Source organism: Chiloscyllium punctatum, chromosome 32 (genome assembly GCF_047496795.1).
Source record: "Chiloscyllium punctatum isolate Juve2018m chromosome 32, sChiPun1.3, whole genome shotgun sequence".
NCBI classification, from domain to species: Eukaryota; Metazoa; Chordata; class Chondrichthyes; order Orectolobiformes; family Hemiscylliidae; genus Chiloscyllium; species Chiloscyllium punctatum.
In genome coordinates this window covers 6,341,880-6,486,058 of record NC_092770.1, presented here as the reverse complement: position 1 = coordinate 6,486,058, position 144,179 = coordinate 6,341,880, and the positions used below count along the sequence as shown (strand labels likewise).

The 144,179-nt window shown below is 40.7% G+C and overlaps 2 protein-coding genes and 1 long non-coding RNA gene across 8 annotated transcripts in view; 2 read left to right on the top strand and 1 right to left on the bottom strand.

Annotated features, from left to right (window-relative positions):
- The window catches only part of mdm1 (Mdm1 nuclear protein), a 29,142-nt gene extending 8,312 nt beyond the window's left edge, over positions 1-20,830 (bottom strand). For 2 of the 4 annotated variants that reach the window (XM_072551549.1, XM_072551551.1), the window contains exons 1-5: positions 20,721-20,830; positions 18,373-18,487; positions 16,385-16,776; positions 14,021-14,149; positions 1-42 (exon numbers count right to left, since the gene is read on the bottom strand). The exon at positions 1-42 is cut by the window's left edge and continues 135 nt beyond it. In XM_072551549.1, the coding sequence (XP_072407650.1) occupies positions 1-42; positions 14,021-14,149; positions 16,385-16,776; positions 18,373-18,487; positions 20,721-20,738 (696 nt within the window). In that variant the 5' untranslated portion in view covers positions 20,739-20,830. The remainder of the gene's footprint in view (positions 43-14,020; positions 14,150-16,384; positions 16,777-18,372; positions 18,488-20,720) is intronic. The other 2 variants (XM_072551552.1, XM_072551553.1) reach the window with 2 other exon arrangements.
- A 739-nt stretch (positions 20,831-21,569) lies between these two features.
- Positions 21,570-55,194, top strand: LOC140458298 (uncharacterized). Its single transcript, XR_011953469.1, has 4 exons — positions 21,570-21,691; positions 27,105-27,273; positions 31,118-31,265; positions 53,256-55,194. It is a non-coding gene; the product is annotated as an uncharacterized lncRNA (long non-coding RNA).
- Positions 55,195-66,101: 10,907 nt separating this feature from the next.
- Positions 66,102-140,032, top strand: LOC140457851 (ras-related protein Rap-1b). 3 transcript variants are annotated; one of them, XM_072551546.1, is made up of 9 exons: positions 66,103-66,252; positions 95,032-95,106; positions 112,712-112,800; positions 114,030-114,098; positions 114,564-114,620; positions 117,283-117,423; positions 131,761-131,904; positions 134,345-134,458; positions 138,682-140,032. In XM_072551546.1, the coding sequence occupies exons 3-8, from the start codon at positions 112,744-112,746 to the stop codon at positions 134,429-134,431; spliced, it is 555 nt and encodes a 184-aa protein (XP_072407647.1). In that variant the 5' UTR covers positions 66,103-66,252; positions 95,032-95,106; positions 112,712-112,743; the 3' UTR covers positions 134,432-134,458; positions 138,682-140,032. The 3 variants fall into 3 exon arrangements, with proteins under 3 accessions (XP_072407649.1, XP_072407647.1, XP_072407648.1); XM_072551548.1 differs by lacking the exon at positions 117,283-117,423 and having other exon boundaries at positions 66,102-66,252; XM_072551547.1 differs by lacking the exon at positions 95,032-95,106 and having other exon boundaries at positions 66,124-66,252.
- Positions 140,033-144,179: the final 4,147 nt, after the last annotated feature.

The following is a 144,179-nucleotide window of genomic DNA, read 5'->3' as shown; positions in this document are numbered from 1 at the left end:
GAATTTAAATGGATGCACATGCTTATTTCTGGAGTGAAAAATCTAGAGAAAGGGACAATATTTCTTAATGTTATGAATAATAAAGATGATACCCTTTAAGGAAACTTCCTACTGCAATCCCTCCTTGTTAAAATATGAACATTCTTTGTGGTATGATATTGACCATATTAACTTGAACAAGGAGCTAGAGACAGAAACATTACCAAAGTATTAGTTTTGATCATTTAATATGAATTAAGGAAAGATGGTGGCATAGTGGTAATGTAATTGGACTAGTAATCCTGAACCCCAGGCAGAAGCTCTAAGCACATGGGTTCAATTCTCACCAAGGCAGATGGTGAAATTCTGGAATAAGGTGCAGTGGTGACCATGTGACCACTCAATTGTTGTAAAAACCATCTAGATCACTAATATCCTTTAGGAAAGGAAATCTGGCATCCTTATCCAGGTGGGCCTACATGCAATGCAGTTGACTCTTATCTACCCTCCGGGCAATTAATATTGGCCCAGCCTCTCATTCTATAAATGAATACAAAAAAAAAGCAGGTTAATAAACCCAATGTCTTTTGTTTACACAGATATATTTGCTGGAATTACAATTTGAAAATAATATTGCGTTCCAGCGGAACCTCGCTTAAAAGAAAATCACTTAATAGAAATAATGGGGCCTATGGAAAAAGTGAGTTAAGACGCAGACCAGCAAAAACAAAAATCACAATTGATCGATTGATCAAAAATCACCCAAAAGTCTAATGCAAAGAATAGCACAGCCTGAATGAAGGTTGAAATCACATTTATTAACATAACAAAACAAAAGCAAATTTAACACAACACATTTAAAAAATGTAAGAAAGTTGCTCTCTGTGCAGTACCGCTCACAGAAAGTTGCTCTGTTGGCAGCTGACATTAGCGCATGCACAGAACAGCACACAGACTTCGGCGCATATGCAAAACGACACGAAGCCCGGTGTCGACAGCGCACATGTGCAGACACACACGCATGCATAGCACGGCAAGAACACTGCCGCATGCACAGAACGGCACTGAGATTTTGGGACACACGTTGGCACATGCTGGAATCATGATATTGCCATGAACAATTTAGAAAATGATGAAGCCATCCAGGTATTCAGCTCCCAAAGGTCAATCCTTAGCACCTGGTTCACATTTAAAGCCCTCCTCTAACATATGCTTAAAATCTAACTCTTTGACCAAGCATTTGCCATTCCCAGCCCTTCAGCTGGCTCAGTTTTTTAAAACTAATTGCACTCCTATGTATCTGGGGATGATTTCTTATTATATAATTAATGGTAGGCCTTGGGTAGCATTGTAGAACAGAGGGACCTAACTTCACAGCCAGCCTTATTAAGAATTCCTATTTTCTTAAATCAAATAAGCAAAGATAAACGTACATAAAAATGATGAAACACATAAAAGAACACAGGAGCGAGAAGTGGACATACAACCCATCGAGTCTTTTCCATCACTGCTATGTTCATGGTTGATCTTGGGCCTCAACTCCATTTTCCCACCCACTCCTCACAACCCTTAGTTCCAAATTCTCAACCAGCCCTAAATATATTCAATGATGGCACATCCACAACACTTTGGGGTAGTAAATCCCAGAGATTTGCAAACCTCTGAGTGAAGAATTTCTCCACCCCGATCCTAAATGATCACATGCTTGTCATCAAACCATGCTCCCTTGTGCTAGATTTCTCAGCATCAGGAAAATTTGTCTTAATACTTACAACATTAAGCCCTTAATAATTTTGATTGTTTCAATGAGATCACTTCTCATTATTCTAACTGTCAGGGAATATAGACCCATAATTCAGCACAGGACAACCAACTCATCCCAGAAGGCCATACGAGGTAGGAACAGAATTTAACCCATTCAGCCCACTGAATCAGCTCCCCCATTTGATCATGGCTGATATGCCTGTCAATCCCATTCTCCAGCCTTTTCCCTGTAACCTTTGAACCCCTTATTAATCAAGAACCTATCTATCTGTGTCTAAAGTACACCCAATGACATGGCCTCCACAGCCTTCTGTGGAACTGAATTCCGCAGATTCATCACATTCCCAGAAATCAGTCTAGTCAATCTTTGCAGTACTGCCTCTTATGCAAGTTCTCCTCCTAGGCATTCACATGGATAGTGGATGATTTTCTTCTGCTCCTTTGTTGTGGGTCCTATGATGACTAAATAGTCCAATGCTGGATATGCATCTCTTGCGTCAGATGTTGCTCGAAGACGTAGGAGTGTGATGCTCAGATTTTTGTATGCATCTTCCAGTGTTTGTATTGATTTCCATCTGGACATAGCACTTTTTCTCCAATTTGGGCAGTCTTGAGTTGTGGTCTCACCAAAACCCTGTACAATTGTAGCAAGCCTTCTTTATTCTTGTAATCCAATCCTTTTGTAATAAAAAGCAAAAATAGAAATTGCTGGAAAAGCTCAGCAGGTCTGGCAGCATTTGTGGAGAGAAATCAGAGTCAACGTTTTGGGTCAAGTGACCCTTCTTCACAACGTTAACTCTGATTTCTCTCCACAAATGCTGCCAGACCTGCTGAGCTTTGCTAGCAATTTCTATTTTTGTCTCTGATTTACAGCATCTGCAGTTCTTTCTGTTTCTTTTGTAATAAAAGCCAATATGCATTTTACTCCTTCATTGCTTGCTGTACCAACATGCTAACTTTCAGTGCTTGTTGTACAAGTATACCTCTGAAAACCAACATTTAAAGTTCCATTCGTTCAAAAAATGTTTTCTATTCTTACAAAAATCAATAACCTCACAATTACCCATACCAGACTCAGTTCAGACATTGTTACTGACTCATCCATATATGTATCTTTCTTTACAGGCAATGTATACCCCTCAATGCTTGCACTCCCTGCTAGCTTCGATTCAACAAGTGTAGATTTGTTTGACTACCTCTTCACCTAAGTTATTAACACAATTTATGAATAGCTGAAGCCCCTGCCAAACTCCACTGTTCAAAAGATGTTCAATATCCATACGTTGAATTAGGCAGCAAAAAACTTTCAGAGATTTACAGGATTTACAGATGTTTTATTAAATCCATAGTTCAGCAAAAACATCACTTTCCACCTTTTCTTTCTGGAGAAGAAACAAACTTTTATTTTAAAAGAAATAAATTAACAAATTAAAAAACCTGCCCCCTGGGATACTGTGACCTTAGACAAAAACCCACCACCAAAAGGTAGAAACTGAGGGGGACTAAATCAAAATATCATGGGAAGGGAAAATAATGCATCCCAGTTACCCCCCCCCCACCCCAAGCACACAGATTAACCAGCTTCTATTTTGTTTTCAGCACCCACCACAAATCACCCCACTAATTAAATAATCCAATAACAAATTACATTCTCTGCCCACCAGGGGCAGTGTCGCAATAACAAAGTAAGAAGAGCGGACAAAACAAGACAGGGGACAAAATCAAATTAGAGTCATGGGGAAAACTGATTCACTGTTGCCACCATAGTGACCCCCTACTCAAAAAGACTTCAAGGTTAGCAGTGTGGACAGTGTGCTTGCTCTCAGAGGATGTGGAGAGAATCCAGATTTTCCTTCAATATTTTAATAATAGGTCTTTGTATTTTCTAATCAATGTTGTTACATATTTGTTTTGAGCAATTGGGACACAGAACTTGCGTTTCTTACACTGACATCAGCCTGTCAACTTGAAAATGCCTCATTTATCCCCACCATCTCAGAAAGTATATAATGTATGAGCAGGTAGGGAAAGAGTTCAGTTTAGAGTTGCTTGACAAAAACTCAGCTAGCATGACTTTGACTAGATATGAACTTGAAGTAAACAATGCAGGTGCTGGAGGCAAGGGGAGTGGATTAACAAGGTGAAGAACATCTATTGTATCATACCAGGTGGCTTATTCTTTACTGTTGATGCTCACTGATTGTAACGGTCACCCAATCAATGTAGATGTTGTCTTATTTGGATGTTGCTCCCTGTAAGTAACAATATAATTCCTTAAAAATCTGCTGCTCGAGAGAAGACAGAGAACTCATGCCCTCGTGTACATGGGCGATCTCTCTCTCTTTCCAGGGCTCGGAATAAAGGTGAAGAAGGTAGAGCCATACTGTGTCTAATGGTTTGCTTCAACAGATACAGAAACATGATGACAAGATTGGTGTGCCAGGTAGGAGTCCAAACGAATAGTTACAATCGGATTGTGTCCAGCGATTGCCCAGAACATCAGTATCTCAAGATGGACAGGCCCACAAGGTAAACCTCAGTCCCTCTCGATATTCCTTAGTGTTGGATACTGTCTCCTCGTTCAATCGCTTTATATTCTACGGACTCCTCGAATGGTAATTAGTTCAGTCAAGAGACACAGTTTCGTAAACGCACTGACAAATAGGGATTCTGGTCCCCTGGGCTTAATAAGGTTTTGAGTCCCTGGACATATAGAGTAAGAAAAGGGGTTTCAGTCCCCATGAGAAGTAAAGTGAGAAAGGGGTTCGAGCCCCCAAGGTAAAAAGGGATTAAAATCTCTGAGGTAAAAGGGGGTTAAAGTCCTCTAATGGTGAAGTTTGAGGCTCTGAAAAAGAAAATTTAGCAATCAGGAACTTCAAAGGAAAACTTCGAAACAAAATTTGATACTTCTTAAAGTTATTGCCTCTATTCCCCACACCTCCCCTTAGAAGTACCTTTAGGAAAACATGGGAAAAGGGAAAACAAAAGTGGAACTCGTCTGCTCGGATCCCAACACTGAAGTGCATTGACTGCCACAGAAGCTTTGTCCGGGTTTTTATTGTGGGAGTCTCAGTTTCTGGGCTGTGGACTTGACTTGGCGAGTCTTTTTTCTGGGGAACGGGAGTGGCTTGTACTGCAGCGCCGTGTGGTCCACTGCAAATGTTTTTTTTTAAGTGTAATTTCATCAAGAGGATGTGAGAAAAACAAATTAGATATGCTGAAATTATGGTTGTACTAATACTTGGATTGAAAAGGAAGTTTCACTACAAATTATGCCATACTGAAATTGTTTGATATTTAAATATTTTGGTTTGTTAAAATACTGGTTCAGAAAATCCTTTTAAGTAACTGTCTTGCCTTATTTGAATTAGGATCTCAATTCAATGTGTTTTGTGGGCTACATAATAGGGCAGATTTTGTTTTTATATTATTATACAACATTATGTCTTTTTAAAAATTATCAAACTTGTAACCTTATAACAAATTGATCAAGGACCTTGAGCCCTGATTTGTTTGAAAACATACAATGCCTGTTTCAAAAAACTATTGTGTCAGTGGTCATGCTTTAGCCAGATGAGAGTATTGTATTAAGATGTTTTTGCTGTTTTTTAATGCAGACTTTTCACAAAGAGTGATTTTAATTTTGATGTTTTGTTAAGATTTTAGAGGATATTAGAACTCAAGGCTGAGCTATTTAAGTTCTGTAAATTAGTCTTAAGACTTCATTGCCCCCCTTCATACTGCAAATTCAAAGAATGTTAATTCCTACCAAAGTTGCCATTGTAAGTCTGACTATTTTATTTGTGAAGTTTCATTTGGAGAACATATTTTAATATATTCTGCATTTGTTTCCCATGAATATTTGAGATTTAAATCTGAACTGAAACTGCCTCTTCAATGGCTAAAGCACAGGAGACATTTTGTTATTTTCTTGCTCATCCAGGTTTTTGAAATACTTTTCCTCACAGCTTTCACATTAGCCAAGTATTAATTTGTCAAAGGAAAATAATTTTTGAATAACCTGAATGAGGACCCCCGAGGGTTTGATTTTAGGACCATTGATTATTGTTTATTAAGTGACTGAATTGTTTAGGTAGTACAATTTAGAAGTTTATGGACTGTACAAAACTTGATGATGTCATAAATAATGAACAGAGTAACAGACTTCAAGACAACTGAAAATGTTGAAGTAGGCAGGCACAATTTAATGTGGTTAAATGTGCGACTATCTTCATACTAATAACCACCTTGGCAAGGAAGGAACGAGAGGGGAAATGCAAAGATACTTCAGCAGCCAACATTGTCTCTGGAGTTTCTCCATTCACCGGTAAAGTGCGCCTTCGGACCACCACCCAACCCTCCACAACCTGATCCAACAGATTCAATCAAACTTAATGGTAAGGTCCTTGGGAATGTTGCTGAACAAAGAGACCTTGGAGTGCAGGTTCATAGCTCCTTGAAAATGGAGTTGCAGGTAGATAGGACAGTGAAGAAGGCGTGAGGTATGCTTTCCTTTATTGGGCAGAATATTGAGTACAGGAGTTGGGAGGTCATGTTGCGGCTGTACAGGATATTGGTTAGGAACATTGGTTGGAATATTGCATACAATTCTGGTCTCCTTCCTATCGGAAAGATGTGAAACTTGAAAGGGTTCAGAAAAGATTGACAAGGATGTGACCAGGGTTGGAGGATTTGAGCTACAGGGAGAGGCTGAACACGCTGGGGCTGTTTTCCGTGGAGCGTCGGAGGCTGAGAGGTAACCTTATAGAGGTTTACAAAATTATGAAGAGGCATGGATAGGATAAATAGACAAAGTCTTTTCCATGGGGTCGGGGAGTCCAGAACCAGAAAGCATAGGTTTAGGGTGAGAGGGGAAAGATATAAAAGGGACCTAAGGGGCAATGTTTTCATGCAGAGAGTGATAAGTATATGGAATGGGCTGCTAGAAGATGTGGTGGAGGCTGGTACAATTGCAACATTTAAGAGGCATTTGGATGGGTGTATGAATAGGAAGGGTTTGGAGGGATATGGGCCGGGTACTGACAAGTGGGACTAGATTGGGTTGGGATATCTGGTCAGCATGGACAGGTTGGACCGAAGGGTCTGTTTCCATGCTGTACATCTCTGTGACTCTATGAGTTCCCCAGTCATGAGCACAAAAAGTGAAGAAGCTAACAACAGTGAGGAGGTCTGTACGCTTTTTGTCAGTGGCCTTCCTATGGATATTAAGCCAAGTGAGCTTTACCTTCTCTTTCGATCATTTAAGGGATATGAAGGTTCATTGATCAAGCTAACATCAAAAGAGCCAGTTGGCTTTGTTACATTTGACAGCAGAGTGTGAGCAAAAGCAGCAAAGAATGCTGCCTTCTTTTAGCCTGCAGCTGCACCTGCCGCACTTCACGCTCAGATGCGATGGTATCCCCCATCTGAAGCATCGCCGCAAGGATGAATATCTTGTCAGTTTTGTTAAGTTTTTAACTGCCCTTATCCAATAATTCAGATTTCTCCATGGAATGATGCAGAAGGACAGACTGGATTTTGTTTTCAGGTTGGACTTCACTGAAGGAGATTTTGGAAAACTAGCTCATTTCTACTCGACTTGGAGAGGGTGGAGTGGTCACTGAGGACTGTGGATTTAAGAATTCTACTGGTGAAGTTTCTTCCATATGGGAGGATCCTGCAGATTCTATTTGCTGCATGGACTAGTAATTGTTGTTGTTATAATCACCTAGGAGAAAGTGAGGACTGCAGATGCTGGAGATCAGAGCTTAAAAATGTGTTGCTGGAAAAACGCAGCAGGTCAGGCAGCAGCAAAGGAACAGGAGAATCGATGTTTCGGGCATAAGCCCTTCTTCAGGAATGAGGAGGGTGTGCCAAGCAGGCAAAGATAAAAGATAGGGAGGGGTGCTGGGAATACAATAGATGGAAGGAGGTTAAGGTGAGGGTGATAGGACCACAAGGAATGAAAATGCAGATTTCTCCAGCTTTCTCATTTCCCCTCCCCCCACCTTTTCCCAGTCCCAACCCTCAGACTCAGCACCACCTTCTTGACCTGCAATCTTCTTCCCAACCTCTCCGCCCCCACCCCCTCTCCGGCCTATCACCCTCACCTTAACCTCCTTCCACCTATTGTATTCCCAGCGCCCCTCCCCCAAGTCCCTCCTCCCTACCTTTTATCTCAGCCCGCTTGGCACACCCTCCTCATTCCTGAAGAAGGGCTTATGCCCGAAACGTCGATTCTCCTGTTCCTTTGCTGCTGCCTGACCTGCTGCGCTTTTCCAGCAACACATTTTTAAGTTGTTAGAATTATTGCATGTTGTGTGTCAATAACTTGTTTCAGTAGCGGCAGTAAGATTCTTATGAAGAAGTAGGTAGTGTCATCTCGGTGGTTATCATGGAATGATAAAGGAGGGAATGAGAAAGTGTATAAGCAGGTAGGGAAAGAGTTAAGTTTAGGATTGCTTGACAAAGGCTCAGCTAGCATGACTTTGACTAGATAAGAATTTGAAGTAAACAATGAGGTGCTGAAAGCAAGGGCGGTGGTTTAAATGAGGTGAAGAACATCTATTGTGTAATGCCAGATGGCTTAATCTTTATTGTTGATGCTTGCTGATTGAAACAGTCAGGAGAAAGTGAGGACTGCAGATGCTGGAGATCAGAGCTGAAAATGTGTTGCTGGAAAAGGGCAGCAGGTCAGGCAGCATCCAAGGAGCAGGAGAATTGACGTTTCGGGCATGAGCCCTTCTTCAGGAATGAGGAAAGTGTGCCAAGCAGGCGAAGATAAAAGGGAGGGAGGAAGGACTTGTGGGAGGGGCGTTGGAAATGCAATAGGTGGAAGGAGGTTAAGGGGAGGGTGATAAGGTGAGGGTAATAGGCCAGAGTGGGGGCGGAGAGATCAGGAAGAAGATTGTAGGTTAGGAAGGTGGTGCTGAGTTCGAGGGTTGGGACTGAGACAAGGTGGGAGGGAGGGGAAATGAGGAAACCGGAGAAGTCTGCGTTCATCCCTTGTGGTTGGAGGGTTCCTAGGCAGAAGATGAGGCGCTCTTCCTCCAGCCGTCGTGTTTCTATGGTCTGGCGATGGAGGAGTCCAAGGACCTGCATGTCCTTGGTGGAGTGGGAGGGGGAGTTGAAGTGTTGAGCCACGGGTGGTTAGGTTGGTTGGTCTGGGTGTCCCAGCGGTGTTCTCTGAAACGTTCCGCAAGTAGGCGGCCTGTCTCCCCAATATAGAGGAGGCCACATCGGGTGCAGCGGATGCAATAGATGATGTGTGTGGAGGTGCAGGTGAATTTGTGGCAGATATGGAAGGATCCCTTCGGGCCTCGGAGGGAAGTAAGGGGGGTGGGGGAGGTGTGGGTGCCTCAACCTCTCCACCTCTCTCACCCACTCCAACCTCTCACCCTCGGAACGTGCAGCCCTCCACTCCCTCCATTCCAACCCCAACCTCACTATCAAACCGGCAGACAAGGGAGGCGCGGTGGTAGTTTGGCGCACCAATCTTTACACTGCCGAAGCTAAATGCCAGCTCGCGGACACCTCCTCCTACTGCCCCCTTGACCATGACCCCACCTCCCACCACCCACCACCAAACCCATCATCTCCCAGACCATCCATAACTTCATCTCCTCAGGAGATCTCCCATCCACCGCCTCCAATCTCATAGTCCCACAACCCCGCACCACCCGTTTCGACCTCCTGCCCAAAAACCATAAACCTGACTGCCCCGGCCGACCCATTGTCTCAGCCTGTTCCTGCCCCACCGAACTCATCTCTGCATACCTCGACCCGGTCCTGTCTCCCTTAGTCCAAGAACTCTCCACCTACATTCAGGACATCACCCACGCCCTCACTTCCCCGGTCCCCAACGCCTTATCTTCACCATGGACACCCAGTCCCTGTACATCTCCATCTACCATCACGAAGGACTCAAAGCCCTCCGCTTCTTCCTTTCCCTTCCACTGACACCCTCCTTCGACTGACTGAACTGGTCCTCACACTGAACAACTTCTCTTTCCAATCCTCACACTTCCTCCAAACCAAAGGAGTAGCCGTGGGCACCCGCATGAGCCCCAGCTATGCCTGCCTCTTCGTTGGATATGTGGAATAGTCCATTTTCCACAGCTACACTGGCACCACCCCCCACCTTTTCCTCCGCTACATCAACGACTGTATCGGCGCTGCCTTGTGCTCCCACGAGGAGGTTGAACAGTTCATCCACTTTACTAACACCTTCCATCCTGACCTCAAATTTATCTGGACTGTCTCAGACTCCTCCCTCCCCTTCCTTGACCTCTCCATTTCTATCTCAGGCGACCGAATCAACACGGACATTTACTACAAACCGACCGACTCCCACCGCTACCTAGACTACACCTCCTCCCACCCTGCCCCCTGTAAAAACGCCATCCCATATTCCCAGGAGGACCAGTTCCAAAATCGAATAACCCAGATGGCCTCTTTCTTCAGACCACAATTTCCTCCTAGACGTGGTCGACGATGCTCTCCACCGCATCTCCTCCACTTCCCGCTCCTCCGCCCTTGAGCCCCGCCCCTCCAATTGCCACCAGGACAGAACCCCACTGGTCCTCACCTACCACCCCACCATCGTATCATCTGTCGTCATTTCCGCCACCTCCAAACAGACCCCACCACCAGGGATATATTTCCCTCCCCTCCCCTCCCCTATCAGCGTTCCAAAAAGACCACTCCCTCCGTGACTCCCTCGTCAGGTCCACACACCTCCCACCAATCCAACCTCTACTCCCGGCACCTTCGCCTGCAACTGCAAGAAATGCAAAACTTGCGCCCACACCTCTCCCCTTACTTCCCTCCAAGGCCCCAAGGGATCCTTCCATATCCGCCACAAATTCACCTGCACCTCCACACACATCATTTACTGCATCTGCTGCACCCGATGTGGCCTCCTCTATATTGGGGAGACAGACCGCCTACTTGCGGAACGTTTCAGAGAACACCTCTGGGACACCCAGACCAGCCAACCCAACCACCCTTTGGCTCAACACTTCAACTCCCCCTCCCACTCCACCCAAGGACATGCAGGTCCTTGGACTCCTCCATCGCCAGACAATAGCAACACGACGGCTGGAGGAAGAGCGCCTCATCTTCCGCCTAGGAACCCTCCAACCACTAAGTCTGAACTCAGATTTCTCCAGTTTCCTCATTTCCCCTCCCCCCACCCTGTCTCAGTCCCAACCCTCGAACTCAGCACCACCTTCCTAACCTGCAATCTTCTTCCTGACCTCTCCGCCCCCACCCCCACCCCCACCCCCACTCCGGCCTATCACCCTCACCTTATCCTCCTTCCGCCAATCGCATTTCCAACGTGCCTCCCCCAAGTTCTTCCTCCATATCTTTTATCTTAGCCTGCTTGGCACTTTCCTCATTCCTGAAGAAGGGCTCATGCCCGAAACATCGATTCTCCTGCTCCTTGGATTGAATCAGTCACCCAATCAATGTAAATGTTGCCTTATTTGAATGCTGCTCCCTGTAAGTGACTATATCATTCCTTAAGAATCTGCTGTTCGAGAGAAGGCAGAGAACTCTCGTCCTTGTGTACATGGGTGATTGCACTCTCTCTTGGGCTCGGAATGAAAGGTGAGGAAGGTAGAGCTATACTGTGTCTGAGCCAGAAGGTACAGACTGTATATCTGAGTATTTGCTCCGATTGATACGGAAATGGGACGACACATTTACTCCCTGTCCATTAACTAATCCTTTATCCATGCTAACAGATGGCATTGTCCACAGTGAACCCTTATTTTGTGATCAAGGTTTGGTGCAGCAACTTATGATTATTTTTGGAAAAGACAAACATAATAGATATATACTAATTATATTTTTTTTAAATGTCGAAGAATTTTGTCGAAAAGGATTACCACTTTTTAAAACCACGTTGAGGTATTCTAACCAAATGAAGCTTTCTAAGAGAATTTTTAAGATTTCTTTAATATTAGGTTCCAGCACCTATTATGTGACTGATGGAAAGCTAACTGACCTCTAGATCCTCATTTTCCCTCACTCCTTCCTTGTGATAGCAGTGGTACATTTACTAGCTTCTAATTGGTTAGGACCATTCCAGAATCTAGGAAACATTGGAAGATCGCAGCCACCTTTGCAGCAATTTCTTTTCAAACTCTGGAATGCATGCCATCAGGTCCTGGTGATTTGTCGGATTTTAGTCCCTTGAATTCTCTTTATACTTCTCCACTGATTTAAATTATTTGATTTCTTTACTCTTCTTATTCCCTGAATTATTCTCTGTTTCAGGTATATAATGCATGTCTTCTACCAAGAAGACTAAAAATATCTTTGTTCAATATACAAAAATTAAACTTCCCACAATTTTTGTGACAAGCTCCAATATTTTCTTGCTTAATGCCATGTTCATTATTATTGGGCCTAGAAAACACTCCCACTAGTGTTTTGCAACCATTGTTATTGCTAATTTCCACTCATACTGATTCTGTTTCTTGATTTTCTGAGCTAAAATCCTTTTCTCCGAATGCATAATTTTACTTTCAGGGCTGCCTCTTTTCCATTTTGCCTGCCTTCTCTAAATATTGTATATCTAGAAGATTTATTTTCCATCTTTGCTCATCTTATAACCATGATGATTATCTCTAAACCATTTTTCTCAATATGTGTTGCCGTATTCGCATGCAGCAAGACCTGGACAAAATCCATGATGTGGAGGTACTGGTGTTGGAATGGGGTGGACAAAGTTAGAAGTCACACAACAGCAGGTTTTAGTCCAGATTTATCTGAAATCACAAGATTTCAGAATGCTGCTTCTTTGTCACTTCACCTGACAAAGGAGCAGTGCTCAAAAAGCTTGTGATTTCAAATAAGCCTGCTGAACTACAACTTGGTGTCATGTGACTTGTAATTAGACAAAATCCAAGCTGATAAGTGGCAAGTAATATTCACAACGTACAAGTGTCAGACAATGACCATCTCCAATAAGAGAGAATATTACCTTATCTTCATGACATTAAACGGCATTACCATTGCTGAATATCCCACTATCAATACCCTGGAAGTTACTATTGACCAGAAACTGATCTAGGCAGCTATATAAATACTGTGACTATAACAACAAGTCAGAGAGAGTGAGAATTCTAAAGGGAATAATTCATCTGTCAACTCCCCAAAACCTGTCCACCATTAATTCCACTAATCAGGGTTGTGATTATGAATACACTCCACATGTCTGGATGAGGACAGCTCCAACAATACTCATGAAGCTCAATACCATTCATCACAAAACAACTAACTTGATTAATGCTCCAGCTTAGACATCCATTCACTCCACCACTGAAGCACCGTAGCAGCTTTGCATACATTCTACCGTCTAGAGGATAAGGAGATAGGACCTGTAAATTTCCTTCACAGCCACACACCAACTACAATGCCGCTCCCTCACTGTCACTAGGTTAACATTTTGAAACTCCCTTTCAAACACCATGGGAACACTTACTTCAAGTGTACTGCAGCAGTTTAAAGTGGCAGCTCATTGGCATTTTCTCAAGGACAAGGAGAGACACTAAATGTAATCTGCACAGCCCAACACTGTAAACACTCTGTCCTACGTCAATATACTTTTCTACTACCTCAACTTTTACTTTTGTTTGTCTTTGGTTTTCAAAATCTGTCTTCGATTAAATTGACAGGTGGGGAGGAGGGTTTAAACAATATGTACTAACGCACTCTTATGTTTACATACTATGTCCCTTCCTGCCACATCCTATTTACTCTTACTCATATTGATATATTGTGCTAATCCTCATTTAAGTTTCCAAACCTCTCCTGATGTGAACCATTTCCCTTCTCCACCCCCTCCCCACACTTTTTTTTTTAAAACTTAAAGTCCTCGCCACAGTTCCAATTTAATGATTTGCCAGAATACTGATCATAGTGTGGTTCAGATGAAGACTATACCAATGGTACAGCTTCCTTTGCTCCTCTCAGTATTGATGTGTGTGCCTGATGAATCAAAACCCATTCTCCCACACACAATCCTGCAGCTGCCCACATTCAGTTCTCAGATTTTATTTTCCCCACGCTAAAATAATTACTTGTTGTAATGTACACATTTGTAGTAATTTAACATTTGATAAGTTAGATGTTTCTAATGGAGATTATATTATGAGAACAATTTAGTTTCCTCAGCAGCTTTTGCACTTTCACTTATTACTTCCATACTTGGGTATTTACTAACAAGAATTTTCTGTGAACCAGAAAACAGAATGATAAACTATACCTGTTCTGCAGTCAGTAATGGGGAATTGTCCATCCGGCTTTTCCAAGCAAATTGTCTCTGGTACTCGGAGTTTTTTTTTAAACTCTTCTGTGGTACAGTTTTCAGTGGTGCTGTTTCCTTAAATCTCATCTACCAATAACAAGCAGAACATCTTTAATCCTAGTGCTGACTTTTCTCATTTTAAAGCATGCTATATGAAAGTTAATTTATAAAAATGGGGAATTCAAGCCACACATGGAACCTACCAGTATGGAAGATAAAAGTTATTTTTTGTTATGTTATGATGGAATTAAATTTTCTTTTTATTTCTGATCTCAAACATTAACAATACTCCTCTTCCAACACTGAATTTTTTTTTTCATAATTTTCAAGTATACTTTTACACAACTTCAACATCAATCTTAAGCGAATATTACTCCCTACTTCCACCCGTTTTAGAAAACCAGTCACAGAGGACTTGCATCTGTGCAGGGTGTACATGACAGTTTTCCTTCCGTTGAACTGAAAAGTGTTTCACCAGCTAACAGGGAAAACAAGAAGCATGGCTCGGAGTTAATGTAGTCACGACCAAAAGGGATTCTACATTTGAACACTTCGTGTTGAACACTACATTTTGCCCTTCTGCTCCACGGGAGGTTTCTGTCCTCCCTGAGCTCGCCTTAGGACACCTGCGTTACGGTGTGACAGGTGTACCGCCCCAGTCAAGCCGAAAATAAACAGCAGTCACCAAGACATGATTCAGCTAATGAGAGTATGGGCAAAAGGAGTACATTTAGCAAATTAATTGTTGTTAACACATGAACTATAACTGTCTTGACAGAGCCCTATGCAATGCCGAGGAAATTCCTTCACTGGGAAACATTATGCAATAAGAAGGTACAACAGCGAAATGAAATTGGAGCAGTCACAACATGCCATTACTTGAGAGCTAGTTTGGAGTGGAAAATGTGGTGAGAGAAAGAATGTGTAAAGGCAGCGAGTAAATGGAAAGCAGCATTCAATGTAACAAAGAAGCAATGGTGATCTTGAGGGGAAATTGACCAGATTAAATCAAGATATTTCATACAGTTATATGCATCCTATTATTTAAAGGAATTTGCCTGATTAAATGGACTGCCCAGCACCAAACGTACATGCAGTGGGCTGAAAAGTTCAACCTCGGTATCGGAGGTATTGCCACAAATATTCTAATTCCCAAGGTAATTTATTCACTGTTATCAGAACAGAAATAAATTACGAAATATTATTTTGGTTTTTCTAAAGACTCATTAAATCATTAATTGCATAATAAGAGCAAAACAACAATAACAATCAGCAATTAACCTGACTGCTAGGATCATTCAGGATAAATGTAACAAGTGCTAACTGTGCCGTATATTTTAATTTCAAAACACCAGTTTTATTGTTTTGCAATTGTATTGCAAAAGTATTTTGCAATACCATTATCCACAGCCCCTTAAAATTAGTTTGAGAGTGGGTGAATATTAGAGAAAACATTTAACTTTCAGTTGCTTAGGGCTGCTTGCTAACAGTATGCTGATGATGTATTTTTAAATAATTCATATTGCACTTTGTCACATAAGTAAACAAAACAATTGTTACTGAAGATTTAAAATATAATTCTCAGTTCACAGTTACTAACCGATCATAAACTACCATGCCAGCAACTTTGTTGCTCTGTTCGCATCAATTGTTCTCTTTACATATTCCAGAAATGACTGTTCTATAGCTGTACATTTCTGAGATAGTAAAATCATACTGCACTGTCTAGTCTTTTTCTGTACAAGCATATGTTTGCATCCAGGGCTAAATATCTGCCAGAGAAATAGATCAGGTTAAGATTTTTTTGACTTTTGATTTATTGTTGTTACATGGACATAGTTACAGTGAAAACTGTTGTTTAATATGCTATGCAGGTAGATTGTATCATACAAAGTGCATCAAGGAGCAGAATAGAGTGCAGAATCCAGTGTTGCAGTAGGAGAGAAGGTGTTGAGAGAGAAATAAACATTAACATTAAGAGAACCATTCAAAAGTCTGATAACAGCAGGGAATAAAACATGATATGTTCTAAATGACTGCTGTAATCCATTAACTACTAGTACTATGATTCCTCTATAAAAAATGTGCAATTGCTTTAAAAGACTGACTTCTTAATAAGGTGGTAAATGTAACATGGTTCCACATAGACATCCTCATAGATCTTAAAAACAAATTGAAAGATTAATACAAAATAATTGAACTTATTGATATTTTCAGAAGGTAGTTGTAAATATAAACATTTAATTTTAGCAGTTATTTAATATAGTGTACAGAAGACTAAAAAACAAGTGGCATAAAACTTTAATTGTCATTCCTACTTACACCATTATGAACTGCCTTATCCCCACTCTTTTTTCCAGAAGACATGTTGTCTTCTTTTCCTTTCTGAACAACTGCAGCCAATTTCCTGTCTCTAGCCAGTGATGGTTCTAATTCTGAATGCAAATGACAGTCCGCAGACCGTGATCTGGCAACTTTAGGCTCTCGAGGAGCATTGGGAGTTTTGGAGTCTTCCTGGTATTCTTCAGCCTTCTCAGTTCCTCTTTCATTTAAAACAGAAGACTGTGGTTTCATTAGTTCAGATATTTTGGGTTCTGGTTCATGCGATCTACTATTTGAATCACTGCTCCAGTCCCACTGAAAAGATTTTGAAGCTTGAGGTCTGTAGTATGGCACACGTTTCTTAGAGCTAAAATTTGGCTCCTTTGTATTCCCTATAATACAAAAAGATATTTGTTAAAATCCTTATCATAATCAATTAAATTGTAAAATCAGATTTCAGATTTTGCTTCAGTAAACAAACTGCATTTATACAGCAGATTACATATCCACTGGACTCAAGTTGTCTTACAGTCATGGCTAAATATATTTGAACCAAGCTAGAGCATCATCATCCTTCTAATGTAAAAAATATGCCAGCTTGTGCACTCTCAGCAAACTCCCATAAATAGCAATACGATAAAGACCAGGTATCAGCTTTTCTAATGTTAATTGAGTGACAAATATCGTCTCATATGGAAAATGGCATCTCCAAATGTGCAGGGCTCCGTGGTATTGAACTGAAGTATCATCTTTGATTTTTGTTCCTGAATGTAATTCAGAAGGGAGTGTGATGCCAACTGTGTTCCACCAGCTGATTGTTATGTTTCAAGGACTATTTGTGACACTGCAGGTGCTTGTCCTGTTAGAACTGATTCCTGCATGTCAATCTGTTTTAGGTCTCTTGTGGTGGAATGGTAGTGTCCTGACCTCTAGACTAGGAGACTCAGATTTGAGTCCTACTTGCTTGAGAGGTGTGTAATAGTAACTCTAAACAGGTTAAATAGAAAATTTCAAATATCAACCCCTCTTTGAAACTAAATATTCGTGACATAATTTAGTTTTAAAGTTTTACATGACATTTCCAACAAGCCTCACATTCCCCAGCACACAATTTATTTTTGGAGATACTTCAGCAATGTGCCTTGGGATACCTACATGAAATATAAGATTAAAATAATATTTTGTTGTTTTCCAATTTAGCTTTTTATCTTTTGAAATGTACTTTTCTGCACATGTTCAAAATCCTGCATTAGATCCATTGTAACTTCCTCTGTTCCAGCATCGATATGGTTGGAGTGTGATACAAGGAAGAAATAACATTCAAACTTTTCTTTAAAAAAATCTTTTATTCTGATTAATCTTTACAGCATCATATCCTGCCTCTAGTTGGATGCCCATAATTGCATGCAACATTCCAATTCCACCAAAACAATTACTCTGCAGCTGAGTATCATTTGTTTGTCACTGTACTTCTATCTATAACCATCGGTAGCTTTCATATGGTCTTTCAATTTAAATTCCCACCTCTAAAATCAATGCATCCTGGTACGCTTTGATATTTCTCTTTCTCCAATTTATTGCTGTTTTAGTTCTACTTTTCTCACTGCTGATTTCATACAAAAACTATAGGCTCATGTTTGCCTGCAATGATCTGTCAACCTGTCTCTGAACTCCTGCACTTTTACCTTATAATTTGTTGTACTCCTATATTTGGTATTAGCAAACATCAATATAATTCATCCCAAATCAATATCAAATTTATAGGGAGCATGGGATAAAAAGAGGGAAGAATCACTTAATTACTTATTAATGAAGTGTTAACTCTTTTTCTCTCATCATAGATACTACTTGGTTCAATCAGTATTGTTAGCACTTTGTTTTTACTGTCTAACACTCTCAGTTGGACAATTGTGAACTTATTTTGGTTACAAAAGCAGCGCCTACAGCTAAATGTTTATTGAAAATTATTACGTGTATAATAGGCTTACCCAGCTGGTCTGAAGGCAGACCTGCCCAAGGTACTTTTTGCTTAGAAAGGGGACTAGAAGAATTTGATCTCTGAGAGTCGTTCCATTTGAAATTTCGTTTGTATTCGCTTAAACCCTAAGAAGTAAGGCAGACAAGATAATTTGAATTCGATGTCAATTACTGAAAAGTCAAACATTTTCTTTCAAGAAACATAAAACTATCCAATACATAATATATGCCAAAAACAGACTTTAAAAGGATACATCTTCTTGGTTGACTGTAAGATAATTATAAGAGATGCAAGGAAAAAAAATATTTTGTTTCTTTCACATCTGCATATCCCAAACTACATCACACTTAAAATAATTACTTTTGAAATGTAGTCAATATTGTAATGCAAGCTAACATCACAATCAACTTGCTCACTGTAAGAAATTATTGATTAGATTCTATTTGATGGTGGCATTTAAGCTGTGTAAGCTGGTCTGGATAGAATATCTATGGTTACCAATACTCTTCGCATTCCTGAAGGAGTGATCACAAAACTTTTATCAAACATTTAGAATTTTCAAACATTGTTGCATTTTTTTAAAAATAAAAGTTTGGTTCCCCAAAGGAGCACATTTACTCCTTTTTCAGACTGTTTGTAGTAACTAACTGCAGTACCAAAATTAGGGAGAGAAAAAAAAACAGGATTTTACTTTCCCCCAAGGGCACCATAAAAAGTGTTCTCTATATCTGCAAAAGATGCACTCTGATGTCTTCATGAAGTGTGAACTGCAGTCTTTCTATCATCTGAGGACTGTGCTCTCTGATCCCAAGAGATGAAAATATGGCCACTTCCTTACAGTTGTTATTATTTTGCTTGATAACTGCCATATTCACTCAGTTTACTGGTTCACACATGTACTAAAGTAGTGCTACCAAATACTGTCCACTGCACAATGCCCATCAAAACTCAGTCTTCTCTCAAATGTTACATTAGTGCTGTTTATCAATCCTACTTTTTGCCAAGGCTGCTTGCATTCCAAGGATGCCCAGGCATAGAACTCTATTCCTGAAGACTCCCAGAAAATTGTAGGGAGAACATTACTGCTCTTTATATTGTGCCGAGGAAACTCATACATGCACAGAGTAGTTAGAGGTGGGAGGGCCACAGCTTGACGTGCAAATGGCAAGAAATCAGACAATACGACCTCTTTCAGAACTATACTGGAGCGTGTAATGATTTATTTAAATCCTTAAGTCTGGCCAGCCATCCTACTGATTCAAGCTCTATAGTGATTAATCTATCAACAAATTATAAATCACACTCAGCATGATGCTATTTTTTAAAATTACAATTTCTATTTAAATATACCTGATCCATTCATATTCCTGGTTCTAGTTTAGGCAGTAATAAGAATAAATCATGGAGGACACTTTCACTTTCTGTCCATATAACTGACTCAACTACTTCATTTTGTGGAATAGAAATTAAACAAATTATAGGCAAAATATTCAGATGTAACCTTTTATCAATTGCCCTTGAAAAATTAATCCAACTCAACATCAAATAGTGCGCAATCACAGCCAGATGGTGTGTTTATTTATAGATACTGTGCTGCAGCAACAATGCATGTAGCTTTGAATCCTTACCTAATCCGAATGGTTTTAATCACATTCATCTCCTGAGGGGTGGTTATTGCCAGATTATAGGAACTGATTTTAATTTGTTTTAAAAGGGAACTGGAACTGTATTTTTATTTGGTCACATCTATTAGCTGATTTTGTAATCATTTTTACAAAGGTTGAATTTTCATTAACACCTGTTAAATAAATGGGCCTGGACTGGAAGAAAATATTTCAAGGATGGAATGAGTAGGGTGAGAGATGGGGTACGAGGGGGAGTAGGTGAGTCAGAGGTTAAGGGGTGAGGGCGGGCAGGCAGGGGTTGAACGAAGGAGATGAGGGATATTGAGGTTTATGGCAGGGGGAGGGCTGTGAGTGAGAGGAAACTGCATAAGCAGAGGAAAAGCAGAAAGTGAGGACTGTAGATGCTGGAGATCAAAGCGTGGCACTGAAAAAGCACAGCAGGTCAGGCAGCATCCGAGGAACAGGAGAGTTAATATTTTGGGCATAAGCGGTTCATCAGGAATGTTGGGGTGGGTGGGTGGGTGGGGAGCTGAGACATAAATAGGAGGATGTGGTGGGGTGAAGGTAGTTGGGAAGGAGATAGTGGAAGGATAGAGTGACAGGGGAAGAAAGAGGGGAAAAGGAGTGAGTGAGGAAGAGGGGAGGTGAGGAAGCCACAGGCAACAATTTTGGCAGAACTGCATGTTATTAAAATTCGACTGTTGTACATTAAAAGATCAGAGAGAGAACTCACCTTAAAGTGCAAGGGCATGTTCCCAGCAATCCGGCCTTTTGACCCTCCCACAGTTTCTCAGATCCTAGTGGCACCTCCCCCTTACTGAGATCCCCATGCCCCCCACCCCGTATCCCTCCTGCCTGAGAGGTTCAATACCACCAGGCCCCCACCCAGTTCACTAACCCCTCTATTCCACAGCCCACCCCCCCCCCCCCCCGAAACTGAGATGTTTGGCGCCTTGTCACCAATATCGCCAGTAACCCCCCCCCCCCCCAACTGTCCCCAGTATCTAACACCCCTCCCCCCGAAATTCCCACTGTCCCGGTATCTCCCGCCCGCCCTCGCTCCCCCTCACTGTCCCCGGTATCTCCCCCTCACTGTCCCCGGTATCTCCCCCCCCCCCCCCTCACTGTCCCCGGTATCTCCCCCCCCCCCCCTCACTGTCCCCGGTATCTCCCCCTCACTGTCCCCGGTATCTCTCCCCCTCACTGTCCCCGGTATCTCCCCCCCCCCTCACTGTCCCCGGTATCTCCCCCCCCCACTGTCCCCGGTATCTCCCCCTCACTGTCCCCGGTATCTCTCCCCCTCACTGTCCCCGGTATCTCCCGCCCGCCCTCACTGTCCCCGGTATCTCCCGCCCGCCCTCACTGTCCGTCTCCTGTCTCTGTTGCTTTCTCCGTTTCCTTGGCGAAAGCCGCGTCCTTCGCCACGCGCAGGCGCACTGAGCACACGAACCTAATTTTGAACCAATCGGAAAGCAGAGCCTCTCTCTTAAAGGGCCCACCGCCCCCGTCTCAGCAGCGCTCCTTGTGGCCGTGGTCATGACTCACAGTTGACTCGGAGAGAAGTGCGCTGTGACAGCTCGCGTGCTGTGGTATGGGGATATCTGAAGTAATGGTAGAGGCTCCAGCTTCCTTTCAATAGCGTGGCCTGCTAAGGACTTGTTCTTATTTCCCTGTCATGGATGGACATGTTGGAAGGATATGCAGGTTGATTCTCAACCTTTTTGTCATGTAATTTATGTAACTTCCTTTGTCATCAGGTCCTGGAGTGGAACGCAATAGCTTAACTTCTGCTTCAGAGGCCGGGGCACTACTCACTGTACCATGAGCCTCCTTCTAGCAATTGCATTTGACCATAAACGCAGTGAAGCAATAATGGGGATAGGATGGGCTTTGCATTTCAATTGAACATTAATTACAGATGCACTTCTGTAGTGGATCAGATGAGCATCCTAAATACCAGAAATTAGCCATATGTTGCCACTCTCTTTTCTGTCTCATTAAAATAGTTCACAATCCATGATGTTAGCCCTGAATTCAAATTTAGGAGTTAGTAATCTTCCATGAAAGACAGAGCTGAAGAGAAAACTTTTCTCTCAAAATTCTTTGTAAGTCTCTGTTTCCCAGAGAGTTGTCATTGGATCATTGGAAGCAAGATCATGTAATATATTTAAGGTGAATGTAGACAGATTCTTAACTATCAAGGAACTGAAAGGTTGCTAGATTAGGCAGGTATTAAGGGAAGAGGACACAATCAGACCAGCCATGATCTCACTGAATGGTAAAGCATGTTTGAGGGACTGAATGGTCCACTCCTGCTTCTAAGGCATATATTTCCATGAGCCTCCATCCTATGAAAGACTCTTGTGTAGAGTCATAGAATGATTACTGCTAAGGAGGTGGCCATTTGGCTCATCATGTTTGTGGCGGCTCTCAGATTTTCCTCTTGGTCCAACTTCCAGCTCTATCTCTGCAAAACCCATAAGGTTCTGTCCTATGAAATTAAGAAACCATACGTCAGGTTACTATGCTGCTATGTCACATGCTTAATGAAGTAATAGAGCATTGAAATTGGTCATTAATATCTGATATTTGATGTATATTTCTTAATTAGAATTTTATAACAATTTTATTTGATGAAGAAAGTTTTTTTGTTTCCTCGGGTTACTGTGCTAAGTCTATTTCCAGCAACAGGACAAATTTACTATTCAATATTGGAAACTAATAAAATGCTGTTTAAAAAGATGTATAAACAAATTAACAAAACTATCTTCTGTCCTCCAATTCAACTATGAGTGTGTTTCTAAATATTTAATGACCAAGATCTGTTTAGAATAAGATATTGAGGGTACAGTGATATGGTCCCTCCCTCTGGGCCAGGACATCTGGGTTCAAGTTCCATCAGCCTCAGAGACATATCCGAACAGATAGATTAAAATAACGTATTGGGAGCTCTTGTGGTACAGTGGTAGTGTGCCTCTTTCTGGCAGGTTCCATAAAGTCTAGCTTCAATTCCCAGCTTCCCTAGACATGGGGCAGGTTGGTTAAAAATAAAAAGAGAGTTGATAGCATAGTAATATTGTCACTGGATTGGTAATCCTGAACACCAGGTTAACGTTCTAGGAGCTTTTGTGGCACAGTGGCCAGGAAAGTCCCACCTAACAGGTTGATTAAAAATGTCTACAACACAATATTCATAATGTTGGTGAACTGTAAGAAAACTGTATTACTAATGTGAAAGCTGGGTTACTTACCTTTGATATTTTTTCTTGTCACATAAAGCTTTATTACTAGAATTAATTCGAACATTTTTTCAATCAGAATCATTCCTACAGGCAATGGTGAATGTTATCACAAAAGTATGCAAAGTAAATGCATACAAAGGATCTAAATGAAGTAAAACAGATCATGTTAGTTGCAAAGACCGTGCTGTGCATCATTCTGTAATAAGTCTTCAAGATTGTCAATAAGTTATACATTTTTAGAACAATCCACAAGTAATTCAAAAAGTGTTTTTGTTTGTTTAATTGTAAGTGTTCAATTTTATCTTAAAATTTGTATCCTTGAATTAATTCTATTACTAATTTGATTTGGTTAATATGTGAAAGATGTGGTGTCCTTATGTTAGGTAATTCTCATATAAATATGCTTCCCAAAACTGCAAATATCAAAGCCTATAATTAAAATCTCAATACTGGTCACTGACATCTTTGCATATCTATTGCAGTGCAAGATTTCCTGATACAGTTTTCCTAATTTGTTACACTCACCTGTGGATATAAATAAGTTGAATTATTCAGTAGGGCCATGTTGACACCTTTCACATTTACAGTGAGACTTTGTAAAATGAGACTTTTGTATTCTGCTGACCATTGGAGGATGAAAATATTTTCCACAAATTTTCAGGATGAGGATACCTCTTTGGAAAATAATAATATAGCAATAGAAAATAGTCTAAAACTATTTGATGTTTGTGTTTTGTCATTAAGAAGTAATGGTTATAACCACAAATATATTTTTCTTCCATTATTTGCAAAATGCATTACAGCTTGTCAAATCACTACTGAAAACAAAACTGCGAAGAAAAATGGCCCTTGATGAAGCATCAGCAGACAATGAGCCAAGGACCGCTCTTTGAGCAGAATAAACTACAATATTTACCTTATGGGACATATTATGTTATTATGGTAAACCTAACTACAATGAGAAAAGTCTGAAGACCATTTTGTTTAATATAAAGCAAGTGCCAGCTGCTTGAACATAATAAAGGTGCCCTCAGTGTTGGGACTTATGCTGACATCTTTTGGAACTTTCATAGCAGCTCACAGTGGAAATTCTTCCTTTTATTTCTGCCGTTCTTGTTCCTCCTGTCTTCCTGAACTTGCTGACAGTTTAGCCCATCTTTCATTATCACCAAATTTTGCAGTACACAACATAACCCTGGAAACACAGTCATAACTGTGGTAAAGAAATGCACAATAAATTTTCTGTTGGTAACGGGGTTCTCATTCTATCACAGCTGTGCCATGACCCCAACAATGAGTTATGAGCCATGTCAGAAGATGGTAGTTTTGGTCACCTAGTTGCCAGCTGGGAACATGGCAGGCTGGTTGAAATGAAGACGGTAGCGTTAACCAGAGCATGATATGAACACCAGCCATAGAGATGCATGATAAGCTGGATGTTCAGAGTGTGGATTTTCTTTCTCTTCAATATACTAGAATACTGGTGGTCATGACATACTGTGTGCTCGACTGGATGAAGTCCATTGCTGTCTGGTCCTGTTTCATATTCTGTTGATTAGGAAAGTAATGCAGCTTTTTCTTCTGATATAGAGACCCTCTGAGACTTCACTGATTAGTTGGTATATAGTAAACTAGGATATAGCGATGTACAACTAACAGGAAATTGTCGATGTCACCTGCTGCAGTCTGAAATCAAAGAAGGTACTCATGGAATCCCTTCAATGCAGAAAGAGGTCCAACAAGTCTGCAGCAATCCTCCAAAGAATATCCCAACCACACCCAGCCTCCTATTCTATCCCCATAACCCTACATTTACCATGGCTAATCTATCTAGCCTACAAACCTTCGGACTGTGGGAGGAAACCAGAGCACCCAGAGGAAACCATTGTAGAGATGGGAAGAACATGAAAACTCCACACAGACAGTCACCTAAGTTTGGAATAAAATCCGGGTCCCAGACACTGTAAGGCAGCAGTGCTAACCACTGAGCCATTGTGTGAAATATCCCTGTAATATAAAAGTTAAGGACCATGAGACCAGGACAGCTACAGTTAATACTCTTCTTCTCTTGGTTCAAGATTCCAGTTGCGGCTGCAGCAGGTAAAATAACTTGGTGGAACACCTTCAGTAAAATTGGATGGATGGAGCCCAACGTATACTGCAGACATCTATATTTTTGCACCCTCAGGCAACTTCAACAATGGTAATCAATGATTACTACCAAAATTCTGTATCAAAGTCAAATCTTCAGACAGGTATCTCTTCATAACAGAGATTCCATTCAGCATGTATTTTCACCTTTTTACCAAAATAACCCTCAAAATGCCTAGAAGTCAGCTTTAAGGTTAGATACTATTAGGACAGCCGAACATATAAAAAGAAGTAGACTGTTAGCTCAGGTTAAAATTAAGAATCTAAAATCAGCTATTTCCTTTAGAATAATTCTACATTTAAGATTAAATCCATTTGAAAATAAGTATCAGGCTTTCATAAATGGTGTGAATGTATTTTAAATATTCAGCATTGTGGTTATATTACAAATCAATATTATCTCTAGAAAGGAGAAGATGGAAAAGTGATCTAATGGAAGTCTTTCAGATTATGAGAGGCTTTGATAAGGCAAACATGGAGAAAATGTTTCCACTTCTGGGCAAGATCAAATTAGGGGCCATATACATATAGCATAGTTTTCTTTGCAGTCAAGAGCATTATTTTATGGTTTTGTTTGTACAACTATTTAAATATTTAGTAGCTATACTTCTGGAACTCAGTATAATTTAGTTTTGTTTATTTTTCAATTACATAATTTAATTTCCTCTATTTTTAATAGAGTTATATAATTTTGGTCTATTATGTACAGAAGCTAAAAATGTGCATATTCCACTCAGAAACTGTTATATTTAAATCCAATTGATGAGTTTACTTCTCACTGTTATTTTTCCTGTCAGTTCATAGAATCATAGTTACTAAATGTAAATTAATTTATAGTAGATGCTCTCATTTGCACTCTGTGTTTCAATGGTAACATGCATAGGCCAAGCAACCTGAAATGTAACGCAGTGATTGAGCCTAATGGTTCCCACTTCCTGAGAATTCTTGCATTTTATAATGTCCAAAGCTATTGAAAAGATACTGGTATTGAAATAACTTCAAAATTAATTTTAAGATACTTAATAATATGGATGTTTTATTCAGGTGGCTGCTCACAACATACATTTATAGCCATTTAGGTAATAGTGAGGCTGCTTAACAGAACTACACCAGATATGGAGTTCAAAACAGATTTTCTGTATTTGTAATTATAATTACTGTATGCAAGCAATGATTAAAAGCTGGATTGAAAGACCAGACATTCCGTACTAATAGTACTTCTCTTCTAATTACATTTTTGCTCAGCTGAACCTCATCCTGTTGCAGTGTCATTGAATTTAGTTGGTTTGTAATGATCATGAGTTTCAAATTTTGGAACTTTTAGCATTAGTGGTTTACACTGCAGTTCTGAGTAGAACTGTATTTATTTTTAAAAGCAGCTTTAATTAAAATGAATAATATTAGGAGCTCACCTGGCACTCCTCCAGGACGATCAGCTTTAATGTAGGCTCTACAATTGAGGACACTACAACAGTGAACTCATACCCAGCTGTAACCTGACCTTATTTATGTTGTGACAGACTTAATAGGCTCAAGAGAATAGCAATCCCTGAACTACTGAAATCTGAGGCTATGTTGAATTGTACAGTAAGAACATGCATTTTTAAAATATTGGTAAAACACTGTTGTTTTCAATTGCAATAAGTATTAGAAGTGTGAGAAAAACAAAAATGTATAATGGTTAAAAGTTTTTTTTAATTAACATGCAATCCCTTTATGCACAGATTGTTCACAGTATCAAGACAGCTACACCTGCATCAGAAAGTTCCATCTCCTCAGCCCAGACTGGAAATTGGTCCTTTGCTGCAGCAGTGTAACAGTCTCCCAGTTTCCACAACATGCATATTTACATGGGAACATGACGCCTGTCAAGCCTGCTCTATCATTTAAAAGGTTAGTTGAATACTTTAATGTATTTTTTCCATAATATCCTCATAACTTTTTTTTATATCTATGGTAATCAGAAATCTGTCAATATCTGTTTTAAATATACTCAGATACTGAGATTCTGCAGCCCTCTGGCATAGAGAATTCCAAAGATTCACAACCTCTCCAAGTAAAAGTAAAATCTCCTCATCTCAGTCCTAAGTGGCATCCTCTTTATTTTTGAAATGTGCCTCCTGGTTCTAGTCTCCATAACCAGGGGAAATATCTTACCTGTGTCTATCCCTTCAAGTATTTTGTTGGTTTCAATGAGACCACTTCTCATTCTTTGAAAATGTAGGGAATACAAGCTCAGTTTTCCCAATCTGTCTTCATAGGACAGTCCTGCCATCCCAGGAACTAATCTGGTGAATCTTCATTGCTGTCCTTCTATGGCCATAATATACATCCTGAGGTAAAAAGACCAAACCTGCACACAATGATCCAGGTGCAGTCTAAGCATTCTGTATGATTGAAACAAAACTTCATTAATCCAGCACTCATATTGTCTTGAGAGAAAGGATAAAATTCCATTATCCTTCCTAATAGTTTGTTGCATCTGCCTTTTGTTGTCAATAACTTATTGTCAAGGATATTTAGGTTCCTTTGTAATTTACACTTTCCAACCGCTTTATAAAGGAAGTTGGTTCAGTGCTGAATTAGTGGAAGTTCGTGAAATATATAAACTGGGGCTGGTGAAACTGAATTCACATATAGGTCCCTACAACCAGCAAAATGAAGAAACTCATCTAAACCAGAAGGCTTAAATTATCTAACATTCCTATTACTTCATCTTCTTAAAATTTTCTGAAAAAATTAGGATTCCAGGTGTGTAGGATTCCAGGGATCTGTTTCCTTCCTGCTGGGCTGTATTTTTCCAGTTTAATGTTTTTATACTTCTACTCAACGTCCAGTGGTTGACTATGTGAAAATTATTGATTGGTGATTTGATCACTAATACCATCTATTTCACCTTCATAACATCTCGACTTCAGCCATCTTAGCTCATCTTCTACTGAAACTCTCATTCATGCCTTTGTGATCTTTAAACATGACTATTCAAACACACTGTTTGCTGGTGTCCCATTTTCTTCCCTCCAAATCAAGCTACAGTTTGACTTTAAAATTCTCATCCTTACTTTCAAGTCTTTCAATGACCTTGTACTTCTCTATCTTTGATATCAAGACTGACAATCCTCTAGATATTTCTCTAATTCTGACCTGTTGTACATTCCCACATGAAATTGCTCCACATTGGACACCATGCCTTCTATTGCCTAGGCCCCAAGCACTGCAATTCCCTGCATCTCTACTCTTCCATCTTTTCATTCAATTTTTAAAGCCTACCTTTTTACCAAGCTTCTGTTTTGCTGGCCTAATATCTGTTTGTATGATTCAACATTTTATAGTTGCTGTATTAATTTACCAAGATTACTAGACACATGTAAAATATGTAAAGTGCCACTTGTGTTGACATATGCTAATTTGTTGTACCGGTTATGGTATATTCCCGTGATTCATATCCCAATGATTTCTTTTTCTCTGTTTAATTAATTTCACACATATTCAATTAATTTTTCTCCTCTGTGAAGCCTCCATAAATCTTTTTCAGCCACCTCATAATTTCAGTCCCAACCTTTGTTTGGGTCCAATTACCACCTAAAAAGCACACTGGCAAATTTTAATCTGTTACAGGTTAAAACTGCATACACAAAGGATATAATTGTAATGAATTTTATGAATTTTAAACTGTAGTCAAACGATCAGTATAATTATTTTTAAAAACGCACAATTTGCAACTTTGTTGTATATTAACTTGATTCCTTTATGGGATGTAAACATTATTAGCAAGGCCAGCATTTGTTACAAATTTCTATTTTCCCTTCAGCCTGGTGGCATGGTAGGCCATTTCAGAGGGCTGTTCCGTTTTGGAGTCACACTTAAGCAAGACCTGATTAGGATAGCAGATTTCCATCTCTAAAGTGAACTCGTGGAATTTTACAGCAATCAGTGGTAATTGTCATGTTCACTAATATTGAGATGAGTTTCATATTCTAGATCTATTAAATGAATTCAAATTGAATTAACCACATAGCGAGATTCTAATCAATGTTTCCTAGAGCATTAGACCAAGATTACTAGTCTAGTGATATTATGACCTTGGATGGTAACAGAATGTCTCAAATTTGAAACTAAATCATACTATGAGCATATCACAGCCAGTATCAAAATATTAAAAGGCCCTCTTATTGTTTTCAAAGAAAATATTACTCTTAGAACTTAGAGACACATTAGTTGGCATTTAATTTTGTCATATTCCAAAAAATCCAAATCCAACTTAAATTCTTACAAACAAAAGGGGCAAATACCCTGAGATTTGCAGATAATTAAGAAAAGCTATTTCCATGTGAAAATAATAGTTATGACTTAATGCTCCGTGGTTAATATTACGTCACATTCTTAGGATGTTAAGGATGCTTTCACAAGCTAAGAAAATGCTAACTTGTCCAATGAAAGGTAATGAGAAATTCAATTCTGTATACTTGGCTGTGATACTTCCTGGTTGTAGTTGTCAATATTTGTGAAAATCCCCAAAAACATTATATGTGGTATGATATTCAGTAATTGTTTACATTAATTTACTTAGACTATGTATACTGAAACTTTACTACATTAAGTTTGTATTTTTACCCCCAGCATATATTCACCTGTAATTTCTCGCTGAAATTGGTCAGGTCCTAATTGATAAGCTGTATCAAGGCACAGTTTGCATCCACAGCTTGCCTGTTTAATGCAGATGAGGCTCCTGCTTAATTTTGATCAGATCTCAGATCAATATCTTTGGCTGTCTGCCCAGCTATTCTGCTTATTTTGTGCCAGAATTCCCCTCCTAATATACATTAATATACATTAATATCCATTAACGGCAGCCAGAATGCTTACAGGTCTTTAACTACCACTCCAACTGATGGATTGCCCTCTCGTGTCTAATTTCAGTATGATAAATATTAATAACATTTTCTGCAAAGTTTAGCTTTTCCTTTTATCAAGCTAGAGCCATGCTGCATGCTGATTCTGCTTTAACTGCTGATTTTTGTCAAATCAAAAAAATGAATCCTTTCGTTCCCCCACCCATTTCCTCTGACATATTTACTAGGCACTTCTCACTCATGCATTTGTCCTTTGCAGAAACATTAAAGTGAATTGATCCCATGACATTTCAGGAGGTTAGCAGCTTGAGTATGGAATCTCACCCAACCATATTTTCAGCAACCAATTACAGAACTCATTTCTGAAACACGTGTCTGAATATTATCTTAGACAATATTCGTCCTTTGTTTATAATATAACTTCTCCTCTCTTATTATTTCATTTGTATCTTTTGAAAAAACTAGAGCTAAGAATTTTTAACTCGTAACACTTCCCTGACTATATTGTGATTCCAGCTGACATTACTATTGGACAAGTGAGATGCCCATATGAAATCTGGCATGATAGATCATATTTTTTTTTTAATTTAATGTTTTTTAATTTAATATACATTTCACTGAAATGTAAACACACAAAGCTACAGATTTGGTTTCAACAATTAAACAAAGTTATTACACAGAATAAATAAAAATAAAATAAACCAGGTTTTCTAAGACTAATACAGTTTGAATGAATGTTAAACATATGAAAAAATAAAATCCATTTACTCTCCGACATTGTCACTTTACAGTTAATCAAAATCCAAAGGAGTCTTCCTTCTCCATCAGAATTGTATATTTGATTTAAATGTGTCTTCACAGTTTTTTATCTTTTTATAACACAGGTTTATCTTGTGAGCCATGGAGCCTTATTTATTGATAATTCACATAACTAAGCTGACAGCTTGAACTTTCTCCGTCTTCCAGTAGTCTGCAGAGTTCTAACCAAAACTCCTGGTCTGGAAATTTCACAAACCACACTCTTTCACGAAGGTAATTTATTCCCTTTATTGGTCTCCTTTTCTCCACTCCTAGTTATCATTTCCTTTCCTATATCAAAAAAGGTTTTGAAATATTAATTGAAGGGAAAATATTGGTATAACTTTGCAGAGATTGTCAGGGCCATAGTGTTGAGCACAATTCTGCACCTGGAATTTGGAAGTGGTAGTGGCAGGAAGACTGTTGTGATCGTTCTAGAATTGGCCAATTAAGGATTGTCAGCAAAATAGGGAAGCACAGTCCCGAAAAGTGGGGCCACAGTCCAGTGTTACTGGCAGTTCTACCCAGAGAGGTGGGTGTAGCTGATGCATATCAGAAGACACAAGGATGCCTCAAGATGAGGCAATCATTGCAGAATTATAAAAATATTAAAAAAATGGTAGCCCTCCTATTGCTGGACCATCAGTGTGAAAGATGCCCGACATTTACAACAACATGATCACAGGGCATTTGAAGCAGGCATCACTGTAACTCTCACATGGCAACAACCAGGCTTCAGCTTCAGTAAGAGGCTCATCTGTTATTCGGAAGACCTGGTACATCACCAGTTTGACAGCAAGTGGGCATTTATTGAGTGTAATTAAAAACCTGACACATAGCTGATGCTGATCAGAGCCCTGCCTCTGACAGGATCATTTGGAATTCAGATTGTATCAAGAAGTAACACTGACCATGGCTAATTGCACCTGAAACAGATTCTAGTATAAATTCTAAACTTCTAGCCCATATACTTATCCACTTCCCATTTTAAAGCTCATATTGACTTAAATTCTGGTACAGGTAGGATATTCCTTATAACTTCTCCCCATATGCTTTTGGTAATGATCTCAAGTATCTAGTCAAGTGATAAATGGAAATGATTCCTTCCTAATTGCATTATCCAAAACTTCTCATAATTTTGAACATTCTATACAAATTTCCCTTCATAGTTAAATCCTTTCATCACTGGAATCATTCTGGTAAATGTTTTGTTGTATATTCTTTCGCCAAGACACATACAAAAGCAAAGAGCCAAAGCTGTAGATATCTCTAATTAGTCTGTCAGAGAGGTTATTACACATCTATGAATCTGGGCCTTCTGGCTCAGCACCTAAAGTTCTATAAAATATTGAAATTGCAACCTAATTGCTGATATGTGTATCTTTAACATTACTCCAGTTTGCGAATGTCTTATCTCAAATCTCGAAAGCAATAAAAAAAACTCCATCAAGAAGTCGTTATGCACTATGCTATATTCCTCAAACACCATATTCCACTCCCCATCACTGGCTTGTATCCCAATGTTTGACAGTGATATGAAATAAAAACCTCCGTAATATTCAGTAACAAACAAGACTATGGTAATTCCAATGCTATTGATGATCACTAATGGCAACACTTGTGCTTGCTTTACACAAAATGGAAATGCATCTATATACAAAGAGCACTTCAAAAAGGTAAATCAGCTGTGTTAATTTCATGATTCAATGCATTTTAAATGAGTTTGTTTTCCTCCTTTCTTCTGCATAGAAACTAATAGCTGCCTCATTCTGCTGTAACTAAGCTAATATTCTAATCAGATTAAGGACTTGGACAACAAACAACTGGCCTAATGCAGCGTTCATTGTTAAGGATTGCACAACATGATTTGATTTGAAACTGTGTAATGTTGGATGAAATAGTATTGAGAATTTATCTTATATACATGAAATGTACTCTAGATTTTCTCAACAAGTTGCGTTGCTTAACATTGTGTACCTGCATTTACAGTTTCTATTAGCAGAATTCTTCAAGCCCCCGAACAGCATGGGCAAAATGGCAAGTTGATTAGGAAAACATGGCAAGATCAGAGAAATAACATTTTTAATGTTGAGGAGAAAAAGACTAATTTTTCACCAAAGGCTTGAATCTCACTAATAAGTAACCATGCAGTCTGTTTGCATCCATATGTTATCTATGCAGGCATTAACATTCAATTATTACCATTTCTTATAATCATTTCACTATTCTCTCAGAGGGCAGAGAGAAAGTAGGTGGCAACATAAAAGTCAGAGCGGGTAATTGGCAGCTCCATTTTCTCCTCCAGGCCTCCATTTTGGCTAGCAGTCAACAATATGTCAGAGTACACTCTGTCGGCGGTGATCATCAGCATCGTTCATTCATAGAACTTGGCATCGAACATGTACCAGCTTCATCACATTGTGGTATATTTCCAGTTCACTTAGAATAAAGGTTACCACTGCAGTACTGCATCTTGGAGGGCACTAAGACCTTGGGTTGTAATGCTGCTAACAAGTCCCTTTGCACAGAGGGTCAGACACCCATCCTGTGCATCAGAGCAATGTGCATCTCATGGCCTCTAGCTTGCTTTCTTATTGTACTTTGATTTTGAACCTACTTTGATGCTCAAATATTGCTGCCTTTCTTTTCCTTGCCTTTTTATACTTTGCCCCCTCAACCCCTTTAAGGTCCATGTCATTGACACAAAGCCAGGCAGCTCCTCATGGTTGTCAGCAATCACCAGTCAAGGGCATGGACATGTTCTGTATGGCAATGTGCTATACCAATGTGCCAATAACTCACATGGCAAACACACTGCATGTGCTTCAGCCTCATGGTCATGTCTCAAAGTCAAAATACAGTAGTCCTTAGACAAGGCAAAAGTGAGGACTGCAGATCCTGGAAACCAGAGTCTAGATTAGAGTGGTGCTGGAAAAGCACAGCAGGTCAGGCAGCATCCGAGGACCAGGAAAACCGACATTTTGGGCAAATGCCCTTCATCAGGAATGGAGGCAGGGAGCCTCCAGGGTGGAGAGATAAATGGGGCTCAGTGGGGCTGGGGAGAAGCAAAGAATACAATAGGTGAATGGGGGTGGGGATGGAGGTGATAGGTCACAGGGGAGGGTGGAGTGGATAGGTGGGAAGGGAGATTGGCAGGTAGGACAGGTCATGAGGACAGTGCTGAGCTGGAAGTTAGGAACTGGCGTAAGGTGGGGGGAGGGGAAATGAGGAAACTGGTGAAGTCTACATTGATGCCCTGGGGTTGAAGTGTTGGAGGGGTGGGGTTTGAGGGTGGAGGTGCGGGATGTGGATGAGATGCGTCGGAGGGCATCTTCAACCACATGGGAAGGGAAATTGCGATCTCTAAAGAAGGAGGCCATCTGGTGTGTTCTGTGGTGGAACTGGTCCTCCTGGGAGCAGATATGGTGGAGGTGGAGGAATTGGGAATATGGGATAGCATTTTCGCAGGAGGTAGGGTGGAAAGAGATGTAATCTAGGTAGCTGTGGGAGCTGGTGGGTTTGTAAAAAATGTCAATGTCAAGTCGGTCATCATTAACGGAGATGGAGAGGCCCAGGAAGGGGAGGGAGGTGTCAGAGATGGTCCAGGTGGAATGTGTTGGTGAAGTTGATGAACTGCTCAATCTCCTTGCGGGAGCATGAGGTGACGCCAATGCAGTCTTCAATGTAGTGGAGGAAGAGGTGGAGAGTGGTGCTAGTGTAACTACAGAAGACGGACTATTCTATGTAGCTGACAAAGAGACAGGCATAGCTGGGGCCCATATGGGTGCCCATGGCTATCCCTTTGGTCTGGAGGAAGTGGGAGGATTCAAAGGAGAAATTGTTGAGGATAAGGACCTGTTCAGCCAAACGAATGAGAGCATCAGTGGAAGGATACTGTTGGGGACGTCGGGAGGGGAAGAAAAGGAGGGCTTGGAGGCCCTGGTTGTGGCGGATGGAGGTGTAGAGGGATTGGATGTCCATGGTGAAGATGAGTTGTTGGGGGCCAGGGAAACGGAGGAGGTGGTGGGCATGGGTGGAGTCTCAAAATTATGTGGGGCGTTCCTAGACCGGTGGGGTTGGAGGTGGAATAAGACAGTATCGAGGTAGGTGGAGATGAGTTTGGTGGGGCAAGAGCATGCTGAGACAATGGGTCAGCCAGGGTGGTCAGGCCTGTGGATCTTGGGAAGGAGTTGGAATCGGGCGGTGCGGGGTTCCTGGACTATGAGGTTGGAAACTGTGGGTGAGAGATTTCCTGAGGTGATGAGATTGTGTATTGTCTGGGAGATGATGGTTTGATAATGGGAGGGGGGGTGAGGTCATGGTCGAGGAGGCGATAGGAGGAGGTGTCTGGCTTCAGCGGTGTAGAGGTCAGTGCGCCAAACTACCACTGCACTCCCTTTATCCGCTGGTTTGATGGTGAGGTTGCGATTGGAGCAGAGGGAGTGGAGGGCTGTGTGTTGAGGGTGAGAGGTTGGAGTGGGGGAGGGGGTAGACAGGTTGAGGCGTTTAATGTATCGGCGGCAGTGGGAAATGAAGAGCTCAGGGGCGGGTAATAGGCCAGTGTGGGGCGTCCAGGAGGATGGAGTGTGTTGGAGGTGAGTGAAGGGGTCCCCGGAAGGTGGGCGGGAGTCCTGATTGTAAAAGTAAGCTCGGAGGCGGCAGAAGAAGTGTTCGACGTCACAGTGCGTATTAAATTCATTGATGTGTGGACAGAGGGGGATAAAGGTAAGGCCTTTGCTGAGGACTGATCGTTCATCCTCAGTGAGGGGGAGACCTGGGGGATGGTGAAAACTCAGCAGGGCTGGGAGCTAGGACCTGGTGTGGGTGCGGAACCTGTAACTGGAGTGGGCATGGTGGTAGGGGGAATGGGGGTGGAGTCATGAGCAGGGGTGATGTTCCCCTCAGGTTTCTGGGGAGCAGGGATAGTGACAGTGGGATCTGTGGGGGGCATGTCATCAGAATGCAGGTGAGTGGTGTTAGTGGGGCGGAAGTGGTGGCGAACATGGCAGTGGGGGGGGGCGGAAATCGCTAAGTGTGCGACGTCAGCACTGATGTTGGGGGGCGGAAGTGATGTCACATAAGGTGCTTAGACAAGTATAGGGGTCTGTCATTATTCAGGATTTCGAGCACAGTAAGTCAAGGACATCATCAAATATCAGTTCAAGGACTTGGACACAAAGCTTTGGTTTCTGAGGCCAACCGGAGTCAAACAGGGAGTCAAACAGTCTGGATCACTACAGTGGAGTACTGCTCAGTCAGTCATGCAGATCCATTCAACTGGTCTGCACGTAATTGTGAGTCAGTCAGGGGTCTGGTCACTCATCTGTTAGGATTGTCTTTCCAAGTCGGTTAAGGCAATGGGTCAGGGTCAGTCCAGGGGATCTGTTCACTGAAAGTTCAGCAGTTACCAGATGCCAGTGCTACGATGGGAAAACCGAGAAAATAAATTGCTGAATTGAAGGCAGCATGCTGGAATGCAGAAGGATTAACAGTTGTTAAGGGGACAACTCAGCACACAAGGGAAGGAGCCGAGGAGCAGGAAAATCGACGTTTCGGGCAAAAGCCCTTCATCTATTCCTGATGAAGGGCTTTTGCCCGAAATGTCGATTTTCCTGCTCCTCGGATGCTGCCTGACCTGCTGTGCTTTTCCAGCACCACTCTAATCTAGACTCTGGTTTCCAGCATCTGCAGTCCTCAATTTTGCCTACATAAGGGAAAATGATATGGTGAGAGGGCAAAGAGTACTCCAGAAGGTTCATCAATGGTCACCACCACCCTGGCTTCGATGAGTGTGACAATGTATGACTAAGCTGTATGCCTGAAGGTCAGTGAGTAAACTGGGGAGATCGGCAGCTCAATAAAAGAGTTGGGTGGATTGTGGATCAATACCCATAGGTTAGAGTCAAAGAGCAATAGAGTTTTAAGGTAAGAAAGAGGTCCTTCAGCCCATCATGAAAGGGAGGGAAAGGCAGAAAGGAACAAGAGCACTTTAAGGCGGGGTCACTAAGATTAAGCAGCTGAGTTTGTGACTCACTCCATGAAATGCTATCTGTGTGGCCTTCCAACCTCATCTCAATCCAAAGTACGCAATTGAAATGAAAATTGGCTATCACTATACTACAATAAGTGGAGTAACTTTTTTTTCTCTGAGGGTGGTCTTTTGTGCATTGTAAGATCCTTTAAAGGCAATAATATTAACAGACACTCACAATAACAGGGTAAAGATAACTTTTATTTCAAAACATTTTGGATCTGAATCTCATTCATTGACCAACTGTATTGACTAAAAATCTTGGCCACAGAAATCTTGATTGTATCATTCAATATTAAAATTAATCCTGATAATAGCTGTGAGGCACAAGTAAGGTCAGGTTAATTGCGAAGGCTTACTTTAGATGCAAAAGCCACAATCACCTCCCAACGTGCTATCTGCACGAGCTACTCACTTAACAATTTGGGCTATAAAATGTCCACACCGTTATGCTGTTTGCAATGTTGCCTTTCTTGGCAACATTGGGAGTTGGGGTTGGAGGGAGGAGTTCCCATTATTACTACCACATGAACAATCTCTAACTGTATATGTGCCAAAAGGTTTGCAGAACATACATCTGAATCAGATCAATAATGTGCAATGTTGATAGGGAGACAGCCTCTTGATGTGGAGTTTCCAGCCATGGATGCCCTCACAATGAAATAAAGATGTAGTAAAGCCGCAGTTAATTGGCTTTGACGTAATGCCTTACAGATTCCATACTCTGCTGAGAGAAGGTAGTGAAATTACCAGGTCATGATATCTAGCACATTTACAGTGAACACCTTCCACTGGGGCCATAAGATGTCTCCTGCACATCAGAGTTCCATGCAGATCATGTCTGAGGTTCATTGCAGTGACCATGCCAGCAGAGCTTAATCCTTGGATTATTTCTGTGGACATCAGGGAGAGCTGCAGCATTACACCATGTAGAAAATAGAGGTATTTCATCTGAAAGAACAAGTTCTTACACATCATACAGCACAGCTGCATCAGCCAAAGCAAGCAGGCAGGACAGCATGAAGTTATCTTTCATTGATAGTGCAATGGCCAGCATCCACTGTGTATTCCCAACTACAAATGCAGCTTACTAGTTTTGTCTTTCAATGCTTTTTTCTCTAGTTTAATAAAAAATGCATGTTACAAATTAGCAGAAGCCTTCACAATACCTGATGTTCCCTCAATCACATTCCATGCTAGTATGGGTGCTACAGGAAGAATAGATTTCATTTAGACAGGATTAGAACATCATGTGACACTAATGACAGTAAGCCTCTCTATCTGCAGTGTATATTTGCAGCTAAAATAAGGGTCACTCACACAGCTAATGGTGAAAAGTAAACATACACAGAGGAACCTTGATTATCCGAATATCGGATTATTCGAAGGTGAGCTCGAGGTCCTGCTAGAAACATTACTTCAAGAGGTGTTTCCAACACTGATCGCACCTTTTATTTATAATGATTAAAAACAAACTCGTCTTACTGAAATGCTGCCGAGAACAGTCCTGGACATCGATGGGAGCCTAGGCACCATCTCCAAATAAATAACCCCCTGCCCTCTCTCTCTCTCTCCCCACACTTTCCCTGGAGTTCTACACAGGGGTGTGCTATTTGAAGACTCACCCCCCCAAGGACAGCAACAGTCTTACTGTTGGTGTCCAGTCTGGCTGCCCTGGGTTGCCCCAGAGGAGAGGCATTGAATCAATTAACCGAATAATCAATTATTCAAACGAAATAGTGCCTGCCTATCTCATTCAGATAATCGAGGTTCCTCTGTACAGTAACTCCTCTGGCTCCGTGAAATCATGAATCACAAATTTGCCCATCCACACTAAAAAGTAACTAACAACGAAGTTCAGTATCCAGATGCAAAACTCGTGTATCTGATTTTTAACCTAATTTTAATCTACTTTTAAATGAACTTTACACATGAATTTCATCATTCACAGGAATTCTCAGGAATGGGACCCTTGCGGCTATAGAGGAATAACTATATTTACAAATATGAAAATTTACAATGAAGTCTCCCCATAGCACTTATGTGCCTTCATAAAGTTTCTTTCTCCTTTCCTTCCTATTATGAGTTGTACAGTACAGAAGCAGCCCTTTACCCCATCAAATCTATATCAACCCATCCACATGCATCCCATTTTCCAGCAGTTGTCCCAACTTAATGACATTTCAAGTGCTCATCAACCTACCTTTTAAAGGTTGTGCAGTCAGGATCTGTGGCTGGGCTGGAAGGAGTCTACCCTGTGATGACAACTTTGCCCTTGAAGTTTTGGGTAGGATACCCCAAGGGCTTTTGTGGTTAGAGTAGGCAGATGTATCGAGAGTGTTCTGGCTAGATGCATGTTCACCCTCCTCTCTTGGACTCCCATGGGTTGGAGCTTCTAAGCATGGTGTATGTGGAGGTGCCAGATATGTCTAGAGCATCTAGAGAGCATACTAAACTTCTGATGAGAATGTTAGCAGCTCCTGTTCAGGCTGATTGCCAACTGGACCCAATCTGTCTCCTTTACTGCAGTAAGATTAAAGTTCCTCATCTCCCATTCGGCTTGAAGTTGGTTCTGATGACTGGAGTGGTGACATGCAGGTCTGTGCATAGATCTGACTGACAGATGTGCTGATCCTGGGTCTTCATGACAACTAACTTGTCCATGGAGGCAGCCAGATGGCCGCATGATGGAGGTTGCCCTGTAGAGATGTTGTTGGTGGACTCCTCCAACTTTAAAGTCTATTTCCGCTCACCTATTGTTCCTGTGTCTGCTTGTACTTTTGAATGAGGTTATTAATGGCTAACACCACAGGGTCCTCTCCTGATGGGCTGAGTAAATGGCTGGCCTCTGGCAATCCTCTGAGAGCCAATGACCTTGGGTGTTTCTTGCTAGGCCAGTTTCAGAGATGTGTTAGGGATGTGCTCACCAGAATGTCTTTCCAACTCTAATCTAAGTATTCACCAAGGTTTCAGTATCTGAGCTGATGGGTGGCACATTTTGCTGGTACTTCCTCCAAGCGATCAATGGCTTCTTTGGGTCTGGGTGGGTTGTTCTTCGGAGGGTCAGTGTGGACTTGTTGGGCCGAAGGGCCTGTTTCCATACTGTAAATAATCCAATCTAATCTTCTTCCATGTAGATGCCACTGGTGCCTTCAGGAGACAGGAGAATGAATTGCAAAATAGTATAGAAGTTTGGGCAAATTAAGAATTTATTCACAGTGACAGTAATGGGAAACCAGCACAGCACTTGACAATGAATATTACTTGGTTGCTGGGACATGGAGGTCTCAGCGTCATCAAATGAATGGTCATGGTCCTCTCTCATTCGGGCAAGGATGCTCTCCTCATAGAGGGTGAGGAAATAAATTTCAGGTACTTCACACCCTGTCTTTTGGCTTTCTCCATCCTACCATGGGATGTTTTCTTCTGGAATGAGACATAATGGGGGTGAGTGAGATTAAAGTGTCTGGCATGGCTGTTACAGCTGGTGTAGGTGCTCAACAGGCGGTGAAGTTTCCAGAGTACACAGGAAAAGCAGACCACAGGAAGGGTCTGTGGAGTGGGGTAGGTGTGAGCAATTAAGAGAAGATGCTGCATGCAACAGTGAGTGTGGTAAGCCATAAGCCTTGTTGGGAGGTGAGTGCATTAACAGAGTTGTAGTGACTGTGGTAGCAGCAAGAAGATGGTGGTACTTACCCTGGTGAAGCACAGAAGGTTATTAAACCTTCTTGTATTTCTAAGAATTCCTCTGGACCACGGACTGACTCTGGGGGAAGCTTCAGGCCGGCTTGTGAAGGACTGGTACCAAGGTCTCCCCACATAGTCCTGATGAAAGAGGATGGCCCTTGTCCTTATCCACCAGGACAACTAGGTCTCTGTCTGCAAATTGTATGTGCCAAATTACGTTTGTCACCTGCAATAGAGTTAGGGTTTGGGGCAATTCTTCCCATTCTGCAACTTGGATTGGTACTCCTACACATGCAATAATCAACCAGGTGTACAGTTGAGGTTTAAATATGACACCAGCCATGGGAATCCCAGAAGATTTTGACATTGGCATGTATTTTTGCTCCTGTTGAACATGTGATAGTATGAGAGCTGCACCATAGAAGCATGACACTTTGCCAAATTTTGGTATAATTCAGTCCTATGATTTACGGATCACAACTATTACAGTTCAGAATAAAGCCATTCAGCCCTTTGTGTATTTACCAGCTTTCCAAAAGAGCATCTCTCCTTGTGAACATTTGCTTTGTAACCCAGCACAGTGTTCCTTTTCAAATAGTGATCTAATGCTATTTTAAATGCTCCATCACACTTTACAGTTCAAACATTAATCACTCCCTCTGTGAAAATGTGTTTCCTCATATCACTTTTGCTTCTTTACTAATTACTTTGAATCTGTGCCTTCCCATTCTCTATTTATTATGATTATATTTTTTCTTTTTAAATTCTTATTCTGAGCTTTTTGCTTTTACATTTTCTCTATTAAATAAAATGGTGTAAAACATATGTGTATTCATCGAGACACATATTACATTTTTCAAACATTACATATAGCTTGCAGCATTCAAAAAGTTAATTAATTTATGCTATCCAGTGTTACATTCTTTCACACCAGAGAAATTATGCCATTGCACATTCTATAATGATATTTCTTTATAAACCTATGCAGGCTTAACATAGGAAGAGAGGACTTAGGACTTGTGAACAGAAGTCGATCATTTGTCCTTCAAACATGCTACAGTGTTCAAAAAGATCATGATCTAATCGTGGTTTCAGCTCAACACTCCTGTCTACTGTCATAACCTCTGACTCCCTTGTCTATCAAAAGCCTATATAATTCAGCCTCAATAATTTCATAGACACAGGAATAAGGAATCTAATATTTTACTTACATTTTATAATATGTATTTTAAAAAGAAGTTATTTTTGACAACTTTCCCACAGATATTAATGAATAATTGCTGCTTCAATTTTGCCAGTCTCGCCAACAGTTTTGAGTCTAATCTCAGAAGTTGAACACGTGCAATCTCAGACCATCTTGAAATTACCTGCCAAAGTCACATGACTTCTCTTCCCTCTCTATGACAACTCATGGGCGAATCTCAGGAGGCATGTTAACTTTATCTATTGATAATTTCAGCATTAGGAAAAAATATTCTGATTAACAAAAAAAATTTTTATACATTGAAATTCCTTCAATCAATCCCAAGTGCAAACAAATATATCACTTGAATGTTTATTCCCTTGGCTTAACATTCAGTAAAGCGGTTGGAAGTGTTCCATCTAAATGCTCAAATGCTTACTGTGAAAATGATAGTTTAAGGAATCAATCAAGCAGCACAAATTTGATAATAATTGGTGTGAACAGGTACTCTGAAATACCTAGCCATTTTTTAACATTGTTTTGAACAGTTTCTTGACTGCCTTGGCTATCTCCGTGCTTTGTGCACAATCATACCTCTTCACATTGCCAATGATTGAGGCTTTGCCTCAACAAAGATGTCTTGGAACAAGATCCAAAGCGATATATTGCTTCTCCAAAAGGGAAGAAATTTAAAACGTTTTTCATACTCATCTTTCACTCCCTTCACCCGCATGCCCTACCCATCCATCCCGTGCACCCCAAAAATCTCTGTCCACTCCCACAGACCTTGACCCCCCCATGCAAAATAGCATCTACTTTCCTGCACCATCCCTTTTCCCTTCACCTGCCATGAATACTTACTAAATATCCACAAATACACATGCAAAAAATATATAGTTCTATTACTTAATGTTCTCTACTGCCTAGTACATTCTATTGAGAAAAGTTCCTCATTTATATATTTTTTAAAAATTAACAGTTCTTGATAGGTCAAAACTTGTGTCATGACAAGTCTTGACAAATTTTACAATTCCCCAAGCTTCTCCTCAATAAACAACACCTGATTCTTCCTCCCTCATGAAAGGATATCTAATATCCCTGCAACCAAAGGAGTTTTGAAGTATCCTACCATACCCACATAGGAATCTCAAATTTCCAAAGCGATGTGCTGGCTATTCAAAAGAAATGCACTGAGAGCAGGCCTACACATCCCTGGGTCTAATCTTCACACTCCAAATTCCAGACACCAGGGATTCAATTTAAATAGTTAGCTGCCTCTAGGAATCAGGCATGTGCAAACTAGACCACTCAACCTATTCCTGCAAAAATGAGAAATCTGTGTTCAAGAGCTTGGGATTCCTAATGACTTCTGGCACTTTCTGAATGGCAGAGACATTCTCCATCATGGTGACAATCCAGACGATTTGGAAATTTGTTGATAGCTGCCTGAACAAAACTGTAGTCTTTTGCTAACCCACTGGATGGGTTTAGGTCAGCCAGTTGTTTTACAGTAGATCCAAATTTATGCTATGTTGATATCATTGGCAAGTATAAAGAGAGATTTGGAAAATGGATTCCAAGAGGGGGCTCCCAACATCAGAAAAAAGTGGGCTATTTTCCATGACTTGGCTGCAGGAATGGTGCAGGAGGGAGGGTTTTGGATTCTTGGATAATTGGAGCTCTTTCTGGGGAAGGTGTGACCTCGTCAAACAGGATGGTCTTCACCTGAACCAGAGGGGTACCAATATCCTGGGGGCGCAAATTTGCTAATGTTCTTCGGGGGTGAGGGGTGGTTTAAACTAATGCAGCAGGGGAATGGGAACCTGAGTTGTAGTTCCATTGTGCAGGAGGTTGAGGGTTGTGAGGTCACGGATCGGCTTACAAGTTCGCGAGAGGGTACCGGCAATCAGAATGTTGGTTTGAAATGTGTGTACTTCAATGCCAGGATCATCCGGAATAAGATGGGTGAACTTGCAGCATGGGTTGGTACCTGGGATTTCAATGTTGTGGCCATTTCAGAGACCCGGCTAGAGGAGAGACAGGAATGGTTGTGCAGATTCTGGGATTTAGATGTTTCAGTAAAAACAGAGAAGATGATTAAAGGGGGTGGTGGTGGCATTATTAATCAAGGGTAATATTACAGCAGCTAAGATAACATTTGCAGACTCATCCACTGAGGTAGTTTGGGCTGAGGTCAGAAACAGGAAGGGAGGTCACCCTGTTGGGAGTTTTCTATAGGCCTCTGAATTGTTACAGGGATGTAGAGGAAAGGATAGCAAAGATGATTCTTAATTGGAGCGAGAGTAACAGGGTAGTTGTTATGGGGGACGTTAACTTCCCCAATATTGACTGGGAATACCATAGTTCAAATAGTTTATATGGGTCAGTTTTTGTTCAATGTGTGCAGGAGGGTTTCTGACAGTATGTAGATAGGCCAACAAGGGGTGATGCCATATTGGATTTGGTACTGGGAAATGAACCCGACCAGGTGTTAGATTTGGAGGTAGGTGAGCACTTTTCGGTTATGCTTATAATAGCAATGGGCAGGGATAGCTATATACTGCAAGGAAAGAGGTATAACTAGGGGAAAAGCAACTATGATGCGATTAGGAAAGATTTAAGATGCATAGGATGGGGAAGCGAACTGCAGGGGATGGACACACTTGAAATGTGGAGCTTATTTAAGGAAGAGCTACTGTGGGTCCATGATAAATATATACCTATCAGACACTGAGGTAGTTGTCGAGAGAGGGAGCCATGGTTTACTAAAGAAGTTGAAGCTTTTATCAAGAGAAAGAAGAAAACTTATGTGAGAATGAGGCATGAAGGCTCAGTTAGGGGGCTTGAGAGTTATGTTAGCTAGAAGAGATCTAAAGAGAAGGCTAAGAAGAGCCAGGAGGGGATATGAGAATTGTTGGCAGATAGGATCAAGGGAAACCCTAAGGCCTTCCATAAGTATATCAGGAGTAAAAGAAACTGACTAGAGTAAGATTAAGCCAATCAAAGACAGTAATGGGAAGTTGTGTGCGGAATCTGAGGACATAGGAGAGGTGCTTAATGAATACTTTTTGTCAGTATTCACATTGGAAAAGGGCAATGTTTGTGAGAATACGGAGTTATTGGTGACTAGATTAGATGGGACTGTGGTTGACAAGGAGGGGGTTTTAGCAATTCTGGAAGGTTTGAAAATAGATAAGACCCCTTGGCCAGATGGGATTTATCCTTGGATTCTCTGGGAAGCCGGGGAGGAGATTGAAAAGCCTTTGGCTTTGATCCTTATGTCATCATTGTCAAGAGGAGTAGTGCCAGAAGACTTGAGGATAGCAAACGTTGTTCCTTTGTTTAAGAAGAGGAGTCGGGACAACCCTGGTAACTATAGGCCAGTGAGCTTATGGGTAAAGTGTTGGAAAAGGTTATAAGAGATAGGATTTATAATCATTGGAAAGAAATAATTTGATTAGGGATAGTCAACACGGTTTTGTGAAGGGTAGGTTGTGCCTAACTAACCTTACTGAGTCCTTTCATAAGGTGACAAAACAGGTGGATGAAGGTAAAGCAGTTGATGTGGTGTATATAGACTTTAGTCAGACGTTTGATGAGGTTTCACGCGGTAGGCAATTGCACAAAATATGGAGTTTCGGGATTGAAGATTATTTAGCGGTTTGAATCAGAAATTGGCTAGCTGAAAGAAGACAGAGGGTGGTGGTCGATGGGAAATGTTCATCCTGGAGCTCAATTTCCATTGGTCTGCCGCAAGGATCTGTTTTGGGGCCACTGCTATTTGTCATTTTTATAAATGACCTGGATGTGGGCGTAGAAGGATGGGTTAATAAATTTGTGAATGACACTAAGGTAGGCAGAGTTGTAGATAGTGACAAAGGATGTTGTGGGTTACAGAGGGACATAGATAAGATGCAGAGCTGGGCTGAGAAGTGGCAAATGGAGTTTAATGCGGAAAAGTGTGAGGTAGTTCATTTCAGAAGAAGTAACAGGAATGCAGAGTACTGGGCTAATGGTAAGATTCTTGGCATCGTAGATGAACAGAAAGATCTCGGTGTCCAAGTGCATAAATCCCTGAAAGTTGCCACCCAGGTTGATAGGGTTGTTAAGAAGGCATATGGTAATTTGGCGTTTATTGATAGGGGGATTGAGTTTCAGAGCCACGAGGTCATGCTTCAGCTGTACAAGACACTGCTAAGGCCGCACCTGGACTACTGCATCCAGTTCTGGTCACCGCATTTTAGGAAGGATGTGGAAGCTTTGGAAAGGGTTCAGAGGAGATTTACTAAGATGTTGCCTGGTATGGGAGGAAGGTCTTACGAGGAAAGTCTGAGGGAACTGAGGCTGTTTTCGTTGGAGAGAAGAAGGTTGAGAGGTGACTTAATTGAGATGTACAAGATAATTAGAGGGTTAGATAGGCTGGACAGTGAGAGCCTTTTTCCTCGAATGGTGAAGGCTAACATGAGGGGACATAGCTTTAAATTGAAGGGTGATAGATTTATGACAGATATCAGAGGTAATTTCTTTACTCAGAGAGTAGTAGGGGTGCGGAACGGCCTGCCTGCAACAGTAATAGACTCGCCGACGTTAAGGGCATTTAAATGTGCATTGGACATACGTATGGATAATAATGGAATGGTGTAGGTTAGATGGGCATCAGATTAATTTCACAGGTTGGTGCAACTTCAAGAGTTGAAAGACCTGTACGGTGCACTGACGTTCTATTTTCTATATGTTCTATGACTTCACATTAACCTTAATTGACTGGTAAGGTATTGTGTGTGGGAGGCAATTGGAAGAAGTCCATAGTTTTCTGGGTGTCAAAAACCCATTTTCTCATCTGCTTTGGAAACAATTCATTTGTGGCCCAGAGCTCAGTTTCTAAGTGAGCACACATACAAGCACGATGTACACACTCAAGTGTAATGACTGAAATTGGATACCTCCACCCAATGGGCTTTGTAAAAGTAAAACTTGTCTGGTACCTCAGTGACTCCTCCTCAGGAATAATGAGTGCTATGATTGCCCAGCTCACCTTAATGAGAATGCAACATGCCTGTGTCATCAGCACATACGCTCCTGCCCTTCAGGCAACAATAGGTGAAGCCAAGTAGGCATTCTATACAAACTGTAAATAATCCAGCCCCCTAATCTCGGTACCAGACTGATAATTTGTGGTGGTTTCCATATTAAAGTCTGAAAGACCACAAATCTCTGGATAAGTGTGATGGGCAAGGAAGGAGTGGGAAAAGCAAACTCTGACAGTGTCCCCATCATGACAAAATATATATGACATAATTTTATGATAATCGACAATGTTCTTCCGTCAACAAGACAAACACGACCACACAACACCACAGTCCAAACACTAGTGCTTGCTCAACTCCATCACATTTGAGCAAAGGACGGCAGAACTGCCCACATCACCTACACCATGATAGGTATGGACAACTTCTGATCACTGACTTGACCATCTATCATCTACATAAGCCCCAATCCGAAGTAATGGAGACAACAGAAGCAAAGTGGCAAGAACATTGCCATTGAAGACCTCAAATATCTTCCAAGGTGATTCCTCTCAGTCAGCATATCATTGCCCCACTCTGTGCCAAATCAGTGCCAACAGTCCATAGTGTCTACTCAGTGCTAAATTCCAGCATAATAAATACCTGCAAAGAAGTCCTTGGTGTGTCTATTAGGGAACATTGTGACCGATTAGATAAAGAGACTAAGAGATCACAGGACATGAACAAGCACAGAGGTTTTGCAGATTGTAAAATTAACCACCCCTCAAGAGAAACACAGCGTTAGCTGAAGGCAGTGATTCAACATTAAACCCACAAAGTAAAGAACAAACAACAGATAGAAAGAATGTGGGATATCCAATAACTCATTGACAAATGGTTTCTTCAGTGCTGCCAAAGTGATATTTGGTAAAAGCACACCATGGCCTAGTCTGGGGTTGTCAATACACCTAAAATGCCTCAAAGAGTACTGGACTTGATCTCAACCTCTATTCGCTTTTAAAAGCAATATGGGAGATTTTAAAAAGCAAAGCATTCACTTTGTACTTAGAAAGTTGCAGATCCTCAATTTGACCAAGATGTAAACTGTACAGTAGTACTGAGTGAGCTCACCAACAGGCACAGACCTAGGCCTTACTGTAATACAATTCTGTGGTTGCACTTCTGTCTTAGATATGTTCTGCAAGTTGTGTTAGGGCGGAGTAGACAGGCTCTGGTGGTTTTTACTATTAGAAAGGGAGCGAGATTAAAATAGCTAAATATTGATATTTCAAACATGTGCTACTTCAAGTAGATCAGTCCAAGGCAAGATGGACAGACACAGGTTTCTGTATCCATGCTGAAATTTGTTTGCCTGTGAAAGCTGCTAGTTAAATTATTCACATCTCTGAATTAGGAAGACTGTCCAAGGAATTTATAATATTTTACATCACATCACCTGTTGTTGTTGCCACATTTGATGCACTTCACTCAGTGCAGACTAAGTATTTTATTTGCGTTCTCTAATGTTGGAACATTGAACATAACTCATGTTGGAAGCCAGAATTCAACATTTAAAAAGATCAGTTGTTGCTTGGGAGAGAAAGGAGGAGCCAAAAAAAATTGTCCAAAACCTGAATCTGGGTCAATAGTCAAGGGAAGTGGGGTGTGTTAAGGTGGGGTAGATGGGAAATTGGACCAGTGAAAAACTTCACGCATGGAGACATGCTGTGATTTTCCATGACATATTCTGGATTATGTCGAGCCTGAGTTGGGAATTCTAGAACCACCCTGCTGTCTCCAAACCACCATTTCTTGACTAGCTGGTTCAATTAAAATAATCCCATATGACTTTTTTACCTGGTGTAGTAATAATTTCATATTGCTGGCTCAAATTCAAACTCTTCATGCATTTATTTCCGTTTTCTGAAAAGTAATTCTGCAAAGGGTGCTAAACTTCTGTACAATCCTCAGTAACAATTCTTCACAGGAAGCTCCACCCTCTAGTCAGTCCAAATTGTTCTCATTACTATTTGTGCATACAACAAAACACTTCAGTGTTAACAGTCCAAAAGAACAAGAGAACTACACTCATAAAGTAGGAGAGAACTGCACTAACACAGAGACAGAGAGAGCTACACACTGGGAGAAGATGAGGACTTCAGATGCTGAAGATCAGAGTCGAGAGTGTGGTGCTGGAAAAGCAAAGCAGGTCAGGCAGCATCCAAGAAGCAGGAAAATCGATGTTTCAGGCATATGCCTGAAAAGAGCTACACACTGATAGAGGAAGATACACATTGACAGAAAGAAAGACATATATACTGAGAGTGATACAAACTGACAGAGCGAACAATAAAATTGTCTAAAACACAGAAAGAGAACGATAGCTTCATATTGACTCAGAGATGGAGAGGAAGCTGACAGGAGAGAAAGCTACACCCCACAAAGACAAAGAGCAAGAGGACCACTACCAATAGAAATAGAAATCTACATACCATAACCAAACATAACTACACACTAAATCAGTGTTAAGGACTGAGGTACCTTTACCCATTAAACATTCAGGGTATTATAAGAGACCAGGATCAATGCCTTTGCCATTGAAATGGAGGGAGAGGAAAGAATACCAGTTTCTGTTGAGTTTGGCAGCCTAGTTTGGGGGAGGGGGGGGGGTTGCTGATCCAGTGAAGTTCTGCACTTCCGACTAAGGGTTACTTTGCTCATTTGTAGTTTTAAAGTTATTTTCATAAGATCTACTTTGTTTATAAACAATTTGTAGAAGTACGCATATAATTCACACTTAACATTACATAAATTGCAACACATTTCAGTTTCTTTCAATACAGTATGGAGCATGCTGGGATGCCTCATTACATTTACACTTACAGATTATATTCACAATATACATTTCTATTTCATGTCAAACATTCGCTAGTGCACACAGGCTGAGACACTTCACGTGAATTTCAGGTCAGATGAACAAACTCCATTTCACTGACAGGAGAGTGTCTCTTTTTTTCTCTCTCTCTGTTTTCAGGATGGCAATTCCATCAGTCAAACCTGGAAACAACATTTCTAACAATTCTTCAATTATGAATCCATAGTGACAGTTGATACTCTTTGGGCTGCTTCCAGTATCCTGTGGAAAAATTCACAGGTGAATCATCTTCTAATGGGTAAACCTACAACCAGTGAAAAAAACAATAAGGTCTGCAGCCACACGATATTTCAGCAGAAGTCTTCAAAGCTAGTTGGAAGACACCAAGCATTGCTCCTACAAATTTGGGAGGCAAAATAACTCTCCTTCTCTCCAAACACACACCACCTTCTCTAACTTAAGGAGTATGACAGTTGTAACTATCATAAGAGGTCTTGAAAAATTCTACCAGCAATTGACTTCCCCGCACCCTTCAGATTCACTGAGAGGATTGCAAAACCATGAAGCCAGTTCCATAAACTTTCAGACAAAGCTCCAGTAAAATCAACAATTTTGACCAGATACTGCGTTAAGATGATTGAAAATAATCTCTCCCTAACAAGTCCTGTTTTCTCAATTTTCAAATGGCCAAAATTCAAAGAAAACGTTATAAAGATACACTGCAGCTCTCTTTGAAATTTGGCGGGATTGATGTTAATAACTGGAAAGAGATTGCTAGAAATCAGTCAAAATTGTAATCAAGCTGCATCATGCTTTGAGTCTAAATGCCTGAATGATAAGGAAGATCATTTCACAGAGATGGCAGGGAAAGGAAGCCAATCCTGTCTACAGATCCCACTAATTCATAGGACATTTTTCCATGTGTGCCCAAATATTTGTGAATCCAGAACTAGTCTATTCGGTCTATGAACACCCACAACAGATCTTGTGACCCTGTAGGACAGGAATAACATGTCACTTTTCTTTCTTTTGCCAGTTTATTTAAGTCTGTACTCTCTTATTCATGATCCTTTCACAAGTGGGAATAGCTTATCCCTTGTGTTCTGTCTAGACCCCTCATGTTTTTGAATATGTCTATCACAAATTTCTAAACAGGCCCCAACTAGTTTCTCCAAGGAGATGAAATATCTTCTGCACATCTACCCTGTCAAGACCTTTTATGACTTCATGTGTATTAATCAAGTCATCTCATACTCTTTTAAACTCCAGCAGGTACAAGCTTACTTTGTCCAACCTTTCATCATAAGACAATCTGGAGGAGAAACTGAAGACTGCAGATGCTGGAGATCAGAGTTGAAGGAATGGTGCTGGAAAAGCACAGCCAGTCAGGCGGCATCGGACTTGCATTTCCTTGGCAGAATGGTAGGGTAGGGCGGTGGGGTTGTTTACTGCGTGTGTCCCACAGATGTTCTCTGAATGTTCTGCAAGTTGGAACGCACTAAACAACCCCACTGCCCAGTGGCTGAACACTTTAACTCCCCCTCCCACTCCGCTAAGGACATGTAAGTTATGGGCCTCCTCCACTGCCAAACCCTAACCACCCAACGTCTGGAGGAAGAACACATTATCTTCTGCCTTGGGACCCTCCAACCAGAGGGGATCAATGTGGATTTCACCAGTTTCCTCATTTCCCCTCCCTGCCTTATCCCAGATCCAACCTTCCAACTCAACACCAGCTGAACTGTCCTACCTGTCCATCTTCATTCCTACCTATCCGCTCTACCCTCCTCTCCGACCTATCACCTTCACCCCCATCATTTTCTACCTATCACATTCCTAGCTACCTTCCCTCCAGCCCCACCCCCCTCATCTCCCAGCCCCCTTGGGCCACAAGCCTCATTCCTGATGAAGGGCTTATGATCGAATCGTCGATTCTCCTGCTCCTCGGTTGCTGCCTGACCAGCTGTGCTTTTCCAGCATCACACTCTTCGACTCATAAGACAATCTGTCCTTTCCATGTAATAGTCTCGTAGATCTCATCTGAACTAGCTCCATTGCATTTACATTCTTAAATAAGGTGACAATACTGTACACAGTGTTTGAGATGTGGTTTCACTGGTGCCTTGTATAACTGAAACATAATCTACCAACTTTTGTATACAATTTCCCTCATAATAAATGATAATGTTCTGTTAGCTTTCCTACTTATTTGGTGTGCATGCATACTTATCTTTTCAGAAAAGTACATGAGGACACCCAGATTCCTCATCATCTGAGCTCTGTAATCTCTCACCATTTAAGTAATGTTATTATTTATTATTCTTCCTGTCAAAATGTGTAACTTTACTCTTTCCCACATTACAGGCCATTTGCCACATCTTTACCTGCTCACTTACTTTATCAATATCTCTTTCAACCTTGTTATGTCCTCTTCACAACTTATTTTACCAAACTTATTTTCCTACCTCCACAGCAGAGAGCTGTTGGAGCAACATGATGTGGTCAGTTGTATTAAAATTTAAAATTTACTAAATGCAAGTCTAATACATCAGCTCATCTACAGTTGTTTGTAGTGTTGAGATTCATTTATTACCATTGCACTTCCATGTTCCTTGTTACAACCTGTAAACTTGAAGATTATTTCTCTGATATTTGTTTCTAGATCATTCAAAAAGTCATTGATAACAAGGATCCAAATACTGACTACTGACAATCATGACTGCTGGCTGGTCTTGAACTAGATTCAAATCCTTCTGCAAGCACTTCCTGTCTTTCTAATTCTAAAACAAAGATGTCTCCTTGTTTTGTATTACTCTTTCCTAAGACATAACTTCTCTCCGTCTGCCCCATCAAATTTCTTAAGCATCCATAAACCTGAATTAATTCACTCATCTACCTTCTAAACAGAAGGAATTCATGCCAAATTTCTGCAGTTGTCCTTGTAGTTTAATTTTTTAAAGCTTGGCATCATTCTAGTGATGCTATGTTGTGTCCCTACAAGACCAAATTTTTTTTTTATGAAGATGTGGGTGTACTTTAGAACGATGGGCACAACACCATGTGTTCTCAGCAAGGCAACAATGTAAGGCTTGGTCGAACAATTCAATTAGCTTGTTGCCTTGAGACAAAATCAAATTCGTTAACACAGATGCATTATCGTGGATTTAAAGATAAGAATTTGAGTCCATTTCATTGAAGTCTTATGTTACAGAGTTTTCATTTCAAAATCATACATGTTGCGGGTTGGAAGAATATAATCACAGATGCATTATCGCGGATTTAACTGATAGAGTTTAGATAAGATTTGTCTTTATTTAATATATATAGGTATATGGGAAAATGTTAAGGTGAACTTATATTAAGGTTATCTGTATGTTAGGGTAATGTGTTTTAAAAATAGAGAAAGAAATGATGCCATCTTTTAATTTTTCTTTTTCTTAAGGGGTAGGTGTTAAGAAGATGTGGGTGTACTTTAAGAGGGTTAAAAGCAGCAGAACTACAGGACACAGCACTAAATGTTCTCAATAAGGCAACAATGTAACACTTGGTTGAACAACTCGATTAACTCATTGCCTGGAGACAAAATCAAATTCGAATTTGGCCAATCAGTTTAAATTATACCCCAAAAAATATCAAACTCCAATCCAGTTTGAATTGAGTATATTGACAATCTTAAAAACCAATGACACAATCCGAAACTTTGGGGGTATAAGACCAGGGAAAATTGAACAGTTGAGAGGAGAACTGACAAGCCGAGCATGTAAACGGACTGCCTGAAAATAACTCTCTTAAAAGTACCTTTTCAATCAGTAACCTGTGATGAAGAAATTCCTAAGGAAAAGAAAAGAAGACACAGGAAGATCCGAATAGAAAAATGAAAGCTGCCTGGTTTTGAGATAAGAAGTGTGCTTTTGTAAGTCTTAATTGGAGTTTTATCAAACTATTATTATAGAAGGGAAGGTAAAAGATATGTTAGAGGAAGAAATTGTAAATAGTGGTTAGTTAATTATTCTCTGTTACACTTTAAGAAATAAAGTTGTTAATTCTTACTTTAAATAGTTCTTGGCCACTCGAAGTTTTACAGATTACTGCACAGGATAAATCTTTTCTGTGTTGCTGGTTTTAAATTTATTCGGAGGGTTTACCCTGTGTCGTAACAATTTCTTGAGGTTAATTGTCCAAAACAGATTATATAATAAGTTCTGATTAAAGTTCTGCACAACTGAAGCATCTCTACTTTGGAATTGCAACCCTTTTAAGATAAACCATTAATATTTTGGTCATATTTTGCACTAGCTTTTAATTACATGCACACACATAAAACCCATCTCCTAGCTTCTCTCCATTAAATGATTTTTATTTCTGTGATCTAAAGTTATAATTTAGCCAAACTGTAGTGATTCAAGCTGACATTTCCTACATTGAACTTCAAATGCCGTGGTTATGTCAACTCGGTTATTATGTCTTCTTTGCTTTAAATTCTGTCTTGTTTAGGGAATTTATTGTGCAAAATAATTTGGACTTGTCTTAAAGCTTGGATTTACAATACTATTCCTTCAGCCAAGTCAATAGTAGATATGGTTCCAAGCTGGCCCAAAGACAAGAGGGGAGGTGGTAGAATATTGTTAATATCACTGCACGAGTTATCCTGTTCCCAGACTAATGCCATGGGATGGGGTGAATTCAAATGCTACCAAGGCACTGCTTGAATGTATATTCAAGTAATGATTGAAAACTAGATTCAATAATGGTGGCAGTGAAACTATCATTGATGTTAAACTAAAATTGAAGTGGTCACTAATGTCCTTTCATGAAGGAAACATGCTCTCCTACATGAGACTCCACACTTAGAATAATGTAACTGACTCTTAAATGCCCTCTGAAATGGCCATGTAAGATATTTAATTCAAGGGTAATTAAGTATGTTTAAAACATGGGAAAATATTGTTTAGACTCAAATGTTAATGTACCAGTAAATTAAGGTTTGTCCCAGCTGCAATGAATTTTAAGGCAATGTATGCATCCAATGTTAGGAACATCGATAGGGTTTTGAAATAAATTTAAACTGACAACTACCTTTTGAAAACTTGCTTCCCAGTTGTGTTGGAGATAAAGGAGACCAATAAAAGGAGGTCAGATGATTAGTATGCAACTATTACTTTCATGGATGAATTATTATAATGTCATTGAAAAACCAAACCAGAAAGTACAATACTGGCAACACCTCATTTAATTTTACATCATACATTATCTTCTCTGTTACTACCCTTGAGACTGATGCATCAATATTTTAGTTAGATCTAATTTTATCTTTACTTGCTTTACCAATTTCTGAATGCTATTCTCCGATTCAATTAAATTTGTGATGTTTAATTTACAGACTGTGTTTTTTTGTAATGAAAAATACTAAAATATTAAACTGTACAGGAGTTATTCTTACTGTTGAATAGACGGAAAATGTGGACACATTGACCTGAGAATTTGCTGAATCTATTAAATGCAGTACAGAATAATTTTGTAATCCAGTGAATCGCAGAAACTTTGTATCATTATAGTGTATGTGACCATTCTCATGCTTGTCTCTCATTTGAAGTCTTTTCAGAGAATCAGAGAATCCCTACAGTACAGAAAGAGTCCATTTGGCCCATCAAACCTGCACCAACCCTCCAAAGAAATTCTCACCCAAACCCACTCCCTTTACTCTATCCCTGTAATTTCATATTAATCATGGCTAACCCTGCACAGCCCTGGACACTATAGTATTTAGTGCAATTTAGTATGGTCAATCCACCTAATCTGTACTTCTTTGGACTGTGGCAGGAAATCAGAGCACCCAGAAAAACTCACATGGACTTGGGAGAATGTGCAAACCCACAGAGACAGTCGCCCTAGGCTGGAAACAAACCCATGTCCATGATACTGTGAGATAGCAGTGCTAATCACTGTGCTAACCATGTAATAATAATGTAGTATTCTTTTATTACTGTAATATAACTAAAGAATTTAATTGCAAATACATTTTGGGTCTTAAAAAGATACAGACTCACATTGCAGTTGAATAATACACTGTGCCTTATTATGACAGTGGGAAAAATGGATTATAAATTTTCGACTTCCATCATCTGATTTTTATTACTTGGAACCTTTCAGGGATTAATGTTTTTCTGAAAGAAAGAAAACACTAATTTAAGATGCCTGCATTGGTCACCTGACCAGATTGAGCCAATGTCATGAAATTATTAATAAACAAGATTTAGTCTGAACCCAAATTAATGTTTTATAAAAAGGCAGTGATTAGACTTACTAGACAATGAAGCCATAAAAAGGCAAAACTCAGATCTGTAGCTCCTGGTTGATTAAGATCATTTTGGAAGTTCATAACTTGTGCTGAAAGCAAATTATTGAGCTTCAAGAAACAGTGGAGTCAGATATGAGAATACACAAGAGAACTATATTTCAAGCATCAGCTTTTAGAAAGAGAGATAGAATGTAATTAGATTCATACCAGCAGAATTGAAAAGCTCTCTTTCCTTGAACTTTCTCTCAGCCTCTCAAAAAACAAGGCGTGGTAAAATTCAAATTAAAGAAGTATGCATCATCAGAACAATATTATGAAATGTTAACTCAGCTTCTCCCTCTATTGATGATGCCAGATCTACTGAGTTTTTTCGAGCACTTTCTGTTTATATTTCAAATTTTCAACATTTACAGTTCTTTGTTTTTATTATTGCAGAAATATCCGTTCACCAACCCAACATCTGCAGATTTTGCTACTACTAACAATGCAAATCATCGGTGAAACAAACATGGTTTCACGTTAAAACCTAACACCTGAAGGTCTCTAAGAAATTTTTAAACTGCCTATCCTTAATACTTGTTTTGTTCAGGAGACTCTCCCATTTTTCAGTGAGGGGTGAGGGGTGACCATGTAGAGGTTTATAAAATTATGAGAGACAAAGATAAGGTGAATAGCCAACGTCTTTACGCCAGGATAAGGGATAGCCCAAAATGAGAGGGCATAGAGTTATACTGAGAGGGGAAAGGTTTAAGAGTGACCTGAGGGACTACTTTTTCACACAGAGAGAGGTGCGTATATGGAACAACCTGCCAGAGGACGTGGTAGAGGGGAGTACAATTACAACATTTAAAAGACATTTTGATAGGTATATGGATAGGAAAGGTTGAGAGAGAGATGGGCCAAACACAGGCAAATGGGAATAGTTTAGTTTCGGAAACCTGCTTGACATGGATGAGTTGAGCCAAAGAGCTTGTTTTTATGTTGTATACTTCTATGATTCTAAAACATTACACAAGTTTGTGTGTATGTATGTTTCATGTGCATTATTATTTTTTTCAGGCTAGAATGGAATAAAGTTCTCTTTCCTTCTGTCAAGGAAACCTTGCAATTGGCTCCTTAATTTGATTAGTGGAACATTTTAATTAAAGTAAATTTTAAAACTGACGCATGCTGAAAAAACAAATTTAAAACCTTTTTACAGTCAATTGAGGATGCTGAAATGAAAGGAACAAATTTGCCCCTCCTCAACTGATCATAACAATGTTACATAGTAGCAATGCTTATTGTCCTAGAATTTAAAGAAACAAAATTTCTCGTGGGATGTGGATATCACTGGCTAGGCCAGACTCTATTGCCCAGAGGGCAGTTAAGAGTCAATCACATTGCTATGAGTCTGCAGTCACATGTAGGCCAGACCGGGTAAGGGCAGCAGATTTTCGTCCCTAAAGGGCATTAGTGAACCAATTGATGTAAGGCTAACAGTTATTGAATTGAAATTAGAACGTAGAACATTACAGAGCAGTACAGGCATTTCGGTAGTACTGACCTATGAAATCAATCTGAAGCCCATCCAACCTACGCTATTCCATTTTCATCCATATGTATCAGACCATCTGTTATGGAAGGATTTGAACTCATATCCCCAGAACATTATCCTGGAGCTTCTAGATTATAGTCCAATGACATGACCACTACTCTACCACCTCCCCCACATTTTACCTTAATTACCATCATAAAAATCTATCAATAACAAGCGATCATACATATGATTTGCATGTTGTTCCCATAAACCTTATAGAGTGATAGAGATGGACAGTACAGAAACACCTTATTTCCAGCAAGACTCCAATGTTAACCTTTACAATGGGAAACAACTTTGTTTTCATCTTTGTATGTAAAATGTGAGCATCTCTGGTGAGGCCAGCAGTTTAATTGCTCTGGAGAAGTTGTTAGGCTGCCTTCTTAAACCGCCAAAGACTTTGGGTATAGCATCATCCACAGTGCTGTTAGGAAGGAGTTCAGGATTGAGTTCCAAGTTAAGATGGTATGTGGCTTGAAGGGGAACTTGTACATGGTGGCATTCCCATGTATCCACTAACATTAAGACCATAAGGCATAAGAGCAGAAATTAGGCCATTCAGCCCATCAAGTCCGCTTAGCCATTCAATCATGGCTGATATGTTTCTCAACCTCATTCTCCCATTTTCTCCCCATTATTCTTAATCCTCTTGATACTCAAGAAACTATCGATGTCAGTCTTAAATATACTCAATTACCTGGCCTCCACAGCCTTCTGTGGCAATAGGTTCCATAGACTCACCACTCTCTGACTAAATAAGTTTCTCCGTATCTCCATTCTAAAAGGTCTTCCCTTTAGTCTAAGCCTGTGCCCTTGGGTCCTAGTTTCTCCTACCAATGGAAATATCTTCCCAACATCTACTTTCTCCAAGCCATTCAGTATTCCATATGTTTCAATTAGATTCCCCACTCATCCTTCTAAACTCCATCAAGTATAGACTCAGTCCTCAAATGTTCCTCGTATGTTAAACCCTTCATTCCTGGCATCATTCTCATGAACCTCCTCTGAACACATACTAGGACCTCAAAGTTTGGCAGAAGATTTGTAGCTCGGGTGCTCGTTGTTGTGGTTCTGTTCGCCGAGCTGGGAATTTGTCTTGCAAACATTTCGTCCCCTGTCTAAGTGACATCCTCAGTGCTTGGAAGCCTCCTGTGAAGCACTTCTGTGCTGTTTTCTCCGGTATTTATAGTGGCCTGTCTCTGCCGCTTCCGGTTGTCAGTTTGAGCTGTCCACTGTAGTGACCGGTATATTGGGTCCAGGTCGATGTGTTTGTTGATAGAGTCTGTGGATGAGTGCCATGCCTCTAGGAATTCCCTGGCTATTCTCTGTTTGGCTTGCCCCATAATGGTAGTGTTGTCCCAGTCGAATTCATGTTGCTTGTCGTCTGTGTGTGTGGCTACTAAGGATAGCTGGTCGTGTTGTTTTGTGGCTAGTTGGTGTTCGTGTATACGGATTGTTAACTGTCTTCCTGTTTGTCCGATGTAGTGTTTTCTGCAGTCCTTGCATGGGATTTTGTACACTACATTAGTTTTGCTCATGTTGGGTATCGGGTCCTTTGTTCTGGTGAGTTGTTGTCTGAGAGTGGCTGTTGGTTTGTGTGCTGTTATGAGTCCTAGTGGTCGCAGTAGTCTGGCTGTCAGTTCAGAAATGCTCCTGATGTATGGTAGTGTGGCTAGTCCTTTGGGTTGCGGCATGTCCTCGTTCCGTTGTCTCTCCCTTAGGCATCTGTTGATGAAATTGCGAGGGTATCCATTTTTGGCGAATATTTTGTCTAGGTGTTCCTCTTCCTCTTTTTGTAGTTCTGGTGTGCTGCAGTGTGTTGTGGCCCTTTTGAATAGTGTCCTGATGCAACTTCGTTTGTGTGTGTTGGGGTGGTTGCTTTCATAGTTTAGGACTTGGTCTGTGTGTGTGGCTTTCCTGTAAACCTTTGTGGTGAATTCTCCATTCGGTATTCTCTGTACCATCAAGTCTAGGAATGGGAGTTGGTTGTCCTTTTCTTCCTCTCTAGTGAATCAGATTCCTGTGAATGTGGTGTTGATGATCTGGTGTGTGTTCTCTATTTCTGTGTTTTTAATTATTACAAAGGTGTCATCCACGTATCTGACCCAGAATTTGGGTTGAAGTTGTGGTAAGACTGTTTGTTCTAACCTTTGCATTACTGCTTCTGCTATGAGTCCAGAGATCGGTGAGCCCATGGGTGTTCCGTTGATTTGTTTGTATATTTGGTTATTGAATGTGAAGTGTGTTGTGAGGCACAAGTCCAGTAGTTTAAGTATGCCGTCTTTGTTGATAGGTTCGACGTCCTGTTGTCTGTTATGTCTGTCCAGCAGGTTGGCTATTGTTTCTTTGGCTAGTGTTTTGTCGATGGAGGTGAACAGTGAACAGTGCCGTTACATCGAATGAGACCTACTGCGACCACTAGGACTCATAACAGCACACAAACCAACAGCCACTCTCAGACAACTCACCAGAACAAAGGACCCGATACCCAACATGAGCAAAACTAATGTAGTGTACAAAATCCCATGCAAGGACTGCACAAAACACTACATCGGACAAACAGGAAGACAGTTAACAATCCGTATACACGAACACCAACTAGCCACGAAACAACACGACCAGCTATCCTTAGTAGACACACACACAGACGGCAAGCAACATGAATTCGACTGGGACAACACTACCATTATAGGGCAAGCCAAACAGAACAGCAAGGGAATTCCTAGAGGCATGGCACTCATCCACAGACTCTATCAACAAACACATCGACCTGGACCCAATATACCGGCCACTACAGTGGACAGCTCGAACTGACAACCGGAAGCGGCAGAGACAGGCCACTATAAATACCGGAGAAAACAGCACAGAAGCGCTTCACAGGAGGGTCCCAAGCACTGAGGATATCACCTAGACAGGGGACGAAACGTTTGCAAGACAAATTCCCAGCTCGGCGAACAGAACCACAACAACATACTAGGACCAGTACGTCCTTCCTGAGATATGGAGCCCAAAACTGCATACAATAACCCTTGTCCTTTTAGATAGTTAAGGTCATGGGTTTGGAAGTTGCTATTCAAGAAGACTTGGTGAGTTACTAAAGTGCATCTTGTAGATGGAACACACTCCTGCCACTGTGCATCAGCATTGAAGGGAGTGAAATTTGAAGATGGTGGAGGAAGTGCCAATTAAGTGGCTGTATTGTCCTGCATGGTGTCAAACTACTTGAGGGTTGTTGAAGTTGCACTCATCTGAACAACTGGAAAGTATTCCATGACATGCCTGACTAGTTCCTTGTAGATGGTGGACAGGCATTTGGGGAGAAAGGAGGTAAGTTACTCACCACAGAAGTGCTAAATTTTTGAAGTATTTTAAAATATTGCTGGACAATGGTAATTTGTAGGATGTTGATAATGGGCGATCCACCAAGGAATGATGGTTAAATTCTCAATTGTTGGAGATGGTCATTGCATGATATTACTTTCCAGTTATCATCCCAAGTCTGGATATTGTCCAAGTCTTAGTGCAAATGGATAGAGAATGCATCCACATCAGACATGTTATAAATGGTGCTGAACATTGTACATTTAGCATAAAACATTCCTACTTCGACATTATGATATTGAGAAGATTATTGATGAAAGTGCTGAAGATGGTTAGGCCAATACACATTACCCTGAGGAACTTCCACACAAATGTCTTAGAGCTGAGATGACTGACCTACAACAACCACAACCACTTTTCTTTGTGCTAGGTATGACTCCAATAAGTAGAGATTTCCCCTGATTGCCATTGACTCCAATTTTGCTATGGCTGTTTGATATCATATATTTCAAAGTTTGGGAGAAGATTTGATATCATACATTCGTGAATATTACCTTTGATGTCAAGGGCAGTAACTCTCACCTCAAATAATAATAATGGAATTCTCTATGTTACAAGAAAGCTGACTTTCAGTACTGTGATAAATAATATGTACTGAGGAGCAAAGCAAATCCTTCATTTCTAATCCCAATCCTGACTTCCCAGCAAATGTCAAGGGATGACCAGTGCATGTAGTATACCATTTATATTAATCCTCAATTTGGTTATCCCCAAGCTGCTGAGTGAGTGAAATATCTTTTTGTGTAAATTTGTGAAGAAATAAACCATACTTGAAGTCATACACAAGATAATATTTATAATTGTAAATTACAATTTTAAGAACAAATTGAGCAGCAAACGGCAACATAGACAATTCAGTATATCATTCAGCATCCCTATCTGGTCTGCTCTATATGTGACTATAGACCTAGAGTAATGTGGATGAGTTTTAACTATCCTCTGAAATGGCTGAGCAAGCCAACTCAATTATATCCAATGCTAGAAAGTCTCAAAAAAGGTACAAAACCAGACAGGCCTAGCTACTGGCAAACATAGCTCTGTTGAATCTTCAAAATCCTCCTTTACTAACATCCAAACTGTTGCAAAAATGCAAAATAGGAGTGCTGTCTCATAGACAGGTCAAACAATTGCCTGACATAGTCATGCTGATGGTCAATGCCCCAGATACCACCATCACTATCCCTGGATATGTCCTGTCTCATTGGCAGAACAAAACCAGCAGACAGGCAAACGTGGGAGCTGTCCTACAGTCCTCAATGTTGACTCTGAATGCCATGAAATCTCATGTTATCAAGTCAAACATGGACAAGGAAACCTTTTGCTGCTTAATGAGCTCCCTTTACGTGTTGAATTAGTACTTCTCCATGGTGAACATTCAGGTGGAGGAAGTCCTAAGGATGTCAATGATATAGAATGTAGGGGGTTTAATGTCTACCACCAATAATGGCTTGGCAGCAGCACTACTGATCGAACCAGCCAAGACCTAAAGGACATTGCTGTCAGACTGGGGCTGCGGCAGACAGTAAGGGAAACAATAAGAGGGAAAAACATACTGGACCTTGTCCTCAAAAATTGGCCTGCCTTAGATATGTGTACATGAGAGTTTCAGGAAGAGTGACCATTATAGAATCATTGTGGAGACAAAGTCCTGCCTTCACAATGAGGATACCTTACATTGTGTTGTGTGGCATTATCACCAAGCTAAATGGATAGACTTCAAACATATCTAGCAATTCGAGACTCAGCATTCACGAGGCTCAGTGGGCCATTAGCAGCAATAGAATCATATTCCAACACAATCTGAAACCTCATGACCTGGCAAATCCCCCACTCTTCCATTACCATCAATCAGGGGATCAATCCTGGTTCCATGGAGGATGCAGGAAGGCATGCCAGCTGCAGCACTAGGCATACCTTAAAATGAGGTGTCAACCTGGTAAAGCTCCAACACAGGATGGAGAAAAGTGCAGTTTGAAGAGCGGGCTGGGCAGAGAGGAGGCTGGAATGAGAGATAGATGTAGAAAGCCGAAGTTTGAAGAAAGGGATGGGCAGTGTGAGGGATAGAGATAAGTGCAGTTTGTAGAGGAATTGGCAAAGAGAGAGGCTTGGATAAAGACAGTGATGGAGGGAAGTACAGTTTAAAGAGAGGAATGGACAGACAGAGATGAAGGGAAGTACAGTTTGAACAGAGGGATGGACAGACAGAGGGATGGAGGGAAGTGCAGTTTGAACAGAGATGGGGATAGAGGGAAGTGCAGTTTGAACAGAGAGAGGGATGGAGGAAAGTACAGTTTGAACAGAGAGAGGGACAGAGGGAGGGATGGAGGAAAGTACAGTTTGAACAGAGGGATGGACAGAGAGGGATGGAGGGAAGTGCATTTGAGCAGAGGGATGGACAGAGAGGGATGAAGGGAAATGCAGTTTGAGAGAGGGATGGACAGAGAGAGGGATGGAGGAAAGTGCAGTTTAAGAGAGGGATGGAGGGAAGTGCAGTTTGAGAGAAGGATGGACAGAGAGGAATGGAGGGAAGTGCAGTTTGAGAGAGGGATGGACAGAGAGGGATAGAGGGAAGTGCAGTTTGAGAGAGGGATGGATAGAGAGGGGAATGGAGGCAAGTGCAGTTTGGGAGAGGGATGGACAGAGAGAGGGATAGAGGGAAGTGCAGTTTGAGAGAGGGATGGATAGAGAGGGGAATGGAGGCAAGTGCAGTTTGAGAGAGGAATAGAGGGAAGTGCAGTTTGAGAGAAGGATGGACAGACAGGGATGGAGCGAAGTGCACTTTGAGAGAAGGATGGACAGACAGAGGGATGGAGGGAAGTGCAGTTTGAGAGAGGGATGGACAGAGAGAGGGATGGAGGGAAGTGCAGTTTGAGAGAGGGATGGACAGACAGAGGGATGGAGGGAAGTGCAGTTTGAGAGAGGGATGGAGGGAAGTGCAGTTTGAGAGAAGGATGGACAGAGAGAGGGATGGAGGGAAGTGCAGTTTGAGAGAAGGATGGACAGACAGAGGGATGGAGGGAAGTGCAGTCTGAGAGAAGGATGGACAGACAGGGGATGGAGGGAAGTGCAGTTTGAGAGAGGGATGGACAGAGAGAGGGATGGAGGGAAGTGCAGTTTGAGAGAGGGGTGGACAGACAGAGGGATGGAGGGAAGTGCAGTTTGAGAGAGGGATGGAGGGAAGTGCAGTTTGAGAGAAGGATGGACAGACAGAGGGATGGAGGGAAGTGCAGTTTGAGCAGAGATGGGGATAGAGGGAAGTGCAGTTTGAACAGAGAGAGGTTTGGAGGGAAGTACAGTTTGAACAGAGAGATGGACAGAGAGGGATGGAGGGAAGTGCATTTGAGCAGAGGGATGGACAGAGAGAGGGATGAAGGGAAGTGCAGTTTGAGAGAGGGATGGAGGGAAGTGCAGTTTGAGAGAGGGATGGAGGGAAGTGCATTTGAGCAGAGGGATGGAGGTAGGTGCAGTTTGAGCAGAGGGATGGATGGACAGAGAGAGGGATGGAGGGAAGTGCAGTTTGAGAGAGGGATGGATGGACAGAGAGAGGGATGGAGGTAGGTGCAGTTTGAGCAGAGGGATGGATGGACAGAGAGAGGGATGGAGGGAAGTGCAGTTTGAGAGAGGGATGGATGGACAGAGAGAGGGATGGAGGTAGGTGCAGTTTGAGAGAGGGATGGATGGACAGAGAGAGGGATGGAGGTAGGTGCAGTTTGAGAGAGGGATGGATGGACAGAGAGAGGGATGGAGGTAGGTGCACTTTGAGAGAGGGATGGATGGACAGAGAGAGGGATGGAGGTAGGTGCAGTTTGAGCAGAGGGATGGATGGACAGAGAGAGGGATGGAGGTAGGTGCAGTTTGAGCAGAGGGATGGATGGACAGAGAGAGGGATGGAGGTAGGTGCAGTTTGAGAGAGGGATGGATGGACAGAGAGAGGGATGGAGGTAGGTGCAGTTTGAGAGAGGGGTGGATGGACAGAGAGAGGGATGGAGGTAGGTGCAGTTTGAGAGAGGGATGGATGGACAGAGAGAGGGATGGAGGTAGGTGCAGTTTGAGAGAGGGATGGATGGACAGAGAGAGGGATGGAGGTAGGTGCAGTTTGAGCAGAGGGATGGATGGACAGAGAGAGGGATGGATGGACAGAGAGAGGGATGGAGGTAGGTGCAGTTTGAGAGAGGGATGGATGGACAGAGAGAGGGATGGAGGTAGGTGCAGTTTGAGAGAGGGATGGATGGACAGAGAGAGGGATGGAGGTAGGTGCAGTTTGAGAGAGGGATGGATGGACAGAGAGAGGGATGGAGGTAGGTGCACTTTGAGAGAGGGATGGATGGACAGAGAGAGGGATGGAGGTAGGTGCAGTTTGAGCAGAGGGATGGATGGACAGAGAGAGGGATGGAGGTAGGTGCAGTTTGAGCAGAGGGATGGATGGACAGAGAGAGGGATGGAGGTAGGTGCAGTTTGAGAGAGGGATGGATGGACAGAGAGAGGGATGGAGGTAGGTGCAGTTTGAGAGAGGGGTGGATGGACAGAGAGAGGGATGGAGGTAGGTGCAGTTTGAGAGAGGGATGGATGGACAGAGAGAGGGATGGAGGTAGGTGCAGTTTGAGAGAGGGATGGATGGACAGAGAGAGGGATGGAGGTAGGTGCAGTTTGAGCAGAGGGATGGATGGACAGAGAGAGGGATGGATGGACAGAGAGAGGGATGGAGGTAGGTGCAGTTTGAGAGAGGGATGGATGGACAGAGAGAGGGATGGAGGTAGGTGCAGTTTGAGAGAGGGATGGATGGACAGAGAGAGGGATGGAGGTAGGTGCAGTTTGAGAGAGGGATGGATGGACAGAGAGAGGGATGGAGGTAGGTGCAGTTTGAGAGAGGGATGGATGGAGAGAGAGAGGGATGGAGGTAGGTGCAGTTTGAGAGAGGGATGGATGGACAGAGAGAGGGATGGAGGTAGGTGCAGTTTGAGAGATGGATGGATGGACAGAGAGAGGGATGGAGGTAGGTGCAGTTTGAGAGATGGATGGATGGACAGAGACGGTGGGAGAGCGCCTGCGCCTGACGTCAGGGGAGCCTGTGTGCGGCCGCCGGCGGCGCTGACGGAATCGGGAGCGGAGGCGGTTTCAGAGCGACCGCCGGCCGCAATATCGCAGCGAGAGATAGCGACAGCGATTCCCTTCCTGCGCCCGGTGAGTGGAGAGCGCCCACGGCGACGCGGGAGCGGGCCTCAGGCGGAAAAGCCCGGTGTGGGAGTCCGGGGGGGATGACTGAGGTGACCCGGGGTGGGCTTGCGGGAGACCGAGTGCGGGGCCCCGGGGGGGGAGCGGAGGAGGGCGGCGGCCCGGCGGCGGCGGCGGAGGAGGAGGAGGAGGAGGAGGAGGGGGGCCGCGGGGCTGGGATGGATGGGACGAGCGGCGGCCGCTGTCTGTAAGATGGCGGAACGCTTTCTGTCGGAGGCACAGGCGGCGTCTCCCCCCCCGACCCCGGGCCGCTGGCGTCGGACATGCCCCGTTGCTGGGCCCCGATCCGGGGAGCGAGGGGGAGGATGGAGAGAGGAAACTGAGATCGACCGGTGTCCGCCAACACCCAGCCCGGGGGGGGGGGGGGGGAAGAGGGCAGCGACCACCGCCCATCCCTCCGGGGCCGGGGCCGGGGCCGGGGCTGGGACCGGGACCTCGGCGCATCCCCCTGGGGCCGCGACCACCGCCCACCCCCCGGGGGCTGGATTGAAGTTCAGCGGAAACGAAAACTTGTACTTTAATTCATTGAGATGTTCCGGACTCTTTGGAGAAACCGGCTGCCCTCTCTTTTTGTTCAGAATTAATGTTTCCCTTCTGCTACTTGATTTCCTCCCCCGGTATGTGTCTTACAGATACTGTTGTCGACACTAATTGACTGTGGTATATTGTTAAAGTTAATGTAAAAGCAGGAGCCCCACCTTAGTGGGATAGTATCCCCTGAGGCGGATCCAGTGGCCAGGGCGGATGCTGCTGATTCACACACTCTCTCTGCACTGTTTCACACAAACGTTCAGCCGCATCCCAACTCGAATGCTGAAATATTAATCATTTAGCACCATTTTAGCTCTTCAGTCTTTTTCAAATCGGACACTTCTTGAATTCTCTCCTCCTCGCCCCCCAACAAAAAGGAAGTTATTCGCTGAAAGCCTGTTTTGTTTTAAAAATGCCCGTGTTTGCGTGCATGTGTGTTGGGGTGATGGAAATAAGTGTTGGTTTTTTTTTTGTTGTGTACGTCTACTCGGATATATTGGGAAGTTTTGAAAAACTGGCCTTCGATTTTGTCAAAGTTAGTACATCAAAATGTAACGCTTTTCTTCCGGTTGGAGAATGAGAGAAAGTTTTGCCAAACTCATTATTTATGTTAAAATGGCAGGAAGTGATCTCGATAATGTGTGAAATATGTAAGTCGTGAGATGAAGGCATGGCAAGTTGTATACTTCCTGTGTGAAGAATGTGATAGCTGAAGGATCAACTCAAGTTGAGAATTTATTTACTCTGAGCCACCTTAGAAACAATTGAAACACTACTGCTTGTATTTGTGTAGTTCCTTTGAGGAGTACAACATCCCAACATTGGGATGATGTCAAACAAAAATTCTTGAATATGTGGTGAGTTTGAGAGTTTGGTAGCTGAAGTAACTGCCAGTAACAGTCTAATTAAAATTGAGAATGTTAGAAGTTAGAAATGGTGGAGCAGGTTGTCAGATTAGAAAAGCAGAGGTTTAAGACTATGAAAAGATTTGAAAACAAGGTTGAGAATGATAAAATGGAGGCACTACTTAACCAGGAACTAATGTAGGGAAGTGAGAAAAAGGATAATTTGGAATGAGCAATACATGTTACTTTTGCCAATAACAATTATCACATCCCATTAGAGTTTTATAAATGTGAATATTCTTTTATGTAAATTAGGGCAGTGTAATGAATGGCCTCCAGATTATGAAAGCTACTGTGAATTGGGTGATGTTATGGAAATGGAAATTGACTTTCAGGATGGTGGGGATCTGATGCTGGAACTTAGCTGTTAAATATTGCACAAAGATGGAGAACAATCTGCTCAGCCTCAGTTATCGGGTGAGGGATATAATTTTTGACAGAGGCTACAAGGAAGTGGGCATTGCTGAATGGCCTGCGTTTATTGCCCATCCCTAGTTGCCCATTAAAATGTGGAGGTGAGCTGTCGTCTTGAAATGCTGTAGTCCCTGTGTTATAGATAGATCCATAATTCCAGGATTTTGACCTCCTGTTGGTTTCTGTCTCCTCCTATTTAATTGAACAAAATTTATATTGTTGGGAGATCTTTACCTTTTATAGATTAACAGCTTGAAAATATGTCTGGACAATGGGTTACAATGGATAGGGTCTAAGAGGTTTTCCAATCTAATGTAAAAGCAAATTGCCAATTATTGCACACTTGCAAAAGTTAGCTTTTAAGATTATTCTTAAATGGAACAATAAGAAGCAAGTGTATTTGATTAAGTTTGTTTTTAAGTTTTTTTTAAGACTTGAAAGAGATGTCTGAAAATTAATCCATTGCAAAAAATAGGAATTAAGTATACAAAGTGTCTGCAAAGGGATATTGATGGATTAAGCAAGTGTACAAAAATTAGTAGATGAATTATAATGTGGAAAATGTGAGCTTGTCCATTTTGGCAGGAAGGATGGGGGATACATAAACACTAAATGGAAGAATGCTCTGGTACAGAAAGATCTGAGTGGCCCTGTACATGAATCATCAAAATAAATTGCAGATACAGCAAGTAATTAGGAAGTAAAATTGAATGTTAGTCTTTTGTTGCAAGATGGATGGATTTTTAAAATAGGGAAATCTTACAACAACTGCACAGGGGATTGGTGAGAACACAACTACGATTACTGTGTACAGTTTCATTCTTTTTTTATGTAATAACATTGGAAGTAGGTCAAAGAAGATTTAATTCCTAGGACGAAGAGATTGTTTTATGAGGCAAGATTGAGCAGGGTTTGTCTTATTCATTGGGAATTTTAAGGTATGAGAAGTGATCTTTACTTGATTTGTGTGGCATGGGAGAGTGTGAAGTCTTGATAGGGTAAATGCTGAGAATGTTTCTGTGCTTGGGCAAATATAGCACCAGCGATTACAATTTAAAACAAGGGTCTCCCATTTAATTCAGAAATAAAAAAATTTGTCTACTGAAGTCTCTATGTTAGAGTTCTGATAACGGGAGGCAGGGAAATCAGCAATGAGGAGTTGAGGCCTATACAGTCAGATCAGACATAATTTTATTGAATGCCAGAGTAGGTTCAAGGGACCAAGTAGCCTACTTCTCCTATGTCATATAATTTTATGATCTTCAAGATGTTAGATTTAGAATCATTATAATAAATGCATTGATTCATTTGTATTAAGGTGAAGTGATGATGTTCTGAGTGAATAGTAACTTGTATGATCATAACTTTGCACCTTTTGCATAGTTTAATGTACTCAAATAATTCTGTGTGCAAATGGAATAGTGTGAATGCCACCAATGTCAAATTACATATCTGGCTCATTCTTGTTAATGTTCTTAATTATAATTGAATTTTCTGTACTTTTAGGATATAAAATTTTGATTAAGGCACAGTTAACGTATTTGAAACACGTGCCGTTTACCATCAGGCCATGCTGATTCATTTAAATTTTCTATGATACTTGCATTTTGGAAATATGTATCATGACTCTGATTCTATGAATGCTTGACATTTCTTAACCTCAAATCTTAAATAATAGCCTTTAAGATTTTTTAAATGAGCAATTTTGATTTTTGTGGTTCTCTTTAAAATTCCCCAGTAGGTAACTGAGTGTTTGAAATGTTATTGTTTATGAAATTGTGGTATTCATTTGTGGAATGTATGAAGACTATGGTGTTACAGTGGCCTAGAATGATACTATTTAACCTTTAGGCCCTTGATTTTAATACACCTCAAAATAATATAGTGGATAGAAATCACTCAGGCCTAAGGGATGCCAGCTTCACTAAATTAGTTCAACACTTTTAGCTCATTTCCTCAGAGGCATGAGCTCACAACACACAAATGTCTCTAATTTAAATATAATTCAGCCTCACTTGAGAGAAGCCAAATAACAAATGATTGTTAAAAATGCAAATTTTGCGATTTGATGTACTTTTTGAAGTTGTAATAAAAGCACGTTGTTTGACATGTTAATGAGCTTTACCTTGCTTTTGTTCCAATACTGCTTTGATAAAATTGCTAAAGGTGGAAGTATGTTCTAAACAGCAAAGCCAAGTGGTGCTATAATAGATTTAAATCTATGAAATTAACTTACAGCTGTATACTATGTTAATGAAATGGCAGGATCTCGTTTAATCATTGAGTTGTGTTTGAGTCAAAATTCTATGACATTAACTCCTTTGTTCATTTTTGCACATTGTGTATTCTGCCTATTAATAATTCCCTCAACTAGTTATACATCACTGTTCTCCCTTCACAAATGTGATTAAAAGTGGCACTAATAAGGAATATTGTGGAACTCTTGGCAACTAACTCAATTGCAGCAGTAACATATTTAGTGTATTTGCTGACTGGACTTTGGATACTATAGACTGCAAGGATTAGACAAAGGTAGAGGGAGATGTAGTATAGTATGACAGAAAATTTGTAATCTGCTGTTTTGTTTCCTTTGGGTCTAGATTAAAGCCAAAAACTATGGAATTGGTTTAATTGTAATCTTTTCAAACAACTCACTTTGTGTTGCACTACATTTAAGGATGTGACTTGACCATCACATACTGAAATATATTAGAATATATCGGTTAGCACTGCTGCCTCACAGCGCCAAGGACCCGGTTTCGATTCCAGTCTCGGGCAAATGTCTGTTTGGAGTCTGCACATTCTCCCCATGTCTGTGTGGGTTTCCTCCAGGTGCTCCTGTTTTCCCCCCACAATCCAAAGATGTGCAGATTAGGTGAATTGGCCATGCTAAATTGCCCGTAGTGTTCAGGGATGTGTCGGTTAGGTGCATTAGTCTGGGGTAAATATAGGATAATACGTTGGGAATGGGTTTGGGTGAGATAATCTTCGGAGGGTTGGTGTGGACTTGTTGGGCCGAAGGGCCTGTTTCCACACTGTAAGGAATCTATGATTAGATTCACATTAAGTGGAAGTCAGAGCTTCATATTAGGATGAAAAATTCTATTTTCACTTCTGTTTAAGACACTTAATGGTATAGAATTTCTTCTGGTATGCAATTGGTAGAATTTATTGGATAGCATCCTGGTACTTCAGATATGAAGTTTGCAGGCAAGCTGGTTTTCATAAACTCAGACAGAAATTCTTCTATCACTCAGTGCAAATCAGTGTAGTGATCAGAATCAATGTGTGACCGGCATTGGGCAATCTCAGCCATCTCAGAGAGGTGGGATCACTGAATATTCATTGTCATTAACTGGCTTTAGTATTCTTTCTTTTTAATTGGCATCAGTTGACTGATCAGATCTGTTCTTGATACATGACACCTATGAGATGATTTCTAATCAACCTGTTCAGAGATGTTATCACACACCTCTGAAGAAGGTGGGGCTTGAACCAGGGCCTGCTGATCAGGGGTAGGAATGCTATGCTTGTACTAGAAAAGGACATTCTGAGACCCATGACCAGGCCATTAAACTGACGCAGGTGTGTTCCTGCTTTTCTGTAATTTACTGAACTCAGACCAATTAAAACAGAATTTGAAGTAATTGTGGCATTCAGAGTAAACACAACAGAATTGGGCTTCATTTGACCAGTCAGTGCTAGTACAATTAATTAACACTGGATTCATATGTCTGGTGTTTACGCATCTAATGTGGCACAATGTGATGAACATCAATTCTCAATATCAAAAAAGGCAGTGTCTCTACCCATCTGGTTCCACTTAATAACCAATCAGCACTCTCCTCTCCTCGAGTAAAAAATGTCTTTTCTCTTTACTTTGATATACCTGATAAGTGGGAAAAAATAAAGCTTTGACAAAATATCTTCTTCAGCAATAGCGCTTTCTATTGGCCTGGTGTTTATATGGAACACTAGCCTATGTGTCTTCTGCCCAAAGTTCAGTTGTCATACCACTCTGCCTCTTCTGCTTTCATGCCGAATATATTGATAGCTTCCAAGTTCGTGTGTTCAAAACTTCCTGTAGTCTGGCACCACCTCTTATATAAACTTTCAGTTGTATATCTTCTTAAATTTATTTATCTCTGTGATCAGATTGCTTCTGATTATTTTGCTGTCTTTTCCAAAAAAAATCCTTGCTGCAGTCAGGACTTCAAAACCCAGCTGTCTCACTATCTTCCTATCTGCTTGCAAAGTCTTCCTCATAGTATTTTCGCTACCAAATGCTATCTTTGATTTTTAAAAAAAATTATCACTGTTTCATTTTACAATGTGCTCCAAGACGGTCTTGATGTAAGAGCCATTATACAAACTTAAATCGACCTCTGCTTATGTCATATTTTGAGTGCAGTCTCTTAAGTTGTATTTACTTTAATATGTTTTGACTTGTGATCTGTGGATTGGAAATCATTTAATGTCTGTGCAGCTTTGAGTTACAGTGATTATTATTTATATGTTTAAAAGGTAATGTACTTGCTGGTGTATAACAGAGTTCCAGATGAAAATGATGGTTTTGCAGAATGCAAGTGATTTTTTTTTCTCTAACATTTCAACATAGTACCAATGTCTGGCATTAGTAAAATAAGACATAGGAGCAAAATCAGGTTATTTGACTCATTGAGTCTGCTGTTCCATTTGAATCATGGCTGATGATGTTTCTCAACCTCCTTCTCCTATCTTCTCCCTGTAACCTTTGATCCCCTTAGGAATCAAGAAACTATCTAACCCTGTCGTAAATAAGTGGTGACTTGACCTCCAAAGTGTTTACCCCAAACCTTTCCACACTGTATTCCAGCTACCACTTCTTTGCCTCCTCCCAAGTCCTTCAACAGCTTCCTGCCCACTCAACCCTACCTTGTCCCTTACAACTGTCTTTGAGTCATCTGAAAATTTAGCAAGTGTCCTCAGTTCCTTTATTCAGATCCTTAATGCATAAGGACAAGGAGAAGTGAGGACTTTAGATGCTGGAGATCAGAGTCAAAAAGTGTGGTGCTGGAAAAGCACAGCAGGTTGGGCAGCATCCAAGGAGCAGAAGAGTCGATGTTTGGGCATTAATCCAATTCCCAATGACCTGTACATTTGACTCGTTAACGTATAACATGATTAGTTCTGGTCCCAATGCTGGCTCCTATGAAGCTTCACTGGTCACTAGCTACCGTCATGATAAAGGCCCCTTTATCCTTCTGCCAGTCAGCCAATCCTCTATCCATGTCAGTAGCTTGTCCCCAGTGCTACAGGTTCTTATCTTATTTATCAACCCCCGTATGCCTCCTTGCAAATCCAAATACTGTAGGTCACATCCACAGGCTGTCCTTAATCTAACTTGCTTGTTACCTCCTCAAAGAATTCTAACCTGTTTATTAGCTATGATCACCTAGATGAAGCCATGCTGACTTCGGCTTATTCTACCATCCATGTCCAAGTACTCTGCAATCTCATCTTTCATAATGGACACTAAGATCTTACCAACAACCAAGATCAGGCTAACCGGCTTATAATTTCTCATCATCTGCCTCCCTTTTTTCTTATCCGGTGCATTACGTTAGCCATTTTCCAGTCTTCTGGGACTCTCCCTGACCCAGTGATTCCTCAAAGATCACTACTAATGTTTCCACAATCATCTCAGCTATCTCCTTCAGAACTTTGGGGTGTAGTCCATCTAGTCCAGATGAGTATCCACCCTCAGAACTTCCAGCTTCCCAGTACTACCATCTTAATGATGGCCACTACAGTCACCTTTTCCCCATGACTCTCTTGAAGTTCTTGGATATTACCGGTGTCTTCCATTATGAAGATTGATGAACAATAACTAGTCAGCTGTTCTGCCATTTTTTTGTTATGAATTACTGCTTCTCCAGCCTCATTTTCCAACAGTTCAATGCCCGCTCTTTAGATTAGATTAGATTAGATTACTTACAGTGTGGAAACAGGCCCTTCGGCCCAACAAGTCCACACCGCCCCGCCGAAGCGCAACCCACCCATACCCCTACATTTACCCCTTACCTAACACTACGGGCAATTTAGCACGGCCAATTCACCTGACCTGGACATCTTTGGACTGTGGGAGGAAACCGGAGTACCCGGAGGAAACCCACGCAGACACGGGGAGAACGTGCAAACTCCACACAGTTAGTCGCCTGAGGCGGGAATTGAACCCGGATCTCTGGCGCTGTGAGGCAACAGTGCTAACCACTGTGCCACCGTGCCGCCCTCTTGTCTCTCTTACTTTTTATATATCGAAACAAAACTCTTGCAATAATCTTTTATATTACTAGCAAGCTTACCCTCCTATTTAATCATCATCTCCATCATTTTTTTTATGGGGAGGTGATGGCCTAGTGGTATTATTGCTGGACTGTTAATTCAGAGACCCAGATAATGTTCGGGGGATCTGGGTTTGATGACAGATGGTGGAATTTGAATTCATTTTTTAAAAACTGGGATCAAGAGTCTAATGATGTTCACAAATCCATTGCCAAACTCATCATCTGGTTTACTAGTATCCTTTAGGGAAGGGGCTGAAAAATGTGTTGCTGGAAAAGCGCATCAGGTCGAGGAGCAGGAGAGTCGCCGTTTCGGGCATAAGCCCTTCTTCAGGAAGAAGGCAAGGTCCAGCGAGGACTTATCGTGGTAAGGGCATCAGTGGAGGTGTTCTGGCATGATGGCCAGGCACAGGTCCCCTTTGCCACACTGCTGCCATTGACAAAAAGTAGCCACTCTTTTCAGTGCCATCGCACCTCCACTGATGCCCTTATCACGATAAGTCCTCGCTGGATCTTGCCTATGCAGCCAATGCTGAGGCAGCCACGTCTTGTATTGTACCCAAACTCGCTTCCATCACCGCCTCCATGAATCTGCGCTGGACGCAGATGCCTTCGGGAACCTAAACTCTCCTCTGCCCCGTGTCAGTGCTGCTGGGTCGACTCACCATGAGAATGTGTACAGGGTATAAGTAGGCAGAGAAAGAGTTAAGCTCTGAGGTTTGTGAAACAAGAGGTTCAGCTGAGCATGACTCAGATCACATGGGAACTTAGTGAACAATGGGGCACTGGAGGCAAGGGTAATAGATTAACGAGTTGGCAAGGCATTCATTAGGTGGAGCCATTAACAAGATGAGGTAGCATTCATTAGTTAACATCAGTTCACAAGGTGAAAAGTGTTCATTATATGAATTGAGTTTTTTGTGTAACATCAAATAGCTGAATCTTTACTGTTGATACTCGCTGATTGTAACAGTCACCCAATTAATATGTATGTTGCCTTATCTAGATGCTCCTCCTGTAAATGACGATATAATTCATTCAGGAACTGCTGTTCCGTAGAAGACCGTGAACTCATGTCTCTGTGCACATGGGTGATCGTTCTCTCTCCCTCCAGGGCCTGGAATAAAGATGAAAGAATAAAGATGAAGGAGGTAAAGCTACTGTGTCTGCGAGTTTTGCTTTGACTGAGGGGGGAAGCAGGATGGCAATATTGTTGTAGTTGGCAGGATCCTTCTCGATATTCCTGTGTTCCGGAGACCGTCTCCCCTCTTAATCGCTATCTATTCTATGGACTTCTTGAACAGTAATTAGTTCAGTCGATAGACACAGTTTTCTAAGCGCACTGGCAGGCAGAGGTTTGAGTCCTCTTCGCTGTGTGGGGGTAGGGGGATGTGATTGAGGTTCAAGTCCTCTGCGCAGTACTGGAGTTAGAGTCCCCTGGTGTGTGTTTGGTTGAGGTTAGAGTCCTCTGAGTGGTACTAGGGTTTGAGTGTACTGGGTGAGTTGATTTGAGCTTCCAGCCCTCCACAATGTGCTGAGGTTCAAACTTTCTGTATTTAATTAGGGTTGGGTGCTCTGTGTTTCAGTGGGATTCAGGTTCTCTGCATATCAGTGAGATTCAAGCAAAGTGAGAAAGGGGTTAAAGTCCCCTAGTGGCAAAATTTGAGGCTCTGGGAATCGTTGTTCTGGGGGAAGAGAGTGGCTTGGATTGCGATGCCATGAGAGCCTTCGCTTTCGTGGTCTGCCGTGAGAGCTTTCGCTTTTTAGAAGTATAATTTCAGTGAGAGGATGCAAAAAAAAAGAGAAAACACTGGAATTAAGGCTGTACTAATACTTGGATTGAAAAGGGAAAGTTTCAATGTAAATTGTGCTATGTTGTGAGTGTTTGATGTTTAAAAATTTTGGTTTGTTAAAATACTGGTTTGGAAGATCCTTAGAAGTAACTTTTGCCTTGTTTGAATCAGTATCTCAATTCAGTGTGTTTGGTGGGATACGTAATGGGGCAGGTCTGTTTTTACACTGAAATTGTACAACATTATGTCCTTTTTAAAATTATCAAACTTGTAACCTTAAAATAAATCGAGTGCCTTGAGACCTTGATTTGTTTGAAATTCTACAATTCCTGTTTTAAAACAACAGTTGGGTCAGTGACCCGATGAGAGTATTGTATTAAAATATCTTTGCTGTGTTTTTAATACAGCCAAAAGAAGAATGCAATTTTCGTTTGACGTTTTAAGATTTTCTACAGAATATTAGAACTCAAGGCTGAGCTGTTTAAGTTCTGTGAATTATTATTAAGACTGCATTGGCCCCTTCATATTGCAAATTTAAAAAAATGTTGATCTTTACCAAAATTGCCACCATAATTTTGACTGTTTTATTTGGGAAGTTTCATTTGGAGAACGTTTTTTAAAATATTCAGCATTTGTTTCCCATGAATATTTGAAATTTAAATCTGAACTGAAACTGCCTCTTCAATTGCTAAAGCACAGGAAACATTTTGTTTCTTTCTTGCTGTTCCAGACTTTTGAAATACTTTTCCTGACAGCTTTCACATTAGCCAAGTATTACGTTGTTAAAGGAAAATAATTTTTGACTAACCTGAATGGGGTACCTGAGGGTTTAATTGATTGGTGTTTATAATTGTTTAGGCAGTACAATTTAGATGTTTCTGGATTATATTAAACTTGATAATGTCATAAATAATCAACAGAATAACAGACTTCAAGATGACTGAGAATGTTAAAATAGGCACTTACAATTTAGTGTAGTTAAATGTGTGACTGTCTTCATACTAATTACCACCTTGGCAAAGAAGGAATGAGAGGGGAAAATGCAAAGATACTTTCTGCAGCTAACATCGTCTCTAGAGTTTCTCCATTCACAGGTAAAGTGTGCTTTGGACCACACACCGACCAACTGCAACCTGATCCAACAGATTCAATCAGCTCCCCAGTCATGAGGGTGAGAAGTGAAGAAGTTAACAACAGTGAAGAGGAGGTCTGTATGCTTTTTGTCAGTGGCCTTCCTATGGACATTAAGCCAAGTGAGCTTTCTTTCAATCATTTAAGGGATATGAAGTTTCACTGACCAAGCTAACATCACAACAGCCAGTTGGCTTTGTTACATTTAACAGCAGAGTGGGAGTAGAAGCAACAAAGAATGTTGCATTCACCTATCCTGCAGCTGCAACACTGCAAGCTCAGATGCGCTGGTATCCTCTACCTGAAGCAGCTCAGCAAGGACGGACGTCTCATTAGTTTTGTGAAGAATTTAACTGCCATTATCCAAGAAATCTGATTTCTCCGAGGAGTAATGCAAGAATAGACCGAAGGTTTGTTTTCAGGTTGGACTTTACTGAAGGAGGTTTTGGAGAACTGGCTCATTTCCACTCAACTTGGAGGGGATGGAGTGGTCACTAAGGACTGTGAATTTAAGAACTTCATAGGCGATTTTTTTTCCACATGGAAGGATTCTTCAAATTTTATTTACTGTAATAGACTAGTAATTTTTGTTATTATAATCACTGCATGTTCTCTACCAATAACTTAAATGCTGGCTGTCAGAGTCTTATGAAAGCTGGTAATGTCATTGGTTATCATGAAATGAAAAAGGAGGGAATAAGAATGTGTATAGGGTATAAACTGGCAGAGAAAAGGTTAAGTTCTGAGTGTTGTGAAACAAGGTTCAGCTGAGCATGATTCATATCAGATAAGAACTAAGAGTTATCCATGGGGTGCTGGAGACCAGTGTAATGGGTTAACAAGGTGGAAAAGCATTCATTGCGGAGAGCTATTTAACAAGGGGAGGTAGCATTCAGTATGTAACGTCAGTTAATAAGGTAAAAAATATTCTTTATGTGAATTCAGTTATTCATTGTGTAACAGCAGATGGCTTAATCTTTATTGTTGATGCTTGCTGATTATAACGGTCACACAATTGATATGTATGTTGCCTTATCTGGATGCTCCTCCCTGTAAAACCACTATATAGTTCATTGAGCAGCTGCTGTTCTACAGAAGACCATTAACTCATGTCTTTATACACATGGACGATTCTTCTCTCTCCCTCCAGGGCCTGGAATAAAGATGGAGGTGGTAAAACCACTGTGTCTCTGAGCGTTTTGCTTCGCCTGAGGAGAGAGAGGAGGGAGGGGGGGGGGGGGGGAGTGGGGGAGAAATGGGACGACAATCACTACCAATGCTGATACCATGACCAGGCTCTTATGATGGGATAATAGGACTAGAAGTAGGTGAAAATGGATGATTGTATTAAAAGGAGCCCATGTCATAACAGGATTGCGTGTGGGGGTGGGTAAAATCACACAGAAGGATGGAATCAGGCTGTACAGTTAGCGAACTCAATGTTGAGACCTAGAAGTTGCAGAGTGGAAACGAGCTGATGTTCTTCAAGCTTATGCTGTGGCCTGCTGGAATGCTGCAGCAGGCCTCCAACCAAAATATTACCATAGGAACGTGGTGGTGTGGTATGCCCAGGGTCATTTTTACAGAAAGAAATTGGGTGTTTTGCAAAGTAGTTACCCATCCTGGAGCAAACAAGTATACAGAGTAGATTAAAGTGAATTTACGAGCCAATCAGGCACAGAAAACTGATTGAAAGTCTGAAAAAGATAAAAATAAAATAAGTAAACACATTTCCCCCTTTTTAAAAACTATCTCCAACTAAAAGACAAACCAATGAGACCCTACATTTGTTACAGTTAATTTCCAGTGCCATGGAGAGGGTTTGACTTATAATGCTATTAGATTGAAGTAGACAAGCTTTAATGTTTTGTGGTGAGTTTACTTCCTATCAGTGTGCCAATACAGGGATGTCATTTCTTCAATGTATTTGAATGGTGAGTCAAACAGCAAGAAACCTTATTCATTTGGGCAGCAATATTTTTGACTTGTCTATTTAGCCATTAATCTCGCCCTCACTTGGAGTCACTGGGTGATTTGTGATCATGGTTAGTTAAATTAACTCTTATTTTAACAGCATAGTATGACCCAGTATCTGAAGTGTAAAGTTAATGACATCTGACACTTAACTGTGATCAGATTTATGTTGCACTATTTCCAGCAACGAGCCAGCAATACCAAAACGAATAATGGGAGCTTTTATCGGTTTATAAAAATAAAATAGCTGAAACAAATTTGGTATCTTAGTAGATACCTTATTGTGGGAAATGATAAAACGGCAGCAAGAGTGAACAAATATTTTTTGTCATAGAGATGTACATTATGGAAATAGACCCGTCAGTTCAACTCGTTCATGCCGACCAGATATTCCACCCCAATGTCGTCCCACCTGCCAGCATCTGCCCCATTTCCCTCCAAACCCTTCCTGTTCATATACCCATCCAGATGCCATTTAAATGTTGCAGTCGTAACTAGCTTCCACCACTTCCTCAGGCATCTCATTCCATGCACGTACCACCCTCTGTGTGCAAAGATCTCTTTTATATTTTTCCCCCCTCACCCTAAACCTACGCCCTCTAGTTCTGGTCTCCCCCACCCCAGGGAAGGGACTTGCCTATTTATCCTATCCATGTCCCTCATGATTTTATAAACTTCTATAAGGTTACCCCTCAGCCTCTGACGCTCCAGGGAGAAGAACCCTATAGCCTCTCCCTATAGCTCAAATCCTCCAACCCTGGCAAAATCCTTGTCAATCTTTTCTGAACCCTTTCAAGTTTCACAACATCTTTCCAAAAGAAAGGAGACCAGAATTGCATGCAATATTCCAACAGTGGCCAACCAATGTTCTGTATAGCCGCAACATGACGTCCCAACTCCTGTACTCAATACACTGACCAATAAAGGAACGCATACCAAATGTCGTCTCAACTATCCTATCTTCCTGCGACTCCACTTTCAAGGAGCTATGAACCTGCACTCCAAGGTCTCTTTGTTCAGCAATACTTCCTCCAACCTTCCCATTAAGTGTATAAGTCCTGCTAAGATTTGCTTTCCCAAAATGCAGCACCTCACATTTATCTAAATTAAACTTATCTGTGACTTCTCAGCCCATTGGCCCATCTGATCAAGTCTGATCAGTATCCTTCCACTGACACCCTCCTTTGACTGAACTGGTCCTCACTCTGAACAACTTCTCTTTCCAATCCTCCCACTTCCTCCAAACCAAAGGAGTAGCCATGGGCACCCGCATGGACCCCAGCTGTGCCTGCCTCTTGGTTGAATATGTGGAGCAGTCCATCTTCCACAGCTACACTGGCACCAACCCCCACCTTTTCCTCCATGACATCGATGACTGTATCACCGCTACATCGTGCTCCCACGAGGGGGTTGAACAGTTCATCCACTTTACTAACACCTTCCACCCGACGTCAAATTTACCTGGACCGTCTCAGACTCCTCCCTCCCCTTCCTAGACCTCTCCATTTCTATCTCGGACGACCGGCTGAACACGGACGTTTACTATAAACCGACTGACTCCCACAGCTACCTAGATTACACCTCCTCCCACCCTGCCCCCTGTAAAAACGCCATCCCATATTCCCAATTCCTTTGCCGCATCTGCTCCCAGGAGGACCAATTCCAATACCGAAGAACCCAGATGGCCTCCTCCTTCAAAGACTGCAATTTCCCCTCAGATGTGGTTGACAATGCTCTCCACTCATCATCTCCACTTCCCGCTCCTCCGCCCTTGAACCCCACCCGTCCAATCACCACCAGGACACCACCCCACTGGTCCTCACCTACCACCCCACTGGGCCTCACCTACCGCCCCACCAATCTCCAGATACATTGTATCATCCTTCGTCATTTCCGCCACCTCCAAACAGACCCCACCACCAAGGTTATATTTCCCTCCCCACCCCTATCAGCATTCCGGAAAGACCACTCCCTCCGCGACTCCCTCGTCAGATCCACATCCCCCACCAACCCAACCTCCACTTCCGGCACCTTCCCCTGCAACCGCAAGAAATGCAAAGTTTGTGCCCACACCTCCCCCGTCACTTCCCTCCAAGGCCCCAAGGGATCCTTCCATATCCGTCAGAAATTCATCTGCACCTCCACACACATCATTTACTGCATCTGCTGCACCCGATGTGGCCCCCTATACATTGGGGAGACAGGCCGCCTACTTGCGGAACGTTTCAGAGAACACCTCTGGGACACCCGCACCAACCAACCAACCAAACCAACCCATAGCTGAATGCTTTAACTCCCCCTCCCACTGCACCAAGGGCATGCAGGTCCTTGGCCTCCTCCATTGCCAGACCATAGGAACATGATGCCTGTAGGAAGAGCGCCTCATCTTCTGCCTCGAAACCCTCCAACCACAAGGGATGAATGCAGATTTCTCCAGCTTTCTCATTTCCCCTCCCCCCACCTTTTCTCAGTCTCAACCCTCAGACTCAGCACCGTCTTCTTGACCTGCAATCATCTTCCCGACCTCTCCGCCCCCACCCCCTCTCCGGCCTATCACCTTCACCTTAACCTCCTTCCACCTGTCGTATTCCCAACGCCCCTCCCCCAAGTCCCTCCTCCCTACCTTTTATCTTAGCTTGCTTGGCACACCCTCCTCATTCCTAAAGAAGGGCTTATGCCTGAAATGTCGATTCTCCTGCTCCTTTGATGCTGTCTGACCTGCTGCACTTTTCCAGCAACACATTTTTAACCATCTGATCAAGATCCCATTGTAATCTGAGGTAACCTTCTTCACTGTCCATTACACCTCCCATTTTGGTGTCATCTGCAAACTTACTAACTATACATCTTATGCTCAATCCACATCATTTATATAAATGACGAAAAGTAGTGGACTCTGTACCAATCCTTGTGGCACTCCATTGGTCACAGGCCTCCAGTCTGAAAAACAACCCTCCTCCACCACCCTCTGTCTTCTACCTTTGAGCCAGTTGTGTATTCAAATGGCTAGTTCTCCCTGTATTTCGTGAGATCTAACCTTGCTAACCTGTCTCCCATGGGGAACCTTGTTGAAAGCCTTACTGAAGTCCATATAGATCACGTCCACCCCTCTGCCCTCATCAATCCTCTTTGTTACTTCTTCAAAAAAACTCAACCAAGTTTGTGAGACATGATTTCCCACGCACAAAACCATGTTGACTATCCCTAATCAGTCCTTGCCTTTCAAAATACATGTAAAACCCGTCCCTCAGGCTTCCCTCCAACAACTTGTCCACCATTGACATCAGGATCACTGGTCTATAGTTCCCTGGTTTGTCCTTACTACCCTTCTTAAAGAGTGGCACCACGTTAGCCAATCTCCAGTCTTCCAGCACCTCACCTGTGACTATCGATGATACAAATATCTCAGCAACAGGCCCAGCAGTCACTTCTCTAGTTTTCCAGAATGTTAGAGTACACCTGATCATAGGGGGGATTTATCCACCTTTATGCATTTCAAGACATCCAGCACTTCCTCCTTAATATGAACATTTTGCAAGGTGTCACCAACTATTTCCCTACAGTCTACATCTTCCATATCCTTATCCACATTAAATACTGATGCAAGATACTCATTTAGTATCTCCCCCATTTTTTGCGGCTCCACACAAAGGCCGCCTTGCTGATCTTTGGGGGTCCTATTCTCTCTCTAGTTACCCTTTCGTCCTTTAATGTATTTGTAAAAACTCTTTGGATTCTCCTTAATGCTATTTGCCAAAGCTATTTCATGTCCCCTTTTTGCCCTCCTGATTTCCCTCTGAAGTACACTCCTACTTTCTTTATACTGTAAGGATTCACTCGATCTATCCTGTCTATACCTGACATATGCTTCCTTCTTTTTCCAAACCAAACCCTCAATTTATCCAGTCATCCAGCATTCCCTATACCTACCAGCCTTTCCTTTCACCCTCACAGGAATACACGTTCTCTGGATTCTTGTTATCTCATTTCTGAAGGCCTCTCATTTTCCAGCTGTCCCTTTGCCTGAGAACATCTGCACCCAATCAGCTTTTGAAAGTTCTTGCCTAATACTGTCAAAATTGGCCTTTCCCCAATTTAGAACTTCAACTTTTAGATCTGGTCTATCCTTTTCGATCACTATTTTAAGCCTAATAGAATTATGGTTGCTGGCCCCAAAGTGCTCCCCCATTGACACCTCAGTCACGTGTCCTGCCTTATTTCCCAAGAGTAGGTCAAGTTTTGCACCTTCTCTAGTAGGTACGTCCTCATACTGAATCAGAAAATTGTCTTGTACAAACTTAACAAATTCCTCTCCATCTAAACCCTTAACACTATGGCAGTCCCAATCTATGTTTGGAAAGTTAAAATTCCCTACCATAACTGCCCTATTATTCTTACAGATAGCTGAGATCTCCTTACAAGTTTGTTTCTCAGTTTCCCTCTGCATGTTAGTGGGTCTGTAATACAATCCCAATAAGGTGACCATCCCTTTCTTATTTCTCAGTTCTACACAAATAACTTCATTGGATGTATTTCCGGGAATATCCTCCCTCAGCACAGCTGTAATGCTACCCCTTATCAAAAACGCCACACTCCGCCTCTCTTGCCTCCCTTCCTATCCTTCCTATAGCATTTGTATCCTGGAACATTAAACTGCCAGTCCTGCCTATCCCTGAGCCATGTTTCTGTAATTGCAATGATGTCCCAGTGCCATGTTTCTAACCATGCCCTGAGTTCATCTGACTTCCCTTTTAGGCCCCTTGCATTGAAATAAATGCAGTTTAATATATTAGTGCTATCTTATCCCTGTCTATCTTGACTGTTTGATTCGCTTTTGTTCTCAACCAAATCAAAATCTGTGAATCTTTATCCCAGAACATTGTGGCTGCATTTAATGCCCATCCCTGATTAGTGGTGCTGGAAGAGCACAGCAGTTCAGGCAGCATCCAAGTAGCTTCGAAATCGAGGTTTCGGGCAAAAGCCCTTCATCAGGAACCTGGTTTCCAGCATCTGCAGTCATTGTTTTTACCTCCCATCCCTGATTGCCTTGAGAAGGTGTGATAAGTTGCCACCTTAAACTGCTGCAGTCTATTTAGTATAGATCCACCCACAGTTCCATTAATGAAGGAATGCCAGAATTTGCATCCTTAGACATTGGCCGTTCCTAAGCTAGAATGGTGAGTGGCTTTCCTGACAACTTGCAGGTGGTGGTGCTCACATGTATTCAGCCCTTGGCCTTCTAGATGGTCGTGGTTATGTGCTTGGAAGATCAGGAGGTGAGCTACTCTCCGCAAGCTTCCTTGCTTTGGACCTACTCTTGCAGCCATATTATCAAGATGGCTCATGCAGTTTTGTTTCTGGTTGCTCGTAACCCAAGGATGTTGACAGTGGGGTTCAGCGATAGAAATGACATTGAATTCCCTCTTTTTGGAGATGGTCATGGTATGGCATGACTGTCAGTTGCCATTTGTCAGCTTGAACCTGGCTGAAGTCCAGGTCTTGCTACATTTGCATGTGAACTGCTTCGTTATGAATTGTCGCAAATGGGTGCTGAGCATTGTTCACTGATGATTGCACATCGCCATTTTGGACATTATAAGGGAAGTTCATTGATAAAATAGCTGAAGGTGGTTGTGCTTAGGATATTACCTTGAAGGATGCCTGCAGAAGTATCCTGGAACTAAGATGAATAACCTGCAATTGCCACAGCTGTATCCTTTTGTGCCAGGTACCATTCTAACCAGTAGAATGCTTTTCCCTTGATACCCAATTACTCTAGTTTTGTTCGGCCTCCTTGATACCAGATTTGGCCACATGTGAACTTAACATCAAGGGTAATTAGTCTCAATTCACCTCTGGAATTCAGCTTTTTTTGTCCTTGTTTGAACCAAGGTTGTAATGAGGTCAGATGCTGAGACACACTGTCGGAACCCAAACTGACCCTCAGTGACCACATTATTGCGAAGCAAATACTGCTTGATAAATTTTTTCGCACCTGACTGTGGAAGTGTACTAGAAATCAAGCCCCACTATTTCTGGAGACCACAAAAATTCAAGATTTTATAAGTGTGCAAAAAAAATTCTCGAAGTTACTGGAAGTTTTGAACCCAGGTTGACAGAAGCACCAGTTGGGTTACTTAACAAGAATTACTACTTATTACAAACAAATAGGTTCTAGCTAAAAATAATCAACTATGAATTGTTGACGTAGAATTCTATTAATTAAAAAGGCAGTTGGTTTATCTCAGTTTGCTGGATGATTGGTTTGTAAAGCAAAGTGATGCTAATAACGTGAGTTCAATTCCTGCACTAATGGAAATTGCCATGAAGGATTCTCCTTTTCAACTTCTCCCCTCGCCTGAGGTGTGGTGACCCTCCGGTTAAATGATCACCCATCTTTCTCTGTAATGATAGAACAATTCTATGGTCTGGTAAGACTTTACTATATCTTTAGTAGTTAAAAATTAATCCCTTTAAAACCTACCCATACGCATGCATGACTCTCCACTCTCGGTACTTGCACTTGCTTACAAGAGGCACCAAATGATTGATTTACACCTTAATAAGTTTTCGATCTATTGAAAGCAAAAGATTACATCAATTAAATATGGAAAAGCAGCAGCATAAACAAATGATGAGTTAATAAAACTGCTCATCTTCAGTTTTAGGTTTTTTTTAAAACTGCAGAGACAGGACATAGGTTTGACTTTGGGTGTGGCAAGTTCTGGAGCACAAAATCTTCAGGACTATTGCTGGTACAGGTCATTCTGCTATAACACACGTTTTGACAATGCAAATTTGCTATAACATAAATCGGGGATACTGTTTCTAAAGTCCAGACTTATAAAATATTTGCTGTATGTCACACGATTACATCGTCAATACTTTAAGAACTGTTTGAAAAGCGCAATTTTTCTATAACACAGGGTTGCACAACAATCCAAGGATGTGCAGATTAGGTGAATTGGCTATGCTAAATTGCCCGTAGTGTTCAGGGATGTGTCAGTTAGGTGCATTAGTCAGGGGTAAATATAGGATAATAGGGAAGGAATGGGTTTGGGTGAGATACTGTTCGGAAGGTCGGTGTGGACTTGTTGGACCAAAGGGCCTGTTTCCACACTGTAGGGATTCTATGAGTCGATTCACATTGAAGAGCACAACTATCGTGTTAAAGAAGAGCTATCTGTGTGTTGTCAGGGTGTATAGCCATTGCAATATCCAGAGCCTCCAGCTATTTCTTGACATCACCTGGAGTGAATCTAATTGGCTGAAGACTGGTATTATTGCGATCTCCAGGGGTGACTGAGGTGAATCATCCACTTGATACTTCTGGCTGAAGATTGTTGCAAATGCTTCAACCTTATATTCTGTTTTAAGTATTCCAGCTTGGAGATTTAAAAATAAAAGTTGACTAGTATTTATATATTTAATTGAGTGTATAAAGTGGTCCACATGGTGATGTAGTTGCTGTGAAGTGAATTTATGCAGTGGTCTTTGATTATAGGAGAAAGTGAGGATACTGGAGATCAGAGCTGAAAATGTGTTGCTGGAAAAGCGCAGCAGGTCAGGCAGCATCCAAGGAGTAGGAGAATCGACATTTCGGGCATGAGCCTTTCTTCAGGAAAGATTCTTCAAGATTCCTGAAGAAGGGCTCATGCCTGAAATGTCGATTCTCCTGCTCCGTGAAAGCTGCCTGACCTGCGCTTTTCCAGCAACACATTTTCAGGTCTTTGATTATAGTCAACTTTCCACACATTCCAAAATACGGAAGTCTATCTTGTTTTGACAAATCGTTCTGGAGGTTAATTGGTCCTTCACTATCTTCATTGCTGTCCTCTTCACTGATGTAACTAATTTCCCCTAGATAGGTTTAGATAGCAGAAGACATGGTGATGACATTACTCCACCTGATTATTCCTGATGAGGATAGTTGGAAACTAAACAGAAGCCAGGCAACACCTGTGGAGCTAGATAGGATGGTAGCAATTAGCAGAAGTGTACCTCTGAAGTCCATTGAGTTCTAGGAGGTATGCAATATATGTGAGAAAGCAGGAGCTAAAACATTCCCTTATACTACTTTTAAGGGAAATTGGTTAAATTTAATTTTCATCTGTTGGAAAGGTTTAATTCTGAAAGCAAAGTTAGGTAGTTGATGTTGTACAAGTGGATATGTATAGTAGATTAGTTACTTAGTGACCACACGTCAAATGTACACATTCCTTACAAAGCACTTTGCGGAAAACTCAGGTCAAGAAGGGTTTTATAAGCATAGATCTTTTAAGAATAACTAGTGGGCAGTTTGAACAGTTAATGGCCTGCTTTAGTGAAATAAATATGGATATTGTTAGGAGTGCACAGAATATACTGCATAAAACAAACCATTTAGCTCAACTAGTGTATGCTCCACAGGAGGCTCATGACAGCCTTTCAAATAAAGCTTTCCCAAGGATCTTGTGGTACAGTAGTAGCATCCCTACCTCTGAAATAGAGGTCAAGATTAAAGTTTCAACTGTCCAGAAGTGTATCGTAATATGTCCGAACAAGTTGATCAAAATAACTATCTTTCCATCACCTTTACTCATTAACCTGTCTAGCTTTCTTTCTGAATGTGTGTCAGCTGTGGCGAAGCTGGTGTTCTTTTGCCTTTGAGTCACAAGGTTCTGAGCTCTAGTCCAAGTCCAGGACTTGAGTACAAAAATCCAGCCTCAAATGCTTCAGTTGGTTTAAAAAAAAGGCACCATGACACTATTTCAAAGAATTGCAGGGGAGTTATTCCCCAGTGTCTAGTGCAATCTTTAGTCCTCAAAGTTGCAAAACAGGTTACCTGCTAATTATCTCTTTGTGGCAACTTGGCAAGAAATGAATTTGTTCCCATTTTATTTCAGTTACTATAGTTCCAGAGCTATTCCATTGACTGCAAAGTGCTTTGAAATGTCGAGTGGTTCTGAAAGGATTACATGAGTGCATATCTTATATAGAGTCGGTTTAGCTCAGTTGGCTGAATTGTTGGTTTACAGAACAGTATGATGCCAACAGCATTCGTTAAATTCCTGTCACCAGTTTGAGGGTTACCATGAAGGACTCTCCTTCTCAACTTCTTCCCTCGCTCAAGGTCTGGTGGTCCTCTGGTTAAATCACCACCAGTTGCTTCTCTCTAATAAGAGAGCAGCCCCTATGGTTTGGTAAGACAATGGCGGCACAACAACAAAGGGATACAGCCTAAGATATTAGAGAAAGTGCATGCACTGATCATAATCTTCCAGAAATCCTAAGTCCCACAAATGGAAAACTGCCAATTTAATACCATTGGTTAAAAAGTGAAGGAGACAAAAAGTAAGTAACGATAAGCCAGTTAGCATAATGTCTGTTACTGGGAAAATGCTAGAGGCCTGGGACTACGATGTTGTGGCCATCACGGAAACATGGATAGATGAGGGACAGGAATGGCTGTTGGAGGTTCCTGGTTACAGATGTTTCAGTAAGATTAGGGAGGGTGGTAAAAAAGGAGGGGGGGTGGCATCGCTAATTAGAAATGGTATAACGGCTGCAGAAAGGAAGTTTGAGGGGGATCTGCCTCTGGAGGTAGTATGGGCTGAAGTCAGAAATAGGAAAGGTGCAGTCACCTTGTTGGGTGTTTATTATAGGCCCCCCAATAGCAGCAGAGATGTGGAGAAACAGATTGGGAAACAGATTTTGGAAAGGTGCAGAAGCCACAGGGTCGTAGTCATGGGCGACTTCAACTTCCCAAATATTGATTGGAAGCTTTTTAGATCAAGTAGATTGGATGGGGCGGTGTTTGTGCAGTGTGTCCAGGAAGCTTTTCTAACGCAGTATGTAGATTGTCCAACCAGAGGGGAGGCCATATTGGATTTGGTACTCGGTAACGAACCGGGACAAGTGGTGGGCTTGTTAGTGGGTGAACATTTTGGTGATGGCGACCACAATTCTGTGACTTTCACCTTGGTTATGGAGAGAGATAGGTGCGCACAACAAGGAGGTTTTTACAATTGGGGGAAGGGAAATTACGATGCTGTAAGACAGGATTTGAGGAGCATACGTTGGGAGCATAGGCTGTCAGGGAAGGATGTGGTGGAAATGTGGGACTTTTTCAAGGAACAGATACGACGTGTCCTTGATATGTATGTACCGATCAGGCAGGAAAGAAATGGTCGTGTGAGGGAGCCTTGGTTGACGAGGGAGGTTGAATGTCTAGTAAAGAGGAAGAAGGAGGCTTACATAAGGTTGAGGAAACAAGGTTCAGACAGAGCAGTGGAGGGATACAGGATAGCCAGAAGGGACCTGAAGAAAGGGATTAGGAGAGCTAAGAGAGGGCATGAAAAATCCTTGGCGGATAGGATCAAGGATAACCCCAAGGCATTCTATGCGTATGTGAGAAACCTGAGAATGACGAGAACGAGGGTAGGTCCGATCAAGGACAGTGGTGGGAGACTGTGTATTGAGTCGGAAGAGATAGGAGAGGTCTTGAACAAGTACTTCTCTTCAGTATTTACGAACGAGAGGGACCATATTGTTGAAGAGGAGAGTGTGAAACGGACTGATAAGCTAGAAGAGATACCTGTTAGGAAGGAAGATGTGTTGGACATTTTGAACAACTTGAGGATAGACAAGTCCCCCGGGCCTGACGGGATATATCCTAGGATTATGTGGGAAGCAAGAGAGGAAATTGCAGTACCGTTGGCAATGATCTTCTCGTCTTCACTGGCAACTGGGGTGGTACCAGGGGACTGGAGAGTAGCGAATGTTGTGCCCCTGTTCAAAAAAGGGAATAGGGATAACCCCGGGAATTACAGGCCAGTTAGTCTTACTTCTGTGGTAGGCAAAGTAATGGAAAGGGTACTGAGGGATAGGATTTACGAGTATCTGGAAAGACACTGCTTGATTAGGGACAGCCAGCACGGATTAGTGAAGGGTAGGTCTTGCCTTACAAGTCTTATTGAATTCTTCGAGGAGGTGACCAAGCATGTGGATGAGGGTAGAGCAGTGGATGTAGTGTACATGGATTTTAGTAAGGCATTTGATAAGGTTCCCCATGGTAGGCTTATGCGGAAAGTCAGGAGGCATGGGATAGAGGGAAATTTGGCCAATTGGATAGAAAACTGGCTAACCGGTCGAAGTCAGAGAGTGGTGGTAGATGGTAAATATTCAGCATGGAGTCCAGTTACAAGTGGAGTTCCGCAGGGATCAGTTCTGGGTCCTCTGCTGTTTGTAATTTTTATTAATGACTTAGAGGAGGGAGTCGAAGGGTGGGTCAGTAAATTTGCAGATGATACAAAGATAGGTGGAGTTGTGGACAGTGAGGAGGGCTGTTGTCGGCTGCAGAGGGACTTAGATATGATGCAGAGCTGGGCTGAGGAGTGGCAGATGGAGTTCAACCCTGCCAAGTGTGAGGTTGTCCATTTTGGAAGAACAAATAAGAATGCGGAATACAGGGTTAATGGTAGGGTTCTTGGTCAGGTGGAGGAACAGAGGGATCTTGGGGTCTATGTACATAGATCTCTGAAGGTTGCCACTCAGGTGGATAGAGTTTGTAAGAAGGCCTATGGAGTATTATCGTTCATTAGCAGAGGGATTGAATTCAAGAGTCGTGAGGTGATGTTGCAGCTGTACAGGACTTTGGTTAGGCCACATTTGGAGTACTGTGTGCAGTTCTGGTCGCCTCACTTTAGGAAAGATGTGGAAGCTTTGGAGAGGGTGCAGAGAAGATTTACCAGGATGTTGCCTGGAATGGAGAGTAGGTCGTACGAGGATAGGTTGAGAGTTCTCGGCCTTTTCTCGTTGGAACGGCGAAGGATGAGGGGTGACTTGATAGAGGTTTATAAGATGATCAGAGGAATAGATAGAGTAGACAGTCAGAAACTTTTTCCCCGGGTACAACAGAGTGTTACAAGGGGACATAAATTTAAGGTGAAGGGTGGAAGGTATAGGGGAGATGTCAGGGGTGGGTTCTTTACCCAGAGAGTGGTGGGGGCATGGAATGCGCTGCCCGAGGGAGTGGTAGAGTCAGATTCATTGGCGACCTTTAAGTGGCATTTGGATAGGTACATGGATGGGTGCTTAATCTAGGATAGAAGTGCGGCACAACATCGTGGGCCGAAGGGCCTGTTCTGTGCTGTATTGTTCTATGTTCTATGTTCTATGTTCTAGGCCATGAGCAGTCCCTGAGTTGCAAATAGGTTCTGTTCTGGAGTCCATTCATCGGTCAATTTGTGTGTAAATCATAATATAGTACAGGATAATATAAAGTAGCCATTTCTAAGTATGGGAAATGCCTGTATGTCGTCTTTAAAATCACATTCCTGTAGAAGATCATATGGCATTTGTAAGTCCAACATGCATAAATCAAAACCCTCTTTATTATAAAGGATATAATAGAGGAGCATTTAAGAATATGTAATATGATTAAGCAGAGTCAGCTTGGCTCTATGAAGGAGAAATCGTGCCTGACAAATTTACTAGAATTCCTTGAGAAAGTACAGTCAATAACTTGATTGAGTTTTTGAAGAAGTGACAAAGAAGATGAAAGCAGAGCGCTAGACGTTGTCTAAATGGACTTTAGCAAGGCATTCGACAAGGTTCCGCATGGTAGATTGGATAACAAGGTTAGATTACGTGGAATCTGGAGGGGAGCTAGCCAAGTGGATACAAAATTAGCTTGAAGATAGGAGACAGGGTGGTAGTGGAGGGTTTTTTGGACTGGAGGTCTGTGACTGGTGGTAGATCAGTACTGGGTCCAGTGCTTTTCATCATTAATATAAATAATTTGGATGTGAATATAGGCAGTATGGTTAGTCAGTTTGCAGATGACACCAAAGTTGGTGGTGTAGTGGACAGCGTAGAAGGTATCTCCAAATGCAAGGAGACCTTGATCAGATGGGCCAATGGGTGATAAATGTGAGGTATTGCATTTAGGTAAGGCAAATCAGAGCAGGACTTGTATAGTTAATGGTTAGACATGGAGAGTGTTGCTGAACAAAAGGACCTGGGATGCAGGTGCATTGTTCCTTGAAAGCCCTGGAGCCACAGGTAGACAGATTGGTGAAGAAGGCGTTTGGCATGCTTGACTTCATTGGTCAGTGCATTGATTATAGGAGTTGGTATATCATATTGCAGATGTACAACACGTTAGTTTCGGCCACTTTTAGAATACTTGTTTGATTCTGGTCTCCCTGCCAAAGGCAAGATGTTGTTAAATATGAAAGTGTTCAAAAAGGATTTGGAAGGATGTTGCCAGGATTAGGGGTTTTGAGCTATAGGGTGAGGCTGAATCGGCTGGGACTTTTTTCCCCCGGATCATCGGAGGCTGAGGGGTGACCTTATAGAGGTTTAGAAAATCATGAGGGGCATGGATAGGATGAATAACCAAGGTTTGTTTCCCAAGGTAGGGGAGTCCAAAACCAAGGGGAATAGGTTTAACGTGAAAGGGGAAAGATTTTAAAGGGACCTGCAGGGCAATGTTTTCACGCAGAGGGTGGTGCATGTATTAAATGAGCTGCCAGAGGAAGTGGTGGAGGTTGGCACAATTACAACATTTAAAAGGCATATGGATGAGTGCATGAATTTGAAGAGTTTTGAAAGATAGAGGCCAAATGTTGTTAAATAGGGATAGACCAATTTAGGATATCTGTCTGGCATGGATGACTTGGCCGAAGGGTCTGTTTCCATGTTGTATGACTCTGATTAACTAAAAGCAGGATAAATCAAGGGGCAGCAGTGAATGTAATATGTTTGAATCTTCAGAAAACGCCACACATGAGGCTATTTAATAAAATATGAGCTGTCTGTGTTTAAGATATTATATTAGGTGGATAGAGGATTGACTAAATGATAGAAGATAGAAAATTGGGATATGGGGTGCATTTTCAGGCTGGCAACTAGTGATGTCCTACAGAGCTCTGTGTACTGAATTATTTGCAATATGTATTAATGACTTGGATGAGGAAAGTGAATACTGTAGTCAAGTTTGTGGATGACAAAAATAAATAGAAAGGAAGTGGTGAGGGTGACAGAGTCTGTAGAGGGATAGAGACAGATAAAGCGAGTGGGCAGTATTTGGCAGATGGAAAATAATGTGGGGAATAAATGTTTCAGCTGCAATTGTTCCAAGTACAGTGAAGGTGATTCAGCTTTGTTCTATTCCTGGAGGATGCTGTATTGAGTGTGAAGTTATGTAACATTGACCTTTTCTAACCTGAAAAAAAATTGTTTGCCTAAAGCTTCTTAAGATTGTTTGATTTCTGCAGAGTATTCTGAAGGACATTGTGGTTGCTGTCTTCCAGGATAAATTGTAAACTACTGTTGATGCATTGCTACTGCAATGCATTTTAATAATAGGTTTTCCCCATACATTTCCATGTTTTGACACCCATCCTAACAGTTAGTAAGGCAAGTCTTCCTTTTAGATGGTTTTGTGTTGAACCACAACTGGCAGTAAACACAGCTTTGTTTCCTGAATTTCTCTTGACATTAAGGGAAGTAACTGCATTACAAATTTGTAAAAATGAAAGTTTTCAGGCCTGCTGTCAGATCAAAATGCTTGTTCATGCAAGGTTAATACAGCAGTCAAGTAATGTGTGTCTGTATAATTGACCAGAGTGGCATAGCCCTTGTACTAAGATTAGTATGAATTTTGCACAGTTGGTGATGGTGGCTTCTAAACTAAAGACAAGCGCAGTGATAAAAGGGGAAGAAAATGTAAGAAAAAGTATTTGCCTCCAATTGTTCTTATGTATCCTTATGCAACAAGTTTGTTATTTTATTTGCTCTGCATTGAATCTACTTTGTTTCACCCTCTGTGCACCAGTTTGGGGAAGGAAATCAGGTTAGAAATAGAAAGACTTGCGTTTCGGCAGTTGCCACTAGTGTATCCTAATCACATCTTTCTCCTTTGGAATGTTAGACCAGTAATAAAAACTCTAATTTTCCGATAAATGTTATAAATTGAGCAAATTTAGGATAACAATAGAAAAAGTATGCTCTGTAGTCTCCTGTAAGAAAATCTTAGTACAGCTCATGTTGTTTAAATTCCTGATTTCTAAAATGGAAGTTGAACCAGTTAGAACTACTTTGAGTGCATAGTTACCAATTTCAATTTATACAAAAGGTGAATATTTTATCTTAAAATTGCCTTGCAATTTATAACTGTTGCAACTTTGAAATTCAAAATAGCAGTCAAAAATAATGGATTAACATCTTTTTTGGAAAATTGTCCCTGCAAACTTTTGATTCTTGAAGCTGCTTAGAAACATGAACCTGAATTATTTGATTTACTGTATTATGTTTGTAAAATCTTTATCTGCCATCTGACCAGTAACGTTGCAATTCTGGTACTCATCTGGAGGAGCATGTGTGTGAGACTGTGAGAATTATTGTCACCACAAGAACCTACTCGAGAATTTTGCAGTCGCCCTTCATCATAAGAAATGTATCTTTCTGTTTTGTGTTTTTAACTTTGTTTATACGGGGTATTGAGAAAGGAGATGTCACAATTCTTGTAGGAAAGTGCATACTTTGACAAGGTTAGTTAGCTGTCGCCAAAATGTCTGCATAGTTTTATTGTTCATTTTATATTTGTGAGAATGATTTTTTAATTGTTGATGCTATGCATCTCATTGCTGTATTAAATCTATAATTTTGTAGGTGGAAGGGCTAGAAGTCCGACTCCAGATTCTGCATCGCTAAATCTACTGCATTGACGAACAGGGCCTGAGACTTGTAAGTTACTAAGCCACATGATAAAATAAGTGGTTGTCTTCTAAATATGAACTGCCAGAATTTCCATGAGCAGAATCAAATTATACTTATGAACATCTAATGCATTAAACCATGCTAATTCACACTTCATTTATAGAGGTATATTGAGCTGTTGACTAGATAAAGTTTAGAAGGCAGTTTGAACCATCTCCTAGTCAAAATACATTATAGGTGCCGGGGAATATAAAAGATAATATTATTGTGGTGCAGTTTTTCTGTAACAAAATTTTCCTGCTAATGACAACCCAGACCCATCTGCCATTGAAACATATGTGAAAAGGACAGCTTGGAAAATGATTTTGGAAACTGATCATCTGCAGTAGAAAATTGAGCCCTCATGGAAGTTGTCAGAATTTTACTTCAGAATTTAAAATTTAGGTGTGACTGACTTTCTGCAACTATCCTTTGCTAATGGAACATTACTGTTTAGCCAGTGCAACCTCATTTTTCATTTGGGCTCATGGATAAAATCTGTGGTTATTCAGATAGAATGGCAGCTTTTAGCTTTCTCTTTGGTTAGTATGATATATTGTAATACTGTATGCCAGAGATACGTTTGATTTTGCAGATACTGGTTACTGACTGAACTACAGAGATAACTACCATAGATATCAAATTAAAAAGAAGGCAAGAATTAATGACAAGGTTGCTAGGCTAATAATCCAGAACCCCAGGCTAATATTTTTGAATCCCAGCATGGCAGATAATATGTGAATTCACAAAATTGGAATTAAAAGTGTTAGACTTGTGACCACCATGTAACCACTGTTAATTGTTAAAAGATAAACACACCTGCTTCACTAAAGGCCATATGAGGAAAGGAAATCTGCCATCCTTGCCTGGTCTGCCTTGTGTGGGACTGCAGACCCAAAGCAAGGTGGTTGACTCTTAACTGACTTCTCTGCAATTAGGGATTTTAGATTAGATTAGATTAGATTATTTACAGTGTGGAAACAGGCCCAACAAGTCCACACCGCCCCGCCGAAGCGCAACCCACCCATACCCCTGCATTTACCCCTTACCTAACACTACGGGCAATTTTAGCATGGCCAATTCACCTAACCTGCACATCTTTGGACTGTAGGAGGAAACCGGAGCACCTGGAGGAAACCCACGCAGACACGGGGAGGACGTGCAAACTCCACACAGTTAGTCGCCTGAGGCGGGAATTGAACCCGGGTCTCTGGCGCTGTGAGGCAGCAGTGCTAACCACTGTGCCACCGTGCTGCCCATTTGGGCAATAGTTGCTGGCCTAGACAGTGGCACGCACATCCCATGAACAAATAAAAGAAAAAAAATTGCAATTGTCAGCATCTGAAAAGGAAGTTTGAATTGTAGCCTGAAATGTTTTACCAGGGGTTCTTGGCCACTTCCCCTCCATTCCAAATCCTGCTATATATTTTCAGGATGTGTTGCTAGTTACTTCCTCTGGGACTTGCACTTGTGGTACTGCTGAGGATAATGTTTGTCTGCCACCTTTTGCACCATCCAATCAGGAAAGCACTTCTTCGCATGCAGGATAGAGCAACCTAATATTCATTTGTGGGATTTGGGTGTCACTGGCAAAGCCCACATTTATTGGCCATCCCTAATTATTTAGAGAATGTGGTGAAAGTTATGTCTTTGGACTGCTGCAGTTCAGGATGAACATGTTTCCCTGGTGCTCTAAGAGTGGGGGTTCCAAGATTTTGACCCAACAGCAGTGACACTCGTGATCTACAAGTCATAATCATTGGTAACCTTAATTAAAGGGCATGATTTCTAATTCATTTGCTCTTCTGATTGGTGGAAGTTTTAGGTTGGGAACAGCCGTTGAAGAAGTCTTAGTGAATTGCTGTAGTGTATTTTGTAGATGGTACACAGTAAAGCATTTGGACAACAGTAGTGAAGGATGTGAATGGTTACGGTTATGTCAGTCATGCAGGCTGCTTTGTTCTGGTCTTTTTAAAAAATCCTCTACTGTCTTTGGAGCTGTAGTCAAGTGGTGAATATTGCATCAAGCTTGTAACTTATTCCTTGTAGGTGTTGGGAAAGCTTTAGGGAGGCAGAAGATGAGTCACTTGCTGCAGAATTTAGTGTGCCAAATAGTTCTGTTGAAGTCAACTGAACTGAATTTCAGGTGGAGTGAACAACAGGTGACTGCTGTGATATTACCTGCATCTATCATCACCCATATCCAATTCACCATTGTGGACTTCAGTATTGTGTAGCAGAGCACCTGATATTGTAATTTGATAGCGATGATTTAAATCCCTGTTTCTCTGTTTTCATTTACCCATGTATTAGATTAAACAAAAGTGACACAAGCTCAAATTTCACAGGGCTGAGTACTGTAATGGGACACTACCATTGGTGAATTTGAACCGTTTTTAGGCCTTTGTGACTGGCAATTTACATCTTTGTAGGTGTAAAGTTCCAATGGTGAATTACTAAAAAAAAAACTTCCCTCCCACCATATTTTAGTAAAAACTCCTTCACTTTTTTTAAGGGGTGGGGGAAGAAAGAAATGTCTTCTATCTCTCCTCTTTCACAACCAGCCAAGCTCCCCACTTAAAAAAGAAAGAAATAGGAGGATTTTTCTGCTTTGGGTTGGGCGGGGGGGTGAGGAGAAAGTGAGGATGACTTTGTTTGCCGACTAATGATATATGCCAGGAATTACTGCTAGTAATCAGAGTTTGAACCCTTTATAGTTCATGTAATGAAGTATAAAATGTAAAGCTCCATATTTAGTGCCTAACGGAGCAAGTTGGGACTTGAATTATGTTTATGTTAGGAAATTTTTTTTGTGTTTTATGACTGATGGACCAGTTTTGTTTCACTATAATCTTCACCACTTATTTTTGATCCTACATAACTCGTGAGGAGGAAGGAAATTGCTGCATTTGAAATGTAATAACTACTTGGATGTTTTCCAGCCAAAATTCCTTTTTAATGCAGTAGAAAGCTGGGGTGTAATTCAGTATCCTGCTACACTCTTCTGTCAAGACAAGAAAAAAGCTGCAGATGCTGGAATCCAAAGTAGACAAGAAGGAAGCTGGAGAACACAGCAAGCCAGGCAGCAGCAGTAGGCGAAGAAGTCGATGTTTTGAGTATGACCTGAAAGAAGGGTTATGCCCAAAGCATCAACTTCTCCGCCTCTAATGCTGCCAGGCTTGCTGTGTTTTTCCAGCCGCCTCATCTAAACCCTTCTATCGATTGTCAGAGTAATTTTCTGTTGTGCATGGCGTGGCTTTTATAGAATCCCTACAGTGCAGATCGAGACCATTCCTTATAGAGTTTGTACCAATCCTCCAAAGAGCATCTTGTCCTATCCCTGTAATGCCACGTTTACCATTGTTAACTCACCTTGCCTGCACACCATGGAGCAATTTAGCATAGCCAGTCCACCTAACCTGCACAACTTTAGACTGTGGGTCAAACCAGGGGAAACACTCTCAGTCACAGGGAGAACGTGCAAGCTGTACACAGACATCGGCCCAAGGCTGGAATCCAACCAGGTCCTTGGTGCTGACGCAGCTGTGCTAGCCACTGTGTCATTATGTCACCCTATTTTTGGACCCAAAAAATTTATAACACAAGCATCGTAACAATACAAAGCTTTCATTGTCTTTTAGGATTCTAAGGAATAAAATATAAAGATCCAAACTTTGACTTCTATTAGATTTATCTTAAGGGCAATTATTTTTGATGACTTTCTCTTTGAAATTAATTGCTGCTTCAGTTTTTTTTTGCAAACTGCCCAGCATTTTAAAGTCAAACTTGAATCACTAGACTAGCATTGTACATTATTAGCAACTTAAGACACATTGCTAGACTTGGATGCATGGAAGCAAAGTTGTCATATTTAAAATTCTGTGTATCTTTATCAGTTTTATTGTTTGCAACTTGGATGGCTAAAAGTTGCAAAGGGTCTTTGGGCAAACAGAGTCATAACCAACTTTTTAGACTGAGGAGCATGAGGGAATCAGTCTTACTTATTGACATTCCTCAGATGTCCTGCAATTCGATGTCAACTTCAATTTCTTCAGATTTTTCTAAATTCTCTTGTTAAGCAACCATACTTGCTTGACAAAAACTATTTGGAATACTGCTGAGCCATAACACCCCATCTTCCAGTAATATACTTCTAGCAATGCATGGGAACGTCACCTGCAAATTCCTCTGAAAGCTACTCATCACCCATTCCTTCACTATGGGTCAAAATCTTGGAATTTCCTCACTAAAGGCATTGTGAGCCTACTTGCAGCACATGGACTGGAGCGTTTCAAGAACGCAGCTCTATACCTTTTCAAGGGCGACTAGGGTCAGGCAATAAGTGCTAGCTGACCAGTGATCCATATAAGTGAATTTTTATGATTTATTGCATCCAGGAAACTGGTAGAATTCAGTTCTGACTTCTTAGAGTGAATACTTTTAAAGCTAGGCACTCCAAATAGTGACCTTTGAAAACCTTGATAACTCTGCTGTTAATTAGCAGACACTTAGCATTGATAGTATTTAGAAGGTGGACAGGATCCACATTCCTTAGAGCAGAAATTTCCAAGTAGCTATCCATAATTATTAACTTTGTGTCTCGGGTCAATGCATTTGATTGTGACAATTTCTTCGAGTTATGGCGTGACTGATTTCATTTTTGATGCATCTGGGACTTATGCTACAGAAATTACTTTTTTACAAGAAAATTTCATATAATCATTGAATCCCTACTGCACACAGACGCCATTCTGCCCATAGAGTCTGCACTGCCCTTCCGAAGAGCATCCCACCCAACCGAGCATCTCCATCCTATCCCTAAAACCCCCATTTACCGTGGTTAGTCCACCTATTCTGAACATATCTGGATACTACAGGACAATTTAGCATGGCTAATCCACTTAACCTGCACATCTTTGGATTGAATTGTTCTGAGTTTTTATTTAAATTACCATTGTTTAAACATTTCAAGGTGCTCCAATGTCACAGTATAAAAATGCTTAACTTTCATATCAAGATTTTATGCTTCTGATTTTTTTTGAGGTAGAATCCCGTATCTGCAACATTTTATTGATGGCTCACTGAGTGACACCGTACTCTCTCGCTAATCCATTTGATTCAAGCACATTTTTATACTTGGGGCTCAAATATAGATACATATGTTTTGAAAAATGGCACATCTTTTACATAAGAGTTGCTGTCACGGCTAAAGTTACTTACTCTAACATTGTCAAACCTATGCATCACATATGTTTCATTCTTGTAAGAGGTTGGAGCAACTATGCTTAAATAATCTGGTCAGGTCAATCTCTGGTTACAATTGGTTCACCTGATGAAAATTGGAGGACTGAAATGTAATAATTATTCATTTGTTAACTAATTGGGACCATAAGATGTTGCAACGTTAAAAAGTTTATAATGTAATGATGTACATAAAATTTTGAGTACAAAACATAGCATGCAAAAGAGGGGCTAATTACAAGTACAACATTCTACAGATAGTGACTTAACATGTACACCTGACTTGGGAAGTGGTGGTAATGTTACAGAACCAATAGTCTAGAGTTCTGTCCAAATCTTACCATGGCAGCTGGTAGAATTTAAATTTAGTTCATAATTTTGGAATTGCAAACTAGTTTTAGTAGTAATGACCAGAAGGTTGTTATTGAATGCCATCTTTGAAAACCATCTGCTGCACTTGCGTCCTTTAGGGAAGGAAATCAGCCGTTTTATCATTTCCGCCCTACATTTGACTACAGACCCAGGGTTACATGATTGACACTTGAAAACTCTCTGAAATGGTTTGGCAAGTCATTTAGTTCAAGGATAATGAGCGGTGGATGAGAAATACTGTCATTTCCAGTGACACCTACATCAAAAACAGAATTAAGTTTTAAAAAATGAATACGCTCAGTTGATATTTCTACAAAGTTTATTTTACGCTGTTAGTTGATTAGATTAGATTAGATTCTGTACAGTGTGGAAACAGGCCCTTCAGTCCAACCAGTCCACACAGACCCTCCGAAGAGCAACCTACCCAGACCGATTTCCCTCTGACTAACACACCTAACACTATGGGCAATTTAGCACGGCCAATTCACCTGCTCTGCACATCTTTGGACTGTGGGAGGAAACCGGAGCACCCGGAGGAAACCCATGCAGACATGGGGAGAATGTGCAAACTCCAGATACTCCTTTGCAGGTCTGTTCATGTCCAATACAAAGAAAGATGGTTAGAACATAGAACAGTACAGCACAGAACAGGCCCTTTAGCCCACGATGTTGTGCCAACCACTGATTCTCATGTATGCACCCTCAAATTTCTGTGACCATATGCATGTCCAGTAGTCTCTTAAATATCCCCAATGACCTTGCTTCCACAACTGCTGCTGGCAACGCATTCCATGCTCTCTCAACTCTGTGTAAAGAACCCACCTCTGACATCCCCTCTATACTTTTCTCCAACCAGCATAAAACTATGACCCCTCATGTTAGCCATTTCTGCCCTGGGAAATAGAGTCGATAGCCAGAGACTATCTATGCCTCTCATTATCTTGTATACCTCAATTAGGTCCCCTCTCCTCCTCCTTTTCTCCAATGAAAAAAAGTCCGAGCTCAGTCAACTTCTCTTCATAAGATAAGCCCTCCAGTCCAGGCAGCTTCCTGGTAAATCTCCTCTGAACCCTCTCCAAAGCATCCCCATCTTTCCTATAATAGGGCGACCAGAACTGGACGCAGTATTCCAAGTGCGGTCTAACCAAAGTTTTATAGAGCTGCAACAAGATCTCACGACTCTTAAACTCAATACCCCTGTTAATGAAAGCCAAACCACCATATGCTTTCTTAACAACCCTGTCCACTTGGGTGGCCATTTTAAGGAATCTATGTACCTGCACACCAAGATCCCTCTGTTCCTCCACACTGCCAAGAATCCTATCCTTAATCCTGTACTCAGCTTTCAAATTCGACCTTCCAAAATGCATCATCTCGCATTTATCCAGGTTGAACTCCATCTGCCACCTCTCAGCCCATCTCTGCATCCTGTCAATGTCCCGCTGCAGCCTACAACAGCCCTGTATACTGTCAACGACACCTCCAACCTTTGTGTTGTCTGCAAACTTGCTGACCCATCCTTCAATCCCCTCATCCAAGTCATTAATAAAAATTACAAACAGTAGAGGCCCAAGGACAGAGTCCTGTGGAACACCACTCACCACAGACTTCCAGGCAGAATATTTTCCTTCTACTACCACTCGCTGTCTTCTGTTGGCCAGCCAATTCTGTATCCAAGACAGCTAAGTTCCCCTGTATCCCATTCCTCCTGACCTTCTGAATGAGCCTACCATGGGGAACCTTATCAAATGCCTTGCTGAAGTCCATATACACCACATCCACAGCCTGACCCTCATCAACGTTTCTAGTCACATCCTCAAAGAATTCGATAAGGTTTGTGAGGCATGACCTGCTCCTCACAAAGCCATGTTGACTGCATTTAATCAAGCCATGCTCTTCCAGATCCTATCCCTCAGAATCCTTTCTAACGCCTTGCAGACGACAGATGTGAGACTGACTGGTCTGTAATTGCCGGGGATTTCCCTATTTCCTTTCTTGCAGAGAGGAATTACATTTGCCTCTCTCCAGTCCTCGGGTACGACTCCAGTGGAGAGCGAGGATGAAAAGATCTTCGCAAGTGGCGAAGCAATTGCATTTCTTGTTTCTCAAAGCAGCCGAGGACAAATCTGGTCCGGGCCTGGCGACTTGTCAATCTTAATGTTCTTACAGTAATCATTTTTTTTGTGGGATGGAGTAAACTGATACTGCTACCTGCATTATTCCTGCCTCGGTCCAAATATTCTCAGGCCACTTGCTGATTCCACTTAGTCTCAGTTCCCTAGGTGCAGCATAGGTCTGTGTATTTGATATGATTTCTACAAGTTAATTTAAATGCAATTAATATAGCTTTTACTGTAATATTGTACAGGTCCGTCAGTGAGAGCTAAAAACATTACATTCCTTGGAGATGTCATCAATCATCTGTGCTGCCTTGTTCTGTATGATTTAGTTCAATAAGCATGCCGTTTGGTGCAATCGGTGCATCAGATGACTGCTGCTGATACTATTAGAAGCAAAATAATTTGACTTGAGCAGTGATTTGAATGGTTGCCTGCAATGAAAAATGCCAACTATATAGATCGAAACAGTGATGCATGATAATTTGGGTAATCTTGGATTCAGCAAAACTTGTTGCCCAAACGATGGTTTGCACTGAGATCGACTAGCATAAATTTGAAACCAGACTATTGAAATTATAAAATATGTCTTTACATTGTTGTGCCTGTATATTTGCATTGTACCTTCCAAAGAAGTGTCTGTGTCCATCTGCCTGCGTGGTCACCTGCTTCTTTGCTGATATTGCACTCTTGCATCTGGCAAACCTCAAGGATCTATCTGAAGCTCACTTCTATTTCTCAGCCATATACTCATCTTGACATCAGTTGAAAACAGCATTAGTTTTCACAATTTACATTGATGTCATCATCTCTTATCATCATCTCTTTTGACTTCATCACTAAACATTACTGATGAAGGGCATATGCCCAAAATATCGGTTCTCCTGCTCCTCGGATGCTGCCTGACCTACTGTGCTTTTTCAGTGCCACACTTTTCATCTCTGATCTCCAGCATCTGCAGTCCTCACTTTCTGTTCCATCACTAAACTGTCAGACTGCTGACCCAGTCTTGAATGTTCATCTTTTGAAGTGTCATTGACGTCCAACATACAGTGTGTGCCTTAACCTCCCACCTGTCTTGGCTACAAAATCTGTATTGCCTGCTTGATCCCCTGTGCGCAGTTACAAGGTACTGGTGAGTAAAGCATACATTTATGGGTGAAAACACAGGCTGACAACTATCTTGACTGTAGTTTGCAATACAAGGGTTGCATAATACACTAGATATCTGTAAAAGCTTGATTCTTCGGACCGGAAAAATAGGGTGGAAGTAGAGTCTTACATGCTTGGTTGACAAACAGACTTCAGCTTATGGAAATTTAATTTGTTCGTAAAGCCTATTTAGTGTGCAGTATGGTAGAACCTTAGATTTGGAAAACAAAAGACATGGAACAAAAGGTAATACTTGGCTTGACTGCAAATTGTCTACTTATGAAAATTAAACTTTCACGTTCCATTTTTAAAATGTTATGCTCTGTTAAATTTAACACTACTTTCAACATTAAAAGAATCTAATTTATAATTTTTGAAATTAGGTTTTCATTTTTAAGGCATTCAGCCAAATCTCCAGAATTGCTCGCTAAGCAATAAAATAAACTTCTTAGATTAGATTACTTACAGTGTGGAAACAGGCCCTTCGGCCCAACAAGTCCACACCAACCCGCCGAAGTGCAAACTCCCCATACCCCTACATTTACCCCTTCACCTAATACTACGGGCAATTTAGTATGGCCAGTTCACCTGGCCTGCACATCTTTGGATTGTGGGAGGAAACTGGAGCACCTGGAGGAAACCCACGCAGACACTGGGAGAATGTGCAAACTCCATACAGTCAGTCGCCTGAGGTGGGAATTGAACCCGGGTCTCTGGTGCTGTGAGGCAGCAGTGCTAACCACCATGCCGCCCACTTCACTCTTGAAAGGTTGTCAGATAAATAACCGTATTTTAGCATATATTGTTTTTTGGTTGTCAGAAATAAATTTCTATTTAAGTTCAGAAGTCACACGACACCGTGTTATAGTCCAACAGGTTTATTAGAAATCAAGCTTATGGAGTGCTGCTCCTTCAGGTCAGAAAGCTTGTGATTTCAAAATCTGTTAGGCTGTAACCTGGTGTGGTGTGACTTCTGACTTTGTCCACCCCAGTATGTTAGCCCATTCCTCCCCCTCAGTCGAAGCAAAACGCTCAGAGACACAGTATGGCTTTATTTCCTTCATCTTTATTCCGGGCGCTGGAGGGAGTGAGAATGATTGTCCATGTGCACAGCGACATGAGTTCTCGGCCTTCTCTCTGGAACAACAGATTCTTAATGAATTATATAGCCATTTTACAGGGAGGAACATCCGGATAAGGCAACACCCATTTTAATTGGGTGACCATTGCAAGTAACGGGTGTCAGTAGTAAAGATTAAGCCATATGCTGTTCCACAATGAATGTTCTTAACCTTAACTGGCTTCACATAATGAATACTTTTTGCCTTGTTAAACTGACCTTACATACTGAATGCTTCCCATATTGTTAAATGACTCTCCATAATGAATGCTTTTCCACCTTGTTGACCCATTACCCTTGCCACCAGCACCTCATTGTTAACTGCAAGTTCTTATCTAATCGGAATCATGTTCAGCTGAAACTCTTGTTTCATAAAACTCAAAATCTAATTATTTCCCTATCTGCTCATAGCCTATACACATTCACAAGTCCAACCTCAGAACCTCTACATCATGTTTCTAAATTGTTCTTTGCCCCATATCTCATTTCAGAAACTTTTAAAAGCTTGCTGTCATACATGAAGTCATTTACATTTGTATTCCATAAAAGTCTCATTTCTAGAAATAAGATCAACGCAGTAAAAATTTCAATGCATAATTCAGTCTAATATGACTACTGTGCTTGATACATCTTTTGTTGGTTTATTCAGAAGATTCTTTAATAAGCTATAATTAGTTCCATCTTAACAATGAGCAACATTCTCAGCAATTAGGGTGTGAGGATATTAATGCATCAACAGCGGGCTTTCTCAACTGAGCAGTTAATCATTACATTTTAATGCATTTTTTACAGTACATGCCATTTGTGGTTTAATATTCTGCTAAATTAGGCAAATGATCAATTTAAGGATATACAGATGCAACTAACATTTCTCAGAAGAGTTTTTTTTGGACTAAAATTTGCTTTTCAAAGCAGGAACTTGTTATTTTATCTAAATTCGTTAATCCAAGAATGCTAAAATGTTTCCATTATGATCTCTGTCTTTCCTGTTTTCTTTAAATCTATTTCCAAGCCCACAAACACTTGCTCACTTTTCTTTCCATTTTTTTTGGACTCACTGCATGTGTGGCATGAGTAATTTTACAATTTTGAGCTCACCATAGAAGTGCGAATTGTGGTTGCCATAAAAGAGTTGAAGCTTTTGGCACATGAGGTCACATGTTGGAGGTGTATTGCTATTTGCAAACTGGAAAAGTCTCAAAAGAAGGGTATGACAAGCTTGTTTCACTGCTATCCAGAAACCACAAATAGTATTGTAAGGGATGGTTCCAGAGCATTTGTCATAGGGATTCTAAATGTGTTCCTTTTGTTAAAACGAAAAAGAAATAGTTCTAATGTTGCATTGACATCAAAGCAGCATTTAACTGAGTATGGTATCGAGAAACCCTAACAAAACTGAGTAAGGGAGAATCCCAGGCCAAGTTCTGCACTGATTGAAATTATACCCAGCATGAAGGAAGATGGCTGTGGCTATTGGAGATGAATCATCGGTGTGCCAGCACATTGCAGGAGTTAATCTGTATCATGTCATATGCTCAACCATCATTAAGGTCAGTGGTGAGATTTTCAATAACTGCACATCAAGACCTGGACAATATTCAGGCTTAGGTTGGTATGTGGCCCAAATATTATTTCCTGCTTAAGTGCCAGGCTATGACCTGCAGCAAAAGGAATTTCCCCATAATAATCAATGACATTTACCAATGCTGAACTGCTACTGTCAACATCTTGCAGATTACCATTAACCAGAAATTGAACTTGATGAGCCATATATAGAAAGTTGGATTATCCGAAGGAGATCTTGCGGTCCCGACAGAAACATTACATCAAAGACGTGTGTCCAACACTGGGGGCTTTTTCTTAGTGATTAAAAGTGCTGCCGAGAACAGTCCTGGACTGATGGGAGTGCAGGCACTGTCTCTAAATGAGTGACCTCCCACCTTTCTCGCTGGCTCTCTCTCTCTCGCTGGCTGTTTCTCTCGCTGTCTCTCTCTCTCGCTCCCCCTCTCACGCGCTCTCGCTCTCACTTTCCACCCACACACTTTTCCTGGAGTTCTGCGCAGGCTTAAACTCTAAACATCCCTTCCCCAGATAATCTGTCCAACGTTGTCCTGTACAGGGTAAAGGTGGAGCCTGTCAAAATGTTACAGTCAAACGTTGTGTGTTTGTTTGTGCATGTGCGCACACGTGTTATTTGCAGACTCACCTTCCAAAAGGCTGTAGCAGAAACAGTCTTGTTGGTATCTGGTCCAGCTGCCCCAGAGAGGGGGTGGGGGCAGAGTTGGGGGTCAAGCGGGGTGTGGTGTTGGACAAGGTTTGGGGGCAGGTGCGGGGGGATGGTGGGAGCGGGGTTGGATGCGGTTGGGGTGGGGACAGTATACGAGCTTAGGGGGAGGGCGAGGTTGGGGGCAGGTGGGGGCCGGGTTGGATGGAGTTGGTGGCGAGAGGTAGTGTTGGACAGGGTTGGGGGCAGGGATGGATGGGGTTGGGGGGGACAGGCGGGAGGGCGATGTTGGGCGGGGAGGGGGCGGTGTTGGACAGTGTTGGGGGGAACGGGCCAAGGCTTTTGTGCGGTGTGCTGCTGCCTCGCCTCCTGAACGGGGAGCAGACTTAATAGAAAACTCCGAGCCCCAGAGGGAAAGCATTTAATCGATTAACCAAATAATCATTTAACAGAACAAAATAGTGCCCACCCATCTCATTTGGATAATTGAGGTTCCCCTAAGAATACTGTGGCTAAAAGAGCAGGCGTGGAATTCTGCAGTAATTCTTGCTTCCTCACTCTCAAAGCTTGTCCGTCAACTGCAAGGTACAAATCAGAAATACAATGGTACTCTGTTCTTGCCTGGTGAGTGTAACTCCAACAATACTCAAAAGTTTGACACCAGCTGGAACAAAATCTGCTTGATTGATTTCCTTTCCACACCTAAAACATTTGCTGCCTTCACCAGTGATGCAGAATAGCAGCAGTAAGTATCGTGTACAAGGTGCATTACAGAAACTCACGAAGGCACTTTCAAGAGCATCTTCCAAATCTGCGACCTGTACCACCTCAAAGGAGAGAGCAGCAGATGCGTTGGAACATAACCACCTACAAATTCCCCTTCAAGCCACACCATCCTGAGTTGTTCCTACATCACCGTTCCTTCACTGTCACTGGCTCTATTTGTTTTCTTTTATCTCCCTTCCTGACAGCACTGTGATTGTACCTATACCCCATGGACTGAAACAATCCTTGAAAGCAGCTTAGAACCACTTTCCCTATTTATCTGGAGATGGGGATTAAATGCTGGTCTAGCCACCAATGTGCACATTCACTGAATTGGTGAGAATAAATTTGATTAATAAAAGTTTAGACCCATCACTTTTTATGATTACTGAATACATTTCTTCATCTAAAACCACCCTAAGGGACTCATGCAAGATTAAAAAAAAATATCCAGTGAAATGCTGCTCAGGCGAGGGAGGAAAGCCCTTTTGAGAACTGACAAAAGGCGAGGCTCAATGTGATAAATTAAAAGAGATAGAATTTTCAGACTTACTGGGGTTCAGTATTCCTCAATTGTTAAACAACGTTTTGATATGGTCAACAATTGTCTAATTCCAGTTCTCCAGCTCAGTGAAAATACACTTATTTGGCCCTACTCTTGACCCACTCATTTGTAGCCGTAGCACCTTCAGTCATGGCTTGACTTCCTGCCTATGACTGTTACCTCCAGAATCTAGCAAGGGTATCTCCTTGGTCATCTCAACATCTCTATGATAGTCATTGTCAAAAGATTCTGTACACATTGGATCCAGTGCAACATTTATACACATGTCCATATTTGTTGACCCTTCTGCCTGTATTGTCAGATTGCCAACCCAGTATCCCATACTGGATGAGGTGCTGTTTCTTATAGTTCAGTGTTGGGAAGAATGAAACTGTTTTCCTTCACTCCACTGGAAGGGTAATACCATTACCAGTGGTTTCACCTCTCTCGAACTATTGTCAATTTTAATCAGGCTGTTGACATCTTGTCATGATACTTGATCTGAAGTTGAGCCTCTGATCCAATAAATCCTCTACCACTAAAGATCACGTCATCTTCCTCTGTGCCAGTAGCTGCTTTAACCCATCTTGAATTAAATTGAACAGATGCACAAAGTGATATTTACCAAGGTTGGTCCAAAAAGTGTAAATTGTGCTGGTTGACGTTTTAATAACTCACTTGAACTCAAGATGATTGCTATGGATCAGATAAAAGTTCATGACATTCAAACAAGTTCAAACTGAAAAATTTGTTCAATTAACTTGACATGTGTTTCAGGAAAATTCTTGGGAGGGATCGTAAAGAAATGTTTTGTGTAACAACCTTGACGAGTGTTTCCAAAGGTTGTACAAAGTGATTCCTTGAAGATGATATCTGATTTTTTGTTTGAGGTCCTTAGTGGGTTGTTGCGTAAAGATAGTTGATCAACATTGTATTTTTGGATTATCAAAAGCTTTTGACAAAGTGCAAAACATGTAAGAATTTTTTTCATTATATAAGAAACTGTATTCTAAGGAAAGTATTGTCTAATAGAAACTGTCTAATAGCCACAGTTATGTATATTGCAACATAATGTTAGGCATATGTTAAATGTAGCCTTAAGCACAAGTTGGATATCTTGTCTATGCATGTTGTATTCTACACTTGTAATTTGAGTATATGGTTGTCTTATTCTTTCTAGAAAAATGCATCACCTCGCAAAGTTTAGAGATACACTGGAACTGAAATCTGATTCGTCAGCATAGGCCTAATTGGGCACAAAGGGATCTGGAGGATACAGACAGACAAATCACTAAAAATGATAAATGTTATTAATGCCATAAAACCAAAATATTGTAGTTCTATTCCAAATTAATAGATTGGATAAACATAACTAAATTTCCATAAAGATTTGGATACATCGTGTTTTATAATATTGAGAATAGTTTTGGTCACCTAATTATGTCACAAAGAATTAGAGGCACAGGCAAGAAATGAAAAAAATGTACAAGGATAATACAAGAATTGAGAGGTTGTATAATCGGCAAAGATTGAACTATAAATTGAATTCTAAAGGGCAGACCGTTCGTGATCTGATCACTTGTAATTTGGGCAGCACGGTGGCACAGTGGTTAGCACTGCTGCCTCACAGCGCCTGAGACCCGGGTTCAATTCCCGCCTCAGGCGACTGACTGTGTGGAGTTTGCACGTTCTTCCCGTGTCTGCGTGGGTTTCCTCCGGGTGCTCCGGTTTCCTCCCACAGTCCAAAGATGTGCAGGCCAGGTGAATTGGCCATGCTAAATTGCCCATAGTGTTAGGTAAGGGTTAAATGTAAATGTAGATGTAGGGGTATGGGTGGGTTACGCTTCGGCGGGGCGGTGTGGACTTGTTGGGCCGAAGGGCCTGTTTCCACACTGTAAGTAATCTAATCTAATCTAAAAAAACCTGAAGATTATGAAAGCATTTAACCTTGCCATAGAGAAATAGCTTCATTTGTGGAAGAGACCAAAAGTGCAAGCTATTTTTTTTTAAATGGTAATAAATCCTGTAAGGCATTCAGGTGACACATTTTCCCTTCTCGGAATGATTATAATGTGGAACTTTCAAACACAGAGTTGAAGTGATAGCACTACATATGGAGGTAGGAATAGAGTCATAGAGATGTACAGCACAGAAACATACCCTTCGGTCCAACTCGTCGTTGCCGACTAGATATCCCAACCTAATCTAGTCCCACCTGCCAGCACCTGGCCCATATCCCTCCAAGCCCTTTCTATTCATATATCCATCCAGATAATTTTTAAATGTTGCAATTGTACTAGCCTCCACCACTTCCCCTGGCAGCCCATTCCATACACATACCATCCTCTGCATGAAAGCGTTGCCCCTTAGGTCTTTCTCATATCTTTCCCCTCTCACCCTAAACCTATGCCTTCTAGTTCTGGACTCCCCCACTCCAGGGAAACGACTTTGTCTATTTATCCTATCCATGCCCCTCATGATTTTATAAACCTCTATAAGGTCACCCTCCGATGCCCCAGGAACAACAGCCCCAGCCTATTCAACCTTTTCCTATAACTCAAATCCTCCAACCCTGGCAGCATCCTTGTCAATCTTCTCTGAACCCTTTCAAGTTTTACAACATCCTTCTGATAGGAAGGAGACCAGAATTGCATGCAATATTCCAAAATTGACCTCCCAACTTCTGTACTCAATACCTTTACCAATGCATTCCAAAAGTCGCCTTCATTATCCTATTTACCGGCGACTCCACTTTGAAGGAGCTGTGAACTGCACTCCAATGTCTCTTTGTTCAGCAACACTCTCTAGGACCTTACCATTAAGTGTACAAGTCCTGCTAAGATTTGCTTTCCCAAAATGAAGCGCCTTGCATTTATCTAAATTAAAGTCCATCTGCCATTCCTCAGCCAATTGGCCCATCTAATCAAGATCCTGTTGTAATCTGAGGTAACCTTTTTTGCTGTCCACTATACCTCCAATTTTGGTGTCATCTGCAAACTTACTAACTATACCTATTGTGCTCACATCCAAATCATTTATATAAATGACGAAAAGTAATGTACTCAGCACCGATCCTTGTGGCACTCCACTGGTCGCAGGTCTCCAGTCTGAAAAACAACCCTCCACCACCATCCTCTGTCTTCTACCTTTGAGCCAGTTCTATATCCAAATGGTTAGCTCTTCCTGTATTCTGAGAGAGCTAACCTTGCTAATCAGTCTCCCATGGGGAACCTTGTCAAATGCCATACTGAAGTCCATATAGATCACATCTACTGCTCTGCCCTCATCAATCTTCTTTGTTACTTCAAAAAATTCAATCAAGTTTGTGAGACATGATCTCCCACAAATAAAGCCATGTTGACTAACCCTAATCAGTCCTTGCCTTTCCAAATACATGTACATCCAGTCCCTTAGGATTCCCTGCAACAACTTGCCCACCACTGACATCAGGCTCACTGGTCTATAATTCCCTGGCTTGTCCTTACCACCCTTCTTAAATAGTGGCACCATGTTAACAACTTCCAGTCTTCTGGCACTTCACCTGTGACTATTAATGATACAAATATCTCCACAAGGAGCCCAACAATCATTTTCCTAACTTCCCACAGAGTTCTAGGGTACACCAATAGATTAATTAAAATCAAAATACTGTGGTTATGGAAATCTGAAATAAAAACAGTGCTGGAGAAACTCAAGTCTGGCAGCTTCTGTGAAAAGAGAAACAAAATTAATGTTCCAGTTCAGTATGAATCTTCTTCGAGAGTTCATCTAGATTCAGAATATTAGCCGTGTTACTCTCTGCAGATGCTGTCATCCATCCTGAGCTTCTGTTGCAATTTCTACAGAAATTGCATTATGCTGCTCTGAATAGATGTTTTTGAGAAGGCTTGAGTACCACTTTTACAAACCTGTTGGCCTGAACAGCATGCTTCTGTGCTATGGTTCAGTGTAATCTTTGTAACGTACTGTAGCAGGTTTTACTTTATTCTGAAATTAGCATGTAACTTTTCTTTGCAGCAACATTTTATCTAACAATCGTGAAACTTATTTTGATGCAGCTGATAACTGTACACACAGAAAACGCTACACAATGCGCGAATATAAGTTGGTGGTCCTCGGTTCAGGAGGAGTTGGGAAGTCAGCTTTGGTGAGTCAAAGCATTGAAGTGAAATATTTATGTCTATCTCCAGTTTCCTTTCAACCATCATTATATGGGTCCATTGTTGCTGGCAGTCCCTGTATTTAACTCCAGTGGCTATGTGTAAATCAAACTCTAATTGGTTAATTAATCATGGACCTACCTCATTGTTTCTTATTGAGAGGTGATTCTGACATGTGCACACGTTTGTTTGGAAAGGATACAGTAACAATTATAGTAGTGTTGATAATTTTCAGGAGAATAGACAGACTTGTGAAATGGGCATATAGGTGTCAGATGAAAATTGAAACCAAAAAGTGTGCCACGATATACTTTGATAGGAAAAATGAGGAAAGGATACAGTTCATTTAGGGTATATGTGCACAAATATCCTAGGTGGCAGAGTGCATTGAGAGGTTAAGCGGTAGCGAACAGTTACTAGGCATCTTGGGTCAAGGACTTTACAAGGTGATAAAGCGCAGAGTACTAAAACAGGATACTATGGTGAATTTTGGTTTGGCTTCAATTGGATTATTGTGTGCAATTTTAGTCGTCATGCTGTAAGAATGAACCAAAGGAATTTTAGAGGGTGCAGAAACGCTTTGAGAATACTTCCAGGAGTGAAACACCAGTTACGTGGAAAGATTGGTGAAGATGAGACTGTTCTCCTTGGTGAAGACAAGATTGACAGTAAATTTGCTAAAACTGCTAAAACATTAAGAATCTGGGCAGGGTAAATAGGAGAACTGTTCCACTTGGCAGAAAGCTTGAGAACCAGGATGTTTTTTTTTCTGATTAGTTAAAGAATAAGAGACAGCATAATAACCTTTTGAGTAGGGTTAAGAATGCACTGCCTATGAGGTGGTGGTGCAGGCGCATTCAGTTATAGCTTTTGAAAGACAATGTGATAGTTATTTGAAGAGGAAACTACAGAGATAAAGTGGGAGGGTGAGACTAGTTAAGTTGTTGTTGTAGCAAGCCAGGCTGCATGACCTGCATCTAATGTTTTCACAATTCCATAACTTGACTTATCTTAGTTTGTAGGTCAGAGTAGCAGCATATAGTACTTTCATCAGAAAACATTTTTTCACATTTTGCATTTTTCTCAAATGCTGGAATTAAAGCTGTAATTAAAGGTCATTGTTGTATGTTATAACTTGACATTAATCTGTGAAGTGCGACTTCTGTATAATCATCTGTTTTCATAGTAATGTTGAGTCAATTGCACTGTTTTGCAGACTGTACAATTTGTTCAAGGAATATTTGTTGAAAAGTATGATCCGACAATAGAAGATTCTTATAGAAAGGTGAGTTTATTATGAAGTCAAAAAGCTTAATGTCTCCAAAGCTAAAGCCAGGATAAAGTACTTCCATCACTTCCCAGGGCAGATTTTCTCCACATGCACGAGGCAGTCTTCTGAGCTGCACGGAATAGCTATGTTACAAATAAAACTTGATTAATGATAAATGATTTGTCAAGAGGAGGAGAATGGTTCCTCAAGCGGATATAGTTAATAGCTGTGCTATTAATATTTATTTTTATGGATCAGTGTTCAACAAATCATATTGTACAGAATCCTTGATACCACAGCATTTTTCAAGCTTCTTTAAACTTTATAAGGTTCTGTGAAGTAGAACATGTAATGCAGATTTGACATTAAAGATAACACTGATTTGTTTGATAATTAATTCAACATTATTTTCTATTTGATTCAATGTAGAAACAATTTGACTAATCCCTTTTGGTTCCAATAATTTTTTTTTTATGGCAGCAAGTTGAAGTCGATGGACAACAATGCATGCTTGAAATCCTGGATACAGCTGGAACGGTAAGATACAGTTACATAGAATATATGGAAAAGAGTGATCAGTTTGGAGTAACCAATCTCTGCTAGTTTTGAAATCTGTCTCCTCCCATTCCATCTGCCTCATCTTTGAGCATTTTGTTTCCTTGTTGTATTTCTGTTCGCCGAGCTGTGAATTTGTATTGCAGACGTTTCATTCCCTGTCTAGGTGACATCCTCAGTGCTTGGGAGCCTCCTGTGAAGCGCTTCTGTGATGTTTCCTCCAGCATTTATAGTGATTTGTACCGCTTCCAGTTGTCAGTTCCAGCTGTCCGCTGCAGTGGCTGGTATATTGGGTCCAGGTCGATGTGCTTATTGATTGAATCTGTATTTTGTTTCCTTTTTCTTGTGTACTCATCTGGTTTCCTTTTGAAAGCCACTTCATTCTTAGTCTCAGCCACTTTCAGTGGTAGCAAATTCCACATTTTAATGACTCTAAATGAAAATGTAGTTCCTTGTTTTGCTAATGGATTTATTAATAATTACTTTGTTTTCAGAAGCCATCATTACATTCTCACAAAAGTTGAGCTTTGAGTAACATGCAATATCTTGTTTATATTTTACCTTAAATAACTTGAATGGCTGAACATTCCAACAATTTTCATGATGGCTCAGAATTTGTTTTGTCAACTAGGCTTTGTCCAAGACAAATTAAATATCACTCTTGCCACTATCCATATGTGTAAACTATATATTGAGTATAGTGCTTTTGAAAATTCGTCAATGAATGTATCAATTTTTCTTATTTGTTCATCAACTGTGGGGCATAGCTGGCAAGGTCAGTTTTATTGAGGTCCCTAATGAAACCTGAGAAGGTGGTGGGGAGATTTCTTTTGCTACAGAATTCTGCCAGGGTGATTGGGGTGTTGTGAGCCATGTGCAGCACCAGGGTCTGTGATTTCTGTCCCTGTATCATTAAAGTCATACCTCCTGCCATCCGTTTTTTATTTCTATTTCTGGAGCTACAATCCTTTTCGTCTGTTCTTTTTATTTCAGGCCTCTGTTATTCATTTTTCAGTTTGTTTCTTGCTTTCTGCCATCATTTTGGAGTTTATTTCTTTTGTACTCTTTTAAGCATTTGCAAACGTCATTGTCTTAAAATTTATTTTTCTGTTTACTTTAAATTTAGCGCTTTATCACCCTTCAGTTAGATTAACTATCAATTTCATTCTATATTTTTTGATGCCAAAGTCTATCTTATGGACTGAATGAACTTGTGGTTTGGGAATGTTTTTAATCTGTTGAATAATTATTCAATTGACACAGGATGTCATTTTTCAATTCTGAGCCCATTCTCTATTTTTAATGTGCTTTTTCTGACACTTCATTTTGCTCTTGTTCAGAATGGCTAACATTTAATTTTCAACAAAACTGATTCTAAAATCAAATAACTTAAACCTCGCCCTATCATTACAAGCTAAGAACTGTTGGAAAGCTTGGAAAACCTCTGAATTGGCCATCATTGAAATGAGTAAAACATCCTCATTTAGATCATGCCAATGCAGTAAAAGCATTCATTTCAAGAGCGCTAGAACACAACAATAGAGTGGTACAGCTTGAGGGGGTTGTATAAAGCTCTGGTCAGGCCACATGTGGAATGCTATGAGCAATTTTGAGTTTTATATATAAGGAAGGATGTGCTATCTTTAAGGGGATCCAGAGAATGTTTCCAAAATTGATCTTGAGGATGAAGTGCATGTGAAGAGCAGTTGAGGACTCTGGGTCTATGCTCATCATTTAGAAGGATAAGGGTAGATTTCATTGGAACTTGCAGAATACTGAACGGCCTGAATAAAGTAGACGTGTAGACCATGTTTCCACTAATAGGAGACACTAGGATGCAAGGGCATATCCTAAGAGAAGGAGCAGCTCTATAGAACTGAGATGAGGAGGAATTTCCTCAGCCAGGGATTAGTGATTCTGTGGAACTCATTGCCACACAAGGCAGTGGAGGCCAAGTCACCGTGCATTTAAGATAGATATGGATAGGTTCTTGATTGGTGAAGGGATCAAGGATTCCAGAGAAAAGGCATGAGAATGGGGTTGAGAAACCTATCGGCCTGATCCGTCATGAGCCCTGCGTTTTTAGGGGCGGCACAGTGACTCAGTGGTTAGCATTGCTACCTCACAGTCCCAGGGACCTAGGTTTGGTTCCACCTTTGGGTGACTGACTGTGTGGAGTCTGCACATTCTCACACGTATCTGCATGTGTTTACTTTGGGTGCTCTGATTTCCTCCCACAGTCCAAAGATGTACAGTTAGGTGGATTGGCCATGCTAAATTGCCCATAGTATCCAGGAATGTGCAAACTAAGTGGAATGGCCATGAGAACTGCAGGGTTATGGAGATGGTGGGTGTTGGGGGGGGGAGGTTCTGGATCTGGGTCAGATGCTCATCAGAGGGTTAGTGTGGATTCGATGGGTATAATGACCTGCTTCCACACTTTAGTGATTCTATGATTAAATAGTGGAGCAGACTTGAAAAGACTCAATGGACTCATTCTGCTCCTATATCTTATGATTGAGTTATTTAAGCTTTGGGGGTAAATATGTACTGTAAAAGTTGCAAGTTTTTTAATTAATAAATTTAAATTAATCAAGTTAAACTCAAGAAACTGTAAACATAACTAGATATACTTTATTTTCAGGAACAATTTACAGCAATGAGAGATCTGTACATGAAGAATGGTCAAGGTTTTGCATTAGTATATTCTATAACAGCACAGTCGACATTTAATGACTTGCAGGATCTAAGGGAGCAAATTCTTAGAGTCAAAGACACTGATGATGTAAGTATGTGCAACTAGCTCTTTCCTGGAAAGCCTGATTCAAACTTTTCTGGGTTGACTTTTGTTTCAATGCTAAGTATGAAAAAGCAGAGAAATTAACAAAGATCCAAAATTCACTTCCAGTTTCTATTTCAGGCTAATTTAAAGCCAAAAACTTCTGAATCCATGCAGTACAGATAAAATGGTTGTATAATGCCACAAGCTAGTGGGGTATTGTTAGTGATTAGATCTCTGAACTTTCTTTGGTGTTGTCCAAGTGGAAACTAGATTTTATCTAAGATAGGGGATGAGATTGGTAAGGGGATATAACCAGGTTAGTTTATATGTTATTAACATCACTTTAGAAATGAGGTTATGATGTTGGAGAAGCCACCAACAGCTCCTTCAATCACACCCTTGTTGGAGCTGATCATCATATGGTTTGAAGAGCATAGGGTGGAAGAGAGCATGTTTTGTCAACTTCACCACTTAACCTGCCCCACCCCTGAACATGGCCATAAATACTAGTATCAACACACTGGGTTTTGTCAGGCACTCCTGTTCCTGTTCAAGACCAGGCAAGCCAACGGCTTCAATACATCAACTGTTTTGGGGTCCCTGTTGGATTTTATACCCATCTAGAAGTTACCAGAGCTGCATTTGGGGTTTCAGTCCTTAAAAGAAAAAATCACCTGGTGGAGCACCCAATACTGTGATAACATGCCACCATAATGCTTCCCTGCCACATATTAGTCTCTGCAGGTGCTATAAAATTCAGCCCATTGTTTCACCCCTCAAAATAACACAGTAAATGTAACAAATTTTTAATTTGTACTATTTGAATAAGCTGCTCATAGACTAATTTATAATCATTCAGACATTGTTGATAGTCCAGACTTCAGATTGAATCTTGAATGTGAAATTCTACCATAATGTTGGAGGGAATTCTTTTGTTGAGATAAGGAATAAGATATTAAGTAGCTCAGTTTTAAATCATTTCAGCTCTTAGTGCTCTCAATGCTTACATAATACAATTAACTTGATTCAGTTGAGTACTGTTACCTTAAAAAAAAATCCTGAATGTGTTATTTTCATGTCAAAATCAAGTACAGAAAGATGTTCATGGTATTATTTTTCAAATTGTTTTGGAATGAATTTTGTTCTATATAAAGGACACCCTCTCTATCAATGATTTTTGAAGTTGGGGAGATGTAAGCCTCGACTTATTGTTAATAGACCTCAGTAGAACAGCTCTGTTATTTTGGTGAATTCAAAGTACTGCAGGTGCTGGAAATCTGAAATAAAGGCAGAAGGTTCAGGCAAATCGTTTTGGTATGCAATGTTAACTCCACTTCTTCCTCTACAGATGTTGCTGGACCAGCTGACTATTTCAAGCACTTTGTGCTTCCATTGTTTTGAACCTGTTTACCATAACTTTGTGAGAAATATGTGAACACTCTTGCTGAACTTTGTACCTTTATAGATGTGAGCATATAACCAAGGCCTCCATTTTTCACATAGCACTTCTGGAAGGAACATGTTTTTGAATACCTCAAGTTGCAGCCAGTTCTATTGAACCAAAATACAAAGGCATCATATTTATTTTATTTCCCCGATTGCTGTTTATGACTTGTTACGCTTTGAGCCTGATGTAGAGTTACATATTTGTCTTCCTGCATCCTCAAAAAAAAGGTAGTCTGATCTTGTAGAGAATCCCATTAGTCGATCTCTTCTTTCCTTTCTCTCCTCCCCTCCTCCAACATGAAACATGGCCCCGCCCTCAAAAACCCTCCATATTGAAAAAAGTCATTGACAAGCTTGTTTTGTCAAATGATGGTTGTAAAGGGAAACAAAAGAGGCGGAAATTCTTGAACACGTGTTTAAGAAAAAGTTTGAAGCAAAGTCTTCAGAGGGAAAGACCTTTGCTTTGAGGGACACAAAATGATTTATTCTATCAGATTATTATGTAACCTTTTCTTCCGTACCATCATTTCAAATAGTAGGTTTTAAATGTGTTTATTTTAAATGCCACCCATTAGCTCATGAACAGTTTTATGCTGTCAGAATCTGCAGATTTACAAAATGAAGTCAACCTTTGACATTACAGTGCTTCTCAGGTATTAGGATTAATCCTAAAGCATAAAGTCAGCAGCTGCTCCACAGTATGATGGCACCTGGATCAGCGATCAGCACCCATCTACTTGACTAAGGGTTCTGAAGGAGAGTCACTGGACCAAAAACATTAATTCTAATTTCTCTCCACAAATGCTGCCTGACTTGCTGAGTTTTTCCAGCAATGTCTGTTTTTGGTTGCTTGAGAATGGTTTTCCTGTCTCGGAGTAAATGAAGTTCTCCAATATCTTTCAGATTCCTCCCCTCATCTTCTACTCAAGCACAGCCAAACTTGTACTGATATCAATGTATTTGAGTGTAATAAATTTGAGAAATTAATTGACAGCTGTCATAATCAGTGACTTTTATGGCAGTCAAAATACCTGACAGGAAATGGAATTTGTGTTGAGGAGTTAAATCTTCTAATTGTGGTTTACTGCATATGCTTATCTCTTAAAAACTAAACAAAGTTGAGGCTTTTTGAAGGATGTTAAACCACAGATGGTGCTTCTGCCAATATAGCTGAACAAGAGAAAAATTGACAAAATATTGACATTTGCCTCTAATATGAATGAATGTGAGATATTCAGAGGGCGAGGTATAACAGAGTTTAATCGAGGAAGTACTGGAGATTTTTGTGAACTAAGGGAATTGGGACTCTAGTTAAAAGGGCACAATGGTGAAGAACTGATACCTTTATTGATCATAAGAAATAGCAAATATAAGTGCAAGTGATTACTGTGTTTATGCAGAATGTGTCATGACATACTGAATAACATGAGAGCCAAAGTACATCTGGGAGAAAACAATTGTGTGAAGGGGTTTTGAAAATTTTACTATACTACTCAAAATACAAACACTGAATCAAATGAATTTTTGTTTAGAAATGTAATAGATGCTGACTTGGACATTTTGACATGGTTGGGGATTGCTATTCTTATGAGCTCTTGCACCATGTGTATAGAAATTAGCTGCACTCTCTAAATCCAAAAAATCTTGTTTATATTTATTTTCCAAGAGAGTTGAAATATTGTTCAGTTTTCTTTGTTTAGTCAGAATGTATTTTGAAGAATTACTTTTTGAGAATTTGCTATGCCTCCTGTTCATTTATATTTTTGCGATTACTTAAATGTGTTTGATGAAAGAAAATTTAAGTATTGTATCCAAATTTCAGAGCACAAAATATTTTGAAACGAAATAGGCCTCTTAACATTGTAATTCATCTATACACCCAGAAAAGAAAACCTTGCACTCTTAAATACATTGCTCTAGTTGGTTCTTAAATAAATCAAGGTTTCATTTTCTTCTTACAATGAAGTCCATTCTAACTGTTGATTTATCTGTATGGAGAGAAGAGTCTTCGTATCCATTGTAAAGTTACATTTTGTTCGTTTGAACTCATATCCACTTATCCTATTGCATAGTTTTATTTGTAGAATTCAGGGTTAACCTTTACCACCTCCACTTTAAATATCCAAAAATGACCTTTCCACTGTCCATTTTACAGTCTGTAAAGCCCAATTCTGAACCTGGCTCCTTCACACTCATTGCTCGACTGTTTCCTGTATTCCCAGGTGACCAGAGTTTAACGCAGTGCTCAGATTATAGTCTAACCACAGCATAATATAGATGGATTATAATTTCATCTGAGTGACGTTCGACCACTTTGGCTTTCTTAACACTAAGCTGTGAACAGCATTAACTTATGCTCTTCAAATCTGTACCTAGTATTAACTCACTTACATCTATTTTATCCGCCGAGTTTTACTCGGCTTTGAACTTAAAAGTTCCAGACAAATGGTAACTAATGAAGAGGTGTCTCTTTGAAGTTTAGGACAGTGTGATATAGTTCGCCACATTAACTTGTGCTGTCATTTGCTGAAAGAAATAAAACAAAATCAGGATTATTTTGAACTATATCATTGTATAAGCAACATTCTAACCCTAAATAATTCAGCTGTTTTATGCAGAATTGAAATTATTTGTTTTTTTATTTCTGCTGTTCCCCTTTTTTATTTCTACTGTTCCCCTTTTTTATTTCTGCTGTTCCCCTTTTTTATTTCTGCTGTTCCCCTTTTTCGATATGTCCTGATACAACTAATTTTAAATTGATTGGTGCCTTAAAAGTAATGATTATCACACAAATCTTCCTGCAAGTTTACCTTGCATTCTTAGATAAGTATCATCTAATCTAAGCCAATTTAACCCAATGTACTGAAGACCCCACATGTGAAGATATTACCAACAACTTTTTGTAGCTTTTATTTTAACAGGAATCAGAACTAATGAAAATGACGCACAAATTAACAGGAAGTTGATATTTAAAATGGAAAATACTGTAAATTTCACTTTGTACTGCAAACTGACATTGTTACTGGTCAAATCAGATCCCAGACTGAAATCTGACTTGATTATTTTGGTTATTTTGCTTACAAATTAGGTGGTCTCTCAATGAAGCATAAGCACACTGTGTGCAGGTTTGCTTTAACCATGAAGCAGAATTTGGTTTCACAAAAGAAAATAAAGGTAAAATAGATTAACCCTAATCCCACAACTCCGCTTTCGAGATTTTGAAAACATGGTAAAATATAATCCTTTTAATCACAACAATACCCCTGTACAGCACTTGATCCCTCGGACAGTACTTACACCAGACAAAACAATCTTTTTCCTCTCACCTCTCAAAGTTAATTTAACTGTGACATCAACTCCAAATCTGGAATATGTGAAAGCTTTTTCCTGGAGCTTCCGAGCACTGAAGTTTAAGCATTTTCTGTTTCAAAAAACTTCTTAGCAGTTTTATTCAAACACCTCTGGTTTGGAAGTGTAACTAAACCCCTGACTCTAAGGTGATCTGTTTTGCAATCATCTCCCTTTCATGGGAGCACAGTAGTATACATCCATCGTCATCAAGGATTTATGTAGTACAGCCATATTAATAGCAAAAAACCTTTATCTTCAAGCTGTGGGTGTTGACCTAAACTTTGAAATTTATAGGTTTTTGCTCAATTTTACCCTTACTCAAATCTTTTATGTGCTTGATTGTAAACTCTCCATCTGTACATAACCAATTAGTTCTGAAAGCAACCCCTCTGTGAAGTTATAAAAGAAACCACCATGGCTGCAGAAGTACTCAAGTTGATTATTAAACTCTTCAGCCACATAGAAAAATCTATATGTCATTAATTTAAAATTCAAACATTAAAACAAGTACTAAAATATAGTCATCAAGGGATGTTTCTACAAGCCCCCTCAAGTCATGATCATCCTGATAATATAATTTTCAGAGTCCTTTTCATCTGACCAACCAGTAACATCCAGGATCACAGTTTTGGTCACTTCTGAGAAACACCAAGCTTTTTAGAATTTTCAAGGTAATCGCAATGTTATCTAAGTTTCAGACGTTTTTGAGCTAACTCCCATACTACCTCCTAAATGTACCTTTCGCTTAGTCTGCCAAACGCAAAAACTGACCTCTTCCTGACAATGATAAAATTCTTATGAAGAGAAGAAGCATGTATGTCAGCCTTTCCCTTGTGTCTGTATCCCTACTGAACATCGTCACCTTCCAGATAATGTTTCATTCCTTCATGACTGTCAGTTGCACAGCTTCATTCTTAATTTTCTTGTTGCTACTGCTTCCAGGTCATTATTACCTAAGAAATTTTAACTGAGTGCATGAAAGGGTCTGTTTCCATGCTGTACCTCTCTATAACTGTATAATTGGTGAAGGTTCTTCAAAATTATTTTCAAACATCTTAAAGACAATTATAAATTCCAGTGACTTTAGGAAACTGCACATTTTTATTGCTGCATCCAGATCAAAAACCATTACAGGTATCCACTTAAACATTAATAACCTGATAAGCACTCTTATCTCCTTTATAGCAAAGTCTTGAATTAACTGAGGCATTCCTTGTGAGGTGGCTAAAGACATTTTCCCAGCAACCCAGAGTTTACAGACTGTTCGGTCCAATTCTTCCACGCTGATCAGTTATCCTAAACTGATATAGTCCCATTTGGACCATTGCCCTCCAAACCCTTCCTATTCATGTTCCCATCCAGATGCCTTTTAAATTTTGTAATTGAACCCACCTCCACCCCTTCCTCTAGCAGCTCCTTCCATACACGCATCACCCTCTGTGAGAAAATGTAGCCCCTCAGCGCCCTTTTAAATCCTTCCTGTCTTACCTTGAACCTATGTCCCCTATTTTGGGCTTCCCTACTCTGGGAAAAAGTTCTTGGCTATTCGCCCTGTCCATGCCTCTCATGATTTCACAAGCCTATAAGTTCACTCTTTAGCCGTTGACACGCTGAGGATTAAAGCCTTAGCCTATTTAGCCTCTCCCTATAGCTGAAACCTTCCAATCCCAGCAACATCCTTGTAAATCTTTTCTGAACCCTTTCAAATTTAACAGCATCTTTCCTGCAGCAAGGATACCAACAATGAATGTAGTATTCTAAAAATGGCTGAACCAATGTCCTCTACAGCCGCAAATGACATCCCAACTCCATTACCCAGTGCATTAACCAATCAAGGCAAGCATGCCAAACGCTGCCTTCAACACTGTCTACCTATGACTCCACTTTCAGGAACTATGCACCTGCATTCTTGGGTCCCTTTGTTCAGCAACACTCCCCAGGGCGCTACCATTAACTTTCTAAAGTCCTGCCCTAGTTTGCCTTACTGAATACAATACCTCACATTTATTTAAATCAAATTCCATCTGCCAATCCTTAGTCCTTTGGCCCATCTGAGATAACTTCCTTCACTGTTCTCTACACCACCAATTTTGATGTTATCTGCAAACTTACTAACCATATTCACATTCACATTTTTATGTAAATGACAAAAAGCAGTGGACTCAACTTCAATGCTGTGGCACATCACTGGTCACAGGCCAGCAGTCCAAAAAGCAACCTTCTAGTACCACCCTCTGTCTCCTGTCTTCAAGCCATTGTATCCATTTGGCAAGCTACCCATGGATTCCACATGATTTAACCTTGCTAACCAAACTACCAAGCAGAACCTTGTTGAATGAATATTTTGCATCAGTATTTACTGCAGAAAAGGATATGGAAGATATAGACAGTAGCGAAATAGATGGTGACATCTTGCAAAATGTCCAGATTACAGAGGAGGAAGAGCTGGATGTCTTCAAATGGGTAAAGGTGGGTAAATCCCCAGGACCTGATCAGGTGTACCTGAGAACTCTGTGGGAAATGAGAGAAGTGATTGCTGGGCCTCTTGCTGAGATATCTGTATCATCGATAGTCACAGGTGAGGTGCTGGAAGGGAGATCTAACCATTTGGATACACAACTGGCTCAAAGGTAGAAGACGGAGGGTTGTTTTTCAGACTAGAGGCCTGTGACCAGTGGAGTGTCACAAGGATCGGTGTTGGACCCTCTACTTTTCGTCATTTACATAAATGATTTGGATGCGCACATAAGAGGTACAATTAGTAAGTTTGCAAATGACACAAAAATTGGAGGGGTAGTGGACAGTGAAGAGGGTTACCTCCGATTACAACAGGATCTGGGCCAGTGGGCTGAGAAGTGGTAGATGGAGTTTACTTCAGATAAATGTGAGGTGCTGCATTTTGGGAAAGCAAATCTTAGCAGGACTTATACACTTAATGGTAAGGTCCTAGGGAGTGTTGCTGAACAAAGAGACCTTGGAGTGCAGGTTCATAGCTCCTTGAATGTGGAGTCGCAGGTAGATAGGATAGTGAAGAAGGAGTTTGGTATGCTTTCCTTTATTGGTCAGAGTATTGAGTATAGGAGTTGGGAGGTCATATTGCGGTTGTACAGGACATTGGTCAGGCCACTGTTGGAATATTGCGTGCAATTCTGGTCTCCTTCCTATCGGAAAGATGTTGTGAAACTTGAAAGGTTTCATAAAAGATTTACAATGATGTTACCAGGGTTGGCGGATCTGAGCTATAGGGAGAGGCTGAACAGGCTGGTGCTGTTTTCCCTGGAGCATCGGAGGCTGAGGGGTGACCTTATAGAGGTTTACAAAATTATGAGGGGCATGGATAGGATAAATAGGCAAAGTCTTTTCCCTGGGATCAGGGAGTCCAGGGTGAGAGGAAAGATATAAAAGAGGCAACTTTTTCACGCAGAGGGTGGTACATATATGGAATGAGCTGCCAGAGGATGTGGTGGAGGCTGGTACAATTGCAACATTTAAGAGGCATTTGGATGGGTATATGAATAGAAAGGGTTTTGAGGGATATGGGCCAGGTGCTGGCAGGTGGGACTAGATTGGGTTGGGATATCTGGTCGGCATGGGCGGGTTGGACCAAAGGGTCTGTTTCCATGTTGTACATCTCTATGACTCTATGAATGCCTTGCTGAAGTCCATGTAGACAACATCTACCATTCTGCCTTCATCAACCTTCTTTGTCACCTCTTTAAAATACTCAGTCAAATTAGTGAGATATGATTTCCCCGACACAAAGCTAAGTTGACGATCCCTAGTCAGTCCTTACCCTTCTGACTACATTTTTCTTCAGAATGTTCACAAGGGATAACATTGAGTATTTCTGCCTGGAACCAGCATTTTGTGCCCTGCAATAACATTTTCTGTTCTTCGCCTGAAACTGAGATTTAAATAGGCCATCCACCTTCTGTCTTACTGTTTCAGTCACAAGACATGTGTTTGCAATAAAAAGCAGTTGCTGATCTGTCTCCTGATATTGTTAAAGGATTTCCATTTAGTAGACTCACGTTCAGGTCTTTTTGTAGCTTGATCAAATTTATACTGGCAGGAACACCCACTGCAAAATTGAGCCTGCTGCTATATTTTTCATCTTTACTACTGTCGTGTCAAAGGTTGAGAATAAAAATCTGTGTTTAGAAACTGTAGTATCTCAATTTTATTTCTCTTCTTGCATGTCACTCATTGTTAAGTTATCCTTTGTTTTTATTGGATATCATTCTAACCCACAGCAGTTGGGTGGAAAAAGAGAGCTTTGCTCTTTTTTTTGTTCTCTTCCTGGAGGTGGAGATAACTTTGTGCTCATTTCACTCTTCTGCTCTGTTTTCATTAATCTGTGTTATTGCTAGAATCCATACTGAGATTACGGTGGCTTTTCTTTTTGAAGAATACTTGAACTCCAGTCTCAATATATCCCTCTATGGATGGTGCACATAACTTATGATTCTTTGTAGAAAATGTATTGTATAGATTTTTTTTTCCCCTTCTAATAAATAGCTTCATTTGGTATAAGAACAGAAAATTCTGACACTTTCAGATCAGGTAGCATCTGTAAAGAGAGAAATTATTTGGTCTATGTCTGACCAGTTTACTATTTCTAACAATTTTTATTTTTATTTCTGGTTTTTAGCTTCAGTATTTTGCTTTGCTATATTTCCTCCTTCTATCATAAACTTTACAGAATTTCATTTTCGTCATCAAAATTCAAGTAATAAATAATTGTATTTGTGAAAAATGGCTATTTGTCTTGAACGGTTGGCTGTTCCTAATCTGTGAAAGTAAAAATTAGTGTTTTTTTAAAGAAATAAATTAAAGAACACTACTGGAGGAAAATTACTGTAGACGGAAGAATTAAATTGGAGGAAGCTGCAGTAAGAGTGAACCTATAGGAGTCTCTAGATAGAGATTTTGGAAATTGTATGGTATGATCTGCCTGTATAGCATGCAACAGAATACGTTACACTATATGTCAGTATGTGTGACAACAATAAATCAAACACTCTGGTTCACTAATGTCCCTTAGAGAAGGATGCTATTGTCCTTACTTGGTTGGGTTAGATTCGATTAGATTAGATTCCTACAATGTGGAAACGAGCCCTTCGGCCCAACAAGACCACTCCGACCCTCCGCAGAGTAACCCACCCAGATCCATTGCCCTCTTACTAATGTGCCTAATACGATGGACAGTTTAGAATGGCCAATTCACCTGGCTTGCACATCTTTGGACTGTAGGAGGAAACGGGAGTACCCAGAGGAAACCCACGCAGACAGGGGAAGAATGTGCAAACTCCACACAGTTGCCCAAGGCTGAAATTGAACCTGGGACCCTGGTGCTGTGAGGCAGTCGTGTTAACCACTGAACCACTATGCCACCCCTGACGTGTGACTCCAGATCCACAACAATGAGGTTGACACTTAATCGCCCTCTGGGCAGTTAGGGATGGACAATAAGGGCAGGCCTAGCCTGTGACGCCCACATTCCATGAATGAATGAATGAAGAAAAGTTCATGGTGGTGATGGTACTTTGACATTGATTCACCACACTCAGCATTTCAGAGGTTCATTCTTCCCTTTTGAATTCCAGTTTCCCTTATCTGTCAATTGTTAAGAGCATGTCAGTTCTTTGTAATCTTAGTTAAAATTCTTCTTTCTTACTTTTACCTGCATTCTGTATCTAAACAGTCTGTTTGGGCCATTAATGTTGTGTTTTCCATTTTCTGTTGTATGGCCAGTTGCCTAAATTGTGCTATGAAGACTGTTGAAAAGAAATGCTATCCAAGCATTTTTTTTGTGCTTCTGGCATTTGCTCTGTCAGTGTGGATCTGCAAGTTTAACTTGCATCAAAACTAGAAGTACGTCTCAACTCCATATTTTAGCAGGGTCTAATAACTTTAAATGCCAGCAGAGTTTAGGAAATTTCCAAGTGGAATTTCTATAGTCTTGCAGGCCGTGTACTGAATTTCATTATGTACTCTTCTACAAGACTATCTTTGTTCTTCCTTAACTAAAATCTGATCATTATTCATAAATAGTAAATCATCTTTTAGTTAAATGTTAGATTTTAGATTTTTATTGTCACATGTACACAAGTTCAGGAGTACAATGAAAATTGCATAATGTTGCCAGGCATGGTGCCATCTTAGATATCAAAAAACTGCTTAAGTACAAGGTAGTAAGAGAAATGAGAGTTAATATCTTAAGCATTGGTTCATAGAGTAGTAGAAAAATAAAGAAATGGGTGATAGCTTACATTAAAGTCTTTCATAGTTTAAACTAGGAAAATACAGGAACAAATTAAAAATGCAACAGCCTTTGTGTCCTCTGCTTATCTCGCCTTGTTGTCTATTATCGCTGCTGATGCTGAATCTGCTGCCTCTGCACTGTCCCCGTTTCCTCAGGAACATCTCCAGGCAGGATCCACTCGGACGCTGAGTCGAGACATCATCGTGAGCCACTAAGATATCAGCTGGGAGCCGCTGAGAGACCAGGCCGGGAGATAAAAGGGATGGAGAAAGAGGGGAAAAAAGGGGGGGAGGGAGAAGAAAACAAAGTGGAAGAGCTCCAGCTTGAGTGTCCTACTCCACCGCCATCTTGACTGGTATCCATGAAACTTTGTATAAATCTTCATTCATATCCATATCATCAGTTTCCAATTTTGGAAAAAATCCTTCCTATCCTTTTTTTTAAAATGGTGAAAGAACCAAAGCCAAACTTTGTTTGCTCCCTAAAGAAGTAATGCTCGTCCACCTGGTTACTTTTATTCTTCTACTGTTTATAAGGTTTATATTGAGAAAATGGGTGGATAGTCATTCTTGGATACTTTAGTTTTGTTTACATCTGTGAAGTTTTCTCCAAATGACTCTTTGGAGAGAATCAATACTTAGCTTTTATCTTTGATTTGCAAACAGTTAATCATCATTTGCTACTACTATTAATCAGAAAAGTTATAAAGTTGGTCAGGCTTACTTTTCCAATCAGCATTTTATTTTCAGCTTGCACATCAGAACACTCCAATATAATGTGGAGAAATAGTATACACAGACAAAAATAAATATTCTTGGAAAAGCTCAGCAGTTATGGCAGCATCTGTGAAGAGAATCAGAGTCCATGTTTCAGGTCAAGTGATTCTTCCTCAGAACTGATGGTAGCTAGGAAAATGTCGGTTTATATGTAGAAAATAGGGTGGGAGGGGAAGAGAAATGATAGAGCCCAAAGAGAGAGAAGAGCAGTTGGACAGGCAAACAATCTGGCTAGGAGGGTGAATAGCAGTTAATGAGGATTGTTAGTGGCTAAAAATGGGTGGTGTGATATGTGACTATATGATAACAAGGCCTGGTAGTAGGAGTAGGGGTAAGGACATGGGAGAGCTCAGGCCCTGAAGATATTGAATTCTATATTGGGTCTGGAAGGCTACAGGGTCCCCAGGTGGAAAATGAGCTGCTGTTCTTCCACCTTGGGCTGAACTTGACTGGAGCACTGCGGCAAGCCTGAGACAGAGGTGTTGGCCAGGAAACAGAGTGGTGTGTTAAAGTGGTAGGCAGTTTGAAGCTTAGGCTCTCTCTTACAAACCGAACACAAGTATTCTGCAAAGTGGTCATCCAGCTTATGCTTCATTTCCCCAGTGTAGAGGAGACCACATTGTGATCAGTGAATGCAGTAGACTGGATTGTATGAAGTGCAGGTAAAGCATTGCTTCACCTGGAAGATGTATTTGGGCACTTGGATACTGAGGAGGGAGGAAGTAAACAGACATGATATATCTCCTGCAGTTGTAGCAGAAGATACCATAAGGTTGTGGGGTGTGGCTGTTAAGAATGAAAGAAGAGTGAACCAGTGGGTCCCAGAGGGAATGGTCCATGCTCAAGGATGACCGAGGAGGGGAAGAGAATGTGTGTCTGGTTGTGGCATCTTACTGAAGGTGGCAGAAATGGCGGCTACTGATCCTCTATGTGAATGCTGGTGGGATGACAGCGAAGGACAAGGGGGACCATGTCACTGTTGCAGGAAGGAGGAGAGGGGGTAAGGGCTGAAGTACAGGAGATGCATCCAACCGGCATTTTATTTTTTATTTAGTATACGCACCCAGTTCTCACCCAATTATCTCTTAATTATCTTCGCTATCACCTGTTTCCTAGTTCTATTAGATCTTTGTGCATCTGTGCCAAATCTTAATAAATGATGATACTGGGGGCCAAGAGTGGAAAAACCCAAGGGAGTTACAGATACTCAGTCAATGACTAGATTCAAAACTGGGATTGATACCTTTTTGATCAAGAGAATCAAAGGATACAGGAATGGGGAAAGAAAGTGGAGTTGATGTGGAGCTTCCCCTGCCAAGTGGGAAGTGGCATTGTTTTACATAGGTTTTTGTAGAATTACATACCATTGCAATTATTTCTAACCCATTTAATACTTATCACCCTTAAGTCACAGTTTGCGATAAGTATACCTAATTGTGTAAATATTCTCTTAGTGAAGAAGGCAGCAGTGTGAACATTGTCTTTGGAATGCAGAGGATGTGTTAAACATTTTGCAACCAAATGATTAGTCCTCTAACTTCGACGGCAGCATCTAACAATTGGGAACCTAATGCACAGTACTGTTCTCAAAACAATTGTATTGCCTTATGTAAAAGAAAACTCATGGCAATGGTCACTGATGATTCTGTGTAAGTTAAAGGTACAGGTATATTTCTGTAAATTAATCTCAGCAATTATTTTCAACTGACACAATCATTCTTTTCATAACAAAGATAAAGGTCTTAGAAAGGTTGTAGGCTGCAGAATAATTCATATAGCTTTCAGCAGTAGTATTGCTCTTTTTCTATATGGTTTTAGCTTTATAAGTCCATTTGAATTAGTGAAATTATGAGGACAAGTGCTAATTAAAGGTATTACGTTCAGTTTGGAAAATGGATATGTTGAAATTATGTGAAAGTAAAAATGGACTACAAGTCATCTTGTATGTATTGTATATTAAGATTACACAGCGTGTACACTCTTTAAAATGTCAGTTGTCTCTCTTTAAAATGTTGTCATCATTCTATGTTTGACCTGTTTAGTTTTGGTTCCAAAAATGAGAGTTTTTGCACAGTTGAAAAATTAAATAGACATAAAATTTATGGCAAATTGTGCCACAAGTGCTGTCTTTTCATGTTCAGAATTGTTCATCATTGTATTACTAAAATATGCAGTTGTTGTGGGTACGTTTGCCGAGCTGGGAAGTTGGTTTGCAGATATTTTGTCCCCTTTCTAGGTGATATCCTCAATGCTGTGGAGCCTCCTGTGAAGCACTGCCTGAGGAAGGAGTGGGGGCTCCAAAAGCCTGTGGGTTCAAATAAACCTGTTGGATGATAAACTGGTGTCATGTGATTTTTGACTTCGTCCACTCAGGTTCAACACCGGCACCTCCACGTTTATTAAAATAGGGAAAGACTAAAAAAGTGATTTTTTTTTAAAATTGTATTTGCATTAACTTGCACACACCTCTAACAGTAATTCAACTTTTCACTTTTAATATAGGTGCCAATGATTTTGGTTGGTAATAAGTGTGATTTAGAGGAAGAACGTGTGGTTGGAAAAGAACAAGGACAGAATCTAGCAAGACAATGGTGTAACTGTGCCTTTCTAGAATCCTCTGCAAAGTCAAAGATTAATGTTAATGAGGTGAGACTAATGTGCAGAAACACTGATTATTAATGCATCTTTGTTGCACTTTATGTAATTCAAGTAATTATTTCATAATAGGAGACTCTTACCACTTAATATTTGCCTTATTTTTATGTACAAGTACTGGAAAATCAGCATTTTTGACTATTTACATTTTTGTAGTCTTCCTTTACTATTCTGGATCTCCCATTGTTTCATTTTTCCAATCTTGTCCATAGTTCTGAGTCCTTAAAGCACTTGTCAAAATGTTTTCCTGATCTCGATGGAATGAATTCTTTTTGACATGACCAGTATTTGTTGCTTGTCCATAATTGCCCCTGAAAAGGAGGTAGTGAACTGCTGCTTTGAATATGCTGCAGTGCATTTGGCATACAATACTGATAGGAAGGGATTTTCAAGGCTTTGATACAAATCCAGTGATGCACTGGTGATGTAGTTCCAAGTCAGGGCAGTGTGTGGCTGGGAGGGAATTTATAAACCGTACTGCAAACTGTACTTGAGTGTCGTGTTCTAATTTAAAAGTGTGCATACTTCATGATTTAGACAGCCCCTTCGGCCCAACAAGTCCACACCGACCCTCCGAAGAGTAACCCCACCCCACTCTGACTATGGACAATTTAACACGGCCAATTCACCTGACCTGCACTTCTTTTAAAATGTGGGAGGAAAACCACGCAGACACTGGGAGAATGTGCAAATTTCACATAGACAGTTGCCCAAGGCTGGAATTGAACCTGGGATCCTGGCGCTGTGAGGCAGCAGTGCTAACCACTGAGCCACCATGCCACCCCTACTCATGTAAAGTAGAAACTCGCCAGAAAGGTAGTGGAACTGAAGTTTCTGGAACCTTTTTCAGAAGCAATCGGAGATTGGATAGTAAAATGTTGAGTACCTGTATTCAGGCTAAGTTAAGGATTGCTGATTAATCTCTCACTTCTGGCTATCTTCTGATAATATTTTTAATGTCTGAGAATTGAGATATATCATAAATTTAAATTATATGGACTTTTTTAGTCAATTGTTTCATGACATTTATTGCTTAGTGAATTTAATCTCCATCTGTGGTGTGTGCCTTTTTTCAGTGTAACATATCTCTTTGAGCTATCCAATTAGTCCCATGACCACTTTTTCCCTATAGACCTGCAAAGTTCTCCAAAAAGTATATTTTTCTTTTGAAATTTATTGAAACTGGTTCCTCTGCCCCTTTTCAATCCATTCGAGAATGAAAAAGACTGTATGTGTCTGAAAGAGACCTAGAAATTGATTCTCACTATGCCTTGGCATTTTTTAAAATTAATTATCCCATGATCTCTGGTTATTGATTATCTGCCAGTGGAAGATTTCTTTGTATCTACAATCAAAATGCTAATAATTTTGAATGCCTATTATTAAAAGCCACTCAATCTTCCCTGCTCCAGCGATTACAATATCATTTTTTTTTGTGTTTCCATATTTCAGAAAACCCTCATTCATGGTATTTTTAAAGTAAGTCTCTGCTACACACTCAGTAAGGCCTTGACAAATGCACATAAAGTGTAGTATCTAGAATTAGATATGCTTCTTTAGTTGACACCTAACTAGTGATTCCCATACCTTTCTGGCTATTGTTCACCTCAATTCAACTTAAGATACGTAACTTATTAATGTTGTACATGAGTCTGAAATTATCTAAGTCATAGATAATGTGAGGTTTGGATTGATTATTCCTTGAAGTATTCCATTCTTAGCAATAAATGTCCATTATGCAACACTAGGATATTGTGAAAGATTTTTAGTTTAGTTTATTTAGAATAAGTCTCCAATATTAAAGTATTGTACTACTGCCATGACATCAGTTGTTGGATGGAAGAAAGGATTTCAAAGTTTGAGTGGCATTGATTGTACTATCCATCAGGTAGCATATTTCATTAATTGTGAAGATAATTCAGTAATTATGTGGCCAATTTAAGATCAAAATATCAACTGAATAAGTGTAGTTATAACTGAATAATGTAGTTAGCAAACTTGAGTTGAATGCACAAGTTTCTGATCAAGAACATGAAACACGTAGACCAACTATCCTGTAATTGACAAAAAGTGTTATTTGCAGAAGTTTTGCTTGGTCCAAGCCATTTTTTATAACTTGAATGCAGTCTGTTCTGATATAGCGTGATAGTTCTGTTCTCGTGCGATCTCACATTATAAAATTGCGTAGTTTAAATGGCAGGGCTACTAACGGGGTCAGAATCACGTTATAGCCAATACAGGTAAGAAACGTTCGCATTCTATATATAACGGTCTAAATTCTTCAATTGTATTAAAGCCAATTTGCGTTGAAGAAGCACATGTTATAGCAGAGCCAACTGTACTTAAAAGTTGAAGCATTCCTGATTTACAGGGACATTAAGAAAATTATGGACCTTATTTAAAAACTTACTGGAATTGTTGTGTATTGCAGATTTTCTACGATCTGGTCCGACAAATCAACAGAAAATCTCCAGTTTATGGAAGGCCTCAAAAAACCTCAAAATGCCAGCTGCTTTAATACAGATCTATTCTAACTTCGAGTCAGGTGAAAAAACAGGATTGCATGCTTGTTTTGGAGAAGGATGATAGAGAAAAAAAATAGTGAATAGTGTAGACTATGGTATTAGCTACACATATTTAATAACTAATTTCTTCTGTGTAATTAATGCAAACTTTTTTGAAAATTATGTGCACACATTTTTACCACAAAACTGAACTCAATCAACTAGTATGCTGAAGAATATTCCTTAATTTTGACTAAATTTGGTTTTATTTTATCACTTTAAAAGAATTAGGCAAGGAATCTTCATTAATATTAATACATAAGATTTTTAAAGTTCCATAAAAACATAATTAGAAGCATGAGTAGGCAGTTCGGCCCCTTCTGTCAGGTCTTCCATTTATACGGTCATGACTGATCTCACCTCGATCTCAACTTCACGTTTCTGCCTGCTTTCCATAACCCTTCAGCGCATTACTCATTTAAAAATCTCTAGTTTCCCTCCATAAATTTGCTCAGTGTACCAGCATCAACCACAAAATGGAGTTGTGAATTTCACAAATTCATGACTCTGAGAAAAATATATTCTCCTCATCTCTGTTTTCAGTCAGCTACCCCTTATCCTTAAACTATGATATCTTGTTCTATATTTTCCCACATGAGGAAACCTTCTGTCCATATATCGGCTTTGTCAGTCCTCTTTGGCGTTTTACATATGTCAATTAAATCTCCTCTCATTATTCTAAATTCTAGAGCGTGTACGCCTAAACTGCTCAATCGCTTTCATAAGACAAACCCCTCATCTTTAGAATCAATCTAGTGAACATCCTTTGAACTGCCTCCAATGCAACTATATCCCTCCTCACATAAGGGGACCAAAATAGTATGCAGTACTCCAGATGCAGTCTCCCTAATGCCTTGTACAGTTGCAGCAACACTCCCCTACTTTTATACTGTATCCTTTAGCAATAAATTCCATTTGTCTTCCTATTATCTGCATTCCATGCATGAGGGCAGCCACATCCTTTTGCTTCCAAGCATTCTGATAATAAGCTGCCTTTTAAAACCTCTGACGAAAATAGGTAACCTCACACTTCGTCGTGTTATGCTTCATCTGCTAAGTTTTTGTCCATTCATCTAACCTATCCATATCAATTTGCTTATTTCTTAATTGTTCATTGCAACTTACTTTCCTACCTATTTCAGCATATTCTGCAAATTTGCTGAATTACTTTCTATTCCTGCATCAAAATCATTAATGTAGATTGTAAATAGTTGGGGCCCAAAGACTGAACCCTGTGCCACTGCACTAGTTGCATCTTGGCTCTCTGCTTCATGTTGGTTAGCCAAGCTAATATATTATGCTAACTCCATGTGATCTTAGCTTGTGTGTTGCCCCTTTGTGCAGCACCTTCTCAAATGTCTTCTGAAGTCCAGATACACTACATCAATAGGTTTCCTATTTTCCATGTTGCTCGTTACATCTTCAAAGAATGTTAGCAAATTAGTTAAATATGATTTATCCATCCTAAAACTATCCTGACCACATGCAAGCATAACGTAAATCCCATGCAATATTAAACATTAAAGGTTTGAACATTTGTAAAGTTACATATCTATTTGCAATAGCTCAGTTTTCCCTCCACTATCACCACTGCCAACCTCAACCTTCTGCACCCTGTTACAAAGGTTTGAGTTGCGTTGAGGAACAATTCCATTGTTCAAGCTGAAAATTAAGTGACAGCACCTTTTAAGGAGTGGTCATATGGCAGTTTCAGAACATACAGGTAGAGGAGAAATGAGTGACTGTCATGAGTCTAGGAATGCTTGGCAGGCAATGTCTGTGTGTACACTGTTCACTAAACAGTTTTGGATACAGATTGAGTGTGATGGCTCTTCAAGGGAAAGCAGTGTAGCAAAAGCCAACTTCAACTTTGGTTTACCTGCACAGATGGAGGAGAAGGAAAATAGAAGAGCATTAGCAGTACAGGATTCATTGGTTTGATCAGCCATGATCCTGTTGAATGGCAGAGCAGCCTTGAGGGGCCAAATGGCCTACTCCTTTACTGATTTCTTATGGTCTGGTTCAGAAAGCTTTCTATATTGTTCTATGCAGGACAATAATAAACAAAATTACAGCATTTGCCATGAGGGGTGATATGCTGGCATGGTTCAAAGATTGGCTAATTGAAAGAAAATCTCTTGCAAGGTAGACTGGCCATGCTAAATGTGGGGTTGGGGGCTGTGTCTGGGTGGGATGTCTTTGGCGAGTCAGTGTAGACTGGATAGGCCAAATGGCCCCTCCACTATGTGGGGATTCTTTTATTAGTATGAAATGGGGGCATTGTTAGACTGTGATTAATGGATATTGTAAGGATCAATGCTTGGGGTTTCACAGTTATTATGAATAATTTAGATGCAGGGACCAAATATAATATTTCTAGGAATTTCAATGACTGGGGAGGCATTGGTCTAGTGGTAATGTCATTGGTCTAGAATGCCAGTTCAATATTTTGGGGAGGTGGATTCAAATCTCACCATGGCAAATGTGAAATTTGCATTCAATACAAATATGGAATAAAGAGTTGGCCTTATAGAGACCCTGTAACCATTATTACTTCATAAAAATCCACTTGACTCACCAATGTGAAAAATTCCCCTTCCTCATGTGCATTTAGGAAGGAAATCTACTATCTGGCCTACATTAATGTGGTTGGTTCCTAATTAGGGGGTAATAAATCAGCATCACTTGCATCCCACAAACAAATTTGAAAAAGGCCATAAATGACACAACTAGCAGGGGTGTGTATTAAGAATATTTGAAGAGAATTCAAGATTTGGATGAACTGATATTAATGGCTGAGCAGACTCAAAGGGTTAAATTGCCTACTGCTCTGATGTTGCTGTGTCACTGGTTGGGGGCACTCTTTTGACCTTGGATAGTGATTTTTTGAAAACAGGTAAAAGACAGACAGACTATCGCTAGATTGTATTGAAGAAATGGTGGTAGAGCTGCAATAGAAAGTAATGTTTGGGCACTGAGACTAACTATAATACTATACTGAATAAAACATACAACTGGGTACGATTTAGAGCACGCAGTACTGATTTACTGTATCAACTCCAGTCTGTCTTCTCCAAAGAAATGAGATTCTGGATTAGTGGTGGTGGAAGAGCACAGCAGTTCAGGCAGCATCCAAGTAGCTTCGAAATCGACGTTTCGGGCAAAAGCCCTTCATCAGGAATAAAGGCAGTGAGCCTGAAGCGTGGAGAGATAAGCTAGAGGAGGGTGGGGGTGGGGAGAAAGTAGCATAGAGTACAATGTGTGAGCGGGGGAGGGGATGAAGGTGATAGGTCAAGGAGGAGAGGGTGGAGTGGATAGGTGGAAATAGAGATAGGCAGGTAAGACAAGTCCGGACAAGTCATGGGGACAGTTACTGAGCTGGAAGTTTATTCCTGATGAAGGGCTTTTTGCCCGAAATGTCGATTTCGAAGCTACTTGGATGCTGCCTAAACTGCTGTGCTCTTCCAGCACCACTAATCCAGACTCTGGTTTCCAGCATCTGCAGTCATTGTTTTTACCTCCAGGGAAATGAGATCTAACTGCCTTTACTTCTTATCCTTGGGTCATTCTCACGAGTCTTTGCTGCATTCGTTCTCTCCAATGTCTTCAGATCATAAGCTGTGATGCCCAGAACTGGGCATAGTACTCCAGTTAAGATTTATCTAGCATTTAATAGTTCAACATAATTTTGTACTCCACACCCTTATACCTAGGGTACACTCTGTTTTATTAAATGTTATATCAACCTGTCCTGCCACCTTCAATGACCTGCATCCATTTCCACAGAAGTTTCTCTGCTTGTGCACCTCCTTTTGAGCTGTCACTCTTAATACCACAGGGGATGTAATTATCTTGTCACTTGAAAGTTTTTTTTTGAGAAACCCAAATTGTGCAGACACAAAGTATTTGATACATCAATTTTAAATTTCTTTACATTGGAAACACATGCTTTAAATTGGATTTAATTACAAGTAAAACAGCATCAATGGCTTCAACTTGATAAATTTTTTTTGGAGAAAAGGGAGATTGAAGGAAATGTTGAGATAATGATGGACTTTGATTTTGTCAACAAAGAGATGGCTCAGTGTTCTTTGTGAAGTTTCTTTTAAACTGTCAGTAAAGATTATTTAGCCTGTGCTTAATTCCAAGTGGTCTCTAGACTAGAGATGATATAGCATGAATTTAACTTTTTTTTTAATTGCAGATATGATGAACTATTTCCCATTTTGACAGTGCCAGCATTCCACTTTACTAAACCTATTGACATCTGAAAAATGGACTTTCCTGTGGTGGTACCCTTCAACAAATGGATGAAAGCTCCCAAGTCATTTTGCACATAAAGTAACTATAATATTTTCAGCATTGCAAGAACAGAAAGCTTTTTTTACTTCTAAACATCCTAATAGTAGGAAACTGTTAAACCTAGGACCTACATTCAGTGTTACTGATGATCACATGGAGCAAGTACTCCTTTCACCAATGTTGCATTAAACTAGTAAATAAATATTGGTAATTCCCTTTTTTGTCAATTAAGTTTATGTAATTTCCTGAAAGCACCACTATTTTAGCATAATAAAGATGGAAGTCCAAAGATATCTTTAGAATAGATGAGTTCTCACAGCTAACACTGCTTCTTCAATATTTGTAGCTTTTAAAATGGAGATGCAAAATCATTGTTTTAGTGTATAACTGCGCTCTGATAATTGCAACAGCTATTAAAGTATTTGAGTTTTTATTTCAGTAAAACCTGTGGAAACAGTGATTTCTATGTATAAAAAGTGTATGTTTTTGTTTTAATCATATTTTGTCTTTGGTCTACACTGTTGCCTTCAAATAGCTGTTAACATTTTCAGAAAAAAATGTCAAGTCTTTCATTGTATGTTTCCTTTCTGTTTACATGGATAATGTTTATAAAGGATTGTACAGTGCGGGTCGACAACAGGAATTATATATTTTAAAATACTTATTTTAAAACTTTACAAGTTAGCTTGGAGATCACTCTTGATATGCTCCTACACCTGTGGGTTCTCACTAATTCTGCTTGCTTATGCATATTTGTAATTATCAGTACCAAATATACATTAAATTAGACATTGCCTGTTAGTGGTTATGTTTCATGTGTAATGTTTTGTTGAAATGTTTCCTGGTGGAAGAGTACTGTGGGTATTGATGGTGAATATGAGAAATAATTTTTATTAGAGTGTAATTGGTCTCACGGCCCAAGTTCCGCTGATTTATTTAACAATGCCTTCATGCTTTGTATGCATTAACTTTTGGGTAGAAGATTGTGTATGGAATTGAGCCACAGTATTTGAAATGACCAACTTAATGCTGCAAGTGCTTTAAGGTGGCCAAATGTAAACTTTAAAAGCCTTAATTTCCATAGAGTGGTGCAATTTTTTTGTATAACCTTGTATCAATTCACTATTATGGATTGCCATGCAAGGGCTTGCATTATGATTATCTGCCACTTGAATGTTTTGTCATGTTTTAACTGCAAGTAAATAAAGTATTCGTTTAACTTTTGTAAATGTAATACATTTTGTGTATATTAAGTACCATGATCTACTGTGGTTTTTTTGTTGGTGGTTTTTACACTTTTGAAGAGTACTTGGAACAATATAAAAACAAAAGATAAGCTGCAATTTCTTTTCTTTGTATTGGAGTATAGGCTCCAAGTTTATTTTCAGTTCATAGTTCATGCATTACAACAACACAAATTATTTAAAAAGGATACTAGCTGGGGTAACTTGATTGTTAATCCTTGATTTCTAGAAATATTTCATCCCAAGTAAAATTTCTAATTAAAATTATGTCTTTTGATTCTGTACAACATAACAAATTGCCCAGATCACTTAAGTCTTAATTAAAAATATAGTATTTACCCTTTTGCAGGGTTAACATTTATCCTTGCATCCCTACTACTTAAGATGCAGAATGGTGTAGTGTGTTTTTAATTAAATTCATTTATTAAGCAAGATTTATTTTTTGCAGAAACTGGCCATTACTGCAGTTTCTATCTCGTTTTTAAAAGTTCAGTGGCTACTACATTTTAAATTGAATTATAGCTTTTACTATAATATTAAGTTTGCTTGTGGGAAACTGATGATCCACTAATTTGAAAAGTTATATTTGATTTGATTTGATTTTGTTGCTCAGACATCCTTAAACAATCTCCCACATTTTCAGTAGATGCCAGTGTCATGAATTAGTTAACTGCCAATCAGCATTGCCGTCAAAATGGTGACAAGACCCAGCAATTTCTGTGTCCAGCTCACTAAACTGCTTTTTAATGGACTGTTTCGGAATTGCATTCATGATGCCAATTAGAAAGGGAAGGAGACAAAGTAGGAAACTGTAGACTAGTTAGTTTAATATGTCGTTGGCTTCTAACTATTTTCCATTATTAAGGAAGTAACAGCAGGATGTTTGGAAAATCAAAACACAGTTCATCAGAGTCATTATGGTTTTATGAAGGGTAAGTCAGGTTTGACTAATTTGTTAAAATTCGTCGAACTTGTAACATGCAAGATGGAAAATGGGGATCCTGTAGATGTCCTAAAGCTGAACCTCCAGAAAGTATTTGATAAGATGCTGTACAAAAGGTGAATGCACGTGCTAAGATCACATGAGGTTGGCAGTAATTTATTAGCTCGGATAGAGGCTAACCAACAGAAACCTGTGTCAAGATAAATGGGTCTTATTTCTGGTTGGCAAGATCTAACGAATGGGGTGCCACAAAATTTGGTCCTCAGGACTCTGACTGTAATCAGTGTTAAATGAATTGGATGCAGGGATAGAAAGTACTGTTGCCAAACTTGCAGATTACCCTAAAATAAGTGGGAAAGTAATTTGCAATGAAAAAATAATTTTGCAAATGGATATAGATAGGCTAGGTGAATGGAGCAAAGTTTGGCAGTTTAATGTGGATAATTGTGAGGTTATCTGTGTTGGTTAAAAGAAAAGCAATTATAGAAATGGAGAGAAACTTCAGACCACATGAGGTTAAAGGAATTTGCATGTCCTTGTGCATGAATTGCAGAAAGTTAGTATGCAGGAGCAGCAGGTAACAAGGAAGGCAAATAGAATTTTGGCATTTATTGCTAAAGGTGTAGAATATAAAAGTAGGGAAGTGATGCTGCAACGGTACTAGGTTTCAGTGAGACCACACCTGGAATATTGTGTAAAACTTTCTTCCTTTCATCTGAGGAGCGATATAGTTGAATTGGAGTTTAGAAGAATGAGGGGAGATTTAACTGAGATATATAAAACACGAAAGGGGGTTGACAATGTAGATGTAGAGAGAATATTTCCTTTTGTGGGGCAATCTAGAATAAGAGAACGTAGTTTTGGATAAAGATGTTGATCTTAGGGATCATGATCACAGTCAATAATTTGTAAGTAATTTTGATAGGTTTATTGAATTTAATGTGTCATACCTAAACTGCTGCTGCTTAATTAATTAGATAAAAGTATACAACTGTGACAATTGGGAATGGTTCACTGACACCAGAGGACAAATGGGCCATTAGTGCAGAATGTTTCAGTTTTGTTCAAATGATAGGGGCAGATTCTGCTCCAGCCAAGGTGTTAGGAAACACTTGCCTGGGTTTTCCTTCTCTCCTTCTGGTCTGTCTTCCATCTGGCTGATGAGGTTTGCTCATTGAAGACTGGTCTCTGGGGCCAGTTCAATGAGATCTGCCCTCGACGAACTCCCCTCTGCTGCTTGCATTTATGTCATATTTCTAAGGGGCAGGTTATTTTCTCTGTCAATCGATTGTCTGACCCCTTTTGGCCAATGGCTGTGGCAGAACCACTTGTGACATTGACCATTGTCCACCTACATTTATGGGTTACTTTTATCATTCTTTCTATGAACAAATTCTACTAATTTTCAAAAACAACACACTGATAATAAGGTGCATTTGGTGATAGATAAATTGTTAATGCAAGTTCAATGGGCATCATGACCTCTATTTTTTCATAATTTCATTTTCATATGCTGGAATTCTGAAAAGTTAAGTACTGCTCTGAAAGCTGTTAACTGAAATTTCATGCTACTTAATAAATACTAGGAAAAATCCGTTTTTACGGCTCCACAATATTCAACAAGGGGTAGCAGGTTTAAAACCAATGAAGAGAAATTACTTCTCTCCAAAGTTTATGTATCTGCAGAATTCACTACTAGATTACGGTGGATGCTGGGACATTGAGTAAAGTTAAGGAGGAGGTAGACAAATGTTTAATTAGTAATGGCCTGAAGGGTTGTGGAGATTGGGCAAGAAAGTGAAATTGAGGTCAAGATGAAATCAGTCATCTGTGTATTAAATGGTGGGGTAAGCTTGAGGGGTTGAACTGCCTACTTCTGCTCCGAGGTCTTATGCTGAGAATTTTGTGGAAGGGGGAGGTGGTTAAGGGACAGGCTAGTTGCATCTTTGCAAATATTTTAGCCTCATCCATTATTTACATCTGGGGTTCCAACATAATCATCAAAACTTATCTTCTTTGTTACCTGCTTATCTTCTACCATTCCCAGCTTAACTTTCGAACTCTGCTCTGGTCTTAGAATTTATAGCATAGTAAGAAGGTCCATTATGTCCATGCAGATGCAAAAGAGCTATCGAGTTTAATTTCACTTTTTAGTTTTTGGTCCACTACTAAGTAGTTGACAGCACTTCTAGTATATCTAAGTAAACCTTAAATGCACTGAGATTTTTTTGTCTTTATTTTCAGTCAGTCAGCTGCAGACACCCAATACCCTCTAGATGCAAATATTTCTCCAGTCCCCTCTAATTTTGCTGTCAGTTATTTTAAATCCACTCCCCTCTACTTAGTGACCCTTCTGCTAAAGGTAATTGGCCCCTCAGTTTTATACATCTCAATTATTAATTTCCTCTGCTCCTCCGCAAAGAAAACAAACCAACAATCTTCCTTCAAAAATAAAGCTCTTCAGCCCTGCAAAATCCTCAAATCTCATTCTGCACTGTCTGTGCAATCAAATCCTTACTATAATGCATGACCAAAGCTATAAATAGTTTGCCAGTACAGCCAGTCTAATGTTATCCTAGCACAATCTCCTCTTTATTCCAGGCCTCAGGTTTAACTATCTGTCACTCTTAGATCTGTAGATATCTATTTCAAGGCACTCTACTTCTCAGTATGACTTTCCTCCCCAAAAGCATTACCTCTTATCTGGATTGAATTTCAATCTCTGCCTATTTTACCATCTCTAATTTTTTTTTGTGCAGTCTATAATATTATTTCTCACTACCAAGCACAAAGGTAAATTTTGTATGGTCAGATGTCATTTATGTCTAAATTATTGAGATATACCAAACAGGCAAGACATAATGTTCTTAGCTCTGAAGTCCTGTAGGAAACTGCCCTCCAGTCACAAAACACCTGTGAATCAATATACCCATTGCTTTCTGCAAATGAGCCAATTGTGAATGTAACTTGCCACTTCCTTTTGAATCCCATATGGTTCTGATTTTCTGACCAGCTGGCCATTTGGGACCTAATCAGTGCCCTTTCTAAAATCTGTGGACCACATCAAACATGCCACCAATTGTTAAGGCCTCAAAATAAATCACTCAAATGCAGCTTTCTCTCAAATTCGTTGACCATGATCAATCCAAACTGTTCTAAAAGATTATGCTGGGTCTAAACATTTATTCCAATAATAAGGTTTGGTTGACTGAC

Coding starts and splice junctions, on each gene's coding strand:
- LOC140457851 (XM_072551546.1), top strand. CDS start 112,744: ATGCGCGAATATAAGTTGGTGGTCCTCGGTTCAGGAGGAGTTGGGAAG. Junction 114,099..114,563: donor TAGAAGATTCTTATAGAAAG/GTGAGTTTATTA, acceptor TTTTTATGGCAG/CAAGTTGAAGTCGATGGACA. Junction 131,905..134,344: donor CAAAGATTAATGTTAATGAG/GTGAGACTAATG, acceptor TGTGTATTGCAG/ATTTTCTACGATCTGGTCCG.